Here is a 144,179-nt window from a genome sequence, read left to right on the forward strand (position 1 = left end):
GTGTCTTGATTTCATCCCCAAAGCTGCTAAGCTATTTAGAGTTTGGAGACACCAGCACCAGGCATCAATGTCTCCAGTGAGAGCCATAGTCTATATCCTGTCCTCCAGGATGACTCTGAACTCAGTGTCCAGAACACAGACCCAAAGTTGTAGGGGTATAACTGGCTTCACTGGGCCCTTTCTCAAGGATAGCTGATTTGATTAAACACAATGCCAGCTAGCACACTGTCTCTGAGGAGGGTTTGCTAGATCCATCCCAGCTTGAAGAAGCATACCAGGTACTTTTTAGTTCACACTTTCTTGAATGGGGCCCTTCACCCACATTTCAGGTACCATAAGCTGCCCCTGACACTCACTGTTATACGCAGAGTCCAGAGCTGCGCCCAGGCCTTTGACTCCAGAGATTTTTCCACAGCAATGATATCATCTTTCTTCAGATCTTCAGGAGCCTGAGGAGCAGTGCAGAGGAAGGCTGTGAGTTTCACTGCATTGCCTGCTTCCTACAGCCCAAGGTACCCCATCATGTTGGCAGCACAGCCGGAGGACTGGGGTGGCAAACGGACATTCACCCTGATGTCTATTTGCTGGGGACCTCTACTGAGTTGGCCCCACATCTGAGGCTCTGAGATGTCCTTTTTCTTTCTCTTTCTTTCACCCCACTCCCAGGAGAACACAGTACAGCTCTCACCACACCATCACTAAAGACTGCGCTCTTCCCAGAGCACTCCCGCTTTGGGATTTCAGAGGTCCCCAACCACCAGTAACTCAAGCCCGTCCCAGAAAATGACAGGTGCAGTCACTCACCCTTCTGGACACAATCACCAGAACGAGGAAAATTTTTTGCCAAAAGCAGAGACAGCTGTATCATAGAAAACAGAGAGAGATGTCAGGAAACGGAGCAGACTCCTAGTCAGGGGCATTGGTTGCTGTAAGGCCCAAAGCACAGGACTACCTAAAAATCACTGGGTACCAGCAGGTGGGCTGTGTCTGGTGACTGGACCTAGAATCATCCCATGACCCGCACTTCCCCAGAGAGGCACCCACCTCATGAGGACCCGGCCCCAGGCAGCACATACCTTCTGTCAGCTTCCCAGCTTGCTCTGCTGCCCCACCAGGGAGGATCTTGGAGAATACACTCTCCCCATCTGCCCCTGTCTGACCAGCGGACGCTCCTGGGGTCCCTCCAGGCCTGGATCCAGGTTTCACCCCTACGGGAAAGAAAGCATCATCATGGACAACACTGGCTTGTTGTCTGAGGTCTGAGCGGAAGAGGAAATCTGGACATAGGGAGCCCGCGAGGTGGAAGAAGATGGGCTAGAGGAATAAACAGAGGATGACGAGGGAAACAGAGTGGACTGAAGGGTAAAGGGAGGAGAAAGTGAGGGGCAGAGTAAAGGAAGGAAAGGCAAGGAAGGAGGGAATAAGAAGTCATGGCTCAGCTGGGCGGTGGTGACACACGACTTTAATCCCAGCACTTAGGAGACAGAGGCAGGCGGATCTCTTGTGAGTTTGAGGCCAACCTGGTCTGCACAGTGAGTTCCAGGTCAACCAAAGGTACACAGTAAGACACCCCCCCCTCTCTCTATATATATGTATACATATATATACATATATATACATGCATATATATATATATATATATATATATTATAAAAAAGAAGTTTTGGCTCTGGTCCTTGCTCACCAGTGCCTTCTAGGATGGAGTTCTCTCTGGTCCAGGCTCATTTTTTGGTACGAGGTCTGCAGCCTACTGGATACTTAATGGGGACGAGTGAGACCATGCACTGGGTGGGGAGGTGAGATACCAGTGGTCAGGAAAAAGTCAGTCTGAGTGTTCTGGGCATAGCTCACCTGTGGGTCCAGGTCCTGGAGCTGGCTGGGCCTGAGGAGCTCTCCCCTGTTGGGGCGCTTTGGCTGCCGCTTTGGAGCTGCTTGCCTGTTCTGCACGTGGCTGCAACACAAAACCAGTAGCTGAGATCCTGCTCATCCCACCCTGCCCTGAAACCACTGGGACATCCAAACTTTAACTGCAGCATCTGCCCTAGGGGAGTCGGGGACCCAGACACAGGGGCTAACTCACCAGTCCTGCTGGCTGGGGCCCTGGGGCTGTGGTAGGGCCTGGCTGAGGTTTCCCTGCTGGCTGACTGGCAGCAGGGGCTGAGCCCCGGGTGGTTGGCTGGCTCTGTTGCTGCAGCCGAGCCTGTGATGGAGTCTGCTGTGGAGCTTGCTGCCCCACACCTTGCTGTTGCTGTGGCTGCTGTTGCTGCTGCTGCTGCATCTGTGATTGGCGGGATGCCGTGCCTGGGGGCATCTGCCTGGACGATGGTGACTGTGTCTGTTGTGGTCCTGGAGCTGCCTGCCGAGCCTGCATCTGTGGCTGTGACTGGGGTTCTGCCTTTGGCTGCATTGCAGTGGGCCCCGAGTGGGTCTGCCGGGAGCCCTTCTTGCTCTCGGAGGCATGGTGGTATGCTGACGGAGCACGGGAAGGCTGTGAGTAGTCAGCAGAGCTGGGGTACCCAGGCTGACCCTTCTTCTGCATGGCAGGGGCAGGGCTGGCCTGAGGGTGAGGCCGGGTCTCGTGGCGACCCATGTCCCGAGCATGTGGTTTAGCAGCACGCCGTCCTGGTTCCTCACCAGCATGGCGGCCTGAGTGCCTCCCGTGGTCACTGTGGTGCCGGTGTTCCTTAGCTGAGGCATGGCGGCCTGGACCGCCCTCATCATGAGGCCACAGGCTTTCCTCAGGGGGCTCATCATAGTCATGGTAGCTGTGCCTGGCAGGGCCTCGCTTCTGGGAGGAGGAGACTGCATGACCCCCATGGTGCCTGAACCGGTCGGAGCGGGCATCTCGGGGCTTATCAAACCAATCTGTCTCCTCCTGGCCCAGGTGATACGCTTCAGAGACCAAAAACAGAACACCATCAGCCCCTGGTTAGCTGGAGAGGGGACCTAGCTGAAGCCATGCAAGGGAACCAGAGAGTGGATACCACAGCCACAAGCAGGTCACTAGGTCCCCACCCTCCAACAACCAGGAACCAGGGCACAGGTAGGTCAGGCAAGGGCCACCTGCAGCAGGAACTACAGATGAGATGCCAAGACAGACCCTGCTGGGACATCTTGGGGCCCAGGGTCCCACAGCCAGGCAGACCCCCAGATGCTGAGCATTTGTAGAAATCACCCCCAGCTGCCATTACCTTCACTGTCAGAAACCACGCAGTGGGAATCATCCAGAATGTAGCCTTCTTCACGCTTATATGCGTGGGCCCGTGGTCCATCCTTGACATGTTCCTGGACGTCAGGCATGGAGTGGCTGGAGCAGAACTGTGGGCAGGTATCCCCAGGAGGAAGAGTGCCCCCTGCAGGGCGGGGCCGCCCTAAGGGGCTGACAGGGCTCTCCTCTTCAGAGGCCTGGCTCCTCATGGGGGGTCGTGCCCGGCCGTGGGCCATGCTCAGGGATGAGGGCTTGGGGCCCGCCTTTTGAAGTCTTTCCACAGCCTCCCGTTCCCGTTCATACCCTTTGCCTCTGCCACTGAAATCGTGGCTAGACAGCTTCTCCCCACTGTATGCAGATGCCACCCGGGACCGGCTGCTCCCACCATACATGCGGTCGTCCTCCTCTGCGGCATCCCGGCTGGACACCCCGTAGTACCTCTGCTGTTCATACACATTCTTCTTGAGCCCATAGGTGATTTCATCCTGGAACTTTCTGCCCCGAGAGGTCAGGCTGCTGCTCACAGTGGGTGTAGGATAGGAGGCCAGGTCTGACTCCACATCCTTGGCCTCCTCAATGGGTGAGAACTTGGAGATCTTCTGTTCCATGCCTTGCTTCCGGTGCTTGCTACGCTTTGAGGAGATGGCAGCTGGGGCCAGACTCTTAGAAGGATGCTTGGGCCCCATGGGCCCTGGACCATACTTCTCGGCTCGAGCCCCATGTCTGTAGTCACTGTCGCCATAATAGTGGGTGCCAGCTGGTCGGCCATTGCTCTCTATGCTCCGGTGATGACCCGATTTCCCACGGGGGTCATATGAGTCCTCCTCAGATTCCTCCTCACCTCTGCCATAGCAGCAGGGCAGTGTGGGTCCCTCAAGGGAAGCTGGTTCTCCAGGCTCTTTCCCAGGACGCCCACTGACTCCACCTGGCCCCAAAGGCTCCAGCCGTTGGCTATCTGTGGCAGTGGGGGTGCTGTCCTTCGTCAGCTCACTGATGTCATCAATCATCACATAGTTTCGAGGAACATTCTGCTCCAGACTGGTGTAATGGGAGTCGGAGGGATAAGTAGGGGCTGGGCTCTGGCTCACACTGATTCGGTCACTGCCCCGGGGAAGCTCTGGGGCTTTCCCTTGCTCATAGCTGCTGCTCACTGCTGGACCGCTGTAGCTGGTTTCAGAGGGGGCTGATGACATGGTTACAGCAGGGCTGGTGATCACCTCATAATTGGTGGGTACCTTCTGCTCCAAGTCAGCTAGTGAGGTCTGACGTGGCTTCTGGAGCGGGGCACGACTGTCAGCTTGGGCTGGATAAAGGGTGCTCTGTGTGGTTGGCATGGGAGTTGGGGCTGCATAATGGCCTGTGGGGTGGAAAGCCTGCTGGCTTGGCAGGCCAGACTCAGCAGGATAACTGGTTCCAGGAGGGAAAGTAGGAGCTGGGTATGTGCTAGGGCCAGTGTAGGTGGGTGCCTGGTGGGCTGGAAATCCATTCTGAGTTGGTCCACTACCGCCTGCAGGGTACTGTGGGGCTGCAGGTGGGAAGCGGGGCTGTTGGAAGGCAGTGGGGCCAGAGGGGGTGGCAGGCACAGCAGCAGAGGCAGGGTAGTCCACATACTGGCCAGCGGGCGTGGTACAACCCTGGAGCCTCAGTTGGTTGAGCTCGCTGTCAGACAGGTAGTCCCGATGCTCACCAAGGCCACGTAAAGGTGGATAGTCACGGCCACCCCGGTCTTTGGCCAAAGACTCTTTGCGCTGGGTGATGCCCAGCTCTAGGTACTTGAGCTTGGCATCAATCTCCTTCTCCTCCTCGTCCAACTCCGCCTGCTTCTTGCGCAGCTTGGTGGACTCATGCTCCACCAGCCGCAGGTCCCGGTCCAGCTCCCGGAGCAGGCTGGCCTTGGTAGCAGGGACGGTGGTGGGCCCCGCCAACCCTCGCTGCAGCAGACTGGCTGCATACAACTGTGAGGGCACCTGGCCAGCCAGGGGAAGGTGAGCTTCCTCTGGAGGGGGGCTGGGCAGTGTCCGCTTCACCTTGCGGACCAGGCCGTTGGGTGGTAGCGCCGACACCTGAGACAGAGGGAAGGGTGGGCAGCACTGAGACCCAAGGTGTGGGTGACTTTCCTGAGGCATGGGGTAGAAGAACCAGGACTGGGGGTTCTTCGAGGCAGGAGCTGGGCTCCACATTGCTGATGCCCTGCTTTACCAAGCAGCCTCAGGGTCTACCCTGCCCACCTCTGGTCTGGGATTCTTTGCCACGAAGGGAAGGCCTATGATCATTTATTTAGCAGTCCTTTCCAAAGCTTTGGGCAGCAGGTAGGTGGTAAGGGTTGGATTGCTGCCTGTGCTGTGCACAGTAGCTGTAAGAAGCCCTGCACATCTCCAGTAGGCTTGCCTGTCACTGACGTGAGAAGAAAGGTCTGGCTAAGTTTGGGACCTAGCACCCTGTGGTGGCTGAGGGCAGGGAGTCAAGGAAAGGAGGTGTGTGGTAGAGGGTGCTAGAGCCCCAGGCCCCTTTAAGAACAGGATCACAGGGAGGGGCAATGCTACCCATGTCAATTGTGTACAGGCTCCAAGTCTGTGCTTCCTGCTTCACTCCTCTCCAGAGCAGCAAGCTGCTCAGCTGCCGCCCACCTCCCTCTAATGGTCCTGCACCACCTCTGCCCCACCTAAGCTGTGCTCCAGTCCAGCTGCTGCTCCCTCTACCTGGCAATGTCTTATTCTTGCTAGACCTCTCTCCAGCGCACAACTTCCTGCTCAGTGCCCTGCTGTGCTCTGTCCACCTCTCCACTGGCTGGAGAGGCTCTGCTTTCCCTGAAGACCTGTGCTGATGGAGTGTCCACCCTGGATTCACTTTCCCTCCAGAACGCCCACTCTTCTGGATTTCACACGCCACCCAAACCCCCTCAATACACTGGAGACAGACACCAAAATTCTTACTTTTTGCCTTGCGAAGCAGCTGCATAAAAACTTCCCACTGTTCACACGGCGTCACAAAGAAAATGACAGTGTGATCTCAAATGTTAAAACAAATCTAGCCTTTCGTGGGACACATTTTGAAATCCTCATCATCTATCTTTCTGTATTTTGGCCACACACCTTAGTGTCCACCAGTGTCCTGGCCCCACATGGCTAGCCCATGGGGACCTGTGTGTATGGAGCCAGGACCCTCTTCCTGCCTCTTTGATCTGCCTGCCTTGTCAACCCTACCAGGACCCTTCACTACACACCTCATAAACCCATCCCAGTGCCCTGCTTTCCTCTGTGTACACCCAGAAAATGAGCAAATACACCCCACAGTGCTTCTGGCTCCCCTCTCCTCTCCTTGGGGTCTCTTCCTTTGGCCTATTGGCCCACACTGTATCCTGGGAACTCTGAAATACACATCTTGTTCTGTTTCACCTTCCAAAACCTTCAGAGACTTCAGGGAAAGCCAGCCTTCCTCAACCTTGCACTGTGTCTCCAAGTTCTCCCACCACTGAAGCCCATGGCCAGGCTCTCTCTCAGTTCTAACACGTCGGGAAACCGAAGCCATAGACAAGGAGCCTGTGCTGTATCAGGGGGACAGGCAGATGTGGAAGCAGAGTAACTGAGGCAGGAGGAATGGGGAACACAATGAAGCACAGAACGTGCCTGCAGCCCTCCAGATGGCCCTTGAGTGCTGGGCCACAGGCCGGGGCCTGCTAGGGGCAGTGAAGCCCATCTAAAGATGGGAAGTGTGGAACAGTGCAGCCTGAACCGTGTTACTGATTTCCTACCTAACATCCATAAATAAGGCTTGGAGCGGAAGGTCCTAGACGGGGGACAAGAACTGAGAAAGACTGAAAGGAGGTGACAGAGCAAGACAGTGTACCGGCAGTGAAGGGACAGGGCTGTGGAGAAGCTGAGGTTTCTGGTAGTGTCTGGGGAGATGGCTGTGGGGGCCCAGGTGTGTCTGTGTTTGTCCAGGCTAGCCTTGTTGGGCTCTGGGCTCTGGCAGATGTGCACTGAGGAACCTCACTCCTCAACTCCTTCCCTGGACTTTTTGAGCCAGACGTGACTCCATTCCCACCCCAGAAGAAACCCCTCCCTCCGGGGCGCCTCAGGCTAGAAATAGACCCCTGTCCCACCCTGGACCAGCCCCTGTGCCCATACCTGGCTACCTAGTCCCCCCTGGTGCTGGTAGAGGGAGAATCTCTCTTTGGCGGACTCCTCTGCGGTGGGGCTGAGGGGCTTAGGGTCAGACAAGGACCGCTGCAGGGTCTTCATGGGGCGAGGCAGGGTCTGCTGGCGAAGAGTGCTGTCAGGGATGAAGTGCTTCTGGGGACTCACATGAGCCTTGTTCAGCCTCTCACTGGAAGCAAACGAGGTGTCCAGGAGCCGGTGTGGGGACAGGGGCGACACTGGCGAGTAGAGCACTTGTGGAGACTTAGGAGGCTGGCGGCTCACAAGCTGTGAGAGGGACTCCGGAGGCAGGTGGGCCTGGTACCCAATCTCCAGAGGATCCGGCTTCTTCTTCTCAAATCTGCCTAGGGGTCCTGGGGTGACTATCTGGATGCCAGGCAGGTAGGGGCTGATGGCAGTTGGTCCTATAAGCTGCGGCCCAGCTACACCCTGGGCCTGCCCATCTGGTTCTGTCTGGCAGGCCAGACTCTCCCCACGCCCAGTCTTTTCTGGGGCTGATATGTATCTGACTATCTCCACCTTGGGGTCTGTGGCAGCAGTGATGTGGATGGCTGGAGAGACCCTGGGCAGCTGGTCAGGCTCCGTCTGTACGGAGCAGTCACTAATGGTCTGGATGCCTACGCTGCTCATGGCCCTTGCAGTGGTGGCAGCAGCGGATGAGGCAGTGGCATCATGCTTGCTGTCAGAACCTGAGTCTGAGTGGCGGGAAAGACGAGGCCTGCGGCGGCGCACAGGCTGCTCCCATTCCGCATTGTCCTCGTCATCTGTCTGCACACTACAGTCAGTGCTGCGCCGTGTCCTGCGCCTCCGGGTCAGAATGTAGCGGCCCTCACCCTCCTCCTCATCTGTCTGAACGCTGCTGTCTGCAATCCTCCTGACCGTGCAGGGTTCGGGTCCTGACTCTGCCTCACAGGCATCTCTCAGGCGTGGCATTGAGTGACGTTTCTTGATGCCACTGCGGCCTGCCTCCCACTGCTCCTCAGTTTGCAGTGACATGTCTGAGGCAGAGCTGGGGAGGCCCCGGTGCAGTACTGGCTCACGAGGTTGCCCAGGTCCTTCAGTGCCTGCCATGGCAATGAAGGCTGGGTGGGTCAATGGTGGCCAGTACTGGCCATTCTGGGCCAGCTCGGTAGCAGCTGCTGGAGGCCCTCGGCTAGGTGCTTCACAGGTTGGAGGAAAAGGGGCCTTCTGCCGCTGTTTCTGTTCCTCTAGCTGCTGCTGCAGCTGCTGCTGCAGTTGCTGGATCTGCTCCAGCTGCAGCCGCTGCTGTGCCAGCTGCTCCCGCTGCAGTGCAAACTGAGCCTGGCGTTCTTCTTGCTGCTGCTGCAGCACGTGTTGCTTGATGGTCTGCAGCTCCTGCAACTCTCGCTGCACCAGCAGCTGTTCTTCCTCACGGTGCCGCTGCAGTTCTACTCTTTCTCGCTCCAGCTCCTCCTGCAGCCGCAACTGTCGCAGTTTTTCCAACTCCACCCGCTCCCGCTCCAGCTGCAACAGCTGCTCCTGTTGCTTCCGCTGCCGTTCCTCCTGAGATGCTTCCTCCTTCTCAGCCCCAGGTCGGCTGAGGACTCCACTGCCACCCCCTACAGCAGCAGCATCTACTGGTGGCTTCTGGCCAGGTGCGGGGGCCGGGGTAGGGGCTACTGGGGCTTCCTTGATGACAGCAGGGGCAGTTGTGGAGAGAGGTTCTTCACGAGCAGCCCCTGCTGGTAGCTCTGGCCTTGGCGGGCCCCCTGCCCCTGAGGTCTTGGCAGCAGCAGGCTTTCCCAGATAAACAGGCCCTTCAGCAGGTGGGATGCTAGAAGCCACAGGGAATCGACTTGGTGCAGGATATCGGTATAGCCCTGCTGGTCCAAGAGGTACCCGAGGAGCAATCATGGGCACACGGGTCAGGCTTGTGAGGGGCACAGCCGTGACTCCACCAGATACATAAGGCCTGTACATGCCACCACGCACCATGGGCCTCAGTACTGAGGCAGGCTGGGTGGTGATGGGCAGGGTTGCAGCAATTGGGGTATTGATAGTTGAGTAGATCATGCCATCGGCTGCACGCACCGTTGCTGTGGATGGGAGCAGCTGTCTGACTGTGGTTCCCTGGCTTGCTGCAGGCGCATACTGAGCAAGGTTCCCAGGGCTTGGCTGCCCCTCTGGGTAGGTGGGGTTGCCAAGGAGGCCAGATCTGAGGGGAGCCAGAGCCTGTGGGGCATTGAGTCCCGGCCCATGCTGGGGCTGGTACTGCACCAGGTCAGGTGCACCACTTCCACTGCCGTGCCGCCCGCCATACTGGTCCATGGAGTTGAGGGCAGCACACATACGGCTGATCTCTCGGGCTGTGGTGGCACTGTACTGGGCCAGACTGGCCTCCTGAAAGCCAACTGCATCTCCCCGTGGGCCATACCGGTGGTCTGAATAGATGTTCGACACTGAGCTATAGCGTCGCATGGGAAGTGGGTGAGCTAGAAGGTCTGTGGGGTGGCGCAGGTCCGTGAATGAGCCGTACTGTAAGCCCTGCCCTAAGTAGCGTCCGTCTGCAAAACCTAAGCTGTAAGAGTGCTTCAGTGAGCTGAGGTCCACAGCTGACTCTCTTCCAGGGCCCTGGAAGAGCTGCCCAATCCTGTGGGCATGGTAGTTGAGGCCAGCTTCAGCCAAATTGGTATCAGACATGGAGGAATATAACCTTCCAGGCAGGCCCTGTGGGTAGGGCCTCTGTTCTTCATGGGGCCCAGGTCCTACCACCCCCTGTGCCCGGAAGGTGAGGGGCTCAGGGGGCTCAGGGTCTCTGGGACTGTAGAAGGGGCCACTGCTTTGGCTGGGCAGGGTAGCATCTGCCACACTCTTGTCAGGTGCACTGGGGGCAGGATGGAAGGTGCCAGTGCAGCTACTGCCAAAGGGAAACTTGTAGACCATGTCACAGCATGCCAGTTGGCTCTCGGGCCTCATCCCGGTGAGGTCCAGGGCACCTGCTGGTTCTTCTGGGAGCAGTGTGGTCACGGTGCCCGCTGTGCCCTCTCCCATCTGCACCACCACCGTGTGTGGCTTCCGGGCACCCGGCAGAGCATGTGACCGGAGCTCTGCAGGTGTAGCCCGGTGGGGTTCACCACCAGGCTCTGGCACTGGTCCTGGCTTGAGGCTAACACTCTGGGCGGTGCCCACCTGAGTAATCAAAATGTCCCTTCTGGCCAGAGGTGCTACCTGGTTTGGAAGGTTATACCTGGCAAACTTGGCCTCCCTGGGTCTTCCCCGGGGCCCACCTCGGTATGGGGCTGTCTGGACAGCCTGCTCTACTTGTTTGACCTGGGCCAGGCATACAGGGCTACCTGAACCCTGGCCAAAGTCAAGGCGGCTCTGGAAAGGGTCTCCATATATCACCGGTTGCTTTTGCTGAGCCATGAGCACAGATGAGGCCATGGTGATGCTCACAGTCGTGGCAGTGGCCAGGAAGGTATGGGTCTGTTCTTGGGCATTGAGGTTGATAACCAAAGGCTGCACAGCAGTTGACTGGCGTCCTGGAATTGGATCCAGAGCAAGGCCATACTTCCTTGCTTCCACCGCAAGAGAGGTCAGATCCATACCCTGGTCCGTGAGGATAATAGGCGTGGGCTTGACAGCTGTGCGAAGGTCCACCACTGCACTGCCTGGGGGCCTGGGACCTGGCTCCACTCTAGATGTTCCAGGGACAGAGGAGATCCGGCATAAGGATATGTTTTCAGCGGGGAGGGCACCCCAGCCGTACAGTGCCAGGGGTCCGTCTGCACCAGCACTGGGTGCTCGTGGGAAACCAGGTGGCCCGGCTGGTTCTGACGGCATTTGCGATGCACTTGGGGGTGTTGTCTGGCTGTAGCTATGGGAGGTGGGCTGAGTGTCAGTAGGTGAGCACAGTGGGGAAGTAGAGGCACTGGCATGTACCGTTCTGGTCTGGCTAGAAGCATCTGACGCTAGCGTGATGACCATGACAGGAGCCTCCTGGGAAGACTGCTGCCACACCAAGCGAGGAGTGCTCGGTCGGTGTGGTGTCTGTGTGCCCTGGGCTACCATGGGGGAGGGTGTGCCAGGGCTCCGCGGAGTGTCCGAGGAAGGTGTTAGGCTTGGTGTCTGTGTAGAGAACTCTGCTGTGGCCCTTGGGCCCAGCTTGCCGGGTGAGAATGTGGGGCTCTCTGAGGGTGTGGATGGAGACAGAGGTGGGCTAGAACCTGTAAAGTAAGAATATCCCCGAGAAGACTGGGGGGCACCAGCCTCAGCATCAGCCCCACTCACAGGCTTCTCTCTGGGGGCCCGTCCACCTGCAGGAGGGCCACTGGGAGCCTGGGGCAGCTCCTCCGTTTGGGACCCATAGTTAGCAGTGGTTGGGGTCTGTCCATAGCTGTGTGCTGTGGAAGATGGTGACAGGATACGCTCTGAGCCAGCTGGAGAGGGTGGCGTCATATACCCTCGGGGAAGGCTGGCTGGACAAGGGGCCATGACCGTGGTGGCTGGAGTCCCAGGGCCCTGGGAGAAGGTCATTCCTACTTCCTTGGAGGCTAAGCTGGAGGACCCAGGAGAGCTGTGGAGCTTGAGAGGATCCTGAGGCTCTTTTGCAAAATGCTGAGTGACTCGAACATCGGGAATAACTCGGCCTCCACTGCTATCTGAGGAGGCAGAAGTGGAGAATGACACAGGAGCTGCGAGCTGGGTAGGGCTAGTGCCGGGGGTCAGTGGGCCATCATTTTGTTTCATTGGGTCCATGTATGCACTCTCAGCGTTCAGAAATTGCTTCTCCTTCTTTTTGTCCTCAGTGAAAGCCAGATCCCGCGAGGAGGCTTGCCGCATGCGGGCTATGCTCTGTGACGTCTGAAGGATCTCTTCGTAGACAGCTGCTCCGAGGCCTGCGGGTGTGCTTTCCGCAGCAGGCTGGGCAGCCCTGCCATAATCATGGTCTTGGATGTCTTGATATTCAAAAGAGCCGTGCCCCCGGGGGCCTGTGAGCTGAGCGGGGCCACCATGGGGCCCCCTAGCCCCTGCCACCTGGCCCTGCTGTCGCTGGAGCAGCTCGGCTTTTCTCATCATATCCTCATAGGCCTCCTCAGCGCTCTTTAGGGGCCGTCCAGAACTGGGCGTGGTGGAACTGCCCGAAGGTGTCTCAGTGGGTGAGTAGAGGGACATAAAGGCGGGCAGGTTGTACTCGCTGCCCGATTTGTAGAGTCGCGTGGGGCCACCATCCAGGGTCTCAGTCTCTGAGTCAAGGGAAGGGGAGGGGGAGTACTCGGAGCAGGAAGAGCGGTGTAGCTCCTCCATCTCTGCTGCCTGCCTCAGCTCCTCTGTGGGAGATGCATCTTCGATGGGTGACAGGTTACTAGGTGGTGTCTTGGAGCGTTCGCGTCGCCGCTGAGCCCGAAGCTCTTCCTTGTCACGCCGGGTCTTGCGGGCTGTGCTGCGGATACGCTGCTGCTCCACCTCCCGCATCTTCTCCTGCTCGCGCAGCAGCTCCTCCTCCTCTCTAAGCTCCTCCTCCTCCGAGGAGTCCTCGATCGTGGGCAACAGAGGCCCGTGGGAGCGGTGCCGGGCCTTGCGCTGCTGCTTCGCTTCTTCCAACCTCTGCCGGCGGCTGGGGCTACTGTCACTGTCCTCCTCGAGTGAAGACAGGGAGGTGGGTGAGGTGCCAGATGTATAGCTAGGTGTGGAAGCAGGCAGGGTAGAGGAGTGCTCCCCGCGAGAGCGGTCTTCAGGGGAGCCTGTCAGGCTCTCCATTTCCAGCTCAGGTTCCCGGTCCAGGCTGGGATCAGGACCTTGACCCAGGTCCAGCTCATGACCATAACTACCTGTGCTATTGAGCTCAATGGTTTTAAAGCGGCGAAGACCTCCCTGAAGGGCTCCACTGCCATCAGTGGGCTCTGCTGGGCCTCCCTCAGAAAGTAGTTCCTCATAGCCGGTGGTGGCATTATGGGGTAGGCGCCTCTTGGACACTGCTACCGATTCTTGGCTAGATTCAGGCCTGGCTCTGGCACTTCCCTTCTGGGTGCTGTGCTTGGCCAGGCCTCGCCCAGAGACAGCAGCGTCATCTTCCTCCAAGTTGTCTTCCTCAGCACTCATTTCCAGGATCTGCCGCCGCATGAACTCCTCTTCGGTCATTTCTGTCCGGGCCGGGGGCTGGGGTGGAAGAGGAGACAAGCCTCCCTCGCTGCTATCTTCCACGTAGTCATGCCTCAGCTGGCTGCCAAAGTCATCGGAAGACTCGGCTGTGTCTTGCTGTTCCCTCTGGTGCCCCCATGCCAGAGAGTCCTCTTCCTCCTCTAGGATATCCCCCAGCTCTTCATCGGAGTCAAAGGCCTCAGGCGTGATGGACAGGGAGTGCGGACGCCGTTTCTGGTCCTCAGCAGCGCTGCTGCGGGGTAGCTTGCTCCACTCACCACTAGGAGCCACCGCCTGGGCCTCTAGTGAAGGGCGCATGCTACTTCCCACTTTGTGGAGCTCTGAGGGGCTGGGTGGACGTGGTCCCGTCACCCCTGCACTGTCCAGCTGCTCCACGTCTTGCTGTACGACCCCTGTGATCTCACTCTGGGAGCTGGATACACCATCGGAAGAATAGCCTGTGTCGCTGAGGCTCTGGGGGCTTCGAGACAGGTCCTGAGAGTAAGGCTTGCTGACGGGTTCCTGCAGTGGATGAGAAACAAACGTTTACTCCTAGCCTCTCCATCAATCCCAGGGGCCACGGGCAGGATCCTCCATTTCCCAAGGGCTAGCTCTCTGAATAACTTACAGATTCCTCAGCAAAGTAGATCTCCAAAGAGAAACTTTACTGGATTAAAGAGTAGGAAATCAGCAAGATGCCCAACTCAAGACATGTCTCAATCTCACAATCTTCAGATCTGCCAAACTTTTTGGTTGTTCTTATTTTTTTGAGATGGGGTCTATCTATATGGTTCTGGCTGTCCTGGAACTCACTATGTAGACCAGGCTAGCCTCGAACTCATAGAGATCTGACTACCTCTGCCTCTAAAGTGCTGGGGTTAAAGGTGTGAGCCAACACACCCAGCAATCTGTTGAAATTTAATCTAGGCCTTCTTTCAGCTGGGGTGTCCCTGCGGTCCCAAATAGATTTATCTCAAGCTTACAACCTGAGCCTGTCAGGGAGGCAAGGCCTTCCCCAAACTGTCTGAAAGCCAGGATTCCTGGAAATTGAATAGAACTGACCTCAGCCTCCCCACCCTTGGGAGCTTCTGGAACAGGCTTGATGACTGGGGTGGCAGGTTCAGTCCTTTTCACCCCACTTTTTGCTTTAGGAGTCCCAGGAGGCACAGTGGTCTCTGGAGGTGGCTTCGGCACAGGTTCAGCTTTAACTGGGATCCCTGTCTTCTTTTCCTGGGCACTGCTAGAGGTCTTGCTAGGTTCAGAAGCCCTGAGGGGCTTGGCCTGAGGGCTGGCCTTGGCGGCTGGAGGGCTGGCCTTGGCGGCCTGAGGGCTGGCCTTGGCGGCCTGAGGGCTGGCCTTGGCAGGGGAGGAGCCTGATGGCTGGCCCAGCCCCTGTGGTCCTTTCTGCTTCGGAGGGGCTGCTCCAGCTGCACGGTGAGGGACTCCTGCAGGGGGCTGCTGTGAGGTGGGCAGAGGCATGGGGGCTGGCTCTCCCAGGCTGCCCTCCAACAGCCGCTTGGTTTGGCAGTTCAGACAGAGCCACTCTGTTTTCTGTAAGGAAAAAGGAGGGAGTTGGATGAGAATCCCAGACACAAGAGTGAGCAGAGAGTGTTTCCATGATTCTCCATAGCCTTCAGGGAGGAAAGGAGACAGACTCCTCTTGGTAGACTAAACCAGAGCCTTGCATGATTTAAACACACACTGTACCACTGAGCCACTGAGCCATTCCCCCAGCCTGAGAAAGTCTTTCAAAGCATGATATCAAAGGCATAAAGAGAAAAAACTGACAGATATATTACCCCCAAATTATAAACTTCTCAGGGACATATATAAAGTCAAAATGCAAATGACAAGTTAAAAAGGTTTTCTTCTTAATCCATAGAGATATTTTCACTGGGCCAGAAAAGGACAATTAGCAGGGAGAAAAAAACAACAAAAATTACAAAAGTTTGGGATGAAACACAGGAAAAGCCAGGGCCCCAACCTCAAGGATTGAATTGTAATTCAGAGGCTTTATGGGTCCAGAAGCCAAGAGGTCCTGCAGAATAGGAAAGGCATTCAGACACAGAGGCGATGTGTCCTAGAGGGACTGCTCTTCCCCTGCCTCCTCATTCTGTGCTCTGACACCATCCTGCCTTCCTTCTCCAGGTCAGGGCTATGCTCAGCTGGGGCAGACTTCTGGGGCCAGGAAAAACTAAGTGCAGCCCTGTGTGGAGTCAGCACTGAGCAGTCTTTGTTCACACTTCCAGCCCAACCCTCCTTGTCTATAGCTAGCAAAGAGCCCCACAGAGAGGACTCCATGTGCCCAGGGCTCTGGACTGTCCCTCAGCAGAGAACCGAATGTGCTGGCTCTGGACTGTTCCTCGGCAGAGAACCGTGTGTGCTGGCTCTGAACTATCCCTCAGCGGAGAACCATGTGTGGTGGTTCTGGACTGTCCCTCAGCGGAGAACCTGAGGGAACCCTCGGGGCCAAGAGCCCTGCTCCTTCCAGAGCTGGAGTGGCATCAGTTCTTGGTGATCAGTAACCAATCTCAAAATCCACCAGCAGTTTCAGGACCAGGGCTAAAGGCTGAAGACACAGTCGTGGTGAAAACAGACAAACAGGGACCAGCACTGCCACAATTTGAATGTATATTGTTCCCCATAGGCGAACATGTTTGAATGCTTGGTCAGTAGCTGGTAGAGCTGTTTGGAGGTTGAGGAACCTTTGGACATGGCTCATAACTAGCATAAATGAGTTGCTAGGGGTGGACTTTGAAGGTGATACCTACTTCTGGTTTCAGATTAAACTCCCTGCTTCCTGATCTGGCAAGATATGAATAAGGCTGTGTTATAAGCTTCCACTGCCACAAATGGCACTTACCCCACCTACCATGGTCTCCTTTAAACCACAAACTTCCACCACCACAAACTGTGCTACTGTGGTCCCATTTAAACCATGGGTGAAAACAAACTTCTCTTAAGTTCCTTTGTTAGGAATTTGGCCACTGAGATAAGTGATACAGGCCCTTCCAGAACCCACAGCTTCAAATAAGCCATGATAAATATGACACAGGAATCAAGCAGTAAAGTCCTCAGAATCCTACAATTCTTCAAATCCCAGCCAGATGCACAGGGGTAAGGCTTGGCCTCTGAGTGGGTGGTTCCTGTGCAGGTCTAGGCTGAGAGGTATATGTCTTCCAGGATCCTGGTTCAGGATCAGAATTTGATACCTTGCCTTGGCTGCAAGGGGTGATGGGAAATGAGAGTTACAGCCCAGCCCAGAACAGGACCCTACTGACTTCTCATTTCACTCTTGGCCCTGGGGTGCAAAAGTTTGACACGCCTTCCTGTTTGCTGCTGCTCATCCTGGGTGTGTACACATGCACTCCTATCGGTAGCTATGCCATTAGGAGGGATCATTATGAGAACCAGGGGGTCACAGAGCCAAGGTATAGAAAAAGAGGTGTCCTGTTGCCTTTGCTGCCTCAGACAAACTCTGACCCCATCTCTGGCCTGCAGAACCCACTCCAGAAGCAGCAATCTGAAACATAGTGTGGACAGAGGCGACCCCAGTGTCCTGGGCCAGGCCCTGCAGAGGCCTGCTTATCTGAGCCCACAGTAAGGCCTTTAGCAGGGCATGCCACCTACAGTCGTGGGCTAGCTGGAGCTTTGCTCCTTCACAGGTACAGTCACAAAGGCTTCTGGGTGGTGCTCTGCTTGCGTAAGTGGGGAGATAGGGCGGGTGAAGAGAAGGAGCGGTGTGAAGAAAGAGCTAAAAATAAGCACTTGGCCTGGCTGCTGGAGGCCTTCCCCAGCCCAGCAAGAGTGGGAAGAGGAGTGGACAAGGCGCTGGGGCCGGGAGGAGTGGAGCCAGAGACCAGGCTGAAGCTTACACTTCCTGGGTCCCAGGGATGCGTGAAAGGCTGGCCACGCAGAACATCTGTGCCTAGGAGTTGGAGCACAGCTGTTGAGGTCGCAAACCTTCATCTCAGTCCCCACCCCAGTGTGCCCCCACCTCCACCCTTGATCTTCCACTCGCACCCATTCGTTCTCTCCCTTGAGTCTTTTTTTTTTTTAATGTGCATTGTATTCTGCCCACATATATGTCTGTGTGAGGGCATCTGATGTGAGCTGTCATGTGGGTGCTGGGAATTGAACCCAGGTCCTCTGGAAGAGCAGCTAGTGTTCTTAACAGCTGATCCATCTCTGCAGCCCCCATCACTTTATTTCTTTATTTCTTTACTTTCCTCATTCACCTGATCAGAATATGAATATCTCCCTTGTGAAGCTTCACCCAGCCCCAGCAGTAGGAGAATGGATGTCTATTCATCCCTTTTGCTTGGCTCTTTCGGGAAGCAGCCAGAGAACAGGCAATGGGGAGACTGATGACCACCTCTTGTCTTGTCTCTGTTAGTCCATCTGGGGACAGGAAGATCCAAGTTTCCCAAGAATAGTCATTAGCTCAAGCTGGGACCCATGGGTGCACGTACCAGGGGCACAGCGGCTCAAGCGTCACGGTCACACAAGTTGACAAGGTACAGCACCTTGTCTGGTTTTTCCGGAAGACTGAGATGGTTATTATTGCTCCCAACCCACACAGAACGGGAAGGAAGTTAAGGGATTGGGTATGGGTTAATCCCAAAGCATGTGAGAACTTAGCCTTTGAAGCACTGGCTATGGGGATACGGAGACCATAGGGCTGTGGGATGCTGGGCATTCTCCCCACATTGTCTGCTACTGTCTGAATGAGCCCACAAGCCACATGTTCTCTTTATTTGCAGAGCTTCTCTGTGTGCCAGTTACTGTGACACCATCCTGACCTCCCCAGCCATATATACTGCTGGACCAGAGGCAGCGAGGACGAACCCTGGGGGAGCTGAGTATGGTGGCTCATGTCTATAATCTTAGCACGTGGGAGGCTGAGACAAGAGAGTTGTCATGAGTTTGAGGCCAGCCTGGGCTAAAAAGTGAGATTCTGTCTCATAGAACCAACCTCCTTCCCCTAAAACACTCCACAAAATAAAAGGACACCTGAAGCTAGGGACTCAGATGCTGGATCACAGGCATGTCCAGCCGTAGTGCTGCTGGTCCTTTATGATTGTGTGATGTCCACTTCATTCCATGCCGCTGGATATGGGCAAACTCCTCCTTTCTGGATCTGTGCCTCCTACAAGGAGAGACTTACCCAGTGTCTCCACTGTGCTCCCTTGAAGCTGCAATGTGCTCCCCCTGTGCCCTAGTACCAAATGTACCCATTCCCTATACAGTACTCTCAGGAGCCCCAAAGCCTGGCTGGTCTCAGTGCTCACTGACATCCAGATTATGGGGACCTTGTGAGGACTCTTCCTCCCGTCATGGACATTCTCTCCGAGGACACCTAAGGACTGATGACCGTGAGGACCTGGATATGCACCTGAGGTACAGTAGCTCACATGGACACCTAAGAGAATTACCGTTTCCATTCCACATGGGAAGAAACGGGACTCTCTGAGACTGCCACCCCAGAGGCAGCCTGAGGTGAAGCAGGAGGTGGCTGTGTGCCTTGTTCTTCATGCCCACACTGTAGCCTCTGTCCATAAGACCAGTCTAGCCCGGCACGTCACAGGTGCGAGGCCATTTGCCCAGGGAGGCTTGGTTTTTCAAGGGAACAACTGAAATTTTGGCAATGAAAATGAGAAAGTGGTGATATTACTGTAACAATCCCACTAATTTTTTCATACTATTGAACTGAAAGTCAGTTAGAAAATAAGCCAGAGGGTACTATTATCTTTCAAAAAGATGAATAGGTTAGAAAAAATTTGGAATCAGCACTCTTAATTATGAAATGACTCATTAAAGAGCACTAAGGCTGCCTTCTTCAGAAGAAGTTTCAAGTAAAATTGGTCCAACTTTAGTGATTCTTCTATGGTATTCTCTGGACTCTATCTAGAAAGAAGGAAAAAGATTTTTACAGCTGCAGATGTTGAAGAAAATGGCCAACTTATTGGGGTTTGCCTGAGGGCAGACCAATAGGGAGCTGCGAGTCTGACCCTCCCTGTACATGGATGCCAAGGTGTGCCTTACAGTGTGTGCAGACACAGCTGGGTCCTGCTGAGCTAACAGCTGGCTCAGCACCAGCAGACTAGCTCCCGTGACCCACACAAGGCCCAGCATGCTGACTCTGCTGCCTCGCTCCAAGGCAGAGTGGCTCTCTTAGCACCTGTGAGGAATCGGCAGCCTCTGACCAGGAAGTGCAAACTAGGTCACAGGGAAGCACAAAGTTGCTCCAAACAAGTGACCATTCGGGGGTGAAATCAAAGAATGCCCATGGCCTAGTTAGAGACTCCAGTGAAGCCACACTGGAAGGAAGGAATGGGGTCACCATGCAGCAGTCCCTCCCCACCAGCTATGCAGAGGCAGCCACCATCCAAGGCAGATGAACCTGCAGCGACTTTTGATAAATGTGTAGATGGGAGGAAAAGATAGAGCGGTCCAGGGCTGTGGCCACTGGATTGAGAGCAAAGACCAGACTCTTCCAGCAGCAGGATGTGGAGTTATGGGGGCTTAGTCTGTGGAGTGGATGCTGAGCTGAGAGGAGCTGAGGGTGATGGACGGTAACAGTGTTTCCACAGGAAAGGGCACTGGAACTGCTGGTCCACACCTTCCTCAGAGCAGCAACAGCCCATCTGAGGACAGCGGCATCAATAGACAGAGCTACGGAAAGAAAGGGATTGGGGGCTATCCCTTCCTTGACTGCTGCTTCTAACAGCAGTCAAGGAGGCAGATGGGCTGACTTGGGAGGAGGTAGGACCAGTGCCCCATCAGCCATGTATTCAGGTTCATGGAACCTATAAGACTATGGAACTATAGAGGCAAGGACTGTGCTGTTCAAGGAGGTAGCTCCGAGGCAGGGCATGGGACAGACAGCAGGGCATGGGACAGTAGGGCATGGGAGTGGGTAATGCTGCCTGCTGAGATGCAGAAGATCCAGAGTCCAGAAAAGCTGGGATCAAGCAGATAGAGAGAAGCTTGGATTAGAATTCAGATGCCTCATCTCAAGTTCCCACGTGACTGGAACACTTTCGTTTGGGCTGATCCAGCATTTACTGTGGCCTGCCCCAGAGGCTGCCAAAAGGAGCTGTCAGGAACATTTATGCTCTTGGATAGACAGTTCCCCCTCCCTCTATGCACATCCTGCTTACCGAGAAAAATGGGCTGAGAAGTCTCTTGGGGATAAGGGCTTCCGAATCGGGTTAGCTTAAGAGACCACTGGGGCTCATGGTCCCTCTGTGTCAGAGCATCCGCCTGACCAGAAGTGAGCGTATACCTAGAGGTGCCCTGGAGGCACCTGGAAACTCCTTGATAGACCCCCTCCTCACCGCTGGCCAGAACAAGTGTCCTCCAACGAGCCACTGGGTCTCCAGCTTGGACAGGTAGTAGTGTCAGGCACAAAGGGCCATGTGAGTAGCACATAGAGTCCCATCTGGCCAGGTGGGTGGCACACACCTTTAATCCCAGGACTGGGGAGGCAGAGACAGGCAGATCTCTGTGAGTTCAAGGCCAACCTGGCCATCAGAGTGAGTTCCAGGACAACCAGGGCTACACAGAGAAATCCTATCTCGAAAAACAAAACAAAGGAAGGTGTGCGGGGCACCATTTCACTCGGGCTTCTCCTCCCAAAGGTGGCCATGGTCTTTACATGGGTGGTCCTTGGCAAGGGAAAGAAGTAACAGGACAGGGCAAGAGCAAACGGAATCACAAGGCCCAGTTTGTTCTAGCTTTGCCTGGGTACTTCTGTCTTTCAGGCCTTTCCAGGACTCCCTGCTTGACAAGAACACCAGGCCCAACACCAAGGCTTCTGTCTCCCTCCTTCTTGGCTCTGCACAGGGCCCAGTATACTTTTCTGGAGCAGAAACAGAGGGAAGAGTGTGTATCTTCAACCCTGGCTTTCCTCAAGTTTTCCTATGGGGAAAAGCACTTTTGAGCATCCTGGCTAGGCTCAAGCCTACCCAGGAGAAAACATGTAGATGAATGGCTAGGGCTTCGACAGGTAAACATTGATACCCTTGACCCTGAGAGAGAGGATCAAGCAGAGACACCAGCTGGCTGGCCTGACACCTGGGTGAAAGGAAACAAGGTGTGTGACAGCCTTCTGCCCCATGCGACATAACCTTCAACTCCCTACCCTTGAGAGAATCATAGATCCATAGCAGGGTCTTCCTACCTGACATCTTTCATTAAGGCCTTGCTCTCAGGAAAGGTCTCCTAAGCCTGGACTCAGCCCCACAGCGCTGGCCAGCCAATGAGAGCCAGTAGCTATGGTTAACCCCACCTACTGTGACAGTTCTGAGGGAAAGGGCTGGAGCATGAAGCGGGGGCAGGAAGTGGATTATGACCCCTCCGTAGCACTGGCTGTTAGTGTGGCCCTTTGACTGCTGCAGCCCCAGTTCTCTGTGGCTCCCTTGTGTCCTGGCTCTTGTGCCTTCTTTCCCATTCTCTAGGCCCCGCCCCCCAGCCAAGTTCCCAGGTTTCTTACCTCCACCAGGTGGGGCGTGGGGTTAAAGCCACACAGGTTGCACACCTGGAGCTTGCAGGTAGTGCAGGTGTTGTAGTTGGCTGGACCCTTGCTACCCACATTGAGCTCAGCTTGGCACAGTGGGCATGTGGCCCTTTCCTTCGGCGTGGTCTTTGGCTTGGCAGCAGCCTTGGATGCTGCCTGATGTTCTGCTCTGCCATGCTTTGGGCTGGCTGTTCCTCCAGTTTTTGCCAGGGCCCCAGGCCCTGATCCAGGACCTGTTCTTGCCCCAGGCTCAGTTTTGGCTCCAGGTGTTGGCCCAGGCCCAGGCCCTGAGCCTGGAGGTCTTGGGCCAGCCTCCTTGCTGGCATCACTGAAGACGATCTTGGGAGGCCCCTTGCTGGGGGAAGGCTGGCCCTGGGAGTCAGCCTCTGGCTGCACAGACATAAGGGTGCTCGCCTGGGTCAGTAGTGATGCTCCAAGGCCGAAGAGTTTCCCAGTGAGGCCCTCCTGGGGCTGTTCACCAGCACCAAGCCCAGAGGGCACTGTGGTGGCACTTTTGCCCTGGGCCTCTCCTACAGGTGGCCTGGGCTCAGCTGTAGAAGGCTTGGTAGAGAGGGGGGGCTGAGGAGACACCCTCCCCACCTCTGGAGGGGCAGTTGCCTGGGTAGGCCCAGGGACTGAGGTGGCCCTGGCTGTTTCAGCCTGGCGGGGACCAGACTGTGTGGCCCCTGGGCCCCGGGATCTCTCTTGCTCTGGCTTCCCCAGAGGCTGTTTGGCTGGGGAGTGGGCAGGGGACAGGGCCGGGGAGTGTAGCTGCTGCTGGCTCTTGGATCGAGGCGCAGTGGTCATGTCCATTCCCAGAGCCCTCTGCATCTGACAGTTCAAACAGAGCCACTCCTTCACCTGAGGGAAAAAAAACAACAGAGTCAGCAGAGTGGACAGGGTCATGGTGCACAGGTTCAGGCTGCTGCAGGGCCTTCTGGTCTCCACATGCGCCAACATACAAACATGTGCACTACACACACACACACACACACACACACACACACACTCCCCATGCAGAATTAGCAAGTAAAGAGTGGTAGATAAGAGAGGAAAGCACAGGAATAAATGGAGCCATGATAGACTTCCTGTCCTGGAAAACCTTATGTTCCCACCAAAGGAACAAGAGAGAGAACACAAGCTCCCGAGAGCAGAGTGAGTGAGAGGCATTAATAAGATATGATGATTTAAGGTGTCTGATTTTCTTTGAGTTTGCGGCTTAGGCTATTGTTTGTTTATGGTGTCAGTGATGAAACCCAGGGCCACACGCACACGAGGCAAGCACTCTATCTCCAGCCACAAGACAAGGAAGATGGGACAATTGGTCTCTAAGACAAACAAGGCGTGCCCTGATATTCATGTTCTAAGCATGTACCCGTACAGGGATGGACATGTGACCATGCCACAAGACCAGTCTCAGTCTTCCATGTCACCTATGCGCTAAATGATGTTTTTCCTTTTGGGCTTCCAGTCTCATGAGTAAACACTACCTTTTCCTGCTGAATAAAACCACACAGAGGTCAAAGCACACCACCTACAGACTCACGGCCCTCTAACCACGCAGAGGTCAGAGTGCACCACCCACAGACTCACCTCTAACCATGGAGAGGTCAGAGCGCACCACCTACAGACTCACAACCCTCTAGGCACTGCACCACAACCTCACAAGCCGCCAGCCTTGCTTTCCATCTGACTTCTCCTGTCAAACTCCTTTGGCTATCTCACCCTGACACACTGGGTCTCCTGCTATACCAAATAATCCTCAAAGCTCACAAGGCCCCAAGGCTGCCTGCAACAGGTCTCTGCTGCTGTCGGGCGGCTTGTCAGGTGGGAACCTGAGCTCAGGCTTCCTGTCCCAGCAGCCCGCGAACAGCACCCAAAGATGGGGAAAACATCACCTTGTGATGAGTGCCCACTTGTGCAAGCACCCTGGAGCCCAGTGCCTTCTGTAGTCCAACCTCTCCTGATGGCCACTCAACTTTATACAGGCCAAGTTCAGAGTACTGTAGACACTGGAATATCCATCTGCCCAAAAGGCCACACCCAGGTCTAGACACAGTGTGACTGAGGCGGAGAAGCCTCGGCCCAGCGGGAAACTGTTAACCCACCCCTGTGCTTTTGAAAACCCAGTGGGATTTTGCCTACACTGGACAGAGAAAGCCATAGGAACAGCTTTTCAGTCCTGGGTACCCTCCTGGACAGTTCATTATAGATGGGGAGGGGTTTCATGCTCATCGAAGTGTAAGGTCTTAGGGGCGGCTGCTTCTGCTCACCGGACGTGGGACACTACAAGATTTGCTCTCTAACTGGGTCCCATTCTCTATCCCAGGGTGGTGGCCACCAAACCCATTCTTGTTGTGGTTGGAGGCCGAGGCCACCAATGTTACCAATTGTTGTCACCCATGGTAAGACTTCCTGGGATCTAGGAGGTAAGTTCCCTGCTCTGAGACTTCAGGGTGACCCTGTTTTGGGCTAAACAAAGGCACGTGTTATTGACACTCCGGCACTCACCAACAGCACCTTTCTTTCCCCAGCCCCCCTCACCAAGGCTGTGCCACAGCCATCTCACCTAAAATAGAACCTCTTCAAGAAATGGCTGAAACACCCCTCAGTGACTCATCTGCCAGATGGGCGCAGCTATTTCTATCCAGCCTTTTCCAGACAACCGCGTCCTCCCCAAGTCTCTCCTGGGTTCAAGCTTAGGCAGACAGACCTGGTTCATGAGGCCTCCCAAGGACCCTGGCAGAGGGAGCTCTCTGAACTCAGCAAGACTCTCCTTTCTGCCTCCCACGAGGTCCCCAGGGGTTTTCTGGAAAGTCCTATCCTACACTCTTCTCCCTACTCCAAGGTCCCCACTATGCCACACTATGGGACTAGGTGACAGCAGCATACCCCAGCCACCTGTCCAGCCAGTCAGGGCACACAGGGACAGTGCTGTGGGAGACAGTCTGGTCTCAAGACCAGCGGTAATTCATTCTTCCTTAGCTACACACAGTGACTCACCAGGGGACTGAGCCCAGGAGGTCCCTAGGTCCCTGTGACTCTTAGGCACCTCTAAGCTGTCTAATTCTTCTACTAATATGGCAGGAATCCCCTTAGGGTCCTGCTTTCCTGACCAGGCACTTGCCCAGGAGATGTGAATGTCTCATGTTTCATGTTCCAGGAGCCAGAAGTAGAAGGGTGGTACCTTCTTGGTCTACCCTAAGGTAGATGGCACTTAAAAAAAAAAAGATTTATTTATTTTTTAAGTATACAGTGGTCTGCCTGCATGCATGCCTGCAGGCCAGAAGAGGGCACCAGATCTCATTACAGGTAGTTGTTGGGAATTGAACTCAGGACCTTTGGAAGAGCAGGCAGTGTTTTTAACCACTGAGCCATCTCCAGCCCCTAGACAACACTTCTTTCCAGCATCTCAGAAGGATGGCAGGGTCCTCCATGCATTCCCTGAACCTAGCCCTGGGAGGGTCTGGAGGCAGTAAAGAAGGCTCAGGGTGGTACACATGGTTGCTGTGGTTTGGGAGATGGGAAGTAGAGGTTGCAGGGATGTGGCTTTGCATAGTTTGCCCATGCCACCAGGATGCCGGGGATCTGCAAAGGTGTGGCCCTACGGGCTCCATGGCTCGGAGAGGACTTTCTCCAGAAGAGACCCCCCCTCCCATCTGCTCTTTACTCAGACTGTTCAATGTGCAGAAGAGCGGCTAAGTAGTCCCCAAGACCAGCAGACTAGGCAGCTTGTTCTGCGGACCCTCAGTTGAGTGAGGAGTTTATGGGTAATCTGTCTGCACCAGCCACTCCCTGCTGTTCCTTCTACCGGCTTCTGGGGCAGCAAAGGAAGTGGAGTCATATTCCCTGAGAGGGGCTTTAACACCCACCGCTCCCCCCACCCCCAGGACATCAGCGGCCTGCAGCATACCACTGTGCATCAGCCTCAGGTAGATCCAGGCATATTAGACACATCTGGTCTCACAAGATGCTGCCAGAAAGCTCCAAGGGCCCCAGAGCAAACAGGTCCTCTTGCCACTTTCCTCCTCTAGACCCGTAGCAGAGAACAGGGCTGCAGATCTGTGCCACTGCCTGCCTTCCCAGGGAGAACAGCCTGCCTCTGAGCCCTGGCCCTCACTGGGAGAGTAGCATTCCATGCTGGATTGCTAAGCGCTGACATCATGCCTGATACCGAATTCATCCTTTCCATTTTAAACATCACAGAGGCGGCTTAAAAAGGAGACTCCCCTGCTGCCACCAAAGCCAGAGGGTCCTGGGATGACCCCATGCCAGCATGACTCCATGCATTTCTGCGCTGAGTCACTGGTCAGGTCTCATTAGGAGGTAAGCTCTCCTCCACCCCGAACCCCTGGACATCAAGGAGAGGCCAGGGTCTGGGCTGGCCTAGACCTTCTTATAACAATAGCAGCCACCTGCCATATCCCACTCCCGCTGTTGCACTCCACCAACAGCACGGTTCGCCTGTCCGCTGTGAGCTCGGTTTATACACAGGGCACCTCTGAGCATGACAGGGAAGAATTTGTGACCCAGTCAGATGTGACCTGTGGAAGAAGCCTGTGCCAACCCAGAGAACTGAGGGTGGCCTTGGGAGTAGATACGTTTGTGAAGGCAGAATCATTCCCTGAGGCTGGGAGGCCTCCCTGGTTTAGAAGGCCATGAAGGGGGGTTATTCCTTGCTGCCCCTGGGCACATCTGCCTTTCTTCTCCTCTCCCAGTGTTCCGGAGCCCCCCTCCTTCCCGAGCTGGTCCTCTGTGCTCTTCTCTCTCCCCAGTCTCTCCTCAGAGCCCAGACCAGCCCTCCCAGAGGCTGCACTCCTTGGAGCTGTCTCAGCCTTCCCCTTTTAACTCTGAAGGACCTTTGGAGTTCATCGCCTGGCTTCATATTCTTCTCTTGGATTTTGTTGGTTTCCAGGCATCTTCATCTTGGTCCTTCTTTGCCAAAAGTCCTTGCTGTTGCCTCTCAAATACCACTGAGCTCACTCCCACTATTTATGCAGATGCTCTCAGTCCCCACAGGCCCAACCCAGCTCTCCAAAGCCACTGAAAGGTACATTTAAGCTCAGTAAATGTCATTACACGTACATTTTACCTAAAATAACCTACAGTAAATACTGAATCCTACTTAATAGTGATATGCCTACTGAAATGGTCAGTGAGAAGTATATTGATATCTGCAATACACTTTGGAAATCAACAAAGAAATCAGTTCGATGGATAGGCAGTCAGAAGGACAGGTGATGAAGCCAGGAGAGATCCAAGCACAGTGGTGGTGCACGCCTATAATGCAATGTTTTACTCTTTGGGCTGGGGGGGGGGACAACACACCACACAGCTTCCAAATAAATCACACACGGAGGCTTACTCTTAGTTATGAATGCCCAGCCTTAGTTTGGCTTGTTCCTTGCCAGCTTTTCTTAAATTATCCTGTCTATCTTTGGCCTCGGGGCTTTTATCTTTCTCTATTGCTGTATACTTAATCTTTTCTTGCATCCGTGTCTGGTTGTGTGACTGAGTGGCTGGCCCCTGAAGTCTTCCTCCTTCCTCTTGTTTCCAGATCCCTTTTATTCTCCCAGATTTCTCCTTCTATTTATACTCTCTGCCTGCCAGCACCCCCTTACTCTCTCTCCTGCCTTGCTATTGGCCGTTCTAGCGCTTTATTAGATCATCAGGTGTTTTAGGCAGGCAAAGTAACACAGCTTCACAGAGTTAAACAAATGCAACATAAACAAAAGTAACACACCTTAAAATAATATTCCCTAACACATGCCTTTAATCTCAGCACTCAGGAGGCAGAGGCAGGAAGATTCCTGTGAGTTCAAGGCCAGCCTGGTCTCCAGAGTGAGTTCCAGGACAGGTTCCAAAGTTACAGAGAAACCATGTCTCGAAAAACTCAAGGAAAAGAAAAGGATGCAGATAGTGGAGCTGGGCGGCAGTGGTGAAGCGCACACCTTTAACACCAGCACTCAGGACAGTGGCGTGTGGAACTATGTGAGTTCAAGTCCAGTCTGATCTACACAGAGAAACCCTGTCTTGGGAAAAGGCCAAAAGACAAAACAAAACATAACAAAACAACCACAACAAACAAACAAAAATCTGGGCAGTGAAATTGATCCTTGTGAAATTCTTTCATTTTTCTGTGGTCTAAATTCTCTCATAGTTCAGCATGAGGATGGAATACTGTCTGGTTGCTCTACCACAGAGGCATCAGGGCCCTTCTGATCGTCTCTTGTGCTTGGTGGATTACAGGGTTTGATTATATATTCTGAATATATCAATCAAATCAAAAACTGTGCCTTTGTGTCTTGGACAAGAAACCACCGGCAAGTCCAAAGTTGAAAGGCTGGTTTTGCATTTCCTCATAGGCGGTTTTCAGTAACCACTTATGTGCAAGTCTTTCGCTCACTCTGGGTTAAGGGTTAAGGGTACAGTTTTATTCTTTGGCATATGAACACCCAGCTTTCCCAGAATCATTTGGCTTTCTCCATGCAAAGCTCTTGGTACTTCTTGACAAAGATCATTTTGAGTTGGGAGTGGGACTTGGCAGCAGAATACCTAGTATCTAGTACATATGAGGCCCTAGTTTGAATCCTAGAAACATGTATACACATACACACACACACACACAGACACATACACACATACTCGTAAATGTGTATATGTGAAATTTGGGAGATTTGGGCTTATTTTGTTCTGATTTTGTTTTTCTTTTCTTGCTTTCTTTGAGACAGGGTTTCTCTGTGTAGTCCTGACTGTCCTGGAAGTCACTCTGGAGACCAGGCTGGCCTCTAACTCACAGAGATCCACCTGCCTCTGACTCCCGAGTGCTAAGATTAAAGGCATGTACTGCCACGGTGCCTTGATTTTATTTTCCTTGAGACACGGTCTCCCTTTCTATTTTTTAATTTTATTTTAGTTTTGTGTGTGTGCACGCGCACCCACAGTACCCATGGAGGCCAGAAGATGGCACTGGATATCCTGGAGCTGAAGTTACAGGAAGTCATAAGCCTCCTCATAACTTCAGTATTGGAGAAGGGAACTGAACTCTGGTCCTCTAGAAGAATAGCAAATGCTCTTAACCACTAAGCCATCTATCTAGCCCTCTCCAACTTTGTCTTTTGTCAAGATTGTTTTGAGTATTTGACAGCTTGTGTGCGTAGGTCAAAGGACATCTCGCAAGAACCAGCTCTCTTCTACCATGTGTGCCTGGGAGCTGAACTAAGCACATTAGGTTTGGCTGCAAGTGCTTCAGGCTCGGCCCAGTGGTCTCTCTCTGCCATTTTTACTCCATTATCTTCATTTTGTTTCCTTCGACTTTACAGATCAAAGTAAGCATTTTAGGGATAAGATTCTGCACGTTCTGCTCTGGATTACCTTACATTCATGTTCAGTTAGCTGCATAGTCTTTTATTGTGGCTAGCGGCAGCACTGCATGCCCGATGGCTTCTGCCATGCAACAGCCCATGCTCCAGCACCCTGTCTCTTCCCCTTGCCTCCATCAGTTCTGGCCTCCATTCTACAGATCCAACTAAGGTCCTGTCTCCTCAAAACACAGTCAGTCTGAAACAGGGCTGACTGCCTAAGAGCTGACAGAAGCTTAGAGAATTTTCCCCTATTGACTGAAAGTTGTTTTGTTTTTTATTACTTACTTAATTAATTTTTTCCAAGTCCAATTACATTTCTCCTCCCTCCTCTCCTCCCAGCACCCCACCCATCTCCTCCTCCTCCTTTCTTTTCAGGAAAGGGCAGGCCTCTGGCGGGTATCAACCGACCATGGTATATAAGTTGTAGTGAGACTAATCTCCTCTTCGTCTATTAAGGCTGGGTGAGGAAACCCAGTGGGAGGAAAGGGTCCCAAAAGCAGGTAACAGTCAGAGACAGTCCTTGTTCTCGCTGAAGACCAAACTACACAACTGTAATGTATGTGCAGAGGGCCTAGGTCAGTCCCATGCAAGCTCTGGTTGGCTATTGTTTTGTTTTTTTAATCAAAGAGGCTATTATAAGACAAACTGCCTGAGGACTAGGCACATGGTGGTTAAGATTCCCCTTCCCACCCCAGCATGCCCGGAAGTCCATGTCCACCTTATTTAGGGGCTGGAGGAGGACGCCTTTCCTTCCTTCAGCCCACTCAGATCTCATGCCCTTATAACACCTGCTCCCATTTGTATCTGGCCCAAAGCAGTGTGACCAGGAGGGGGCAGAGGCAAGGGGACAGGACTGCTGGCTACAGCACCGCCCCCGGGCCATCTGGTGCCCTGGCCCTTGCAGGGAAGGAGTGGGATGCAGGCATTAGAGGGAGAGGCTTAGAAGCATTGCATCGGCTCCTTCCTTCTCCTTGCCACCTTGCCATCAGGGTAAGGGTATGGGCTACAGCAAACTAGGTACCTGCCTTGATCTCAGCAAAGTCTACACCCAGAATAGGTAAGGCCCACATTCTCACTCTTTCATATTTCTTTAAGATTTTAAACAACTTAACTTTACTTAGTCTTTCTCCCCGTGTGTGTGTGTGTGTGTGTGTGTGTTGTCATGGCATGTGTTTAGATATCAAAAGACAACTCTCCTTCCACCACACAGATCCCGGGGATAGTACTCAGGTTGTCAGACTTGACATCAAGTATCTTTACCTGCTGAGCTATCTCACCAGCCTGGCAGTTTTATCGTCGTTCCCCCCCCCCCCCAGACCCCTGAGACATGGTATATAACAGCTCTATCTGTCCTGGAACTCGCTTTGTAGACCAGGCTGGCCTCGAACTCATAGATTTGTCTGCCTCCCAAGCTGGGATTAAAGGCGTTTGCCATCATGGCCAGCTCCTGACAGTTTTCTTTCTTTTTTTCTTTTTTTCTTTTTTTTAAAGATTTATTTATTTATTATGTATACAACATTCTGCCTCCATGTATGCCCGCCCGCCAGAAGAGGGCGCCAGATCTCATTACAGATGGTTGTGAGCCACCATGTGGTTGCTGGGAATTGAACTCAGGACCTTTGGAAGAACAGGCGGTGCTCTTAACCACTGAGCCATCTCTCCAGCCCCTCCTGACAGTTTTCTTAAGTGGAATTTAGAAGGCAGTGAATCTCTAGAACCGCCGGGGCTACATAGAGAAACCCTGTCTCAAAAAGCAAAACAAACAAACAAAAAAGAAGTGAAGTTCTCTAGAGCAGGGGTGGATGGATGTATTGCTGGGCATGGCAGGCTGGACGGGGATAACAGCTCTCGAGCCCTCACAGGAGCAGAACACGAGCCTGGCAGGCACAGGCTGTGGCCACCCTTGGGGAGGGGCTTTGGAAGGACTTGGCCTGACTGAAGCCTGGGCCCACAAGTGCTCTCCGTCTGTGCTGCACTCATTCCTGGGATATTCACAGGTCGTGTACACACTCAGGAGGCCTGGGCCAGACCTCAGGGGCAGCTCTGAGGCAGGCGTAAGTGGGAGTCACCGCCCACATTCCATAGCTTGTTCTAGCACTGGCTCCCCAGCTCACCTTCACAGCAGCTACGCGGCTATGCCCTGACTCCCTCGGAGGATCAGACAATGGCAGATGACTGCAGAGGCAGACTGACAGCCTGAGCGAGCCCTTGGCATCAGCCAAGCCATGGAGGACAGTCTTTACATACCTGCTTCTACTCCGAACAGTTCTGACACTGGGGACATTGACAGGATTTTTCCTAAGCCGATATCTAGGGAGGGACAGGAGTATCTCCCCACTTCCTCCCCATCCCCAGCACAGAGCGCTAACATCTCTGGCCTCCTGCTATCAATGTTGTCAGAGCAAGGGTTTCTCCTCGCGGTAAGAACAGTGCCGATGCCAAAAGAAAGCTCTCTGTGCAGTCTTTTAACTTAGTTTCTAATAGGTGAAATTGTTTTTAACTTTTAAAAAGATTTATTTCATGTGTTCAAATGTTTTTCCTGTATGCACTTATGTGCACTATGTGCATGCAGTACTGAAGGAGACCAGAAGAGGGCATCAGATTCCATCGGAACTGGCATTACAGATGGTGTGAGCTACCTTACGGGTATTTGGGACATGAACCCAGGTTCAGCCAAATGAGGCTGCCCTCCCTGTCTGTGACTCTCATCTCCAGGCCTAGTCTACTGTTTTGCAGCACCTGCTAAAGTAGTAAGACCCTGACAGAATCCAAGAGATACACAAATAAAAGCATGGGTTTGTAGTGGCCATCACAGTCGGGCCCACTTTCCACCTTTGTTCACTGGCCCATCTGCTGCAGCCAGCAAGAGGGCTCCATCCGTCTCTGGATCTGCATGGTAACCTGAGCCACATACAAGCTAGCAAGTCCTAACTCATAACACATATCATAGAGAAATATGAAATGTCATGTTCTTCACGGCCACATACCTAATAATCAAGCCTAGATGCTGAGACCCTCCATGTCATTGTGTGGCCCTCGTTCCTCTCTGGGACTGCTAGATCCCCTCCCTCTCTCCATACATCCTATTGACAGGCCCTAGACACAGCACCTGGGCTGGCAGGCCCTCATCTAAGACTAAGCATTTCCACACTCCGTCCTGGACAGGGGCCCCAGGACCCTCTCCTATGTCTGTCTGTAGTGTGCTGAGCTGGGGCTAGGGGTACTCTCCACCCTTTTCTCCTCCAACTGGGCCACTGAAGAAAGCATGTGATGTCACTGGGCTTCCTTTAAAAAGTCACACACACACCACACATCACTCAGACACAGCTGACTTCAGAACCAGCTTCTCGCATGTGCATAACCTTAGACTAGGCAGAAGCTTGACCTGGACAGGTCGTCTTGGCAGATCTGACATTGAAGCAGAGGTGTGCAGAACAGATGTGGTTTCTTCGGATGGGTTAAACAGATGTGTGAGCAAGACTTGCAAAGGTGTCTCCTCCTCTTATTAAAGTATGACCAGGGAGGTGACTCTGCTCCTAGCAAGTGACAAAGGGCGAGGGCGCCAGCTTGGCAATTATGCTTTCCCACTCCTCAGGAAAACACACCACGGTTTAGTTCTCCTTGACAGGAATACCCCTGAAGGCCAGCTCCAGGGAAGCACAGACCCTATCTCCAGGCCCCAGCAGAACATGTCTGTGGGCATGGACCTGAACACCAACTAAGACAGCATTTTTCCGTGGGGTGCTACAGAACGGCAGCTCCTCCCATGCTCTAGGAAAGCAAGTCTGAGAAAGGCTGCCAACTTATAGCCCATCTTAGAGCCCTGGATGTCCCTGAAGATGCTAAGAGCTCAAACTAAAGGACCACTTGATTTGTCCAATCCACTATTTGTTTGAAGTATTTGGCCAAGAGGTTTGCTCCCTGCCAAATACTGAGAATTTGCAGTAAGTTTGAGGCCCTCTTTCCTCCTGGCCCTGAGCCCCAGCTTCCGCCCAGCACGAGGAGGCAGATGGACTGAGTCTCCACGGTCCTCCTACTCTGTGGTTTTTCTAGGCACAGTCAAAGGCTGGCTCCCGTCCCACCTCACTAAAGGTTCTGGACTTGGTGTGGCATGAGCGCTAGGACACCCACCAGGACGCTGGTGCCACCACGTGCAGTTCTTTCTCCATTCTCAGCCATCCCCCCGGGGCTGCAGCACAAGCAAACATCTCATGGAGAGGTTCCAGAGGAGAGAGAGCAACAAGATGAAGGGGTGGCCCACAAAAATGCTCCCGGGTGCTTCTAGTGTCTCAGATGGTCAGATCAGACAGGTGAGCGTCCCCTTTCTTGATCACACGTCCTCGATAGGGAACAGCTGATGCTTACTTAACTGATCAGTGAGGGCCGGGTCTGTTTCTAATCACAGATGCGGTAATCACGCGCGAGTGTGCACACCTCCTCAGGAAGCCTCCACATTCCAGGAGCGACTCCAAATGAACTGAGTCATCGCTCCACACCAGCAGCGCCTTCCTCAGAATTTCACACTTACCTCTCGAGAACCACACATCCCACACCCACAACACCTCGCAGCATATATAGACCCTGACCTGTTAGCAATTATTCTCACTTATCCCCTCCCACATGGTCCAAACAACTCCAGCTGCTGATAAATCCCAGGGGCTGCCTACAGTAGCTACTTGCCATCCGTCCAAGCAGTCTTTGGGGGGGAGAAGCAGAGACTTCTATGGGTTACCCTGTGGGAGTACAAGGATGCCAGGAAGCCCACCCAGTGCATTTCAAAAGTGTGGCCCTAATTTAGCCAATCCATGGGAGCCCCCATCCTCTGGGTCACCAAAGGGACCCACCAAAGGCTCTGTTGGACATCCTCTCCAAGCATTCTGAACAGAGCCACAGTGGAGATATGGATTGACAGACCCTCGGAGGCAAAGAAGCTAAGCTCATGCCTACGGTCCTGAAGGACGGCCCTGGTGAGAAAAGGACAATTCTACCCTGGGAGAGCTTGGCTTCTACCTCAGAACTGGGGAGGACAAGCTAGTCCACCACCTTAGGCCACCCGATAACTGAAACTGAACCGTGGAGAGGAGCTGTCCAGAGTCCTGCCGGAATGCAGTTCCTCGACCCTCCTAGAAGTCTGATGCTCTTACCAGCATTCCTCTCCAGGCTATCAGAGGCAGGCTCAGGATAGGGGAATCTGATTCCCCTTGGAGGCATTCACGGTCATCTCTAATGGAGTAACCATTGGGAGAAGTTGTCCGTAAGATTTCCTTTTGCCCTCTCTAAGATCATTTTTTTAGGTTAGAATTAAACCAGGTTTTGTTTATTTATTTTGACACAGGGTTTCTCTGTGTATCCCTGGCTGTCCTGGAACTCACTCTGTAGACCAGGCTGGCCTCAAACTCAAATCCTCTGCCTCTTCCTTCTGAGTGCTGGGATTAAAGGCGTGCACCACCACTGCCAGAAGTATTTTTATTTTTATCAGGGTTTTCTTGCATGTATGTCTCTGTGCACCCCGAGTAGAGAAGGTATTGGATCCCCAGGACTGGAGTTACAGATTGTTGTAAGTCATCTTGTGGGTGCTAAGAATTGAACCTCAATTCTCTGGAAGAGCAGATGGTACTCTTAATTGCAAAGCTTTTCTCCAGTCCTTTTAAGATTTTAGGGAACAAGAATCTCCCTGGCGCCAGACCTTGTCATCTGATTCCACATCTTGGAGCCAGTACCACCGCCACCGTTACCACCCCCATCATCAGGGGTGCACAGATACTGGTGACTAAGGAAAACAGCCATGGTCAGGGCTGTGAGAAAGAAAGGAGCCAGAGGAAAGATGCTCATGAGGCAGTGGTCAAAGGCTGATGGGGCAGAAAGGAGATAGTTACCTGGGTAAGATGAGGGTTGGGGTTGAACCCACATTGGTTGCAGACCTTGTTGTGACACTGGGTGCAGGTGTTGAAGTTTGGCTGGCTGGAGGTCGACGTGAGGTCCGAGGTCTTGCATATAGGACACAGGGTGCTGCTGGGGAGGGGAGCAATCTGGGGGACAGAGTAGGGGGACGTGGGAGTGCTGCCTCTGTCTGGTGACACTGAGGGGGACCGTCCTGATCTCTGTGTCCTGCCGTCTACCTGTAGTGTCCTGCGGGGACCATCAGCTTCCTGGCCTGATGGGCCTTGAGCCCTCGTCTCTCGGGGACTTTCTCGGCCTGGAGCAGTAGCAGAAGCTTGCTTTGGGGTTGGAGAAGTTGCTCTCTGGCTACCCAGGGGCTCCTTGGGGTCCAGTCTCCGTGAAACACTGAAACGACATTGGAAATGACCGTTAGAGACACATCTTACAGAAGTAGCTTACATAGCTCTCTTCCAACCTAGAGTGACCCTAAGCTCCATCACAGTGACATCATCACGGTCACCATTTACTGTACCCGCGCTGAAGCCCTGACAAGCTTCTTAGCATCAGGCCACACGGCAGACTGACACGACTGTCCTTTTACGTGTTGGGAAAGAGCAACTTCTAGTTAGTAATTTCACATGGGCTGCACTTGTTTGACACGTGGTCTCATGGAGCCCAGCTGGCCTTGAATTAGTTCTGTAGCTAAGGATTACCTTGAACTTCTGATTCCCCTGCCTCCACTTCTAAAGTGCTGGAATTACAGGCAGGCGCCACCAGAGCCAATTTATAAGTTCTGGGGATCAAACCCAGGGCTTTGTGCATGTTAGGCAGGTAGTATATCAGCGAAGCTGCACCCCAGCCCGGGGCTGCACTTTTTAAGCTTTATTTTTATTCATGTTTACAGTGTTTGGCCTGCATGTGTATGTCCATGCACCACTTGCGGGCATGTGTATGTCTGTGCACCACTTGCGGGCAGTGCCCACAGAGGCCGAAAAAGGGCATTGGATCCCCTGGTTATGAGCAGCCATGTGGATTCTAGGAATGAAGCCCAGGTCCTCTGGAAAAGCAGCCAGTACTCTTAACCAATGTGGTGGTCTGAATAAGAATGGCCACAAGGCCTCAAAGATTTGAATGCTTAGTCACCAGGGAGTGGCACTATTTGAAAGGATGAGAAGGATTAGGAGGTGTGGACTTGTTGGAGGAAGTGTGTCCCCGAAGCTGGGCTTTGGGGTTTCAAAACCCCATGTCATTCCCAGTTTCTCTTTCTGCCTACAGATCAGGAGGTAGCTCTCAACTGCTTCTCCAACACCTGCCTCCCTGCCAACATGTCCCCTGCCATGACATTGGACTAAACCTCTGAAACTGTAAGCAAGCCATCAATTAAAAGCTCTCTCTCTCTTTCCTTTCCTCTCCTCTCCTCTGCTCTCCTCTGCCCTCCTCTCCTCTTCCCTCTCTCTCTCTCTCTTGACAGGGTTTCTCTGTGTAGCCCTTTTATCCTGAAACTCACTTTGTAGACCAGGTTGTCCTTGAACTCACAGAGATCGGCCTGCCTCTACCTCCTAAATGCTGAGATTAAAGGCTTGCGCCACTACACCTGGCAAATGCTTTCTCTTATAATAGTTGCTGAGGTCATGGTGTCTCTTCATAGTAACAGAGCAGTGACTGAGAAGGCCCTGAGCCATCTCCAGCCCAGGACTGCACTACTAAAAAGTCTCGAGGTGATGCCAATATGGCCAATGGGCTCTGCTCATTCCTTCCAGAGACCCTCCAGAAAGCCTGGTGCCCAGCCACACCTAAGATAGTGGGATGCAATGTTAATTTTTCATTGGTGTGAAGTCAGATAGGATTTCAAATTCAGCCTCTGAGAACACGCTGAAGGAGGCCCAGTGTGACTAACACCATATCCATCCCACTACAACCTGTCTGCAGAGTTGGGTAGACCCATGAAGTAAAAGAAACATTCAGGCCAAAATTCAATTTCCTGAATTCCTTCTTGGACTAACTCAGGTTGGTTTCTGCCAATTTACCTCTCTTCCAGTCTGAAAGAGGGTGAGTACAAAAAGTCAAGGGCCAGGTTTCCTGTTGCTTCCCAGAACATTCTAGACTAGCTGTGACCTGTATTCCGTTGGCTGGCTGCTGACAGCAAAGGGACAGACCACGTTTGCTGCGACCAGTGAGGCTTCCCTTATGTAGCTCAGGCCAGCCTCGGATTCATGGCTTTGCCTCCCGCCATGATTACAGGCGTGAACCGCCATGACAGCTCAAAGTGACTTGTTTTGTTTTGAAGACAGGGCTTCTCAGTAGGCCTGGCTATTCTAGCATTCTGCCTGCATCTGCCTCCACCACCACTGCCCGGCTCAAAGTGACTTTTTAAACTCAATGTTGTATCATAATTTAGCCTTTCTTTGGAAATTTTATCCACACGGCAGACCTAGAACAAACTGGCACAGACCCAAGAAAAGACCTGTGACTGCTCGCTTCCCACTGCATCCCAGGACCCACATGAGCTTCCGCGAGCAGATATCAGTGCGTGCACGGGAATGAAAGGGCGATGCGCGAACTGGGCGTGTGGTGAGCTCAGGAAGCAGGGCGCCGCCAGGGCAGTGACATCCCCTTCTGAACGTTTCCCATGGAGTGTGCTTAGCAACAGGCTCATAGGAAACAGATTCCAACAGCTTGCCTGCCTTCCTTCCCTCCCTCCCTCCTTTCTTCCTTCCTTCATCCTTCCTCCTTCCTTCCGTCTGTTTGTCTTTCTTTCAGTTGTTCACATTGACTGACCTTTGTATTTGGTCTCGGTCCTCTGCTCTCTCCGTGATCTTGTTGACATACCCCACCTCAGACTATGGAAATATGCAGCAGTGTTCAGCTAAGGAGGCTAGGAACGCAGCCCAACACAAAATCATAAGCTTATTGAAAACACTAAGAGACTTTGTAAATTTGTGTGTGGGGCACTTGACTGATTAGTTCCTGAGTGAGCATTTTGACATCACGTCAAAGAGCAGGACACAGGTGAGGTTGATAAACTCTTACAGTACAGGTCAGGCCGCCAGGCACTCAGTTACTCTTTACACAGATACATATTTTATAAGTCTTCTGATATTCTTTATGAATACCTGCTGAATATTTAATTAAAATGAATTTTTCAAAAAGTAAATCAGACAGGGATCCAATCCTCTGGGGTTAGAAACAGATGTGCAAACAAATCACTGCGAGTCCCAAGCCACAGTCCTGAGGAAGATGACGAGACCTCTACACTAGGCCTTAAAGGACAAGCCATGCTCCCTGAGGTGGAATAGCAAGCTAGACGGAAGATACGTCCAAAGGCCCAGAGGGGCCATCAGAGCATGCTCAGTGTGGGTGGAGGGAGGCAGGCGTGTGTCAGATGCTAGCACTCCCAGCACCGAGAGCAGTGCTGTAGCATTCTTATTCAATTACCTGAATCCATTGGAACGCTCAAAATGAACATGGAGACAGCCAGAACAACTGGGCCATTACGCTTTCCCAACAGGTGCATTTGGGCTCTGTGGCCCAGTGAAGATGATGAAGGAAATCCAGTGAAAAGAAAGAATTGCCCAGGAGACAGTTTATAGAATTAGGGGATAGAAAGATACAACAAAGGACATTCCTGTTTTGCAGTCCCATGGGGAAATCCAGAGAAGGAAGCCTTCAGGGGTGGGGAGTGAAGAAGCAAAACTAAAAGTCTGGGTTTGGTTTTATTTAAGATCGTGGGGAACAGGAGAAATCTTACAGCGTGGCTCTAGATATTTTTATCTGAAAGAATGAGTTCACAGGCAATTCTCAGGAACAGAAGCCACCCAGAGAATGGTGGTCCAGGAAAACATGAAGGACCCAACAGCATTCACGGACTTAGAAAAAAGCCCAGAAACAGAGCAGTCAGAAAAATGACAGAAGAAAATACCCCACATAGCTGGGTGTGGAGGAGCACACGTTTAATCCTAGCACTTGGGAGGCAGAGGCAGCAGGATCTCTGTGAGTTCGAGGCCAGCCTGATCTACAAAGTGAATTCCAGGACAACCAGAGCTACATAGTGAGACCTTATATCAGAAAGAGAAAGAAAAAAGAAAGAAACTGAGCCCCCATTTTGGAGAGCAGCCAACACTGCCCTGAATAGAGCTGAGTCGCAGGAGAAAATGGCTATATCTATGAAGATCACGCGCCATACCATGAAAGTCCAAGATCTCCCGAAATCCAGCACAGTTCTTCCTCCTGCTTAAGAAAGGTCCCGCCATGACAGAGCTCAGGAGTCATGGCTATCTGGACATGCATCCCAAAATAACACAAATGGAAGGATCGGCCTGAGGACAGAGATCCTTCACAGATACAGACGAAAGTCTCCATCAAAACCTGACTGCTGGAAGCAAGAAGGATGAGAGGGGGTGCCCACAGGCGGGACTATCCTGTGCAGGAGAGACCTGTACTTGTGGACACAGGCCACGGTGAAGCCCCCAAGGGCAATGCTCCTCCCAGCAGTCTTCCAGAGGCTGCTTCTTGGGAAGTGCTGGAATAAGGACAATGTGCAAGGTAGGGAGACAGACAAAAAAAAAACAAAGGCACAGAGGGTCAGGCTAGAGGAAGAGGGCCTATATGAAGGGTGACTGGAAGCCAGCTGCAGAAACTAAAATCACCTGAATATTTTTTCAGGTTTTTATTTTATGTGTATGAGCTTTTCGCTTATATGCATGTATATGTACCATGTGCATGTGTGGTGCCTAAAGAGGCCAGAAGAGGGCATCAGATCCCCAGGAATTGGCGTTAAGGATGGTTATGAGCCACAATGTGTGTGCTACAAGAGCAGCACTCCTAATCGCTGAGCCATCCCTCCAGCTACAATAGATAAATGCATCTTATTGATGGCCAAGAAAGGCCAAGGACATGAAAACGTTCAATTTCTACCAGCTTTCCTTTCTTTCAACATTTCGGGCTATTAACTATTTGCAAATAATTTTAACTCAACCCTATTTGCCAAGGCAGGAAGGGCACAAAGCCAAACAGTCTGCTTGTCCCTCACCAGCCCTAAGAAGCTCTGCAGCTTTCTGTCCCATCCATGCCACTCCTGGGAGACATAATCCATCGTGTGTTGGTGGGAGAAGCAAAGAACTAATTCATTCTAGCGACTGAAAGATGCTGCAGCCCAGGTTACAGCAGGACATCTGGGAAGGAAGTGGCCACCTGGGCCATGGTGAAAAGCAGCCAGGAGCTGCTCTGGTTACTGTGGTCAGCAAGGACCTGTTAGGGCTGGAGCCTACAGGAAGGAAATACAGGGAAGAATGGAGCCGGAGTGCGGCCAGAGGGAAACCATGCTGTGGGCTCCACATGGCAGCATCTAGAGCATGCCCCCCACCGCCTCCAGTTGAACATTTGAAAGAGAAAGGACTCATATTAATAAGCTGTCTCTGTTCATCAAGAAGGGAGGGACCTTAAGGAAACTCTGTAAGTCAGGGCAGCTGGAAGAACCCCACAGCTTCAAATAAGGTTTTCGAAAATTCATGACTGACCTTTCAGTAATGGGCAATTACAGCAGGGCAAACACTGTGGGAGGACCCCCATCTTTGGACACCCCCACCTTTGGGGCCGTCCTGGCGGTCTGTGGGCAAGGCAGCAGAGGCAGTGAAGCCAACGGTGGGCACCAGGGTGCAACTCCTGACTCCTGGAGTTCCCCCTCAGGAACGATTCCAGTTTCCACACAAGGTACCCCTTACTCACTCAGCCTATAGGCCAGTGACCTCCTGCCTTTTAAAAAATCATGTGATCCTGTCAGTAAAATATGTTTTTGCACTCCCAACACATGAATATTTATCTACAATTACATGCTCTTAGACTATTCATAAAATGTCCGCCCCCACCCCCACCCCCAGACAGGAAGGTTTTAAAGGACGCTTGACAGAGAACAAACAAGAGTGCTGGGCACAGCTCAGGGTGCGTGCAGGACTGTGGTCTCAGCACTCTGCGGGTAGGGGCAGGAAGATCACAAGTTCAAGGTCATCCTTAGAGATGTTCACAACTTGAGACTAGCCTGGGCTAGAAAAAGAGAGGTGAGGAGACATAAATAGTTTTCATATTTTCTACTTTGTCCCACCTCCTACCCAACATGTGCCCTAGTTTAGAAGCCACCAATGAGATAGCCAATCTCCAGTCTTTTTTTAAAAGACTATTTTTAGGTAGGTAGGTGTGTGTGCGTGTGTGTGTGTTGAATGCAGTACCTTCAGAACCAGTGTGTGTGTGTGTGTGTGTGTGTGTGTGTGTGTGTGTGTGTGTGTGTTGAATGCAGTACCTTTACCTTCAGAACCAAAAACCTTTAGAAGTTAGAAGTGTGTTGGTTTGAAGAAGAATGGCCCCCATAGGTCCTACATTTGATGTAATCATCAGCGAGTGGCCCTAAGAGTTGGATTAGGAGGTGGGTGGCCTTGCTGGAGGAAGTGTGTCACTCAGTGTCTTTCATAGCAACGGAACACTGACTAAGACAGGAAGCACAGAGGGAAATACCATTGCCTTCAATTAGACACAAAGGTCATGGATTTAACTATTTATGACATGGGACAAAACCAAACCCTTAATCATATCTCCAGTGATAGGCAGCTTTTAGAGGGTTTCACTCAGAACTGGGCCAGACACACCTCTTGCCGAATTCATTCCCTGCTAGGAAACCAGAAGGCATACAGTAATGGTTTGTGGAGTGTTTACCTTTGACCCTCCCTGAATCCCATTCCCCACCCCTCTTCCTATCCCTTCCCCCATCTCTTTAGTTTTCCCCTTCTGTATGTGGGAAACAGAAAGCATCAACTATCATAAGCTCCCTCTAGCTTTGAAGGCTGAATGTCTCTTGCTCCATGGTGCCTGAGACAGACAGACATGTGAATGACAGCTTGCTTACAGGTTAGTGGGTGCTAAATGCAATCTCCTTAGCCTAAGGATTATGTCATAGGTTTATTGCTGGTATCTACAGAGTTTATCCCTAGAAATAATTACCTATTCATTCATCCACACAAAAAGAATTCACAGCGATCACATCTTGGGTCCTTGAATGTTTGCCTGTGTCTTTGTGATCTTTGAAATTAAACAACACCTTAGCTGGACATAGACTCTGAGCCCACACTTTGCTTCCCTGAACTCTCCAGCTGCAGCTACTGTCTTCTGTGGAGGAGAATGCTGGGTCAGTCTGATCTTCCTTTTTTATATGTTAACCTTCTCCCTCTAGACTAGTGGTTCTCAACCTGTAGGTCACAACGTTTTGGAGATCAAGCAACTCTTTCACAGGGGTCGCATATCAGATATTTATGTTATAATTCATAATAGTATAAAAATTAATTGTATGGTTGGGGGTCACCACAACATGAAGAACTGTATTAAAGGTTGCAGCATTAGGAGGGCTGAGAACCCCTGTGCCAGATAAACAAGAACTCTTTCTTTTTGAAGTTTGGTGACTTCACCAAGACATGTTTGGGGGTTGACCAATCCATATTTTCTGAAATTACTGGTGTCCTTTCAGACTAAGACGTCAGCTGGGTGTGATAGCACAGGCTTGTAATTTTAGTGACTAAGGAGGTGTACACACACGCACACACCACACCACACATATTGGTTTTGTTATTGTTGTTTTTGAGACAGGGTTTCTTTTTTTAAAAAAAAGTTTTATTTATTTATCATGTATACAGTATTCTGCCTGCATGCATCCCTGCACACCAGAAGAGGGTGCCAGATCTTATTACAGATGGTTGTGAGCCACCATGTGGTTGCTAGGAATTGAACGCAGGGCCTCTGGAAGAGCCTCTAAGCCATCTCTCCATCCCCAAGATGGGGTTTCTTTGTGTAGCTCTTGCTGTTCTGGAACTTACTCTGTAGACTAGCCTGGCCTTGAACTCACAGAGATCCACTTGCCTCTGCCTCCCAAGTGCTGGGATTAAAGGTGTGGGCCACCACTGCCTGACTTGGACCCTTTTAAAAAAAATTCTGGCAGTTCTCAGTCCTCCTGAAGTCCACAGAGAAATAACCCTGTTGGTTTGACCATCACCATGTGCCATCCCCTACCCTCTGCCTATGACACTGGCCTCTCTCTAGTCACAAGCATACATCTGCATGTAAGCCCTGAGTGAAGCCTGGAAACTCACAGACAACCGGGTATGTTACTGAATCTATGTCCATAAGTTCACCAGGAGGCTACCCAAATGTTTCCACAGCACCATGCAAACCACACCTCTGGTGTGAAGCCACCCTGATGTCACCTTCCATATACTCATACCAGGTGAATCACACCTCTGGTGTGAAGCCACCCTGAGGTCGCCTTCCATATGCTCATACCAGGTGAATCACACCTCTGGTATGAAGCCACCCTGAGGTCACCCTCCACAGGTGTTAGAAGCAAAGGTTGCCTCCCTGCAGGATACTATGGGCTTACTTTCTGTCGTTCAGGTCAGAATGTGAGCCCCCAGGAGGACAAGGGTTCCCTGAACCTTTCTAGTGTAGTCCCTGCTTGCCAGCTGAAGGAAGCAAGTTCCATAGCTTGTTTTAATTAACCAGTGTAAAAAAAATATAATTAGGAAAGGTTTGTAGGAAATGACCCTGTTAAGACTCCTTTTAGCCGGGCGGTGGTGGCGCACGCCTTTAATCCCAGCACTCGGGAGGCAGAGGCAGGCGGATCTCTGTGAGTTCAAGGCCAGCCTGGTCTACAAGAGCTAGGTCCAGGACAGGCTCTAAAAAAGCTGCAGAGAAACCCTGTCTTGAAAAACCAAAAAAAAAAAAAAAAAAAAAAAAAGACTCCTTTTAGGTGAATTAAGACAGACATGTTTATACTATTCATCTATTACAAAGTTCTGGTTTGACCAATTAATTATTCATAAATTCCCAGAGGACCTGAGAAAAAGAATGGGTTTTACACCATGGCGGAAGAGCTGATTTCTCTAGTAAGACTTGGTAGAAGGGAGAATGCTGTAGCTTTGCCATCGTACCTATGGGCTCCTTCTACGACTTGTTCTGACCTGGCTAACTGCTCATCCCAGCAGAGACATGCAGGTGGGCGTTCCTGCTGAGAGTCAAAAGGGCCAGTGATGAAGGGAGCAAGGAGAGGCAGGTATCCAGGTCAGGTCACTGCCTGCGACTGAGACCCAAGCCAACAGCTCCTTGAAGGGCTCGCCCTGTCACCTCCTAGGCTTTCCTGACGGCTTGGTATAGACCACCAGAAGAAACGAAGGTCCAAGTGTTAGGAACTCTTCCTTTGGGCACTGGTAAGCACTGAGCCTGGGGTGCTGACTTTGCCTGTGCACATTACAGAGCTTCTCTGTGCCCAGACCTGCAGCACACATTTGAGACCTAAGGAACTTCCCAGCCCTTCTATTCTGTTGTGAGTAGGTGGTTCCAGACCCACCAGCTAGCTCTGTGGACTCCTCAACCTGGACCAGCTTAGCTAGTCACTTTTCCACAGCCTTCTGGGAGCGTCGTGGCTCCTGGCATGACCAGGTCACTGAGCCTCTTGCTCCTCACCCAGCTTCCATACATCTGTGTTAAGATCCCACGCGGGCACAGTTTTTTTTTTTTTTTTTTTTTTTTTTTTTTTTTTTTTTTCGAGACAGGGTTTCTCTGCAGCTTTTAGAGCCTGTCCTGGAGCTAGCTCTTGTAGACCAGGCTGGCCTCGAACTCACAGAGATCCGCCTGCCTCTGCCTCCCGAGTGCTGGGATTAAAGGCGTGCGCCACCACCGGCGGGCACAGTTTTGAACTGTGTGCTGTCCTAGTTTCCCGACCCACAGGGAGAAGCTCCTGAAGCCAGGAAACTCTAATTAGAAGTCAGAAGTCACTGCATAAAGCTGAGCCAGCTGTTCCCAAGTCCCAGCTACTGCAATTTCTACTACAGCCTCTACCAAAGGGACAGTGCACAAGCCTCTTCCAAATTCTGCTGCAACTGGGAAGTCGAGATAAGCAAATGGAAGCTGAAAGCCTTTGTGACTATAGAGAACACAGCCCCAGCCCCCTGCCTACTGTTCCCAAGAACGAAAAGATCCCGGACCAAAAACTCCTTACGTTTCTGCCTTATCTTCAGTGTCTGTGCCTCGTGAGAGACTCAGTGCTCAGCCTGATGCCTCTCCAACCCACAGAGATGGCCAGTTCTCCTCAAGACACGGGAAGGAAGACATGGCCAACAGCACAGCTGGTGGGATAACTCAGGGTTTGTATCTCTGATACTTGAATGGGCTGAACATGTGTGATGCTTGGGGTCTGGGCTGAACCCAGAAATTCCCTGGTGTCTGATGTATCACAAAGCCTGCTGTTTGAGATTTCCACCATAAGGCTGCCTGGCCTGAGATCCCTTGAATGAATTCTCATGGAGAGTCGATAGAATTTAAAACTATATCTAGACAGGCAGTGGTGGCACATGCCTTTAACCCCAGCACTCAGGAGGCAGAGGCAGTCAGATATCTGTGAGTTCAAGGCTAGCCTGGGCTACAGAGCTAGTTCCAGAACAACTAGGGCTACACAGAGAATTCCTGTATCAAAAACCCAAAACAAACAAACAAATAAGAGTGTTATCTATTGTCCATTCAGGGAAAGAAACACCAAAGTAACTTTCGCATACCCCATGTTAATAAGTTATTTTTCTACATAATGGGAGGGGCATAAATGCGAGCAAGGTGATACTATACAGGTATGAAATGTCATGAGCTGAGCACGGTAGCCTACACCTGTATGGAAGTGTGAGCTTTGGCTACACAGTGATTTTCTAGTCAACCAGGGAGACCTTACTTAGAAAGGAAGAAAAAAGAAAGGAAGAAAGAAAACTTAAAGTTATAAAGAAATGCACTGTTTTATACCATATACTAAAAAACATAAATAAGCAACTAAAGGACAAAAGAGATTGCTCAGAGATCAAGGCTTCTTGTGTTATATATTAAATGAAATGAAAAACTTACTAGTAATATTTCCGCTTCTTTCTATTTAAGAGTAAAAAAAAATTTGTGACTCAAAAATGGTTTAAAAAAGAATTGGGGAATTGCCTATTGACTTATTTATTTATTTATTTATTTATTGGTTTTTAGTTTTAATTCTGAAAGAAAACAAAAGGAAGAACTGAGGTGGCTTAGTAGATAAAGGCACTGCCACCAAGCGTAAGTTCAGTACCAGGGATCCACATGACGAAAGGAGAACCAGCTCTGGAAAAGCTGTTCTCTGATCTACACACACACACACACACACACACACACACACACCACATCATTAAATAGAAATGTACAAAAATTATAGAAGGGGTCAGAATTTCCCATCTCCACACACCCTGTGAGCACTGTGTCACTTGTCCCTGCAGCCCAGGGACAAGGGCACTTGAGTAGGCTTCTTCCAGAGACTGAAGAGTCCCACTTTGACAAAGGACCTGCAGCACTGATCTGCAGCAAGACAGTGGTTAACACTAGAAACAGCAGGGAGGGACCAGCGAGTGGGTCAGCAAGCCTGCATCTGTGCTCCGTCTCCAGCACCCATGGCGGCAGGATAAAACTGACTCATGGAAGCTGTCCTCTGACCTCCACACACAAACCACAGCAATGCCCCCCAAATCATACACATACACAATAACGATTTTCAAAAGAGATAACCAGTATCAAGGAGAAATAAGACCTTTGCTTTGCATGCTCAAACTTATTACAGTCAAAAGAATTTAAAAAATAAATGTTTTTACCCATAAAACTCCACCTTTCACACAGGAAGCAATGGGAACTTGAATGTTCATGTGCGTGCGTGCTTTGGTCATGGTATTCCATCACAGCAATAGAAACCCTACCTAGGACAGTAAATGAGATGCACTTCAGCCAGAAAAGCAGCCCCTCTTCTAAACAGTACCCACTGCAACATCAAAGGACATGTGCACAGATGCCACCTTTCCATCTTCAGCATTGCTGTGTCTGTTGTTACACATGCTGTCAGCCTCAGTGCCGGAGAATGTGCATGGATGCTGACTCATTTCCCCTCTTCCAATCACTGTCTTTCCTCCGCAATTTTCTTTTTTAGAAGATGTATTTCTTTTTATGTGTACGAGTGTTTTGTATATATCTCTGCATGCCTGTTTCCAAAGGATGTCAGAAGAAGGTGATAGGTCCCCTGGCACTGGAGTTTGACATCTCCATGTGGGTGCTGGGAACAAAACCCAGGTCCTTTGCAAAAGCAGTAAGTGCATTTAACCACTAAGCCGTTGCTCCAGTCCTTCCCCTGTGGGATTTTGGCTTTTCAGGGTCTCAGGTAGTCAGGCCAGCCTCAAACTCTCTATGGAGCCAAGGGTGACCCTGAACTTCTGATCCTCCTGCCTCTGCTCTCCAAGTGCTGGGACTATATGTGTGAACACCATGCCTGGTTCATGTGCTGCAGAGTGAACCCAGAGCCTCAGGCAAGCTGGGCAAGTGCTCCGCTGGCTGAGCTACATCACCACACCCGCTTTTACAGTTCTGAGCTATCCAGCTGGGGCTCTGGGTTCTGATCTTTCCTCTGATGTAAGGTAAAAACTTCTCATCTAAGGTTTTAATCTAGTTCAACTTAACATTAATACCTTTCGAGTGCCTGGACCCACGCTCTATGGCCACAGGAACTGTCTCCCTGTCCTCGCCTTCCCAGGGTTCCTTGTCTGGGGAGCAGAGGCTCGGGACAATTCTGAACCTAGCTAACGTAGTGAGAGCATTAAGTTCAGTAATTCAGCTTTAAATTTCACAAAAACTAATGTCTGAGGGGCTGGAAAGAGGGTTAAGTGGTTAAGAACACTTCTACTCTTGCTCAGTCCCCAGTGAGTCACCCATACAGTGGCTCACAACAGCCTGTAACTCCAATTCCAGAGGACTGGACACTCTTTTCTAATCTCTGCAGGCACCAGACACATATGTGGCACACATATATAATGCAAATATCTGTGTTTTCCAATGGCCTTGTGTTGTGGGTTTTTTTTTTTTTTTTCTGAGACAGGGTTTCTCTGTGTAACAGCTCTGGCTGTCCTAGAACTCACTGTCTACACCAGGCTAGCCTCAAACTCACAGAGATCCACCTGTCTCTGCCTCCTGAGTGTTGGAATTAAAAGCATGTACCACCATCACCCAGCCTTTTCTGATGGTCTTACAAGACACCTGGGAAAGGGTCATTCAGTCCCAGGGGTTGCGACCCAAAGGTTGAGAACCACTGTTGTACTTGACCCACGGTAACAAACATATATAATCCCAGAGGTTGGCTGAGGCAGGACTATCCCTTTAAAGCTAATCTAGACTACACCAAAAGTACTAGGCTAGTCTAAGCTACATAGTGAAGCCCTGTTTTAGAGGGCGAGGAAGAGAGAAATTGGTCCCATATGTCAGCCTGCGGAGCTGGAATCAGAATTAATACTGGAGAAAAATGTTTGATGAGATACCATACGTGAACGTGTGTGCATGTGTATGACAGTAATGCTCACATGTACATATACATGCATGAGCACATGAATACATGTGTGGTCACATTCTCTCTATGGCACAGGGATAGCCACCAAGTAATGGAGGTCTGCTCCCAAAGGGAAGGGCAAATGCCCTGAACAACACAGCCCAGGCCAGAAATCACCTTGCCAGGGCCAGCCTGGGCCAACACAGAATCCAGGACCACGCCAGAATAAGAAATATAGATGCCAGGTGCACAGTAGGCACCGAGGAAAACATTAGCTTTCGCCTTCCTCCCTTCCTTCCCTGGCTCAACAGCAAGTAGAGTGGGCAGGAAGCCTGAGATTCTGATGCCAAAATCTCAGGGAAGTGGGAAGCAATGTGAAGTCAGCCAGGAACTCTAAGAGAAAAGAAAGAGGATGAGCTGTAAGGTCTGTGTTTGACAGGAGGAGACCAGGATCTGAGAGCCAGGCTTACGACACAGGCCCAAAGCCCACCCCACCCCACCCCTGCCCAAATCAGGTGAATCAGGCAACTACATCGGGGGCCCCCACAGCCTTGCTGAAAGGCAGGCTAAGGACAACACTATATGTTCAGGCGTGGCCAGGCTTCCAAGGTCAAAGGAATGTCTGAGGAAGGGGACCTGGGCACACTGGGTTCTGGAAACGGAGTGGGTATCAGAAATAGAGACTCAGGGACACCGGAGGGAAACTTGGGGAGGAAGAGTATCAGGCTTTTACAAGGCTGCTGCTCCACTACACCTCAGCTTCTCCTTGGGAGCAGGTGCCTGGCACTGAGCTGCTCTGCAGACTTGATTACCTGGCACCGATGTAGGCAGACAAGGCTGCTCATCTCATGGAACTTGCCTTATGGCCAAGATGCAGGAAAAACCCAAGAAGACAAATCCAGGGCATGAGAGGTGTTTAGAAGAACATGGGGGAGGAAGCGGGGAGACATCTGAAGAAGTCATACGAGTGGAGAGTCACACAAACATCCTGGGAGTTGTACCAGGGCCCAGGGAAGGGCATCTAAGGGAGGAAGGGGATGAGCTGGGAGGCCTGGGACATAGGATCCTCACCAAACCTCAGCATCTCATCTCAGGGTCACTCTGAAGTCCACTAGGCTGTTACAGATATTCAAGGATCTCTGCACTGATCACAACAGCTAAAATGTATTACAACCCTCGTGTCCATTGATAGATGAATAGATAAAGTTTTATATACACATATGGCAAAATGTTACCTGGCCCCAAAGAGGAAGGAAATGAAAACATGCCACAATGGATAAACCCTAAAGACATTATGCTAATGAGATAAGCAGTCGCAAAAGAGCAGATGTTATAGAAGGTACCTGAAATCTATACTTAGCCAAACTCTTAGAGACAAAGTAAAACCCTGGCACCGGGGTCCCAGAGAAGGAGGGGTTACTGTGGAACAGTGTCGTTTCTGTTTGAGACCTTGAAGGGCTCTGGAGATGACTGGCTTCACAACAGTGTGGGCATGCCCAATACCACTGAAACATACCTTAGATGGCTTAAGCTGGGCATGGAGGCTCATGCCTGTAACCCCAGCACTCAGGGGGCAGAGGCAGGTGGATGTCTATGAGTTTGAGGCCAGCCTGGGTTACAGAGCTGTCTCAAACCTCCCTACAAAGAAAAGAAAAAGAAAAAAGAAAGCACAGAGTTCTCCATGGACCTCTGCAAAAGCACTGAGATAAGACACGGGCCCACACATACATCATGCACACACAACAATAATAAACAAAAGTGCAGGACACAAAAAGTTGAAATTCCATATGATGCATATTTTACCAGAGTAAAGAAGGCAAAAGAAATGAAGTTCAGGATCCTGCTACACTGTAAGTGAAACCAAATACCTGCTAAGTAGAAGGCTTAAGACAAAAGGGCAAATTTCATTATTCCATGTATATAAAATTCATAGAAAAGGCAAATGCACAAATGCAAAAAGCAGAACAGTGACTGCCGGGGGCCAGGGAAAAGGAAGATGGGAGTAACTTATTAGTGAAAATGGAGTTTTCTCTAAAAAATTATTGATTTTTAAAAGTTATTATTCTTTCAGGATTTTTTTTTATTTTATATATATGGATGTTTTGCCTACATGTATGTCTGTGCACCATATACATGTATAGTACCCAGGGAGGCCAAAAGAGGGTGTTGGGTCCCCTGGAACCAGAGTTACAGGTGGTTGTGAGCTGTCATGTGGATGCTGGGAATTGAACATGGTCATTTAAAAAAGCAACAAGTGCTCTCTTTAATTTTTTTTGGGGGGAGTGTGCTTTTTTAAGACACGGTTTCTCCGCGTAGTCCTGGTTTGCCTGGAACTCACTCTGTAGACCAGTCTGCCTTCACTCAGAGATCCCCCTGTCTCTGCCTCCCAAGTGCTGGGATTAAAGGTGCGTGCCACCACTGCCCGCCTACAAGTGTCCTTAACCACACTGCATCACCTTTTCAGCCCCTTTACTTGTATTTTTTTATTATCTTTCTGTCTGTCTGTCTGTCTACCTATCTACCTACCTACCTACCTCTCTGTCTAAGACAGGATCTTTCTATATAGCCCAGGCTGTCCTAAAATTTGCTATTATAGGCTGGCTTTGAACTTCCAGAGATCAACCTGCATCAGCCTCCTGAGTGCTGGAATTAAGGGCATGGGCCACCATGCCCAGATATTTTTAATTTTTTTCTAAGACAAGGTTTCTTTGTGAAACAATCCTAGCTGTCCTGGAACTCACTCTGTAGACCAGGCTGGCCTCAAACTCACAGAGATCCACCTGCCTCTGCCTCCCAAGTACTGGGATTAAAGGTGTGCACCACTACCATCCAGCAATATTTTTAATTTTAACAGATTTTTATTTAATTTAATTAATTTGTGAAGCATGTGTGTATGTGTGTGTGAAAGAGACAGACAGACAGACAGACAGACAGAGAGACAGCTCTCTCTTTCATGGCATCACCAGGAACGGAGCTCGGGTCTGGCTAGCACAGCGAGCACTTTCTCCGCCGAGCCATCTCGCTAGCACTGGAGTTTTCTCTGAAATGATGAAAGTGAGACTCCATAGAGGGGCTGCTGTGTGGTGTTGTGACTGCACTAAGAGCAGGGACTGCTCTAAACAGTTAATTTACTATTATGTCCCTGCAATGAGGTAGGCTGCCTGTGAGCCAAGTACAAAGTGCTGGCATTCATGGTCTTCCTAGCCCAACAGCTCAGCCCTCCTCACACACACGCAAAGATGCAGTCATTTGCTAATTCAGCATCTGTGGAAATAGTCAACAGTGGCAACCAGACAAGCACCTCCAGCAGCTACACTGCACTGCTAGTAACTACCAGGAAAGCCAGTGGCATTTGCTCACAGGCCCACATAGTCACTTCAGTGCCCCCCTGGAAGAAGACCTAGTCCCACACTGGCCAGGCAGCATATCAGCAGCAAGCAAAAATGAATGAGTCCTACAGACAAGGTCACTTTCTCAGGGAGCTAGCTCAGAGACGGGTGACTCCAGGACCAGGCAGGAGACCAGAAAAGAAGGGTCTAAGCACCTTGAGGGTCCCAGGAGAGCTGTCCTGAAGGAGCCAGCAATGGAGGTGCCCCACTGAGGTGCTCAGGGAGAGGCAGATAAGGCCAAGAAGTCAGGCCCACCTAATGACAGAGCAGAAGCCTCCACTCTACAGGATCTGTGTAGGGTGTCAGCATCCTCTGTAGTGCGGTCCTGATTCACAGCACACCCTTCAGTCCAAACACAGCAACCTGTCACTGACAAAAGGGCATGGAAGGGAGCAGGCAAGACTGTGGGATCAGGTGAGGGAGCCAGCCACTTTTAGCCCTTTACATCCATCACTGCAGTCAATCTCATCAGCACTGTGTTCAACGAGATAAATGAACACATCAAGGCAAAGCTAGGATCAGAACTAGGCCTCCCTCCCCACAAACCCATGCCCTTCCTTCAAGTAGCTTCGTGCTCTCATGACCCTTCCTGATCTGGGGCACTGCCACCTGCACTCCGGAGCCTCCTCAGTCAGGACGCGTCATCTCACTCCTTGAGGGACTTGAGGAGATTATGAGGGCACAGTGGGCTAAGGTCCTGAGGAAACCAGCTCTGTTGTGAACGTTCCTCTTTGTAACCTCCAAGAGGCAGACTCAAGGGCACTCCAGGGAATTAGGTGGCAGACCTCAGCTCATGCTCACTACCCGCCCCACCTCACTCTCCCAAACATGGCGGCTCAGTGCAGGAGCTTGCAGGCCCCACAGTTTCTCAGGAGAGCCTGGTGCCTGGAAGGTGACGCGGCAAGTCATGGTGAACTCCCGGAACATCAAGTTCTGCTTCCCTTCTAGCTCGCAGAGAACAGAACTGGGGACCACGCAAAGGCACCAGATGGAATCTTCTCTATTTTAGCCAAATGCTGTGACTCATTTAAACAAATCCTACAGTTTTCAGAAATCTAATACCTACCTCCTATTGAAAATATAGAAGAATAAATTCTTAGGAGCAAACCATCCTAGTGACACATACAGAGAGCTGCGGGACATGTTTTTTTTTTTTTTTTTTTTTGGTTTTTCGAGACAGGGTTTCTCTGCAGCTTTTTTAGAGCCTGTCCTGGACCTAGCTCTTGTAGACCAGTCTGGCCTCGAACTCACAGAGATCCGCCTGCCTCTGCCTCCCGAGTGCTGGGATTAAAGGCGGGACATGTTTTTGGTATCACTTTGAGACTGGAGAGAAACTAGGCTAGCTTAGGATCAGCCTTTATTCTTAAAAGGTAGAGCCCGAGTGGGAAAGCAGCTCCGTCCCGCAGCTCCCAGAGCCTCGGATCCAATTGTTTGCCTTGACTTCACCCTCAACCTATTTGCCAAGATGCAGAGACACCACTGAAGGAGACTTTGCTCCGAAGACCAATTTCTGAGAGCCATATTTCCACTATGATCTTAATCGGATTCTAGTCACACATCTCTTGGAGCCTCAGAAAGGAAAACAGAGCTGAGGTGTGGAGAGCTCAGGAGTGCTAATAACAACCTCCTTAACTCCCACCAGCCTTCAGAGCGCAGATCTGTGTGACATTCCGACAGTGCTGGCAATTGCTACTTACAGAGAAACCTGCTCTGCCTATAACCCTGGCAGTTGAGAGGGGAAGGCAGGAGGACCAGAAACCCACGGCCATCCTCTACGACACCAGGAGTTTTAGGCCAGTCTGGGATATATGAGACTCTGTCTCAATAAAATAAAAACAAACACACAGAACACCTTTGGATTAAAATTGCAAAGACGAAATTTTCTTGATTACTAACTGATGTAGGATGGTCCAGGCCACCATGAACAGCACCATCCCTAGGCAGTTGGTCCTAGTCTGTGTATGAAAGGTAGCTAAGGGGCTAGAGAGATGGCTTACTGGTTAAGAACACATTCTGCTCTTGCAGAGGACCGGAATTTGCTTCCTAGTCCACGTCAGACAGCCAATGACCACCACAGCTGCAGCTTCGGAAGATACAGAGCTCTCTACCGGACTCCACAGCACCTGCCTTCACATGCACATGCGGATACACAAGCATATCCATACTTAACACTAGGAAAATAATTATCATTTTCAGTGAGGCAACCCAGACACAGAAAAACAATTATCACATGTACTCACTCATAGGTGGATTTTAAACATAAAGCAAAGAAAACCAACCTACAAACCACAATCCCAGAGAATTTAGACAACAATGCAGACACTAAGAGAGACATACATAGATATAATCTGCATGGGAAGTAGAAAGTAGAAAAAGACAAGATCTCCTGAGTAAATTGGGAGCATGGGGACCTTGCAGGAGGGTTGAAGGGGGAAGGGAAGAGGCAGGGAGGAGGCAGAGAAAAATGTAGAGCTCGATAAATATCAATAAAATATGCATAAAAAAGGAAAATGTCAGAATGAAACCTATTATTGTGTATAGTTAATATATGCTAGTAAAAAACCTTTTAAAATAGAACAGAAATGAAGGTTAGAGCAGAAATAAAACTCAAATTACTAAAATCAGAAATGAAAGAGATGCTACTACAATCATAAATAGTGCTGAGTTCAATAAAATGGGTCACCATTAACAGCTATGTGCTGGCTGGGTCACCATTAACAGCTATGTGCCTTTAGATGAAATGGAGACGTTCAGGATGCAAACTTCTGAAGCTGACTCAGGAAGAAATTGAAAATTCTAAATAGAGTCGGCCCTGGTGGTGCACACCTTTAATTCCAGTACTCGGTAGTGACAGGATGTAGGATGGTCCAGGCCACCATGAACAGCACCATCCCTAGGCAAGTGGTCCTAGTCTGTAGAGATGGCTTACTAGTTAAGAACACATTCTGCTCTTGCAGATGACCAGAATTTCCGTGAGTTCGAGGCCAGTCTGATCTACACAGCAAGTTCTAGGACAGTCAGAGTGGCAGAATAGAAAGACAGTGACTCAAAAAGACCAAAAGAAAGGAAAATTGCCTGTGATCCCAGCTACTCATGAGGCTGATGCAAGAGGACTAAGTTTGAGGTCAACCTGGGTGCACAGAGATTCCCAAGTGGCTGGGGAGTTAGTTCAGCGGGTGAAATCCCCACTGCGCAAGCCTGAGGACCTGAACCTGAATCTGCTTCACCCGTGAAGAGCGCTGGGTACAGTAACATACATCTGTACCGCGGCACAGGTGGGTCCCTCAGACTGGATGGCCTGCCAGTCTGACAAAAGCACATGCTCCAAGCTTGGTGAGAGATTCCCATCTCAGATAACGAGGGGGAAGCTAGGGAGACTGCGAGCCTGTGAGAGTACTTCCCAATGGGCCTAACTACCTTATTTCCAGCCCCAGATCCCACATGGAGAAAATAGAGAACCAACTCCCTCCAGCTGTCCTCTGATTGCCACATGAATTTTGTGACACGGGTGGCCGTGGTCATGCACACACACACACACACACACACACACACACACCCTGCACACACACACATACACACGCGCGCGCACGCACACACAGGCACACACACGTACATACACAGACACATGCGCGCACACGGACACGTACACACATGCACATACACATGCACGCGCATGCACATACAGGCATGCACACATGCACAGGCATACACACATGCACATACACAGACACATGTGTCCACACGCACATGCACACACATGCACACACACATGCACACACACATACACACACAGAGTCTCTAGGAATTCACACTGATACTGAAAAATAATTCATATTAACAAAAATGCTCTAAAGAGGAAACTACAAATCATTCTTCCTTAAGTGCAGAGATAAAAAACTAAGAAAACACTAGCAATGAAATTCATCTTATCAGTATCATACATAACAAATAGGTGGGATTATTCCTGGAACACTGTTTGCTAAACATCTAAAACTCACACAATACAATATACTGTATTAATAAAACAAAGGGGAAGCCGGGTGTGCTATCCCACACCTTAGGATCAGCACTCAGGAGGCAGAGGCCTCTGAGTTCAAAGCCAGCCTGGTCTACAGAATGAGTTCCAGGACAGCCAGGGCTACACAGAGAAAGACTGTCTAGAAAAAAGCAATTTTAGGGGTGAGGAAAGGGGAGGTGCAAAGAAAAATATATAGCTCAATAAAAACAGTAAAAAGAAAAACAGAAACACTCTGCTAGGTTATTGTAAAGTTAACTAAGATGATGCAAATTCAACACCTTTAGCAAAAGCAAAGAAAAACCAATTTTAAAAAAGGGGGAGGAACCACAGTCATCCCAATTGACGCAGGAGAAAGCACCTGACGAAACTTAATAGCCGTTCACGATTAAAAACTATCACCGCAAACAGGGGCTAGACAGATGCCTTGGCAGTTAAAAATCGTTGCTGCCTTTGCAGCAGATTTGGTTCTCAGCACCCATATGATGGCTCACATGCACCTGTAACTACAGATCCAGGGGAGCCGGTGCTCTCTTCTGAACTCCATGAGCACCAGGCACACATGTGGTGCACAGACATCAATGTACACAGACACTCACACACATAAAGGAGAAAGAAATATTTTTTTAAAAAACCCAACTTAATAGATTAGAAATACAAAGAAACATCTTCAACTTGACTCAGAGCGCTTCAGAAAACCCACAACTAACATCATACTTAGCTTTGAATTTTCGTGAGGGGAAAGGGCGGAGGCTTTCTCTATAAGATCAGGAACATGACAGGGAAGCTGAGGATATTTCACCATTCGATTTAACACAGCGCTGGAGGGTCTTATCCAAAGCAATTAGGGAAGAAAAACAAATTAAAATACAAATTGGGAGAAAGTAGACTTCCTTCCATCTGCCAGCCACATGATTTTACACGTGAGACACCTGGCAAGTCAGGTGTGATATCCCATGCTTGTAATCCCAGCACTAGAAGGGTTGAGGCAGCAGGATCAGGGGAGTGAGACCATCCTAGGCTACAAAGTAAGATGCTGTCTCTAAAGACAAAATAAAAGTTAAGAAAAGAGCTGGAGGGGCTGGAGAGATGGCTCTGCGTAAGAGTACTGGTTGCTCTTCCAGAGGTCCTGAGTAAATTCCCAGCAACCACATGGTGGCTCACAATCATCTGTAATGAGATCTGGTACCCTCTTCTGGTGTGCAGGCATACATGCAGACAAAACACTGTATACATAATAAATAAATAAATCTTTATTTAAAAAAGACAGAGAGAGAGAGAAAGAGAGAGAGAGAGGGAGGGAGGAAGGGAGGGAGGGAGGGAGGGAGGAAAGAAGGAAAGAGCTGGAGATGGTGGCACACACCTTTAATCCCAGAGCCGGGCGGTGGTGGCGCACGCCTTTAATCCTAGCACTCGGGAGGCAGAGGCAAGCGGATCTCTGTGAGTTCGAGACCAGCCTGGTCTACAAGAGCTAGTGCCAGGACAGGCTCCAAAACCACAGAGAAACCCTGTCTCAAAAAAATCAAAAAAAAAAAAAAACCTTTAATCCCAGAACCCAGGAGGTAGAGACAGGTAATCTCTGAGTTTGAGGCCACTCTGGTCTACAGAGCAAATTCCAGGACAGCCAGGGCTACACAAGGAAATCCTTGTGTGTATATATATATATATATATATATATATATATATATATTTAGCTGGGCGCTGGTGGTGCACGTCTTTAATCCCAGCACTTGGGAAGCAGAGGCAGGCAGATCTCTGTAAATTCAAAGCCTGGTCTACAGAGTGAGTTCCAGGACAGGCTCCTGTTTAAACCCTGTTTAAAAACAATAAGAGGGGTAGGAATGGTTCAGTGGTTAAGAACACACACTGCTCTTGCAGAGGACTTGAGTCCAGTCCCCATCTCATAGCCATCTGTAACTCCAACTCCAGGGGAATCCAGTTCCTCCGACTCTACGGGTACCAGTACTTATAAGCACAAACACACACATACACATAATTAAAAATAAATAAACCTTTCATTAAAAAATAAAAAATAAAGAAAAGAGAGAAAAAGAAAATCTTATACACTTTACCAAAAAGTAAAGCAAATTCAGGGAAATTGAGAATACAAAATCAGTTTCATTTCTGGGGAAACAGACAGATGGATCTTTGAGTTCCAGGCCAGTCTGCTCTACAGAGCAAGTTCCAGGCCAGCCAAGGCCACAGTGAGACGAGGCGGGGGGGGGGGGAGGGAGGGAGGGAGGGAGGAAGGAAGGAAGGAAGGAAGGAAGGAAGGAAGGAAGGAAGAAAGGAAGGAAGGAAGAAAGGAAGGAAGGAAGGACCACTCACATCTAACACATTTATCAATGAATGAATAAGCAAAAGGTGACACGCCATACAATGGAGTATCAATGGGTGTAATACAAGGGAGTAAGGACTGGTGTTTGCGATCTCATGGGTGACCTTGGAAAACTAAGTGAAAGAGCCAGATCCCCCAAACACATATTTCATGGTCCCATTTAAGCAAGAATTTAGACTTGCCGATCTATAGACAGGCAATAGAGGCAGAGGGAAAGTAGGAATAGGTGATGAAGACGCTTGAAACACACTGCATGGTGCACTTACGACATCTGAACTTAATAAAATGTTCATTATATTCCAAAAAGATTTTTTTAAAAAGAATTATCTCAAAGCTGGTTACGGTGGGTGGGACAGACCAGCACTTGGGAGGCAGAGGCAGGAGAATCTCTGTCTGTGACTTCCAGACCAGCAAGGAATTCTGTCTCAAGAGAAGGGGCAGAGGCTTCCTTTATGTCCTCCTTCCTTCCACCCTTTATGTTTTCTGTCCTTCCAGCCAGTGAGAGAGAATGCCGTTCCTAACAACAAGATGTCGACTTAGAAATGAAGATCAGGCTTCCCTGGATCTTGTTTGTTTGTTTGTTTGTTTGTTTGCTGAGACAGGGTTTCTCTGTAGCTTTGGAGCCTGTCCTGGAACTAGCTCTTGTAGACCAGGCTGGTCTCGAACTCACAGAGATCCGCCTGCCTCTGCCTCCCGAGTGCTGGGATTAAAGGCATGCGTCACCACTGCCTGGCAATATTACATCACTTTATCTTTTTTGGGGGGTTTTGGTTTCCCTGTGTCTTTTTAATATCTTTAGGATATTCAGCCTTTGCTATAGCCAAAAAACCCCAATCTAAACTATGGGCTAAGGCAGAGGTGGCACACCTAAGGCAGAGGTGGCACACCAAGGCAGAGGTGGCACCAAGATGAGCAAATGCTCATGGAAGAAAGAGTGGGAGCAGAAGCTAGGGCCTGGCTAGGAAGCCAAGAAAACTCTTTCCTGTCCCCAGAGAAGAAGAAAGGGACCAGGAAGCAGGTTACGGTCGTGACCCACTATCTTAATTACTTTATATTCCTCTGGAGCATGTTTTCTTATTGAATAAGCAAAAGTCAGGCTCAGGTGCATTTCTCTACACTTGGGAGCACAGGCTTTGGCAACCAGCCTGACCAGCTGGGCTCCTCCTTTTTTTGAAAAGTTCATTAAATATTAATGTACGTGAGAGTGATGTGTGTGTGTAGGCGTATGTGCGTAGGCGTGTGTGCCATGGTGCACAATGCGGAGAGCCAGGCTGGCGTGCCAAGCACCTTTATTGAGCCATTCTGCCAGCTTGAAGCTGGGATTTTCTAGCTCATCTGGACACCAGGGTCCCCAAGATGTATGCAAGTCAAGAGGCTACAAAAGACGGGGAGCAGCAGCGCAGCGCAGAGTGGGAGCTGAGCCAGAGGACTCTGGTCTTGAGCCCTGATACCTCAAAAGCAAACACTAAGAAGAGGTTTCAAGTGGAAGTCCTTAGGGTTTTTTTGTGGATCCTTTTTTCTTGGCTATTTTATTTCTTTGGGTTTTGATGTTGTTGCTTTGAGACAGGGTCTCATGTAGCCCAGGTTGGCCTCCAGCTTTCTATTTAGTCAAGGGTAACTTCTAATCTTCCTGCCTCTTCATCTCTAGTGATGGGATAGGAGGCCTGTGTCAGCACATGGGCTTTACATGGTACGGGAGAGCAATCCCCTGTGGAAGAGCCTGAAAGGGTACTTTCACACACTTTCCAGCACAGGGACCCTGCAGTTGATCTGAGAGTGAACAGTGAACTCTTGGATTAATGGGGGAAAGCGGTGGACCGATGCCAGGTTAGCAATCACTCCAGACAAGGCCCCTCTTCCTAGTGGCTCCCAGGAATGCATCAGAAGCTAGACCACTCACCTGGAAACACATCTTAACCATCCCCAGTTCCTATAACCTTCACAGTAGCAGGCTAGACCAAAAGCCCAAAGTCAGGAGTGGATAGAGCTAATGTTGGAGCCCAGAGGGAAGTCTGGGGGGTGGGCACAAGGAGCAGACCATCTGCACAACCAGCCCCAGCAATCCCAGCAAGATGTCCTGACTAGAAATAGGCTATGTGTATATTTACAGAATGTGCTCCTTTATTCCCACACAAGTTTCTGATCCATCTCCCACTGAAAAGGAGCCTCCTGCTTCTGAGGCATAAGCCTCAGGGGACTTGGTGTGTGGCTCCTCTTTCCTACACGGCCCAGCCTGCCTGCTACTCCACTTAGCTGCTCACCCCTAGACTTGTATAATGCATTCAAATGCCCACATCAGCGTCACTTCCTGGGACACTAGACTTCATGATTTCTGGTCATATTCTTTAACCGGCGTTTTTGTTTCTGAGTGACTAAAATCATTCTCTTCAATGAGCCCTGAACCCTGAGCACTGGCTGCATTAGCATTATTTACCATTACAACCCAAGTGTTGACCCAGGGCTAGGAAGAAAAGGAGGAGCAACTTTCCATGTGCCCGGGTCCCTCCTCCAATCTGAGTGACTGAGAGTAGTTTCCAAGGGAGGCCCTGGCAGAAGCTGCCTACATGCTGGCCTCCACCTTTCTTCTGCACAGGACCTGATGGATGTGAGACCACAAAGAGAGAAAGTTGACTCTGGTAATGGGAAAGGGTCTAGCAAAAAATAAAGCAGCCCAGGGCTGGGGCTGGTGGCGCACAAATTCCAGCCCTGGGGAAGCAGAGCCAAGGAGGATCTCTGTGAGTTCAAGGCTAGCCTGGCCTGCAGAAGTGAACCTCAAACTAGGTGTTATGGCTCATGCCTACGATGCCAGTACTTGGAAGGTGGAGTAAGTCAGTTGTCTTCAGCTGCACAGCAAGTTCGAGGCTAGCCTAAGCTACAAGAAAAGCAGAGGCTAAGATAAATCCTACAGAGTCAATTCTATGTAGACCAGGCTGGCCTCGAATTCACAGAGATCCGCCTGCCTCTGCCTCCTGAGTGGTGGGATTAAAGGCATGGCCCACCACACTTGCTTTATAGGGTCAGCTCTAATCCATAACAGCTGAGTTCAGCGGACAAGCAGAGACCTGGAAGGTCAAACTAGAGGCGATCAAACACTGGGAGAGCATTTCTAGGTTCCCATTCATTGCTGCAAACCACCCCTCAGTTCCAAAAGACACCACTCTGCTCTTGCCATCTTGTTGCCAGGACATTTCCCACTAGAAGCGTTCTTTGATCCACCCACACCCGACTCAGCTACTCACACTGACCTTGGGCCCTGGGCAGCTCAAGATTAGAAAAAGGCTCTGTGCCAAACAAAAGACTTTTATGGACATCAAACAAAATGATGTTCCTAGCCTCAAAGGGACTTCCCTGGCATGGTGGTAAGCTTTTATAATCCCAGTGTTCAAAAGCCTATGGCAAGCGAATCACTAGTTCAAAACCAGCCTGAGCTACCCAGGCTCAAAAACAACCAGCACAACCATGACAAAGTCTTCAATGTCAGTTAATTGTGCTGCACAAGAGATTCAAGTTTCCCAAGAAAAGAGATCCTGTGTAATGGAGTAAAGTGGGAGGCCGCTGTTTTCATGAAGGGTGAGATGGTGACAAGTGAGGGTTCTCTGCATGGCCCATGCCTGGAACCATCTGGTCTCTGGGGACCTACGCTACAAAATCCAGGGGGCCATCAGCATGGAGCCTGGCCTGGATTAAGTGGGCTGCTGGGTGTAGTCGCCCTGCAGCGAAGGCCACAGCCCCATACACCAGCCAGGAGGGCTGGGGTCTTAAACTCCAAGGCCACCAAGAAGATGGCTCCTGCTTCCCTCTGGTCAGCTAGGGACCCGCACATGGGCAGGGACAGCGTCAGTGATGCACTGAGTGCTCTATCCCTTCCAGACCCTAAATGCTGCTTCCTCACCCCAAACTGGGATGGGTGGCCCACTAAGCAAGGACTAGCAGGACTAGTCTCTGGATATGGCCACTGCTACTCAGGACTCAGTAAACATGACCCTCTGTCAGCCAGACACGCAAGCACATGAACAAGATCCCTCGGTACGTGTACGTGTAGGGCCTGGGAGACAGGTAATCTGTAAAGAGATGCTATCCAGGGTGGGAGGGACAAGAGGAGCCCTGTGACTCAGTGGCCTGCCAGTCCAGCCTAATCAGGAAGCTCTAGTTCCCAGTGAGAGACTGATCCAAACAATGTGGACGGCACCTGAGAAACAGCAACCAAGGTTGACTTCCGGCCTCCATGTGCACATGCCCCACTATACATAAACACACTCGTGTACACACACACTTGTACACACACACATTCGTGTACATGCACTTGTACACACACATTCAAGTACACACACTTGTACATACATTCGTGTACACACACATTCATATACATACACTCGTGCACACACACATACGTGCACACACACGCTTGTGAACACACACACTCAAAGCAGTGCATGTCTACCTAGGTATTTGTGCTACAGAGCAGAAAAGTAAGGGAGCATGGCTGAGGCCTGTGTTCCCTGCAAACCTTGCAGGCAGGCTCAGCCCTTGTCACTCTTGGGGTTGGTGTCCTTCCATTTCACAGGCCTGACAGTCTCTGAGGCTGTTTTCACATAAGTGCAGAAAATGCGGGATGTTTATACGAAGGGAGGCTTCCATTTCCTCTTCCTGCTTGTCATCAGAACAGGTGAGCACCTGTGCCACCGCGCAAGCCCAGGGTCTTCACACTGGAGGAGAAGGTGTCACCCCAATGTCCCCACAAGGAGCATTTTTGCTCTCCTTACTCAACACTCAGGAGTACAGAGGTTTGGGGGGCTTACCATTTAGGAATGTGGGTCTCTGACATCTGTCCCTGGAGTCCTAGGGAGGCTTATGCCGTCTCCCCTTCAGTCTGGGTATTTCCCCTGCTCAGGCAGACAAAGAATACAGCAAAATGGCCAGGTAGATCAAAGCAGCAGCTCAAGCAGGGGCCATGTGGTCTCCAAAGAGCACCCTAACAAAGTAACTGGGGTGGGGTAAGTAGTGTGGCAGGCCTGGTCTGTTGGGAACGCTGAGAGCAGGCTGCCTGGGTCTGTCTGCTCCTTCCTCCCTCTCCCCCATTGGTTCAGCCTACATCACAACTCCCCAAAGTGCCCTAACAGGAAAGCCCTCTAACTGCTCTGTGGGTGGTGTATCTCAGACATCAGGCAATCAGCAACTAAGCACCGTCATTTACAGAAGTGCCTTCAGCACAGGAGGAGAGCAAGAATAGATGCCTATTCCAGCTCACTGGTTTCCGAGCCCTAAGAGCCACACAGACTTGCTTCCAGGAGCAGAGGAATTCATATCCCGGGCAAGAGTTAGCATCTATACCCACGTTGCCCATGAGCAGGCACAGCTTCAGAGTAGCAGCAGCCTTCTCTCCGACCCCCGTTCTGCCGAGCCTGTCTCATCCACTCGCACTCAAGCTGGAGGCCCAAACCCTCAGTTGGGCTTCACAGAGTTTCGTGAGGAAGAACGGACTACAGAGTCAGGAGAGTGCTCCCTCGTGCGGCGCTGTCTTCGGTGGCCCTGGTGGCCTGTGCTTCAGCTCTGTCCAGCTGCATATTCTGAGAGCCTTTGAGACCCAACAGGCCTTTCAAGTTAACTGTTTAATCTGAACTCTAAACACTGCCTTAGCAGCTACGCGTGGGCACGGGAAGGACGGTGCTCACTGGGCGCTCTGAGCCCATCAGGCACCGCTGCTGCAGAAGTGCTCCCAGAAGCCAGGATCATAGCCTTAATCAAGTTTAATTCACACATGCTCTAGAATACCAAGTGAGGGTGCGACTATCGTGTTCATCTTTCCAGTCTCGGTTCTGTACATGAAACCTCGCTTCAGTTATCAGTCATGTTGTGCCAGTCCTCGTGCTGAGTACTTACGTTTCATTTGCTAAGACCAGTGTTTGTTCAACTGAATGCACTCGACTCTCTCCCCTGAAATGCCAGCACTGCCTCACTTTCCCCCTTATCTCTTTCAAGAACCAGGAGGCATCACAGTGAAGCCAGCTCTAACTCCCTGGCAGTCACTGCACCTGGACACACCCCAGCTGGAGGCATGGCTTCCAGGCTTCCAGGGCAATTCCCCAGGCCTGCTCTTCAGCACCAGAAGAAACAAGCACAACTGGCCAAAGAGCAAACTCCTAAACTTAGACCCTGTCCTTCATCTCACTCTTTGCCCACCTCCCTCCATTACAACACCAGATGTTCAGGCCAAATTCGGGGGTTCTCCTGACTGTTCTCTTAGGCTCTCCACACCACTCTTGGCAAGGCCTCTGCTCCATCTCTAGAACACATTCAGACGATGACATGGACCACACTCATCCTTCCCAGCTCCCTGCTTCACCTTTTGGCCTTAGGTTGAGCAACAAAGGGAAAAATTGACTTCTCCATTTACCATTTTGCTTCAAGCAATTCACTTGAAGAAAAAAATCTCAGACACAATAATAAAAACACAGAATAACATGTGCACCATGTTTCTCACTGTGATGCTGCAGTCCAGTGTTCATGGATAAACCATGTTACATTCACATGGGAAACATGATGCAGATGCAGAGGAAGCAGGAGGAATTCTGTACTCTACCACAAGGTGATCGTCATGATACGTTATGTAAATCAAGTGCAGAAACCCAGGACTTTAATCTCTGCAAGGCAGAAGCAGAGGCAGGTGGATCTCTAGGTTCCAGGCCAGTCAGGGCTACTCAGTGAGACTTTGTCTCAAGAAGGGAAGTGGGGCCAGAGGTAGTGGCTCACACCTTTAACCCCAGCACTCTGGGGGCAGAAGCAGGCGGATCTCTTGAGTTCAAGGCCAGCCAGGTCAATGGAGGGTGTTCCGGGACAACCAGGGCTGTTAGACAGAGGAAACCCTGTCTCAAAAAGACAGAAGAAAAAATAAAAGAGAGAAGAAGAAAAGAAAAGGAAGGGAAGTGGGGACACCATCGAGGTGCTGAAAAGACTGTTTCTTACCAGAGGGAAGAAAAGAAGGAGCAGAAATAAGCCACGCCCAATGCATCCTTCCTGAACTCCTGTATTACAGAGTCTGTACCCAAAACAATGCTTGTTTTCCATCACCAAATTATGAGGCCACTGGTGGCACTGCCACAGGTAACTACAAATACCACACTGGGCTTGCCCATGAATCGTGTTGCCTAATGGAAAGCACAGGAGTGTCAATCACGACTATGAAGAAACACGGTGACCAACGCTTAGACAATAGAGCATTTAATTGGGCTAGCTTACAGTTTCTGAGGCTTAGTCCATTATCATCAGGGCAGGGGGTATGGCAGAACTTATGCCACGGGAGCAGGAACTGAGCTTCGTCCTGATCCATCCCCGGGATACACTTCATCCAACAAGGCCACACCTCCTAATCCTTCTAATCCTTTCAAATAGTGCCACTCCTTGGTGGCTAAGCATTCCAAACTATGAGCCTCTGAGGGCCATGCTTATTCAAGCCACCACAGTGAGCAAGCCAGAGGCTTAAAATGTGCTTGTGCAGCTGGACCCACCCTCGGTGTGTCCATCATCTTTACTGCGAGAACTGCCAGCTAGCCTGCTGTCCAGGAAAGATGAGGCACACACTAGGGAGAGTTGGACCCAGCTGCAGCCTGGGGTCCAGCCTGGATCAGCAAATGCTATCCAGCTTGCAGATGTACAAGTGAGAAGTTTTTAAAGAACTGTTGTTTGAAGCCACTAAAGTTTGGCTGATTAATTGTGCAATAATATGGTGAAAACAGATGTCTGATCAAAAAACAATCTTCACAAATTAAAACCAACTAGAATAAAGAAGCTTAATTTTAGATCTTACTAATGGCATAACCACACAGGGAAGAATAATTTCTAATAACTCTAAGAAATGAACCTATATATCTCCGGAAAGATATAACCTAAAGACAAAATATACTACAGGAAATCTTAAGTTACATTCACTAGTATTATTGATAGTAAAAAATAGCTATGTTATTACTCTAAAATAAATATACACATACACACATACATATTCTATGCTCTACCTATATTCATATATACATATATATTAGAATAAAGTCAGTATATAGCAGTGACAATATCTCAAGATCTCAAAGTGAGTTTTATCTGCTGTCTTGCTGTTTCAGTTGAAGAGAAGAGATAGCTGAGCATGCAAGCACACACCTGTGAGTCCAGCGCTAGGGGTGGAGGGAGGAGAAGCAGGAGCAGATTCTGAGGTCCTCATGCTTGGCAGAAAGCCCTTTTCCAGCTAAGCTGCTTTCCCAGACCCTCACCACACAGCATTGTCTCCTATGTATGTTTAGGAATTTTGTCTGTGGGGCACCTGCTGCTCCTGGGAACACGGACTAACAGAGTCTAAGGCTGGTTAGTGTAGCTGAGGAAAGGCTGTCAGGAGACAACCAAGCCTGCACGGAGATTCCACTGCAGTGCACGGGGCTGCGCCAGGGTAAAAGGGGTGCTGGCCTCTCTAACCTTACTTTGACTCTCCTGCTCTCCTCAGCTGCCAGATCTCCAAACGTTAGCTAGCAAGTCCTTGGTCGTGAAATTCTTAACACTGGCCAGTCAAGGTCAGATGTAGGGGCTGGGAAAGGGGGGTAGCTGGGCTCTCTGAAACAAGCATACTCCTTAGTTATTACCCCTCTCTCCAGAGGAACAGTTAGGGCCCAAAAATCTCATGGGTTAAAGGAACCTCCAGGTGTACACAGGGAAGACATGGCAGGGTCCAGGAAGGCTCCCACAGATGCACACCTGGGTTGCATATATCCAAGATGGAGGACACTCAGCCTTCACACAGAGAACGCCATGAGGCTAGATAGCTTGGAGTAGCTGCCACAGAGATCTCAGAAAGGCAGAGGAAGATGTTTTTTGCTGCATGAGTGAAGACTCTCATCCCTCAGACTATGCCACTCATAATCCTGTGACTTGCTAAGCACTGGATCCTGTTCTCTGAGCTTCCCTGTACTAAGAGCCTTGGGCAGGACAGCCAAGGTAGGCAACTATCCCTGAGTCCACTGAAGTCGAAGGAGCTGAGATGTCAAGGCCAGAGAAGAGCAGACTGACTGAGAATATGGCAGATGGAGGCTCACAGTGGATGCCTGCAAGGCCTGTGTGTAGAGGACCAGCTGACAGGAAGCATGAGGAAATCCAGTTCAAATAATGGAAAACAAGAGTTTCCCAAAGGTGGAATCTGCTGAGAAAGACCAAAGGCTGCTGAACACTTCAACTTCCATATCAAAGCAGAGCTCTGCCTGGGGAGATGACAGCAGCCATTATAGCGTCCATTAGTGGTGGCTTAGATGTTCAAACTAAAATAGAGACAGAGCAAACACATTATCTGCTAAAGCCAAACCATACATCTAAAGGGATCACCCTCACATACTGGACCTTGACACTGAAGGGGTCCGGTCTGAGCCCGCAGAGCCCTGGGGCAGCTCTTCCCTCTGAAATGAGTGTCCACCCAGCTGTCCAGCTGCCTGGGTGGAGTAGGCAAAAGCAGGCTCTTCTGAGCTAACCTTCCCCTTTCGCTGCCTTCGCCACACACAAAGCTTTGCTCAACCCAGCTCCACGGCAGTCTTAGGCACATCAACCATTAGAGCACCTGCGGTGGGTGGAACGAGCACTCGGGAGATGAGGGGACACAGCAAGGAACAGTGAGCCTGCGCCTGCAGGGGCTGGCTAAACCAGTGCAGGAAGGCCAGTGGCCGTTCAAGCAGCCACCTGGAGGAAAGGTGCCAGCGAGCCTTCCCTGGCTGTAGTCTCGACTTATCTTGTCCATTCTAGGAAGTCACCGGAACACAGTAAATGAGACGTCCTCTACTACAGCTGCAACTAACTCCCCTGAAACACACACATTGTGTTTTTTATTTGTGATATTCTATGTAACACATGCTGGCCTGGAACCCAGGGTGACCCTCCTATCTCAATCTCCTGAATGCTGGGATTACAGGTATGGGCCACCATGGACAGTTTATGACCTTGATTTCTATTCTCATGGGACTGAAGAACAGTGGAAATCAACATCCTTCCTTTTCGTTTATCTCATAGAAACCATTATCTAGTTAAACCCTTCAGTTCAAGAAACAACAAAACTGAAACGATAGGGCCGTAGGAGGGGTCAGTGGTGGAGTGCTTACCTAGCATGATCCCCAGAAACTCAAAAATACAACAAGAGTGCCCTAAAGATCCACCTGGTGTGTAGACTCAGTGTGGAGTCTGGGACAACATCAAATGATCAAAACCTGGATTTCTGATCTTCATTCAGGATGCCCACAATTCCTCATCCCACACTGTCCTTTATCCAAATGTCCTACTTCCTGATCCTTTTGCCTCCGCACAGCCCTCCCCATCCTCTTGCTAAATTTTCCATCTTGTCTGAGCAGGAGGCAGGGAAATGACAGGGCTCTCCAGCTGTGCTCAGTGCGAGGCATTTGGGTTTGCTAACGTCTGCTAGCTAGCTGTTCTGAATCGCTCATCTTAGGCCTTTGGAGCTCCCAACAGAATAAGCTAATGTTTTGAATGTGTTTTGTAAGCTGTAAAACACTATACAAATATATGTTCTACTATTTTAGGATATGGAATAATACAATCCCTTCTAACTGTGCGCTTGATAATCCTACCTCTGTGCGACGAAGAGAAGCAGAGACAAGAAGAACAAGGAGAAGGAAGAGGAGAGAGTAAAGATCTGGACAGATGCTTCTGTCTTTCCCCAGACCACAGCCCATGGAGGATGGAGCCCATTCGTTCTATTCTCCTTCCTTTATTCTCTTGGTTCACCCAAAGATAGGCTTAACAAATGGTTCCCTCTACAACCCTCTACACCAGGCATGGCGCTTATGATCCACATTCAGAAGGCTGAGGCAAGAAGATTTAGAAACCAGTCTGGGCTACACAGTGAGACCCTGACAAAAACAAACAAAGAAGCAGTGCTGAACTGGCTATGTAGCTCAGAAGGCAGGCATGGAGCTCCGGATCAGTTCCCAGCACTGCAGAAACGGGGCGTGGCAGCTCATGCCTGTAATCTCAGTGCTGCAGAAACGGGGCGTGGCAGCTCATGCCTGTAATCTCAGCGCTGCAGAAACGGGGCGTGGCAGCTCATGCCTGTAATCTTAGCACTGCAGAAACGGGGCATGGCAGCTCATGCCTGTAATCTCAGTGCTGCAGAAAAGGGGCATGGCAGCTCATGCCTGTATTCTTAGCACTGAAGAAACAGAGGCAGGAAGACCACAAATTCAAAATTATCCTCAGCTACACAGGGAGCTTGAGGCCATGCTGAGCTATGTGAGACCTGCCTCAAAAAAAAAAAAAAAAAAAAAAAAAAAAAAAAAAAAGATATCTTCTGGACTAAGGATTTAGCTCAGCAGTCCAGCACTTGCCTAGGGTGTATGGGGCTCTGGGTTTAAAATAAGTAGTAGATTTTAAGAGAAAAAAACCCTTTTATTTTTTTCACTGCAAAAATCCCCACAAGAGTTTCCATTCACAAAGAGCACAGAAAAGGAAAGTACAGAGACTTTGGTCAAAGGATACCAACTTCAAGTTAAGTAAAAATAAATTCGAAAGAGCTACTGTGTATATCATCATAACTATAGTTAATAACAATATTACATTCTTGAATAATCACTGAGTAGATTTCAACTATTTTTCACCCAGGAAAATAAATATGTGAGAGAATAAATATATTAATTAATTTTACATATTTTAAAGCATCATGTGGTATATAACAAATACTGTTAGTTTAAAAGCCCAGTGTAAATGGCACATGCCTATAACCCTAGCACACTTGGGAGGAGGAAGCAAAGAGGAGGGTCACAAGTTCAAGGTCATCTTCGGCTACCTGAGGTATCTCTCTCTCTCTCTCTCTCTACCCACCCTACCCCTAAAAAAATGTAGACTCAGTAAGCAAAGTGCTTGCCACACAAGCGTGAAGACCTCTGTTTGAACACCAAGAACCAACAAAAAAAAAGCAGATGTGATGGCAGATATCTGTAACCACAGCAGTCCTGCAGTGAGATAGGAGCTAAGCCGGCATAGACCGCCAGGAACAAGAGGCCCTGCCTGGGGCCAGAGGGATGGCTCAGTGGTGTAGACCACTTCCTGCTTTTCCAGAGGACCTGGGTTTGATTTTCAGCCCCCATGTTAGGCGGCTCACACTGTAACTGCAGCTCCAGGGCACCTGGTGCCTCTTGCCTCCACAGGCACTGACATTCATAAACCCTCATACAGAAACGCACACACACATTAAAAATAAAATATTTTAAAAGGGTATAGAGAGATAGGTGCAGTGGTGCACACCTTTAATCCCAGCACTCAGGAGGCAGAGGCAGGCGGATCTCTGAGTTCAAGACCAACCCGGTCTACAGAGTGAGTTCCAGGATTCCCAGGGCTGCACAGAGACCCTGTCTCTAAAACATAAAATAAAAGGATGTGGAAGACTAGAGTGATGGTTCTACAGTTCAGAGCACTGGCTGCTCTTCCAGAGGACCAGGGTTCAATTCCCAACACCCACATGACAGCTCACAACCATCTGTAACTCCAGCTCCAGAGGCCAGTGTCCTCTTCTGGCCTCAGTAGGCACCAAACAAACACATGTTACAAACACCCATACACATAAAATAAAATAATAAAGAAATTTAAGAGAAAGAGAAACCCTGCCTCAAAGTTGTAGGTAAGGTCTAACACATGAGGCTTTCCTCTACTGTCTAAATACATGGAAGGAATACTCTCTTCTCTCTGTCTCTGTCTGTCTTCTTTTCTGTCTCTGTCTGTATGTCTGCTCTCTTACACACACACATACACACACACTTAAGTGCCTTGCTACCTGCCCCCCCCCCACAACAATATATCAATGTGACGATTGAGAAATGTCCCTACTTTCCCTCTTTTCCAAATCACCGACTTATGTCCTAAGTGGTTGGTTATTCAGCATCATGTGAGGGTCGTTTTCCTCCCTAAGCCAGTGTCACTGGCCAGCCCTGGCTCACTGGAAGGCCAGGGACACTCCCAGGGAGGACAGAGTGGGGTTATCTTCTCATGAGCTCCTGCACAAGCTCTTTGATCAAGTCTCTAGGTTGATCAAGTCTCTAGGGGCTAGTTGTTTTCTTAATCACGGAATTAATTGAATCCCAGGTTCAATTCCCAGCACCCACACAGCAGCTCACAACTGTCTGTAACTCCAGTTCCAGGGGATCTGACACCTTTGTACCAATGCACATCAAATAAAGTTAAATAAATTGTGTGTGTGTGTGTGTGTGTGTGTGTGTGTGTGTGTGTAAAAGAGACCAAGTCCCAGAAAACACATGTATATTCATCTCACATTCACCACCTTGGACTCTGCTAGCAGAGCCACCTACTTTAGGGGCAGACAGGCTTCAGCAGGCACTTCTGGACTTGATCCTTAAAAGGGCCTAAAGGTTTCCAATATGCCTCCAAGGGATTTTCTTGTTAGAAAGAAGTAAGGAACAGCAGATAAAGAATCTCTTCTAGATCAAAGCTCTCTTTAGAACCTGGGGTGCCCATGAGAGCAGAGATCAGGAAGGAAACATCATAACTTAACGCTGCTGACCGGGCCCCAGTACAGCAGAGCTGAGGGAAGGCACGGCGGATCTGAGCCTGAGTGTAAGTTAACCAGGCAAGAAGAATGGCGCGGGTTAGGGCTGGGGAGAGGGGAGCAGCACTAGTTTAGCCTAGTGTGCACAAAGCCCTGGGTTTAATTCACAGAACCATAAAAAATAAACAATAACTACAAAAAAAAAAAACAGAGAATGACCATGACCAGCAGACACCCATCCACTAGAGGCCCAGTCTGTAAGGAGGGAACCACACAGGGCAGGAAGTCAGAATTCCAGCTGCCCTACCACAGAGAGTCACAGTCCTGGGTTCCACCTACAGCCGCCCCCCCCATCCCTCCACCCCCATGTTAGAAATGGGGATGGTAGATATCCTGTAAGAAACGAGCTTGGGCCAATCTATGAACACAGTGTTCGTACCAGCATGACAGGCTCCAGGCCTGAGGCAGACTAAGGCAGGAGTCCCCACAGTTCATATCAGAAAGCGGCACTCAGCCCCTGGTGCAGCATACAGGCCTCGGCTGCCATTTCAGTGTTTAAGAACAGTTCCCAGGCAGGAAGGACAAGGAGGGCCAGGACAGATGGCCCTCTTCTTCACGGCCTGGCTGGTCGAGAGAGAAACAAAACACCGAGCAGAGTGTCCATGATAAGTAACCATAGTTAGACCTAATACAACAGATTTTTTCTTTTCTGGTTTTTTTTTTTTTTTTGTCTGTTTGTTCATTTGTTTGTTTTGGTTTTGGAGAGAGGGTTTCTCTGTGTAACAGCCATGGCTGTCCTGGAAACTAGTTCTTGTAGACTAGGCTGGCCTTGAACTCACAGAGATCCACCAGTCTCTGCCTCCTGAGTGCTGGGATTAAAAGCAAATACCACCATATCCCAGCGAATACAGCAGTTTAACAGGACAGGTCCATAGGCTCTGGGACAGACCCTGCCTCTTGAGCAGCTCATGTACACAGGGCCTGGCCCTCTTCGTCCCCACTCCTAGCAAGAGGAAAGTCCCCATTTGGACATGCCAGATGGTGAGATGAGGCGGATTTACTGAAGGCTCCAAATCTGTCCCCTAGCAGCTTCCGACTCCAAATCTACAGACGGCTCACGTGAGTCGGGTCAAAAGGCAAGACTAAAAGCTTTGGCTTCTTACACTCAGAACTTCAGAGAAAGAAGAGAATGTGACCCGCTACACTGTTCTTTGGCTCCCAAATTAGTCCAAAGCCAGGCTCTATTTTTAGCAACTTCCTCCTCATCCTTCTTATAAAGGTAGAATTTCAGCCAAGCATGGTGGCACATGCCTGCCATCTTAGCACTTAGGAGACTGAGGCAGGAGGATTGAGAGTTTGAAGCCACTCTGGGATATACAAAATGAATTTAAGATCAGCTTGAACCACAACATAGCAAGCCTTGGTCTCAAAAATAACAAAATGAATGAAATGTGGGCTTAGGACATACACTTCAGTGGTACAGCATTTATATGAATGTATGAGTCCCCTGGGTTTGAACTCCAGCACTACAATAATTACTACCAATGATGATGATGAAATGTGAATCTGAATAGATTCTGGATATCATAACCAATTTTCAGGAAAGCACTGGCCAAGGTACGTCTTTTCTGACACCACAAGAATGCAATGAAATAGTCCAGAATATGAAGGACCACAGAATAAGAGACTCGGATCTGCAATACATAAATTACAAAATGAACAGAGTGAGAGGCAGGGTATTAAAGAGACTAGATTTTTCATATACACCACAATTTGAACAAACCAATTATCAAAATCTATAAGACAATCAGAAAACAGAACCACATCCAAATTTTCCCGGAGATTAAGAACAAATTGTTGGACAGCAGCCTGATCTACAGAGTGAGTTCCAGGACAACCAGATATACAAAGAGAAACCCTGTCTTGAAAAACCAAAAAGGAGGAGGAAGAGGAGGAGGAGGAGGAGGAGGAGGAGGAGGAGGAGGAGGAGGAAGAGAAAGAAGAGAGGAGGAAGAGGGGGAGGAGGAGGAGAAGGAGGAAGAAGAAGAAGAAGAAGAAGAAGAAGAAGGAGGAGGAGGAGGAGGAGGAGGAGGAGGAGGAGGAGGAGGAGGAGGAGGAGGAGGAGGAGGAGGAGGAGGAGGAGGAGGAGGAAGAGGAGGAGGAGGAGGAGGAGGAGGATTCCAAGTGGTGGCACACACCTTTAATCCCAGCACGTGAGAGGTAGAGGCAGGTCTCCATGAATTTGAGGCCAGCTACACAGAGAAACCCAGTCTCAAAAAACAAGAGAACAAGCTGTTGGGGCGCTAGAGAGGCGATTCGGCAGCCAACATTATGCTCCACTCTTGCAGAGGACTCAGGCTCAGCTCTCAGTGCCCATCTTGAGTGGCTCAAACTACCTATATCCAGCTCAAGGGAGAGTCAATATTTTTGGCTTCTTTGGTCACTTGCTCTCAGGTGCATACCCACACACAGACACACAGAAATGCACATAATTAAAAATAAATCCTTTTTTAAAAGAACATGTTGTTGCCTAGCATTCACGAGGCCCTGGGTTTGATTCCTAGCAAACCTTCTCTGGAAGGAAGGAAATATATATTTAGATATGAAGATTGCACTACGGTTTGTACAAAGCTCTCGTTTCTTGGCAGCTTGGAAGTATACACTGGAATACTGATGATGGGATGTTGGTATGTCTGGAATTTGTTTCAGGAGGAAGGGCGAGGGGTAAATGAAACTTGCCTAGCTATGAGTCGGTAACGGCTATAGCTGAGCAATTGGAACACAGACCTTCATTAGACTATTCCCTCTATGCTTGAAATTTTCCATGGTAATCTTGTTCTGTTTGTTTGTTTGTTTGTTTAAATAGCCTCTCTTCTAATTTCTCCACTAGAGAAAAAAATTTTTTAAATCCACAGCCAGACATGGCCACTCACACCTGGAGTCTCAGCGCATGGAAAGCTGAGGCAAGCAGAGCATCCTAAACCAAGGCCACCCTGGGTCATGTAGTGAATTCCAGGCCAGCTCAGGCAAGAGAGTAAGACTCTGTCTCCAAAAACCAAACAAAACAGAAAACCCTACGGTTTCTTACCTGTCCCACCAGTGCTGGGAACAATATTATCAACATTGCCCCTTTTTCCCTGGCAAGAAATGTCAAAATGATTGCCCCTTGAGTAAAATTGACAATGTCACTATTCTAAAGGAAGGTTACTTTAATACATACCCCCACTCCCAAAAACTCATCCGCTGGGGCCAGGTAGGCCTCTAAATGACAATGACTATTGTTTCCAAGCCTGGCGATTGTGTCCTCTCTTTCTATCTGTATACACTAGTCCACTGTAGATTGGACTAGTCCATGACTATTAGCTAACACAATACACCTGGACAGTCAGACACCATGCCTGACGAATCCATTTTGAGCAGTCACGCCCATCCAGCCAACAACCAGGTTCTCTGTGCCCAGCTGCCTTTGGCTCAAGATTTCTCCACGGCATATGAGCTAAAAGGGAATTATGGATTTTGTCGGGCATTTAGAGAGAGATGTCTCACCTGAATTTACCCTGTCTCTCCCCTAGTTTTGCATTCGGTATCTTTCTCTGCTGTCTCTACCAATGTAGACCACATTCCTCTTCCCCTTTCTCGCTCTCTCTCTGAATTACAATAAATTTTCCATGATGCTTCGGGTGTCTTCCTCTCCCAAAACCTAACCGTGCCCTTCGTGTTCCTACTTGACTACCCCTCTATAGGCACTGCCGGCGTGGCACCTCCCAGACATGAGACTGTCCCTTTTCTCTGAGAGATCATCCACGGTTCGGCCCTTCAAGAGAGACCTGACCAACCAGACTAAGTGCTAGAGGGTAGGGAAGTAGCATATTTTTTTCTCCCATGTAGCCAAATCCAGTTCTTGCTGTTGATAGCTAAGATACCTTCCCTAACCTATGGAAGATCAGTAAATGAGAAAACATTTACAAGTCCTTACAGCTGATGAGGATGAGCCAGGCTGCCACTGATCTATGCGGACCCTTGGTGCAATCTTAAAGTAATTTCTTAGATCTATTTATCTTCTGTGTGTGAATATGTGTCTGAGTCTATGTGCACATTTTGGGGAGGGGTGTACACACCTGCGTCCACATAGGAAGACCCCAAAGAGGGATCCGTGTCTCTTCAACAGCTCTCTGCTTACCCCTTTTGGACCCGGGGCTCTCATTTTCTCGGGTAGGCTGGAAGCTGGCAGGTCTTAGAGATTCCTCCTGTCTATGCCTGTACCCCTCAGCACTGGGGCTGTGGGTTTATGTGAGATGCTAGGATCCATACTCAGGTCCTCATGATAGTTAGCAAACTCTTAACCACTGAGCCATCTCTCCATCCCTGCTTTGTGCAATTTTCATAAGTTTCATTTTTATGTGTATGGGTGTTTTGCTTGCATTTATGTCTGTGCACCATGTGTGCCTGGTGTCTGTGGAGGCCAGGAGAGAGTGTCAGATCCCCTAGAACTGGAGTTAGGGATGGTTGTGAGCCAACATGTGAGTGCTAGGGATGGAACTCAGGTCATCCAGAAGAGCAGTCAGTATTAGCTTTGGCAGCACACATACTAAAACTGGAACACTATAGAAGAGCAGCCAGTGCTCTTTAACTGTTGAGCCATCTCTCTAGTACCCAATAAACAGGCTTTTTTAGTACTGGGGCTCGAATCCAAGGCCTCATAGGTGCTGGGTAAGCCCTCTGCCACTGTGCTACCTCCAAGCTCCTTTGAGCATTTTTTCCCAAAGGTACTTGGTTAGATACTTATGAGGACTGGTCTTAATCTGGTGGTATGCCATGGATATGTGTACAGGTAAAATCCCATCATCCTGTGCTCTTGCTGTACACTGATACATGAGTGAGCGAGTGAATGAATGGTGCCCCTTCCTCTAATAGGATAGCCCCTACCAGGCCCACAGTTCGGAAAGCAGTGTCTGAGACAGAGATCAGCTTTCTCCTAACCTGTCACGCTTTGGGAAAAGCAGAGCTGAAATAACCATATGTAATGAACCCGAGACCAGGAACAGAAAATGGTTCCTTATGGAGCGCTGCGGCGCTTGAAGCCCCATCACCCCCAGGCGGAGACAGCGCTATGGGTGTGGCAGCACCGATGCTCTTCAGCCTGAATGCTGAAGCCACCCCCTCACAGAGTCCAAGTCAGCTCAGCATGAGGATGAGAAGACGAATTCAGCTGGAGGTGACAGGAGGTGACATGGCAAAAGGAAAGAACCAGGATTCTACTCCCTAGGAGCCTCAGTTCCCATATGAGGTTAGAAATTTAATTGCACCTTCTTTTGACCCTCCTCCCCAATACTATAAGGTTTCCGACCGCTACAAATACATATGTAATGCTCTTTGCTGGGTGCCCAGAGGCGCATGCCACGGGCTTTTTCTCCACTGATGGGCCAATCTGTTCTCATCAGCATCTCAGAACGGAACATGCTAAATTCGGTATCGGGTACCTGAGGTGCACTGGTGAAAAGCAGAAGCCATTCCGAGCCTGAAGGAGAGACAGACAATGCAGTTGCCTGCTTAGCTGAGATGCTGTGCTAAACTGAACAGCAGCAGGAAGAGCTGCCCCTAAGGGTCCTCAGTCTTGAGCGTTGGTGACAAGCCACCGGCTCACCTCATGAGCCTGAAAGCTGAAGGACCTGTGTGTGAGCCCTGTGCCCAGTTGGCAAGATGTGTTGTAATTGCCAAATCCAGCAAGCCCATGGTTTCTGCACATGTGGCAGAAGTTATAGGTAGAACAGAAACGGACCACTGAGGGGTATGGGCAGGACATAGCAGCCTCCTTCCTGTCCCTCTAAGCTGCCAGGTCCTTCCAGAATTCCATGTGCTTGTCTCTGCAACATCTGATAAACAACTAGCGGAGCAGCCAGTTTGGCTAAGGGAAGAAAGACGGTAAATTCCCCACTAGAGCTCTCAGCAACAAGGGGTTTTTCCACTCTCTGAGCTTTCCTTGGAGGGAGAGGACTGAAGCGTGGTGAGCCTCTGTCTCAGGCTAAAGCCCAAACAGCAGCGCAACACGCAGTAAGATGGACAGTGTTTGCAGCGCTAAGAGCCGTGTGCTACTCAGCTGCATTAGTGTAATAGCAAATGTAAAATGGGCAAATTCCGCCTCTAAAAGGTGTGTTCATGGGCTGGCTTGTTTGAGGCAGGTTTCGGGCTGCTAACAGCTTCATCGTGGTGAGTCGTCTAAGGAATGACTTCTGAGGGGGAAAAACACAGGAGGGACATGGTTGGGCATCTGAAAAAGCAAAAAACTCTACTTGGAGATTTTGTGTTCTGGGAAAGGCAAAGCAACATACATTGGCAGCTTCGTATGGAGAAGGAAGCACCGCCCCCAAGGAGTGTGCTACTCCCCAGGCCCAACTGGTGTGAAAATGACGCCTTCCATTTCACACTGTCACCTCTGGTCACAGGTTAGCACTCACAGCCTCTGCATCCAATGCAACTTGTTTTTGCAGAATCTGGGTTGGCAAACATCTGAAACAAGCTGGTCTTGAAATATTTGACCAGATCTATTCCATTTAAACCATTCTATGTGGGTTTCAGCTTTCCCGCTGCTTGGCAGTGTTGATCTAAATCCTTAAGCCAAGGGTTCCTATCTGGTGCTGGGTAACTCAATAGCATTTTTACTTCACCAGAAAGCATTTGCGAACCCTTGACAGAAAGCACTGACTGTGGGTATTACTGAGCCTGATAGTATCCAGTGGACAAGTTTCCTTCCCCCAACGACAGTGACAGTCACGGAATGCTTAAGGAAAGCAAAGGACCAAGTTCATGGTTCAACTATTCCCATCTCTTCCTATTCCTAGCAGTGACACTTATCTTCTCTGACAGCCACTCCCATTGTGCTCTTTCCTCGACCTAACACAATGGACATATGCAGACACTGGCAGACAGGGAGAATGTCTTCCATCCCATTGCTCCCCTGTGCAGAGGGACCAGGCTAAGGTTACATAAGCCCCTCCTGAGCTGTTGGGCCCCTGCGCTAGGGGGAAGAAAATTGGGGGATTGTGACGAAGTCACAGTCTGCAGGCCCTGACTAACCCTGTACTCACCATCCTGTCCTGTCAAGGCGGGGCAGCTGGAAACCTAGGGTTACCCCCCACGACCACCCAGCTCACACCAATCTAGCAGGCCGATCCAAACTGGCTGTCCACTAGATCGTGGGATTCCAGGCCCCGGCCCCAGACTCGGACCACAGTTCCCTGCCCCCCAGGCACCCAGACCCTCTCTCTTACCTGCCCGGGCCAGGGCCGGGGCCGGGGCCGGGGCCGGGGACCGGACCGAGACCAGGGGCCAGGGGTCCCGACGCTCGCGCAGCTCCAGCTGCGGGGAGCTGTCCGCCGCCTGCTAGTGCTGAAGGCGGCTGCCCTGCTCCGGGGCCCGGACCCGGACCAGAGCCTCCGGGCGGCAGCGGCCCTTCACCCGCGCCGCCCTCCAGGCTGGCCTCATTGCCCATGGTGGGCAAGCAGGCGGGCGGGGTCGGGGTCGCACTGCGCCCGGGCCAGAGGCTCCCGGGCGGCGCTCACACTCTCCGCTCCACCGCTGCTGCCGCCATCTCCCAGCTCGGCTCGCACCGCCGCCTGATGCTGCGCATGCGCGTGGCGCGCGCGCGCCCCTGCCCTGCACACGCCTCCCCCCCCCCTTGGGCGCGCTCACGCCAGCACGCGAAGACTCGTGTCCACGCACCAGCCTCGGGGTCTCCGGGAAAACGGCCTCGAACCCGCGCATGCGCCCTTCGCGGCCAACGCGGCCGGCGTGTGCTGAATGAAATCCGGCTAGAGTAGGCGGCCAGATTCTACTGGACCTCTTTGGAGGTTCACCAGACCCTACCTAAGAGCCAAGAGTGGTGGCCTATGCACGAATGCCAGTCCTTAGAAGGTAGAGGCAGGAAAATCAAGGTCATCCTTAGCTACGTAGTGTGAATTTGAGGCCAGCCTACACCAAACCATTTTAAAGAGGGTTCAAGTGGGTAAAGGTGCTTTCTGCAAGTCTCACGCTGTGAGTTAGGAACCCACGTGTTGAAAGGAGAGAACCAACTTCCAAAAGCTTTCCTCTGATCTCCACACCCACCCGTACCCCCACCCATACCCAGATACAAATAAAAATGACTTTTTTTAAGAGGGTCTAGAGAGATGATTCAGCAATTAAGAGCATATACAGCCCCTGCAGAGGACATACCAAATCAGTGGGCTTACAACTGTCTGTAATTTTATTTCCAGAGACATCCTATGCCTCTAGCCTCAACAAACAAGAACTTATATGCACAGACCTACACACACATACATAATTAAAAAAAATAATAGCCATGCATAGTGACACATACCTTTAATCAGCGCCCAGGAAGCAGAGGCAGGCAGATCTCTGTGAGTTAGAGCCAGCCTGGTCTACTTAGAATGTTCCAAGACAGCCAAGGCCACATACATAAAAAAAAATCCTGTCTCAATAATGTTTTTAGCCAGGCAGTGGTGGTGCATCCCTTTAATCCCAGCACTTGGGAGGCCTTGGCAGGTGGATCTCTGTGAGTTCAAGGCCAGCCTGGTCTGCAAAGAGAGTTCCAAGACAGCCAGGACTGTTACATAGAGAAACTCTATCTCAAAAACAAAAAAGTTCTAACCTGACCTGGAATAATCCAGGTGAACATCAGTGGACAGGCAAGTGCTGTCTGCTCAGGAGGGGAGGTATGGCCCGTCAAGGATCCCAGCTGTTTTTTTCCCCCAACTCTGTGATGGAACAGGGAAGGGCCCTTCCACTTCCTGGTGTTTTCTACTGCTCTTCTGGCCAAACTCCCAAGCCTGTCTGGAGCTGAGGGAGGAGAGCCGGCACTGTGGAGGGCCTTGCTGAGGGAGGAGAGCTGGCACTGTGGAGGGCCTTGCTGAGGGAGGAGAGCCCTCACTGTGGAGGGCCTTGCTGAGGGAGGAGAGCCCGCACTGTGGAGGGCTTTACTGTGCTTCCTCCTGTACTCAAAGTATTTGATATTGTGTCATGTCTGGTGACTACATGTGAACAATTAGGTACCATTCAGGTCAGCATTTCAGACTGGCTACTCCCGAGGTACGACCTGGGACTCAATTCAGCTCCATTTTTTAGTGTGCAAAGTTAGGATATTAACAGGCCCTCTAATAAAGGTTGTGGGCCGGGTGTTGGTGGTGCACGCCTTTAATCCCAGCATTTGGGAGGCAGAGGCTGGTGGATTTCTGTGAGTTTAAGGCCAGCCTTGTCTTCAAGAGGACAGCTAGGACTGTTACACAGAGAAACCCGAGAGAGAGAGAGAGAGAGAGAGAGAGAGAGAGAGAGAGAGAGCAGCACATAAAAGATAATGCTAGACTTTGCACAAATTCTAATTAGCACAAATTCCAATTGGTTTTAATAATAAAAACCCAGAGCCAGTTATCAGGAGTGAAAATTGAAAGATCAGAGAAGCAGAGCAGCAGCCACTAGAGTTCTTACCTCTCCGAATGCTCAGATTGAATAGGCAAGATCCTGCCTCTACAGAACCCCAGACTGAATTCTCTGAGCTCCCGTCTCCTCCCACCTTATATCCCTCTTTCGGTCCAGTCATAACGCTCCTGTCTCCACCTGCCTAGTGTTGGGATCCAAGGTGTGAGCTCTGTTTTCTTTTAGACTAATTCAATTTTATGTAGCCCAGAGTGGCCTTGAACTCACAGAAATCTGTCTGCCTCTCCCGAGTGCTAGGATTAAAGGTGTGTGCCACCATTGCCTGGCCTCTATGGCTAACTAGTGTGGCTAGCTCTGCACTCTGATCTTCAGGCAAGCTTTATTTGTTACAGCATTAAACAAAATATCACCACAGCTGCCACTTGCTGTCTTTCCTGTGGTGTCCTGGATTTGGAGGATTGGTGACACACAAGCTTCACGGGCTGTGGCCCGCTCCGCGGGCTGGTCTGCGGCCCGCTCTACGGGCAGGTCTGTGGCCTGACTTTGTCCCTTACTAGATTATTTTAGCCTTACAAACACCCGCTAGTGAGATGCTGCAAGAACTTTTATACAGGGAGACATAAACATCTACTCTCCCCAGACAGCACACCAAAAACAGACAAAAGTAATAATTCCACCAAGGTCCAACTTGGCACGCCAATGAATTTACTGGACTCATCTACAGAGCAATCTGACCCCAAAGAAGCCAAACTCTGAGAAGTGTCACATCCAACATGGATGACAATTTCTCCAAAGACAGACAATTGGAGGCCCCCTGCCCTCACCTTCAGATAACCTTCCACCTTTATACACTCCAGCATCTCCCAAGACCACAAGCCACAGGCAATAGAGCAAAGTTAGGGTGGGCAGGGAGGTGCCAAAGGTATGGGGTCTGAGGAAAGGGCCCCAAGCCTTCCTGCTGTGGAGGAATGCCAACAGACTCAGTCCAGAGGGTCTCTGTGGACGGTGACACCTGCTCCTGGTGACAATGCTAACAGCTATGGTGCTCAGCACCCTGAAATACATGGCTTGGGCCAGGTGGGAGGGGAAAGCATGTTTATTTTCTTGTTTCTGTAGAAATTACAGAAGGGTGGCTTTCCACAGATGCAAGTCAACACATCCCTAGCTCCTGTGGGAGTAATTAGCCCTACCCAGCCAGTAGGTCTGGGGAATTGGTCTCCTCGGGTGGATTCCTGGCCATAAGTAGACCTCCAGGGTCTTTGCTACCTTGGTGACAAGGCATGCACAGTGGACCCAGGAGGACCTGGGAGTGTATGTTTGTGGTGCCCTTCCTCTCCCAAACAGTTCCACTTCCTGTGAGGAGCATTCCTTGGCACACACTATCCTGCTCACTTCCTCCCGTCATTCATCCAAGGACACCGACTGACGGTGGGATAGTAGTAGTCCCTGATGGTCTAGGACTCTTCCCAGCCTCTCCTTTCTCTTCCCTGCCACATGAGTTATCTCCTGCTAGTTCATCTAATTTTGACTGTTGCCTGGGCCGGCCTTCAGCAGGTCCTTAGGGACTGGTTCCTGGGCTTGGTTCTCCATGCTGCTCTGAGCATTTCTCTCATCTGCCCTTTCTAAACTGGGTTTAGAAGCTGCTCAGGAAAATCTCTGACTTCCACTCCCAAATGACTGTGCACAGGCTGCAGACCTGATAAGATCCAGGGAGAATACAGAGACTGCACTCAGTGTCTCCTCACAGAGGACTATTGGCAAGCTGTCTTCTTCACACAGGAGAATTCACGAAAATTGACTATAGAATAACTGTATCTGGTATCATGTCCCTGTAGGTCTGGCTGCTGCTCCTGCAGGGACAGCGTGGACTTGAAGACTCTGGTTTCCCAGGCTCCAAGCCTCCCTAGGGAATGTACCCTCTTCCTACTCTGGTGTGCCTACAACACACGGCGGACATTTTGGGGGAAATGCAGATGGCAGAAGAATCTACTACAAAAGGGAATGGATGTGTTTGCTGCTTCAGCCTGAGACACTTGCAACAGCGAGAGTGGTAGTGCATGCCTGTAATCCGACAGGACGGAGGTGGAGCAGTGGGAAGGAAAAATTAAAACCTGCCTCATCTCAAAGGAGCGGGGGCTGAAGAGATGGTTCAACAGTCAAGATGACTGACTGTTCTTCCAGGGCAGTGTTTCCCAACCTATGGGTTGTGACCCCCACTTTGGCAAACTTCTATCTCCAAAAAATATTTATATTACAATTCATAACAGCAGCAAAATTACAGTTACAAAGTAGCAACGAAATAATTTTATGCTTGGGGGTCACCACAACATGAGGTACTGTGTTAAAGAGTTGCAGCATTAGAAAGGTCGAAAACCACTACTCCAGAGTGACCCAAGTTCGATTCCCAGCACCCACATGATAGTTCAAAATTACCTATACTTTCTTTCCAGGGGATCTGACACCATCTTCTGGCCTCTGCAGGCATCCAGCACACACAGTCAGGTGCAGAGACTGGAGGTGCAACCAGAAAACACCCGGACACATTTAAAAAAAAGTCGCACACCCTTATTCCCAGCACTTGGGAGGCAGAGGCAGGCAGATCTCTGAGTTTGAAGTCAGCCTGGTCTATAGAACTAGTTCTAGAACAGTCAAGTGCTACACAGAGAAATCCTGTCTTGAAAAACAAACAAGTCTATAGGGTAAAGAAGAAACTTTTCAGGCAAGAATAGGAGACAGGACTGAGGAGAAGGCTCAGTTAGTAAAATGCTTCCCACACAAACATAAGAACCTATTTGGATCCCCAGTATGTAAAAACCTGGGCACATGGCGTACCTGTTCTCCCATAAGTGAGGATCCACGGAACCCTATGGCCGACCAGCTAAGCTATTCCAGGTTCATGAGAGATCTTGTCCCAAATAAACAAGGTAGAAAACAATTGGGAAGGACACCTGATATCAACCTGCACAGGCACACATAAATCAGAGCGTGTGTATCTCCCACTGCCACACCCAAACAAAGAGGAAAGGGAGCAGGCAAGAGACTGGAGGTGGGTGAAAGGGGTTGAGATGCTCGCTGCAGAAGCACAAGCACCTCAGTTCAGATCCCGCCAGCCCACAGCAATGCCAAGTGGGAGCGACAGCCTGCCTGTAACTGCAGCCTGGAAGCTGGAGATGGGATTCTTAGAGCAAGTTGGCTAGCAAAACTATCCATATTGTCAAGCTCTGGGTTTGACTGATAGAGCCTGCCTCTACAAATGGGATGAAAGAATGATTCTTAACATTAGCCTCAGGCCTCCACACAAGCACACACTGCACAACGTGCACGAGTGTGCACAGACACACACACACACAATGGGAAATGAGAGCCTGGAGAGATGGTTTAGCAATTAAAAGCACGTACTGCTCTTCCAGAGAACACGTTTGGTTCCCTCACCCTTGTCAGCTCCAGGGAATCCAATGCCTTTTCAGACACCTGCACTCATGTACACATAGCCCAAACACATAACCATACAGATAACAAAAAAATTATAAAAACAAAATTTTAATTTAAAAAAGGTGGCTCATAAGCCAGGTGGTGGTGGCGCACGCCTTTAATCCCAGCACTCAGGAGGCAGAGGCAGGCAGATCTCTGTGAGTTCGAGGCCAGCCTGGTTTACAAGAGCTAGTTCCAGGACAGGCCCCAAAGCTACAGAGAAACCCTGTCTCGAAAAACCAATAATAATAATAACAATAAATAAATAAAATAAAAAGGTGGTCCACACCTTTGATCCCAACACTCAGGAGGTAGAGGCAGGTGGATCTTTTAGAGTTCCAGGACCACTAGGACAAATCACAGAGACCCTGCCATGCCATGCTCAGACTTAATGCAGAGGGGAAGGGCTTGATCCTGCTCCAAATTAATGTGACTCTCCATGGGAACCCTTACTTGTTGGGAGGAGTGGATAGAGGATGTGATGGGGCAGAAGGAGAGGGAGGAGGGAGAACCTGGGTTGGAATGTAAAGTGAATTTAAAAATAAATAAATATTACAAATTTAAAAATTAAAAAATTAAAAATGGGAAGACAGTGAACTCCAGTTCTGGGGGAATCTGGCGCCCTCTTCTGGCCTCCTCATGTACTTCATGAATGTGATGTACTGACATACCTGCAGGCAAACTCTCATACTGACGGTGGAGGAGGACTGAGAAACCAAGGACAACGGCGATGGGCTTGGACTCTACAGCATGGACGGGCTCACTGTGAGCCTTGTCAGTTTGGTTGCTCACCTTCCTGGACTTAGGGGGAGTTGGGAGGACCTTGGACTTAACATAGTGAAGGGAACCCTGATGGCTCTTTGGCCTGGAGAGGGAGGGAGTGGGGGTGTGGGTGGAAAGGAGGGGAGGGAAGGAGGAGGAGGAGGGGAGGAGATGGAAATTTTTAATAAAAAAATGAGGAAAAAATTTAACATAATAATAATAAGAAAAAAGATAAACTAAGGCTGAGCATGGCATCCCATCATAGGGAATGGGCTCCAACAAGCTAGCTCATGCAGACTTTGTTGACTCCCCATGGGAGCCTTTACCCACTCGGAGGAGTGGATGGGGGGAGAGTTGGGGGCAGGTAGAGGGGCAGAAGGAGGGGTGAGGAGAACTGTGACTGGAATGTAAAATAAAAATAAAAAATAAAAAATTTTTAAATGTGGGGATTAAGAGATGGCTCAGCGGTAAGAGCACTGACTACTTTTCCAGAGGCCCTGATTCAGTTCCCAGCACCTATACGGCGCTTGCAACTGTCTGTAACTTCAGTTCCAGGGGACCCGAAACCCATGGCAAAACACTAACGCATATAACATTTTAAAAGTTAATTAATTAATTAAAAGAAAAAATTTTAAATGGAAAAGGAAGAAATATATATATACAAAGACTGGCTGAAGACAGTTTTGGATGTTGGGGTGCCATCGACCCTTTGGACTGTCTCAGAGAGACTTGGAAAGCTCCCACTTGCCTATAAAACTTCCTAAACCCCTTTCTGTGGTAACCTTGCTAAGGTTTGTCACACCTCCCAGTGACATGCAACTCCCCACCCTGATGCCTCCACTGGGTGAGAGAAACAGAAACCAAACTGAGAAGGGAAGGGAGAAGTATGGAGTGGGAGACAGCCTTCCTGGCTTAAGTTTGTTGGCACCACCCATAGACAAAGGGAGGCAGGTAGCTCCCCAAGTAGGCGGGAGGCTACAAAGAGACCTGGGCCTTGCCCTGCCCAGGTGCACAGCCACCCTCCCCAGATCACTCCCCCCCTGCACCCCTAAATAAGCTCATTTGCATACTACAGTCTTCAGTTGGTCATGGTTCCTGGAAGAACAGGAAAAAGAAGAAAGCTAGAAAGTATAGAATTCACTCCATGTTTTGCCCATGTATATCCTTTCCTGCTGCAGTGTGTGAATCTTGTTGTTGTTGTTTGTTTTTGTTTATCAAGACAGGGGTTCTCTATGTAGTTTTGGAGCCAGCTCTGTAGATCAGGCTGGCCTCGAACTCATAGAGATCCAGCCGCTTGTCTTTGCCTCCCGAGTGCTGGGATTAAAGGTGTGCACCACCACCACCAGGCTTGCAGTGTGCAAATTACTTGTACTATGAAGAGGCAGTTGAAAAGTCATCAAAAAGTGTTTGCCACCAGCCAACCCCAGCGTCCCGCACACCGATCCCAAGAAGGCTAATTAAGCCCCACTGCTATTAGAGCTGCACACTTTCGAAGGCTTGTTATGACAAGAAAAAATAATGAAGCTGTGGTTTCTAGAAGCTGTAAGCATCCAAGTCAAAACACGCTGCTCTCCTGGCCCCTCTGCACTCCCCCAGGCGGGCCTTCAGGCTGGCTCTCCTATCTCATTAACGTGCACCACATCCACCTTCCTCCAGCGCCTACCCCACTCCACAGTGCCAGGCCCCAGAGGCCCATGGGACCAGTATTCGAGGAGCTGTGTTGAAAGACAGACATAGAAGTCTTTACTATTAAACTACAGAAAATGCCCAGCCTGAATCTCTATTTTGAGCTTTCTCCCCAGAACCCTAACTCTATGTAGAGCTCATCACCTACCTTCATTCCATGTCCTTACGCCATCTCCTGAGACAACAGAAATTCAGACGTGGCTCATTTCAGGGGAAGAGACAGCTTGCTGGGTGGCCTCTCTTTCACACACCTCTGTATGTCTTCAGGGAAGTCTTTCAGGAGGGCTCTGCACCCCCCCCCCACCTCCCTTCCACTTTCCTACTTCAAACCCAAGAACATTACTGGGAATTACTTTTCACCACAGGGGACCATGGGCTCTAGTATAAAGTCTTTCCCTTCGCCGAGTTCCACCGGAGTCTAATCAGGATGGTTGGAATGCCCTGTCATCTTTACTGAGGACCTAGCAAACTCCCAGGAACTGCCAAAAGAACTCTGTCTTCCTAGACAGATGAACAGAATAAGGCAAAGATTAAAGTTGCTGACAGCAAAACCAAACCCTGAGAGAAAGAAGACAGATTATATAAGACCTTTATGGCAAAGATGCCCTAGGTCTCTGAAAGGATGGATGATTTCAGTCAGTTAAATGTGACTGATACCTTCTGAGTTAGGTTCAAGACTGTTGAACCCACTACGTCTTCACTTCGGCTTGTGATTTCCAAGTCTGGCCTTTGCCAGTCTGCTGCTCAAACCAGCTCCCAAGCCCAGAGCACTTGGTTCCTGGCCCTCAGTGCTGACCACTGTCCCTACCTGCAGTAGTGAGTATAACCATGGCATCGCCAGTCCAGACAGTGACGGCGGGCACCACACTCGGACAGCAGGGTTGTCTGAGGAGACTCTTTCCTGGCTGCCCCCGGACCTGGGTTGGAGAGGAGCAGTTATCAGTAGGGCAACATCTGGGCAACCCCTGCTATTTCTGTGGTGATAAGCTCTCCAACTGGGAGGCCTGCTATGAGCATCAGCTTTCTGGGAAGGCACCCTTTCCGACAAAGAGCTGACAGGGCAGACTGAGAATTCCACATAAGGCTGGGCAGAGGCCAGACTCCATCTGCTATGAAGAGAAAGGCCAAGTGTGCCACTGCACTGCCTTCCCCTTCCCACTGCCAACTCTGCTCCAAGCATCTTCTTGGGACCCCTCAGGTGTGTGCTTTGCTCTCCTAGGCAGCCCTGAGCCAGTGTCTCTCTGAGGAGGCTGGAGTTCCAGGAGTGTGCTGCCTTAGGGTGCACAGTAGGGTTGAGGGGAACGATGGTTACAGCGTCAGAGCCCAGGGAATCAGTCAGTGCTTCCTCAAACTCCCATTTGCACTATATTTCTTTTTATTTCAATTTTTTTTTTTTTTACACAGGATCTCACTATGTAGCCCTGGCTGGCCTAGAACTTGCACGTAGACCAGGCTAGCCTCAAAGTCACAGAGCTCCACCTGTCTCAGCCTCCTGAGTGCTGAAATTAAAGATGTGCACCACTTACGCAGCAGGGTAACCTGGAACCTTCCCTGTGGTCACTTCTGCAGGGCTGGGATGATAGGTGTTCAGCACATCTGGTCTATGTGGTGCCGGGGTGGAACCCAGGACAAACACTGTACCGACTGAGCTGCAGCCCCAGTCCTCACTCTACCCACTGCACTGGACACGGAAAACAGTATCCTCATCACGTCCCCCACACCTCCCACACCCCCACACACTACAGGATAGGTCCCCCCTCCCTCCTCCAGCAGAGGGTGGCATCCATTTCTGAATCCCCTATGGCCAGTTCCCTGCCCACCTCAACCTGGGTTCCCTGAGGGTGAGTTCATCCACAACAAAGCCAGAGACAGGTCTAGAGACAAATCATTCTCATCATCTGGAGGTCCACCCACTTCCTGGTGTCACTGATTGGACCAGCTCCTTGCTCCGCGTCTCTCCCAAGACTTAACAAGAAAGGTTCTAAGGCAGAGATTCTCAGCCTGTGGGTGGGCTGCAACCCTTGCATATCAGATATTTACATCACAGTTCACAACAGTAGCAAAATTAGTTATGAAGTAACAACGAAAACAAGTTTATGGCTGGGTCATCACAGCATGAGGACGAGTGTATTTAAGGGTCGAAGCTTTAGAAAGAACCGCTGTTCTAACAGAAGTGGGGGGTGACCTTGGAGCACTAGGTAAGTCACTGTAAAGGAAGGCTGGCCTGGCCAGAACCTGTCCCCATTTTGGCCGGTTCCAAACTTAGGCTTTACCCTGCATATCCTGAGACTAAAAACTACCCTTCTTCAGTAGACAGAAGACAACAGCCTTCCTTGCCAACTAGAGATCACCAAGCTGTACAATTTTTTTATTTGTTTTGGATTCCAAAACAGGGTTTCTCTGTGTAGCCCTGACTGTCCTGGACTCACGATTGGCCTCGAACTCGAAGATCCACCTGCCTCTGCCTCCCAAATGCTGGGATTAAAGGTGTGCACCATCACCACTGGCTAGCAGCTGTACAATCGTGGAAAGGCATTCTCTGGGGTTTCAGCACACCCAGGCTCCAGGACCCACTCAGAGAATGAGTCACCAGTTGTCCCATCCCCATTTGTTTCTCATGTGGTGTCCTTTGCCCAGAAATACAGACTAAGAGAACTCCAATAGCACAACCTTATGTACCTAGCCGCTAGCCCAGACTCTCCCAGATCCCATAGTACCCTGTCAGGCTATCGGATGCTCTCAGACTCAAGAAAGGAGAGACGAAGAATCCAACGAACCCATGTCGTGGAAGTTAGACTCCATGGGAACACGAGGTCTAAAAGAGAGGGCTAGGAGAGATGAGCAGGCAAAGGATGGAGTCTCCCACCCCACCCCCCGCCCCCATTTATTTGTTAGTTTGCATCTGAGAACTTGCAGGAGTCGGTTCTCTTTCCAACACAAGGATCATGGGATCAAATTCAGGCAAGCACCTTTATGCACTAAGCCATCTCCCTAGGAAGGGTAGATATAGATTCCCAAGTCGCTAATACACCAGAATTCAAACTTTGCGGGCTGGAACCCTAGAGCGGAAGCCGCGGAAAGCCAGGGCCCAAACTTGCCACGCCCATTCCACTGCAGGTTCTTTCCTCCGGAGGGAGAATGCTGCACGTGAATACCAGATGCACTTGCCTGTATCCCGCAGGGTAGTGAAGCCTGGGCACCAAGAGCGGACTCGGCTCCGCCCGCCTCTATGCTCCAGTCCTGCCCACATCCGGGGGTGGGGAAGAGCTCCCCTCCCAGCTAGATTGAGCAGTTCAGTTCTTCCCTCTCCAAATGGCATTTCCTCCTTCAGCCCGACTTCCCTAGGCTTGCAGCATTCGTAACCCCACCCACAGTCCACACCTCTTCAGCCCCGCCCACTCCTGATCGCTCAGTCCTACAGCGCCACCTCCTGGAAGTCGGTCGACATTGCGCCTCTTTGGGGACTGGGGCTGACCTGCTGGGCTCCCTTGGTAGGCTTGTGGAGCCACTACCAAATTGAGACCTAATGCTAGCACTGAACCTGCCCTAGCACTGAACCTGCCTAGAAGAGTGGGCTTCACAGAACCCTCTAGAAACGTGGTCTCAACTGAGATTCCAGTCACCTTCAGCAAACTGGGAGGCAGTGGTGGATAGTGGGGCAAGTCTCCACGCTTAGGGGTCAATGTTACTCCTACCCCAGGATGTCCCAGCACATGTATCTTCTAGAGTCCTTATAAAGAAATGACAGGACCATTTCTCATTAGGGGACTTATTCAAACCCTTGCTCTTCTATAATATGAACAAAGAATAGTGTTAGGGTTACACTTGGGGCTGGAACCTGCGGTAACACTAGTTCCGAAGGTTTGGCCAACCTCCCTGCCTTCTCTGGGCCTCAGTCACCATGCATCAGAGTGATCTAGAAAGTGAAGTAAGTCACTTTTCTTTCTTTTTGCTCTGATTTTTCGAGACAAGGTTTCTCTGTGTAACAGTCCTGGCTGCTCTGGAACTCACTCTGTAGACCAAGCTCAGAAATTTGCCTCCTGATTAATTAATCCTCTGCTGGGATTAAAGGTGTCTGCCACCACTGCTCGGCTTTCTGTTGTTTCTCTTATTTCCTTTTTATATTTTTAAACAATCTTTTATTATTTTATATACCAATCCTAATTCCCTCTCCCTCCCCTCCTTCCACTCCACCCTCCATCCACTCCTCAGAGAGGGTGAGGCCTCCCACGGGGAGTCAACAAAGTCTGTCGCACCACTTGAGGCAGGACCAAGACCCTTCCCACCAGTGTCTAGGCTGAGCAAGGTATCCCCCCATAGGGAACGGGCTCCAAAGAGCCAGTTCATGCACAAGGGTTTTTCTTATTTTCAAGATAGGATCTCACTAGGTAACTCTGGCTGGCCATCTGCCTTGGCCTCCAAAGTGCTGGGGTTAACGGTGCGCACCACTATACCTGACATCTTTTCCTTTTATGTTTAAAGACTTTTTACTTATGTGTATGTATGTGTGTCTATGCTAAATGTATGCGGTGTGTGGGTGCCTGTAAATACCAGAGGGCATTCAGGACATAGTGAGCCACCGTATATGGGTCTTAGACACTGAATTTAAGTTCTCAGGATGAGCAAGTGCTCTTTACTCCTGCTATTCATCTCTCCTGCTCATCTACCCCCATCTTTTTAGACAAGATCTTGCTATATAGCCTTGGCCAGACTGGAGCTCCCGATGTAGACCAAACAGGCTTCAAACTCATAAAGATCCATCTGCCTCTGACTCCTGAATGCTGGATTACAAGGTGTGTGCCACATCGGGTTTTCTGTTTTTGGTTGTGAGCAGAGCCTTTAATGGCTGAGCCATCTCTCCAGCCCGGTTTCTTGTTTTCTTAGCACAAAGTATCATTTAGCCAAGGCTGTCCTTGAACTCCTACTCCTAATGCCTCTTCACACATGCCATTACAGGCATGTACCACTGTGCTGGGTTGAATTGAGCTTTTCAGAGAGCAATACTGAGACTGAAATTTAGCCTTGAAAGACCGGCACTGGAGATGGGCCTTCTATGCTTGACAGGAAGCAAGGCTAGCCACAATTCCTAAAGACACAAGGTTCTCCAGCCAACAGCCTTGTGTCACATGACTGGCCCAGGGATCATGGCTCTCAAAGCAGTGTCTTTACCCAAGATTGCTAAGAGTTCAGATTCCTCTACTTTGATATCTTTTTTGCAGGCCAACTCCATTCCCTAGTTCTCTCAGCATCCTAGAGCCTCCTGGAGACAGCAACATCCTTACCTCAACACCACACTGGAAAGCCATACTAGATCCCCAGGAAATGATCCTGAGCCAAATCAAGTAGAAAACCAGGTTCCTATTAGTCCCTTTCTCCCTACCCCTACTCCCTTCTGTCACTTTCTGTCTGGCTCAGAAGATATAGGTGAGCTCACCTCCATCGAGAAAAGATCACAGGAACTTGGCTAAAGTGCTGGGGAGTAGACATTTACAGGCTCAACAGCTAATCACAACTTCTTGCAAAGGAGGCAGGGGACAGCAGGCAGATCTATCTGCAGCCTGAAGCTCCTCTTCTTTCTGCTCCAAGTTAAGATTCTGAGGGTCAGCTTAACTGAGCAACTGTAGGGTAATTTCCTGAGTTCTTACTCCAGGCCTAGAAGACTGAGGGACGTCTTTGAAGACATGTTGGGACAGTCTTAACTGAAGACAGGGTATTTGGACAAAGCTTACAAAGTATCTGGCTCATCCTCTAAGCACTGCCTCCCAATACTGGGTTACAGGTGTGCCCTGCCATGCCTGTCATGAGAAAAGGCCTTTGTGCCCAGGCTGGCTCTTCCTGGGCACTTTCAACACGCTATACATTTAGGTCCTAATTCCGACTGTGGTTGAACCATCAGGGAAAGTGTGTGCAAATCTGATGGTGAGCTGGTAGAGGCAGAGATAAGCCAGGAGAGGAACCAGTTTTTCTGTAACCAATGGCCCTCTAGCAACACCTGCTGTATCTCCAATTCCTACATGTAAGCACTGTCCCAGGAAAACACAACCACCCTCTCCTGGGTCCCGAGTATGCTCAGTCTACACAAACAGCCTGTCTATATCTGGACAAGCACTTAGGGTTAACTACCCTGGCTAATTACCAGCCAACCCCAGGCCTACAGGTAGCTTGGGGTAGAAGCTGGAGTGGAGCTTATTAGCATACCTCCAACCCAATCTTCAGGGGGTCAGCCTGAAGACCAGCCCAGAGCTGCCCCTTCTGAGGCAGGAACCCTCCCCATCCTCCTCCTCTCCACCCAGTCTCACCCTACCAGTAGAAATGAGAAACAGGATCAAGATTAGCCTTAACTGGCTCAAAGGCAGGAGGGATACTAACAGGAGCTCACACAGTAGCCAAGTTCCTGGAGCACAAACCCAGCCTTTCCATGGTACAGAAACGCTAGAGCTTCTGTGAAGGCGGCTGGACTGACAGTCATTCTTCTTTGACATATGATGCCCTCCTACCATTCATTCCCAGGAACCTTAAGAGACCAGGTAAACAGACAGTCAGAGGCAACGCATTGTAATAAAGACACTGCTTTTATTTAGTTTGATATGTTTCTATACAGAATGCAGAAAACACATCTTAAAATCATATAGAAGGAAATAAAAACACATCAGTGGTTGGTGAACACTTGAATGTGAGATTGGCTCTCCGTCTCAGAGTCCAATGGCCATCGCCAGCTCAGGGCTCAGGGAGGAGGCTGCCTGCAAAGGCATTGTTGCTGTTGTTATTCTGTTCACTGCCCCATTGCCTCCAGTTGCTATGACGACAGGCCACTCCGGGCCAGCCTCCTCTCTACATGGCAATGCCCAATGGTGGGGTTGCTAAGAGCAACAGAGCTATCTGGAAGGCTTTCCAAAGCCTTTACCTGGAATACTGGGATTTACTTATTTATTATTTATTTTTGATGAGGTCACCAGAAATAATTTCATCAGGCTAGATTCCTGCTCCTGACTCTGGGAAATCAGGCAAACTCCAGCTTGGACCAGAGCTTGGAGGCACAAGGCCCATTCACCAGCCATCCATGAAGCATTCATCTGCAGACTCCCCCATGGGGCACTGCTCACTGTAAAGAACCCTGCTGGGAGCTGAGCAGGAAGGGCAGGCTCTGTGGAGAACGCAGGAAGAACCACCCTTTGGAAACAGCACATCCCTACCAGCCTTCCCCTCCTGAGACAGCATACCCTCTGCTAAACAGTCGATATGGCTTAGAAATTACTGCTCCATGTGCAAAGGGAGCCTGGGTCCACCCACCCACCTTTGATCAGGGAAGGGATACATTATTGCAAAAGGCATTCCTCCCTAAAAGGTACCCGAAATAACTCAGACATCAAGAAAAGGCATGCTCAAAATGGTTTCTTCCAAAGGAGGAGAATCAAAGCAGAGTGGGTGCCCCTGAGTCATGGGACAGAGATGCAGACGGATGGACAGTGTTCTGCTAAAAAAAAAAAAAGGCAAAGGAAGCCTCTGTGTAGTCCAGAATGTAACCCATTAGGAAAAGAAAGGGGGGAGTCAAAATGAGCAAAGCCATCAGTTCCATGGAATCAACACTAGGAGCTTGTACAAACTGCTGTTAAGCATCACCAGTTTTTAATCTTTTTTTAATAAAACAATTTGAGGCTGTATAAAAACTTTAGTAAAAAATTAGCTTTGAGAGCCCACAGACTTCTACTATGAACTATTGCTGGCACTCCTCCCCAGCCGCAGACCTTTTCTAGTTGTTCAGGCCCAAGGCCCAGGACTGGAGCGCCAGAGAAGAGGGGATGGGTGCATGGGGTGGAGCTGTGGACTGCTGGGACAAAGTGGCCAAGGTCAAGTGAGGAAAGAGCATCACATGACATAAAAATATTGCATCTTCACCAAAATGTCCCCCACTGAGTGTTTCAAAGACCATGATATTCCTTTTAAGAGGGAAAGAAAAAAACAAAACAAAACAAAAACCTACAGAGAAGAGAAAAAAAAGGTTGATGTGGTCGAGTCCTTCGACCTTCCCAGGTGCCCCTACGAGCAGCTGGCCCACCCTGGAGCACCTAGGTTGGGGGCCACAGCCACCAATTGCCTCTTGGAGTCCCTTTTCCACAGAAATGATGACCCCCTCAGCGGTAGGCCACTAGCGTGCATGGGGTAGAGGTCAGGATGTCCATGGCCCAAGAGGCTCCTCCAGCTTCCAGCCCCTAGCAACAGCGGGAGAGCAAACCCAGCACCAGGGCCCTGGCACCAGAGCCAGGACCAGGAGGCCCTCAGTCAGGCTCTGGGGTGTCAGAGCAACCAAGTTGACATAGTGTGAAAAAATAGGATTCCTTTGATAAAAAATACTGTCCCTTGGTCTTCTCTAAGTTTGAAACACCCTGGGAGCTTATTTTTAGCAAAGCAATTCCCCATACCCACCCAAAAATTATACGTACAAGTTTAGGTAAACAGCAGATTAAATGTAAAAACTTAACCTTAACTTCTGAAAGTCCTTTGAATTTAATCTTTAGCTACTGTTTTCCATGTTACATCCTGCAGCTAGACACACGTGAATAGAAAAAACAGTACAGTTAGTGTTAAAGGCAAAATGCAGAGAGCTGGGGGCCACCCAGCACTGCCTGCGAGTTCATTCACGGTTCCTCGCTCCCTCCTTCTACCTCTACTCAAACAGTGCTTTCAGAGCCAGCCATCAAAAACGCAGCGAAGAATTTTCTATGAACAAACAAAAAGCTGTTAGGCAAAAAAATAAAAATAAAAAAGTCCCCAAAGTCTCTCCAGCAGCTTTGGGGTTTGGGAGGACCAGAGAGGGCGGGCTTGTCCAGGCCCTGTGTGTCAGTGTGTGCTAGGTCAGGTGTTGGCTACCGGTGGGCAATGATCTGTGGGCCACCGGTCTCTACAGACAACACCGAGTTGTCTCCAGGCCCCTGCCCTACCCCTGCCTCCACCCAGGCGCTTGTGGGTTAAGGGGGGACATACGGAGGGGGTGATCGGTATGGGGTCATGTTCTTGGGACGGGAACCCTTGCCCTCCATGGGAGCTGTGAAGGGCGGGGGCGGCTGGTAGGGAGGTGCATTAGGATCCTCATCCCGCAGAGGTGTGTACTCTCCCACAGTGTCCTGGTTCAGAGGAGTGGTCTCGGGCACACTCTGGTTGGGGTACTCAGGAGGTGGGAGGGGAGCCTTCTCTTCCTGCAAGATGAGTGGCATGCTGGAAGAGGGTGGGGGCTTGGAGTCATCAAGCTCATCGGCGAAGATGATAGGCACTCCCTTCTTGATAAAGGTGGCCTGGTCCTCAAGAGTCAGCTTGCCCTTCCGCTTCTTGCGATAGCAAATCATAGCAATGATTCCGGCAATGAGCAGGATGGCTGCCACCACAACAGCTGGAATGACTGTGTGCAGGTAAACATCATCCTCACTGCTCTTCTCAGGGTCCCTGTCTGGAGTCTCTGTGGCTGGTGCCGCTGAGGTTCCAGGAGAGGGTGGTGCCACAGGGATAAATTGTAGGTGTCGACAACTGCCAGACCCTGTCACGGCAATACTCACAGCCTTAAAGTCAGGCTCCAGAGCATTGGAAAAGGCAGGCCGAGGTTTCCCGTTTTCATCAGCAATCCTGCGGCTCAGCCCTATGATCTGCTCCTTGGGGCAGGGCTCCAGGGGCAGTGTGTTGTTGGTCCATTCCACCACAATAGAGCCACGGGTGATGTTCTGAAGGGTGACAGTGCTGCAGTTTCGATCCCCAAAGGCAAATGCTAGCTTTTTTACCAAAGCAATTTTCTTGTGGATGTCATTCACCACTGGTGCTGGGTCGCCAGCAAACTTGGCCTTGAACCGTGCAGGAGCCTTGTCCCCTTGTGGGCGCTTGTGAACATGGATCTCGAAGGCATCCACAGCAGAAAGACCCCCTTTGTCTGTGGCATGCATGAAATACTCATGCTTTCCCACATGGCTGCTATCCGGCAGGCCATACATGAGCTGGCTGTTGCTGTTGAACTGAACCCAGGACTTCTCACCTACCAGTTGCTGCTCTCGCAGCTTCAGGGTCAGCTTAAGCTTGTCAGTAGTGGTATCCTCATTGTCGTAGAAGGTATCTGATGGAATTTTCACCTCAAAGTAGGTACCCACCCAGGCATCTACCCTGTCAATGTGGTTCTTGAGTTCTGGTCGCTGGTTAGGTTCTCCACCACGGGGCACTCCACTGGTGGTGGTGCGGATACGAGTAGGTGGGGAAGCCGTCTCCAATCTGGTGATGGGTGCTTTGGTGGTAACTCGGGGTACTGGTCGGGGTGTACGTGGTTTTTTGGTTGGCCTTCGAGTCGTGGCAGTTGAGGAATCAGTTGAAGGCGTTACTGGTTTTGGCGTGGATACTCGTGGCTTCTTGGTGGTGGTTGCTGGAGGAGTAACAACTGCTGTGGGCTCTACATAGCCAGGAATGGTCAGTGTTGGCCGAATCTGGCCAGGAACTGTGGTGCCAGCTTCTGATACCCGAGTAGGCTGGATAGGGCCCAGGGTTGGAGTCTGAATAATGGCACCTCGAGTCCGAATGGTGACTGTGGGCTTCCCAGGAACGGGATCCCTAACAGGAGGAGCCATGGTCTCTGTTGGAGGTGCAATGGCTGGAGATGTGGGGGTAGGCACTATCCTGGATGGTGGCTCCTGGATGGCCGTGGTTGGGGGTCCAATGGCAGTAACAGGTGTAGGTGTAGCATGGATCTGCCTCCGGATTCGTTTGGGGAGAGTTGGCTTTTTATTGGCAATGTGCCAACCCACCACAGGATAACCAAGCTGGGCAGACATAGCACCCTCCCTAGCAGGGGTTTCTACACCACGAATGTCAGGCACACTGTTCTGGTTCAAGGAGCAGCCTAGCTTCCAGGAGAGCAGAGCCCCATTCTCTACTACTTTCTTTGCATTTCCTGGGCCAGCCATGAAGGCTGACATGTCAAATAGTCTATTATTTACTACAGGTACCAACTTCATGTTGTGAAGTTCTACTTCTGAGAAGCTCTGCATTCTGTTCAAGAGATCAATCCTTTGCTTTGGGGTCATCTTGGTAAGGTCAGCATCCAGTATCACTGTAAGGACAGTCACTGGCTCATCGGCAGCACAGGCAGAGGACACTACTTCACCAGGGTCTGATGAGGCTGCCCGTATAGACTGTGGTTCATTGTGGTCTTCAGGGTAGACCTCGATAGAGAACACACTGGAAGTCTGGGGGACATGGCTCCCATTGGCTCCCAGCCGTGCAGCACTCACTGAGATGTAATGTACACCTTTATCGGTGTCAAGGGGGAGGCCTTCCAAGGTGTGACTGTGTGGGTCCCAATGTAGCCAAGACGGTAAAGCCTCCTTCCCTGCTGCAGACACCTAAAAGAAACAAGTATGAGCTATAAATGCTATCACTGTTGCATGACCTAAAATGATCACATCACTATAGTAAACCACTGGCCTAATCTGAGTTATGTGACAGGCTGAAGGAATAATTTACAATTCCTGATGGGAAATCCAACTCATCACCTCCCAAGGAGAGTAATAATGCCCTGTTACATGGCACAGAAGACTGGGACTATCAGATGGGCTATGCACTGGGGACACATTAATACACACAGGTTAGGATGCCATGGACCTTAACAACGTATAGACTTTGACTGGGAATGATAGTGCACAGCTCTAATTCCAGAACTCAGGACGCTGAAGTAGGAGGAGTGAGCTGAAGGTCAGTCTGGGGTACAGTTTGAGACCCTATATCTAAAAACAAACAGATGGCTCAGCAGTTAGGAGGACAGAGTGCTCTTCCAGAGGACTGGGGTTTTGTTCCTAGCACCACATTGAGCATCTGTAGCTGTAACTTCTCTACACACAGCTGTGAGCTCTAACTCCCTCTGGCCTTCTCTAGCAATTACACACATGGGGTGCAATGAACTCATGCAAGCAAACATATAGATACAAGAATAAAACCAGTGAAAACATGTAATTTAAAAAATAAAGACTGTGGTGGACATTCGTGAAAGTGATATACCCTACTACCAACTTGCCTGCTCTTACCTGTACGCCAGGCTGGACCATCTTATTCCCCCTGAAACACCCTTTCCAATCCCTCCACTACTCTTCACAGACACACGTTTCTGCTCAGGTCATATGCCTAGCTTAGAGTACCTTGCCTACACACAACCAAAGTGCACATAATTCTGGAGATAAGGAAAGTCGACACTCTAGAATGACTTATTTTACAATCATCACTTAATGCACTAGGATGGGGAACACATTTTTTATAAAATAATGTAACATGGTAGTTTGAATGTAACTGACCCCCCATAATCTCATAGGGAGTGGTATTATTAGGAGGTGTGGCTTTGTTGGAGTGGATATGGCCTTGCTGAAGGAAGTGTCACTGTGGGGGGTGGGCTTTGAGGTTTCCTATGCTCAGGATACCAGCCAGTGTCTCAGTTGACTTCCTGCTGCCTGCAAGATGTAGAACCCTCAGCTACCATTTCAGCATTTCATCTGCCTGTATGCTGCCATGCTCCCACCATGATGGTAACAGACTGAGCCTCTGAAACTGTAAGTGAGCCACCCCAATTAAATGTTTTACTTCATAATAGTTGCCACAGTCACGGTGTCTCTTCACAACAATAAAAATCCTAAGACACAACGATTGTCTAAATTAACCCCACTTCTCAAGAAGAACTGAAGACTAAAATCAACTATTCTAGAACATGGTCTGCCAAAGCAATCTCAAAAAATCTCTGGTCTCAGGAATGATAGCCTAGACTGCACCAAGTACTGAATAAACTGGGTATGCGTATACATAATGAATCTGATTTAATATGAAGAACATAAAACCCAGATGTGGGGTATCCTCTCAAGTCTCTAAAGTAAGAGGTTTCAGAGTGAGTCTGGTATGAAAAGAAACACACAGCAGAAGCCCTTGACTCAGAAGAGAACTAAGGAGCTCAATGTCTTATTATTATCCCCCAAAGAATCGTTTAAACTTCTTTCAGAGTGCAAGTCCCTCTCCATAGTGACATAAATGGAAATACTCAGAGCACCCAAAGGAATTTCAACAGAGAAACGTCTATCAGCTGACAAGAGAGAAATTAATACTTGCTTCTTGCCTAGGCCCCATTTTTGGCTCCACCCAGTTTTGTGAAACACATACTCCGGCCCCTGATGTAAGAAAGGTCATTCAGCCGGGCGGTGGTGGTGCACGCCTTTAATCCCAGCACTCGGGAGGCAGAGGCAGGCGGATCTCTGTGAGTTCGAGACCAGCCTGGTCTACAAGAGCTAGTTCCAGGACAGGCTCCAAAGCCACAGAGAAACCCTGTCTCGAAAAACCAAAAAAAAGAAAAAAAAGAAAGGTCATTCATTCTCTGTTCTGACTCAAGGTGCTTTCAGCCCCATGGTCCTGCCCCAAGTCCAGAGTCACAATGGCCCACAGAGGGCACATCTTCAAGACCATTCAGGGCACAACTTCTTTGTTTCTTCTTCTTTTCTGTCTTTTCAAGACAGGGTTTCTCTGTATAGCTTTGGTGCCTGTCCTAGAACTCGCTCTGTAGACCAGGCTGGCCTTGAACTCACAGAGATTCATCTACCTCTGCCTCCCAAGTGCTGGGATTAATGGTTTGTGCCACCATCGCCCGGCGGTCATAGCCTCTTAACCTATGGAAAAGGAGTTAAAACCATGCCTCCTGGGCACCCCATTAGTTGCCTAGGTCTTCTTCCTGCCAAAAAACCAGGAGCCTGAATGTGTTCACACATAAGCTTTATAACCAGGACACATTACACCAGAGATTTTTTTTTACTTAATTTCTACCCTTCAAACTGGTTCAAACAGACTTGTTTCATCCAACAAAACATCTAAGAAAGCCAACTGACATTATGAGAGACAGCACTAGTGGGGATGATCTCCATAAACATGACTGTTTTCTAATCCATGAAAAATACTACGTATATTTCCCTAAACTCATCTAGTTATTTCTTTTTTTAATTTTAAAAAAAAATTCTTTAAAATTTCTTCTTACATCCTGACCTGACTGTTGTCTCCCCTCCCTCGCATTCCCCCTCTACGTCTTCTCTCCCCCAAATCCACTGTTTCTCCATTTACCTTCAGAAATAGCAGTCCTCCCCAGGGATATCAACTGAGGTATTTGCCTGCATATAAGCCTGTGTGCCATGTGCAGGCAGTGCCTGCTGAGGCCAGAAAAGGGTGTTGGATCCCTTGGAACTGGAGTTACAGGTGGCTGTTAGTCAACATGTGGGTGCTGAGAATCAAACCCAAGCTCCAACAATAAATATGTTAAGTGCTTTAAATGAAGTCTAAGCCTGAAATTTTTTTCAATTCATTATGTTATATATGATAGTAGTTATATAAGCACCAAAAACCGCAAAGGTTGGACAGTCTTACTTTATAAAATAAACTAATCAGTTAAAAGGAGCTAGAGCAATGGCTCAGTGGTTAAAAGCACTGGCTGCTCTTCCTGAGGACCCAGGTTCAATTTTTATCCCACATGGTAGCTTTTAACCATTTGTAACTTCAGTTCTAAGAACTCAACACCCTTTTCTGGCTTCCATGGGTACCAGGTACACTCACAGTACACAGACAAACATGTAGGTGTAGGCATAGTACCCATACACATAAAAATAAGTATCTTTTTAATTAAAGTAAGTGATGCAAAGATTTAAGGCTGAAATGGTGTGTTCACAGAACCATAAGATAGTTTACAGTGATTGTTGAAAGTAGGGGAGCTTAACAGAGGGAGAGTGGGTGAACTGAATGTGGACAAGGCATTCTAGCCACTTGAGAGTGTTTCCTAACCCCACTCCATCCCAATGCCCACTACTGGAACAGCTGTTCACTTAGAGCACGGGAAAGACAGGGAAAACAGAAAGCAGGGTAACAAAAGGCCTGCAACAACTCTGGCTGATGCCAGCTAAGGACAAGCCACTTGCAGAACTGGCAGATTTCAGGATAGACTCTAGAACATCCACAGGACATGTCTGAGTGCTTCAGTAGCATGAACGAGTGAGCAGTATGATGCTTCTGCTAGTCTCTATCCAACTACACAAAGTCCTTTATAACCCAGAAAACAGAAAGGTCCCACTGCCTCAAAGCTTCCCAGTCTAGCTATTATACTGACCCCCAACAGACGAAGTTTTGATGTCAAAACAATTCCTATGGAATAAACTCGGCCATTCTATAGCCAAGACTCACATACTGCCAGTCTTGGAAGCTGTGCTAGCTTCCATTCTGTATCAACTTGACACAGCTAGGGTCATCTGGGAAAAAGGAATCTTCATTGAGAAAATGCCTGTAGTGGACTGGCCTAAAGTCAAGTCTATAGAGCAGTTTCTTGATTGATGATTGATGTGAGAGGGTCCAGCTCCCTGTGGGCAATGCTACCGCTGAGCTGATAGTCTGGGTGCTATAAAATGCAGGCTGAGCAAATCATGAGGAACAATTCAGTAAGCAGTACTCCTCCATAGCCTTTCCATCAGTTCCTGCCCTGACTTCCTTAAATGATAGCCTGTGATATGAAAGTGTAAGAGCCGGGTGGTGGCGTACACCTTTAATTCCAGCATTTGGGATGCAGAGGCAGGAGGGATCTCTGTAAGTTCGAGGCCAGCCTGGTCTACAGAGTGAATTCTAAGACTGCAGCCATACACTTAATGATGTCAAATAATATTAAAATGTTAATATGTTAACATATGTAACAAACATGAAAAAAAGCCTGCTTTTTTTTTATCTCCATCTCCGACACTGTACATTTTACCAAATCATCTATACCATTCAATTTCAAATTGGTAGATAGTAATGAGAATTGCTGGCTTTTAACCAGATGATCTGATTTGGGCTTACAGCCATAGCTACAAGCAGGAGGATCACTTGAACCCAAAAAGGAGTTAAGGACAGTATGTGGAGGGACATCTCAAGGAAGAAAAATATTTTAGAAGAAACTGGTATATTGAGAACAAATTATTTCACTATTATTTCCAGTATCCTTTGTCTGTTTCTAGGCACAGCCTCAGGTAACCCAGGCAGGTGGGCCTCAACTTTCTACACAGCTAAGAATGACCCTGAAATTGTTACTGATTCTCCTGCCTTTGCCACCCTTAAGCACTGAGATTACAGGTGTGTAACACTACAGTCAGTTCTGTGCAGTGCTAGAAATGGTTTCATACATGCTAGGCAAGCATTCTAACTGGGCCCTCCACATATCCTTGATACACTTTCAGACCAAACCACATCAGAAAAACAGCTAAGCCTCTCTCCATCCTGTTTAGATGTTTTCCTTTCGGAGGGTTCTGGCTTCTGAGTGTCCTGGAAGCCCCGGCCTCTTTGCTGGCTGCAGACCACAGGAGGCCAGATCTATAGCCCTGAAGCAGGCACTGTCCGGGGTAATGGGTGTTCCTTAGACAGGAAGGTAGAGCATATCTTCATGCTAGAAAGTCCAAGTAGCACTTTGAATGGCAACAATTTATTTTAACCTAAGGGCCAAAAACACCTGATGTCTATAGGAACTTGGTTACGTCACAGGTAAGCTGGCAACTTTGCATTTTCATTGCCACTTAGGGAAAGGTTCAACATGTTTGAAGGGCTAACATTGTACACAGCCCCCAGAGTCTACTAGTGCAACGCCATCCTGAGAACATTTGTCCTGGGGTCTGGCTTACCACAAAGGTGCTTAAGGATGAAACATATCCTCTAGGGATGGTTGGACAGACAGACGGACAGACAGACAGATAGGTGTCCCAGTGATTAAGTTCTTCCAAAGGACCTGGGCTCAGTTCCTAGCACCTACATCAGATGGCTCAGAATGCATGCAACTCCAGTTCTTGGCAATCAGATGATCTTTTCTGACCTCTATAAGTACCATCTCTTTCACACTCACACACACACACACACACACACACACACACACACCTACCTAGAAAGAAAGATCTATTCTACCCTATCAGAGTAAGAGCCACTTATCTATAAAGCAACTCCTGGCAAGCTGAGGCTTTACCCAACCTGAATCTGTAATATGTAAGACGAGGGAAAGGATTCTACCCTAGTGTAATTTTTTTTAAAAGATTTATTTATTTTTATTATGTATACAGTGTTCTGCCTGCATATGTCCTGCTATCCAGAAGAGGGCACGATATCTCATTACAGATGGTTGTGAGCCACCATGTGGTTGCTGGGAATTGAACTCAGGACCTTTGGAAGTGTAGTCAGTGCTCTTAACCTCTGAGCCATCGCTCCAGCCCTACCCTAGTGTAATTATAGGGCCAGACCCATGCGGGGCTCTACCAGGGCTGGCTTTCCACTTGCTCCTATGGACTGTGAGGAGACCCAGAAAACAATAAGGCTTCTGCTTAACAGCACCAAACCAAGGCTCCACTCCCCAGGCCTCCTTCCCACTTGGCTCTGGACCCAGTGTAGTGAGTGAGGCCTTGATCCTTATTCACACTTGAAAGTATCTAAAGGGTGCAGAAACGCTGCAGGCAAGGGAAAGCCAGGGAATCAGAGGCAGCCAGACAGAGACTCTTCAGACTAACAGACTCTTCAGACTCTCCAGCCGGCCAAGACTCATTTGTCAGAGCAAGTGATGTTAAGAGTGGAGAGGGAAGCTTGCTCTAGGTGAGAACCCAAGACTAACATTCACCTTTTAAGTTTAAAACTGGTATCCTAGCCAGGTGTCATGGTGTACACCTCTCTATGAGTTCAAGGAGGCCAGCCTGGTCTACAAAGCTTGTTCTAGGCTAGCCAACACTACCTAGTAAGACACTGTCTCAAAAACAAAACAAAACAAGCCGGGCGGTGGTGGCGCACGCCTTTAATCCCAGCACTCGGGAGGCAGAGGCAGGCGGATCTCTGAGTTCGAGGCCAGCCTGGTCTACAAGAGCTAGTTCCAGGACAGGCTCTAGAAACTACAGGGAAACCCTGTCTCGAAAAACAAAACAAAACAAAACAAAACAAAAAAAAAAAAAAAAAAAAAAAAACAACTAAAGACAAACACGCAAACTGATGTCCTCCACAGGACTTGGAGGACCTGAGCTAGAACTGAACCCCTCCTACAGACTAGCTCACACAGTAGCCAAAGGTGCTGTGCAAGTTGTCAAGGGAGAAGAACAATTAAGTCCCACCCAGCTGTAACCCACAAAAATGACCAGCATGGCAAGATGTATCCAAAGGAACAGTAGTAGAGCTTGGGGGTTACTAACAGTCATCAAACTGGACTTAAGGCCCTCTCAATAGGAGGAAACTCACACTTGGTATTATAAACCTAGCCAACTGCCGATGGGGTAAAATCATGAAGCCTAGATGAGAACCCATTACTGCCATCTTCCTAAACAGGTGCAAGTCCCAAGTGCATTCTAAACATCTAGCCTCATGCCCACAGATGGGTGTGGGTCTCATTTCTTATTACAGAAACTTCTTTCTGCAGCAGTCAGAGACCATGGCAGAGACCCACAACTGGTCAGAATGCAGAGAACACTGACAATGGGGGCCAGTCTCCAACTGAAACATCTATAGCCACAACCCCTATACCCAAGGCGCAGGTAATGTTGTGGAGGAAGGGTAGGAAAACGTCTAAAAAGAAGAGGACCGTGACACCTGATGCCAAATGGTGTGTATATACAACAGGGAGCTACACACATAAAATCTGAATAATATGGTTACCTAAACAAGACCTACACAATGGCAACATTAGTTGATATTCCAACAGAGAAATCATAAGGCCCTAACTCTAGATGAAGAGCTACAGACAATGGCTGCTAAGAGGGGGAAAATCAGTTTTCTCCAGGAACGAACCCTGACAGTTTATTCAATACCCAGTGGCATCACTAAACACGTGTATGAACTTCACTAAATAAACTCAGCAGATTGCATTTATATATACATGTGTGTATATTATAACAATAATAATTAAGGATGTCATGAATTTGAGAAGGAGCGGGGGTATATACAAGGGGTTGGAAGGAGAAAGATGCAGTGAATAATGTAAATACAGTACTTTATAAAATTTTCAAATAAATAAATGAATAAATAAACATTTATACATGAAATTTTGGCTATCTGTAGAGTTCCGGGTTTACTCAGAATGGGACTAGGGAGTGTATTTACCTAGTAAACATGAGACCATGAGTTCTATCCCCAGCACCACAGGAAACACAACTCTGGACTAGTTGTGCAATAAGACTAAAGATTCCTGCCAGAAGAGGCAGGAATCGGAGCTATGTTAAGTATTCCACAGCAGCAATAATGCTTTTGGGGGTGACAAGCTGGTTCCCGCCACGGAATTCTTGGAATTTCCAGTCACTTGGCCCTCCACGACAAACATCGACACTGTCCTGGAACTGTAAAAGCAAGGCCTGCTGCTCTTGCAGCAGCCATCTTGGAAAGGATTCTTGGAAGGTGGTGGGCGCATCTGCAGATGGCAGGAAGTACCAAAGGAAGCCCAATTCTCTAGGCCACAGTCCACCTTAAAGTACATAAAGCCTTTTTGTTTGTTTTTTAAAGATGTATTTATTTATTATGTATACAGTGTTCTATCTGCTTGTGTGCATACAGACCAGAAGAGGGCACCAGATCGCATTACAGGTGGTTGTGAGCCACCATGTGGTTGCTGGGAATTGAACTCAGGACCTCTGGAAGAGCAACAGTGCTCTTAACCTCTGAGCCATCTCAGCTCCCTACATAAAGCTTTTCAGTTCAGCAACAGTTGGATACCACATATTTTAGATGAAAGTAGAGCCTAGCATGGATGAAAACCAGGACGTTACCCCAAAAACAGGGACAATCAAGGGCCTAGGGAGATGACTCAGCAATTAAGAGCACTAGCTGCTATTCCAGAGGACTAGTATTCAATTTCCAGCATGCAAGCAGAGGCTCACAGACATCTTTATAACTCCTCTTCTACAGGATCCAACACACCCTCTTCTGGCCTACACAGGGACTGCAAATACTTGGTGCACAGACATACAAGCATGAAGAACTCCCACATATGTTCAAAACAAGGAAAGAGAAGGGGGGGAGGGAGGGAGGGAGGGAGAGAGGGAGGGAGGGAGGGAGGGAGAGGGAGAGGGAGAGGGAGAGAGAGAGAGAGAGAGAAGATTCAAAACCACAAAACATAGATAGCCCCACAGAGTTTCAAATGCTACCAGGAATGTCCACAAGGAGTTACCCTAACTAGGGAAATGAGTTTCAAAAATTTTTATATTTACTTTTTTGTTTTTCGATACAGGATTTCTCTATGTAGCTTTGGCTATCTTGAATCTTGATCTATGGACTGGGCTGGCCTCGAACTTGGAAATCCATCTGGCCTCTACCTCCTGAGTGCTGGGACTAAAAGGCATAAACCATTACCACCCAGCTAGATTTACCTTTTTACTTTATGTGTTTGAGTAGTTTGCCTGTGTGTTTGCATGTGCACCACATGCATGTGGTGTCTCAGGAGGTCAGAAGAGGGTATTGGATTCCCTGCAGTTATAGATGGTTGTGAACCAGCATGTCAGTGCTGGGAACTAAACCAGATTCTCTGCCAAGGTAGAAAATGCTTTTAACGGGGCTGGAGAGATGGCTCAGCGGTTAAGAGCATTGCCTGCTCTTCCAAAGGTCCTGAGTTCAATTCCCAGCAACCACATGGTGGCTTACAACCATCTGTAATGAGGTCTGGTGCCCTCTTCTGGCCTTCAAGCATACAGACAGAATATTGTATACATAATAAATAAATAAATGTTAAAAAAAATTTAAAAAAAAAAAAAAAAGAAAATGCTTTTAACTGCTGATCCATCTCTTTACCCCCAGAAATGCCAGATTTATTATTCTGATCCTTAGCCAGGCTTGGTGGTGCATGTCTTTAATCCCAGAACTCAGGAGGTAGAGCAAGGTGGATCTCTGTGAGTTTGAGGCCAGCCTGGTCTCCATAGTGAGCTCCAGGATAGCCAGGGCTGTTACACTCAGAAATATTTTCTGTGTATGTTGGGGGAGGGTGGAGGCAATCCCCTTTAGTCTACACTGTAAGATGACTATTAAGGTGAGCTTTAAGACATTGCCTCCAGATTCTTTATCTATGCCTTCTTACACATAAAACAGAACTCAGAAGATTGAGAATTTGAGGACAGATGGACAAGGGGATGGAGCAGAGAAGTATCAATATGCACTAAATGTTAAGAAACATAACCAAAAGCTTTTACTCTCAACCCATACCCTTCAAAACATGGAAAAAGAGCAACTGAGTAGGAGTTTCCATTACTTGTTCTTCAGCAAAAAGGTTTTATTCACAGTCTGAGCAAGCCAGTCAAATATAGCAAAAAAAAAAAAAAAAAAAAAAAGCCCCTTGCTAGGGCTTAATTAATTTTAATGAGCTTCTGAACCCAAAAAACACATGAGTGCTATCATTCAGGGCAAACCATGCAGGAGCTGCAGAGAGGCAGACCCAGACATGAACTGGCATCTTCACTGTTGGTAGTAGCTTGCAAAGAGTCTTGCAAAAAAATCTTGGTGTCAATTCCTTCATATTAACGAACCTTCGGGTGGCTCCTTTGGGTCTTAAGGTAGCATCTTCCAGGGGTTGGAGAGATGGCTCAGAAATTAAGAGCACTGGCTGCTCTTCCAGAGGTCCCGAGTTCAATTCCCATCATCCACATGGTAGCTCACAGCCATCTATAATGAAATCTGGCACCCTCTTCTGGCATGTGTGCAGACATACATGCAGTTAGAACACTGTATACATAATAAATAAATAAATCTTTAGAAAAAAAAAGGTAGCATCTTCCAGCAGATATCTCTGTATACCTCAAGCCCTTGGGCATAATCCGGGCATTTCCATGTTTCCCTTACAGACATGCCAAGTGGGTTTTTTTTTTTCCCCTGATCCCTATCAAAGCCTATACCACCTGCTCAAGTAAGGTCCCTACAATCTTTCCTAAGACCTGGTAATCAATGGTCCTTACCTTCAGTTCTCTCCCCTTAATCAAGCCACTGAGTCAGGTCAACCTGCAAGGAGTCAGAGAAAACTCCCTGAACCACTCCCAAATGAGGTGGTCATAACCTTTTGTTTTCTTTGCTCAGGGAGATAGAAAATAATGCCTCTGATGGAGTCTGAGCCTCAGGGACATTTCACATTCAGAATTGACCTGTCTGTACCATGAACTACAATAACCCAAATTTATCCTGTGGCCTTCTGCAAATGATAAACATGGAAGGCAGAGCTATATACAGGGTCTAGCTTGAGGCCAGAGGATGAGACATCAGAAATGATAAACCATGATAGAAGAAGAGGCATAAGGTTATTCCTCTGCCAAGTAAAACAGAACCACAACTGCCAGAGGATAATCACTCGTCCCACTTCTAGATACATGACTGTTAAAACTATAGTTGTTTTCTCCACAGAGACCAGGACCACAACATCACCCTCTTATTTGAGGTATAAAATTTTTATCTGATGTTAATTATTCTTCCCTAAAAATTATTTAGAGTTGGAGAAATGGTCCAGTGGTTAAGAGTACTTGCTGTTTTTTTTTTTTTTTAAATTATTTATTTATACAACATTCTGCCTCCATGTATGCCCATGTGCCAGAAGAGGGCACCAGATCTCATTACAGATGGTTGTGAGCCACCATGTGGTTGCTGGGAATTGAACTGGCGACCTCTGGAAGAGCAGCCAGTGCTCTTAACCACTGAGCCATCTCTCCAGCCCAGTACTTGCTGTTTTTACAGGTGGTGCACAACTGCCTGTAACTCTAGTTTCAGGGAAGTTTATGTCCTTTTCTGGCCTCTGCAGGTGTGTTCACGTGTGAGGCAAACACATTTACTCAGGCATGAACATATACACATCAATAGATCTTTTTTAAAAAATTAATTAGCTGGACAGTGATGGCACAGGCCTTTAATTCCAGCATTCGGGAGGAAGAGACAGTCGGATTTCTGTGAGTTCAAGGCCAGCCTAGTCTACAGGGCTAGTTCCAGGACAGGCTCCAAAACTACACAGAAACCATGTCTCCAAAAACAAAAACAAACAAAAATATCATCTACCCAAAAGAGTTACTAAACATAGTTACAGCCACTCAAAATTTCCCACAATCAGCCCTTCTACCCTAAGCCCTGACATCTATTTTTACTTTACCATTTTATCTTTCAGCTCTAGCTCTTGTAATTTGGAAAAAAATAATAAAACAGAAGCCAGTATTCTCAATAAGAATTTGAGTTGATAAGTCTGGACAAATACCATTCTGACAGCCCACTCCCAAGGATGCTTTCCTTTGCCAACCCACATTCCCAGTGTGCCATACTCACAAGGGGTCCATTCAGAACCAGGGAACACCCACTCGAGGCAGGAAGAAACTGCAGTTCATCTCACGTGCCACAAAGCTCTCAAGCATCCCCCCCCCCCAAAAAAAACTCCTTTCATGAACCCCTCTTCCTGTCAAAAAAAAAAAAAAAAGAGTGTCCATTGTTCTCAGGGGAACAATGAGGTAGCCCATGCCAGCAGCTGCGAGCACAATCTTGGCAAGGGCTGCTCCCAGCCTGCCGACATCTTGGGTTGAGGAAAAATCCCCACTGTCTGCAAGGAGGCTGAAGGAAAGCGGGAATGAAAAGCCACCCTCACAGGCTGTACCAACAGGCGATATCTGAAGGGCTCTACAGGGGCAGCCTCATCGTTCAAGTGATATCAAGGTATTTCTTACCTACTACCCTTTCCTGGCAGGGCCCACTCTGCAGCTTAAGCTGACCTCAAACTCAAACTCTTCCTTTACATTATAGGGACATAGGCATGCTCCCTACCACACGGCCCCGACTCTTTTTTCAATTAACCTAAAGAGAAGGTACTAAGCCTGAGTTGTTGCCGGATATGCAGGATTACCCACATAGCAGCTGGAGACTCTCCATGATGGGCTCCAACTATGCCCACGGCATGGCCTGGAGTGGCTCAGACCCAACACTTGTGCCACTGTACAGAGGCTTTGAGAATTCAAACCAGGTTTGAAGTGGACAAGGTATAGACAACGTCTCGCTCTGAAGCCCAGGATGGCCTTAAACCAGTCTCAGCCTCCCAAAGTACTGTGATCATAGGCAAGTACTATGCCTGGTGACCAGGACAGACGTCTAAGAAGAAGGTAATAAATATTTGTGGGAAACTGCTTCCACCATGGAGAAAGAGGCTCTAGTAGTTCAGAAGACATTCAAATTGAATCTGAAAGAGGTGACAGCACTAAGAAATATGGAAGAAGGAAAGTAGAAGGGAGCCAAAGGTCTGGAGTAGGCCGTAAGCTAGGAATAATCAGAACAGAAAGGGACAGTAGATGAGGCTAGGGTAAGACACAAAGAGGCAAAGGGGAAAGAAAGGAAACCTCAAAACAGATCACAGGGGTCTCATTCTAAATACTTATCAGTAATAGGGGGTGGTTTTGAGCAGATTCAAAATGATAAAATGTCTCTTGCTTTAGTATGAAAACAACTGAGAGGATCAAGATAAAGAAACTTGAGAAGTAATGAGCAAATGATGGTTTGGATAAAGTAGGTACTATTGTCAGAAATTATTGGAAGGTTATCCTAAATAAGCTTCTTGGCAATAAGATCTAAAATACTACTGTTGTTGTTTGTTTGAGACAGAGTCTCATGTATTCAAGCTGGCTTCATATTTACTATGTTAGCCAAGGATGACCTTGAACTCTTAATCTCCCTGCCTCCACCTCCCATGGACTGGGATTACAAACATGTGCCAACATACTTGGTCTAAAGTGTTTCTTATGTCAGGCATGGTGATGCACTAATTTAATCAGAAGAGAGACGCAAACAGGTCTCTGTTGAAGTTTAGGCTAGCCTGGTCTACATAGCAAGACCTGTTTCAAAACAAGGAAAGAAAAACAACCTTATAGGCAACAATATTACTAGATAGCCACTGAAAGTTACATTCACAATGAGTATTAAAAATCATGGGAGAGCAGGTATTGGTGGTGCAAGCCTTTAATCCCAGCCCTCAAGAGGCAGAGGCAGAGGCAGGCAGATCTCTGTTAAGTTCAAGGCCAGACTGGTCTACAGAGCAAGTTCTCGAACAGGCTCCAGAGCTACACAGAGAAATCTTGTCTCTAAAAACCACTTTTTAAAAAAAAGATGGAAAGGAAAAAGAGGGGGAGAGAGAGAGGAAGGGAGAGAGAAAGACAAAAGGACACTTATTCTCTTACAGAGAACACAAGTTGAGCATCCAGCACCCATGTTGAATGGCTCACAACCACTTCCAACTCCAGCTCTTACAGATCCAATATCCTCTTTCTAGCCTCCTCCTGCACCCACACACCCTTGGCATTCACTCACACAGACACACATGTAAAAATAAATAAATCTTGGGTTTATCTAAAATATCTGTTTATATGTAGTTTATCTCTAAATAAAAGTAGAAAATGGCAGAAACCACAATAAAGTTTTCTTTCTCTTCTACATACTTTGCAAGCCTATGTAACTCTTAAAAATTTGTTTTTACCGGGGAGGAGGTGGAAATTTTTTAATTAAAAATAAATAAATAAGAAAAAAAGGAATAAAAAAATTTGTTTTTAGATTTACTTTATCTCATGTGTATGAGAGTTCTGCTAGCATGTGTGTCTGTGTACCACATGCATACCTTGTGCTCTCAGAGGTCAGAACAGGGACCTGAAACTGAAGTTACAGAAGGCAGTTGCGAGCCACCATGTAGGTGCTAAGAATAAGAATTTAACCTGGGTCCTCTATAAAAACAAGTGCTCCTAACTGCTGAGCCGTCTCTCAGCCCTTGCGTTATTATAATCAGAAAAGAAATTCCTTTAACATAGACCTTCCAGCCAGGCTGGTGGCACACACTTCTAATCCCACCATTCAGTAGGCAGAGGCAGGAGGATCATAGTTCAGAAGCCAGTGAGACTCTGTTGGTAGTATTATTTTAAGGTATATCACTTTTGTTTATGTTGCATTTGTTTAATTCTGTGAAGCTGTGTTACTGTGCCTGACTAAAACACATAATTGTCTAATAAAGAGCTGAATAGCCAATAGTAAGGCAGGAGACAGAAGTAGGGAGGGCTGTCAAGCAGGATAAATCTGGGAGAAAGGAGGATGACTTCAGGGGCCAGCCACCCAGCTACACAACCAGACATGGAGTAAGAAAGAAAAGGTATACAAGAATAGAGAAAGATAAAAGCCCCAAGGCCAAAGATAGATGGGATAATTTAAGAAAAGCTAGCAAGAAACAAGCCAAGCTAAGGCAGGGCATTCATAACTAAGAATAAGCCTCTATGTGTTTTATTTGGTATCTGGGTGGTGGATCCCTCAAAAAGAGCCAAAAGAGTAAGAGCAAAAACAACCAACAACAAGACTATCTCCAAATAAGTAAATACTTTTTCAAGCTTTTTACAGGCAAGGAAGTCACAGCTCCAAGAATAAAGTCAAGCCTTGCCTTTCCGAATCCTCCACCTATACAGCCCTGGTTCTTAAGAGTGGGCTGAATTTCCAAGCTATTGTTCAATGCTAAGGAATCAAAAACAGAGTCTCATGTGTGCTAGGCAAATGTTCTATCAATGAACTATAGCTCCCACCCTTCATCTGTTTTCCCATAGGCTCACCAGCTAATAAGTTGTCTGTTCTCTACAGATAAATATGCTCAGATCAAATCCTGTTTTCCCAGTAAGAGCTCTTTATGCCCCTGGTGAATAAGCTTGTTACATGTCTCTATCTCACTGTACAAATATCTAGCTCACTGTATCAGTTCAAGATACTCCTGGTCAAAATTAATCCATGTAAAACATTCCAATAACCACTGGAACAAAGCCAACCAATGCAGGGTTTATTCAGAGGGTCATACCAAAACCTAAGCAAGCAATGTATCCTTCAAAACTGCCACTCCATGCCTAACAGATTAGTATCTGGCCTGCTGGGGTACAAAGAGTTCTATGGAATTCATCTGCTTACATGAGCTACAGCCTTCAGAAGTACAGAAGAGTCCAGAGGGAAAAGAGCTCAAAGAGCTCAAGGGCCACCCAGATTAAAGGGAAAGAAAAAACAGATTTACCTCTCCATGGTAAGACTGGCATGGAACAGTCAACCTAGAAACCTGGATCTGTGTATCAGAAGGACACCCCTGAATTTGTAAAAGTTTCAACCAAGAGCCTCCATGACAGGGCTGCTGGGCTGGGGCAGAGAGTAGTTAAGTGCACTTGTGCTTCTTCCAGAGGATCTGATCCAAGTTCAGTTACTAGCATGCACATGGCAGCTTATAACTATATGTAACTCCAGTTCCAGGGAACCCAACATTCTCTTCTGATTTCAGTGGGCACACATGGCACATACATGGTACACATACATATATGTAGGCAAAACATACACATAAAATTTTTAAAAAGAAAAATGTACTTCTGGGCAGGTTTCCAAGCTTACTCATTAAGAGTAATAGTTCCAGGCGAGAATGGTGGCCACTTAATCTGACAGCTGCTTCTAACATCTGAAGAACCAGGCACATATGTGGTAGTCATATATACATGTGAGCATTCAGGTCAGCCCCATCTCAATAAATAATTAAGATACAATAAAAAAGGAAAAAAACATCAAAACTAAAATGGAAGACAGGAACCCTTCCTCATTCTTGTTTTTATATGTAAGTCTCACCTTGATGATTTCTCCACTGGAAGCTATTAAATCTGTGGGAATGCTCACTCGAAATGAGCGCCCAACAACAGCTGTGCCATCAGGAATGCCAACCACAGTGGGAACAGTCTCATGGAAGTCTGAAAGTACTGAGTGCATCGATGCCTCGAGCTGGTTCTTCCAGTCCCTCACGGCCTCTGAGGGTTCACTGGGCCAGTGGGACTGAGCCATAGCCACAGAGAGTAGGAGAAGAAAAGTCCTTCCCCAGAGGGGGTGCAGTAGCCAGATGCCCACAGACATCCTCGTCCCAGGCGAGTGTTTGCTCAGGCCAACAGTCACTAAGGAAGGAAGGAAGCGATGTGGTCCCAGGCTGGGTCCTCACCCCCTGCACACCTGCTCCATCCTAGAGCGCCCACAGCCTGAAAAAAAAAAAAAAAAAAAGACCAGGTTCAGTCATCAGCAATGCTGCTCCTGTCAATACTGCACACTTCCCAAGTGTTCTGCCAAGAAGTTCTACCTGAAGGACAAGTCTCTTATTCCTGTGCTCCTCAACAACATGCAGCTGCTTCACACTGGAAATGATTGGTTTCTTAAGTGTAAAATAACACTTAATTTTGAAATTTTATATAAAAACAAGATGTAAAACACCTCACTAATAATTTAAAGGGATTGTACATACTCAAACCGTAGCATGTTGAATCCCAAGAACATAGGACTTGTTTAAGTGGCTGCGGTCTTTCTTGCCCTCTGTTTCTAGTAGAATCATACTAAAAATCTATCTTTTCCTCTCGCCCCATAGGCTTCAGGGAGTTTAAGATTTACTTCCTCTGAGCTAGCAGTCACACAGATGATGCCTCATGGGACCTGGCAGATGCTCTTAGGTAATCACAGACATGAGCAATTTCCCACTAAAGACAAACAGCAAAACCTGCTGTTAACACCATGCTGGGGGGTGGTCTACGTGTGCTTCTATGTGCGTACCTGTGTGGCACTTTTTAACCTAGGTAATGCAAACAAAGTAAATAAACTTCTTATAGAAAACAAGGTCACTAAAAAAGAGAAACACTAAAATTAAAGAGATAGAGTCCAACCCCTGTCCTCAAATGAAACAAAGTTAGAGTCATGTCCAGTCAAACATAAAGCTAGTATGTTTAAGGCTGTTAAGACAATGGACTAGAACAGGAGACTCACAAACCAACTTCCAAGGCACTAGAACAAGCAATCATCTAAGCAAACAACCAAAGTTAAGTTCCTTCCTCAGTTCTCTATATACACAAAGAAACTATCAAATTATAGATACAATGTAAAAAACAGGCTTTTTGATACCTTTAGAATACAGTAAAAACTCTACCAGGAGGAATCCCAGCACTCACGAATTCAAGGCCAGCCTGGTCTACAAGAGCTATTTCTACGGCAGCCAGGAGAGTTACACAGAGAAACCCTGTCTTGAAAAATAACAAAGAAAGAAAGAATATAGTAAAACTACAAGGAAAAAATTAAAAAAGACATTAGACTGTATAAAACATCTTAAAGGCAATTAACTGGGGCTACGGATGGTTCCTAAATTAAAAGCACTTGTTCTTGTAGAGGTTCTGAGTTTGGTTCCCAGCACTCACACGGTAGCTCACAACCATCCATAACTTCTATTCCAGGAATCTGCCATCTTCTTCAGGCCTTCACAATGTACAGGGCATGCACATGGTGTACAAACATACATGCTGGCAAACATCATATACATGAATCTTTTTGTTTGTTGTTTTAAGACAGTGTTTCCCTGTGTAGCCCTGGCTGTCCTGGAACAGGTTGGGCTCCAACTCAAAGAGATCCACCTGCCTCTGTCTCCTGAGGGCCGGGATTAAAAGTGTGTGCCTTCCCCCACCCTCCAAACCCCCATCCTGGCTCATATTCACCTTTTTTTTAAAAGACAATAAATTGGATTTCTGGGAAAATGGAATAGATACTGTTTTCCCCAATATTTCCCACACAATACAATTAAGAACCCCATATGCTACATATGATGTAAATGAATATAAAAAGTGAACAAAGGGCAAAAATTAATTGAGGAACTCAGAACTCAAGGATCACCGAAGCGGTAGTTCCTTCAGTTTTCTTTTTGTGTTGTGTATTCTCTTTCCTGACTTGGAAAAGGGAAGCAGAACTCTAACAGTCAGGAATTCTGGGCTTGGGACTTTTATCCTCCTTTTGCTTCCAAGGGTTGGACACAGACTTTGCACATAGCTGGCAGGTACTTTAATGTGGAGCCACACTCCAGCCCAGCATGGCTAGAACCACAGGCCTGGACCACCACACTCAACTCTTCTTTTTATTTTTACCTTTATTCATTTTATTTTGTTTTGTTTTTGGGTTTTTTGTTTGTTTTTTGAGACAGGATTACTCTATGTAGCCCTGGTTAGCCCAAAACTCACACCCAGCTGATTTATGTGTATGAGTGGCTTGCCTACAAGTATGTGCACCACATGCATGCCTGTGTCCTCGAAGGTCAAAAGAGGACTTCAGATCCCCTGGAGCTGGACTTATGCATAACTGTGAGTTTCCATGTTAGAGCTAGGAAATGAACCTAGCTCCTCTGTAAGAGCTACAAGTTACCAAAATCATAAAAATAGGGAAGAGTATGTGGTGCTGAAAATCTGGATGTTAGATACTCGGGTATGTGTGACATTAGTCTGATTCCTGGTGTGATACAAACTAAATCTTCAGTTGACTCCCAAGGGATGCAGAAGGAAGAGGAGGAGAACAGCCACCAGTTTGAGCCCAGCAGATTAACCAGGGCTGTGCAGCAAGACTCTCTCAAAGAATGAAGCAAGGGCCAGCAAGAAATACCTCAGTGAGTAAAGATCTACTCCAGCAAAACTAATAACCTAAGATCAACCCCCAGACCCTCTATGGTAGGAGAGAACTGATTCCCACAGTTGTCCTGTTGTGTGCCTGCATGCATGCACGTACACACAAATGAACACAGGACACGTGAACACAGGGTGGGGTGGGGGTTTAATTACTTAATTAAAAAACATGGGCTGGGCATAGTGACACAGGCCTACCCCAGCACTGAGAAGGGGAGCTAGGAGGACTATAGTGTTATCTTGACTATACAGGAGCTGGAAGCCAGTTTTGTTTAATTCCTTTGGACTTTAATCTCCCATTTTCATGTGAGTATTGGGAAAATTTTGAAATGGTAATAACTAAAACCCAAATCTGAACATCTGGATCTTTTGGCCAATTTATTATACCCTATTCATCATCCTATCTCTCTGTCTACTTTCTTTCTGTTTCCCACTCGCCTGCCCTAACCCTGCCCCAGTTGCTGGGCTGGGGTGTGGCTCAGCAGTAAAGTTCCTGTGTAGTATGGGCAAAGCCTGTCTCAACTCCTGGAAGCACCAAAGGGAAAGCTCAGGACTGGGCATGCATCTAGTGGATAAACGGGGAGGGATAAGGACTTCTTATTTTTATTTTCCTACTTTTTTCTTTAATTTAGCTCATCTACTTTCCTATCTATTAAGTCCAGTTCATCTTTTACTTTCCTAATCTGATTCTTAATTTTAAATCCTTAGTGTATTTGAAAACAAAAGTGATTACAAGTCACACCCTTCCCCACCAAAAGCATAAGCTCAGTCTACTATCTGTGGTCACATGACAACACAGGGTGTGTGTCTTACAGGCATGACGAAGTTCTCTGCATTTAGCAATGTCCAGGGCACAACTCCAACTACTATGGGCTGGTTCTCCATGCTCTAGGGAGAAAAAAATAGGTTCTGCAACTTGGGAAAAAGTAACCTGTATGTCTCTCTAATGCTGGTTTTCTATAAGCAAAGGCCATACCTGCTTGCACAAGAAACCTTGTAGATTATAGCTACCTATCTATATTAAGTTGTCTCTAAGGAATAATTTTTAAATGTGTGTGTGCACACATTTTTTTTTCCTGAGACAGGGTTTTCTGTATAACTTGAACTCACTTTGTAGACCAGGTTGGCCTCAAATGCACAGGGATCTGTCTGCCTCTGCCTCCCAAATGCCAAGATTAAAGATGTGCGCCACCACCGTCCAGCAATTTTTTTTAAGTATTTCTTTACTGGGGAGAAAGGATGTGTGCCATAGCATATATATAGAAGTCAGAAGACAACATTTTGGAGTCTCCTTCTACCATGTGGGTCCCAGGGTTCAAGATTAAACAGATTGACACCAAATACTTTTACCCATTAAACTATCTTACTAGCCATAGGGGAAAAAAATTATACAAGCCTCAAATGCTCTCTTGGTCACTACAGAGATCCTATCCCTTCCTTCAGGGAAGCAAAACCCAAGATCAGTAAACATCAACCACTGTCATACAGAGCCTGGCGGCTACAATCTGTTAGGAGGAAGGGTACAGTGTTCCTAGCAAGGCACCCCTGTTTAACACCACATAAATATTTATATCTTCCATGACACCAGCACTCAAGGCTGCCTGAAAGGGTGTCTCAAAGGAGCTCACCACTGTCTCTGTCTGGATGCCAGAAGCTATCAAAGTTCTGCCACTAAGGAATGAATGGTGGAAACAGGGACGTAGCACAATGTACACAAAGAAATTTGAGCTCTCAGGGCTGCCCCTATGCTAGTGAAATCCAACTTTATAAAAATGGGTCCTCTCACCAATGGAACCAAACTGAAGACCCGGATATTAATCCACACACTTTCAAACACGTGATGTTTGACAAAGAAGCAAAATATATCAAATAGAAAAAAGAAAGCATATTTAACAAATGGTGCTGGCATAACTGGATATCAACATGTAGAAGAACGAAAACAGATCCGTATCTATCACCATGTAGAAAACTGAAGTCCAAACGGATCAAAGACTTCAACATAAAGTCAGCTACACTGAACCTCATAGAAGAAAAAGTGGGAAGTATACTTGAACACACTGGCACAGGAGACCACTTCCTACATAGAACCCCAGCAGCACAGACACTGAGAGAAACAATTAATAAATGGGACCTCCTAAAACTGAAAAGCTTCTGTAAAGCAAAGGACACGGTCAACAAGACAAAATGACAGCCTACAGAATGGGAAAAGATCTTCACCAACCCCACATTAGACAGGTCTGGTCTCCAAAATATATAAAGAACTCAAGAAATTGGTCATCAAAAGAACAAATAGTCCAATAAAAAAAATGGGAGTATAGACCTAAACAGAGAACTCTTAACAGAGGAATCTAAATGGCTGAAGGAAATGTTCAACATCCTTAGTCATCAGAGAAATGCAAATCAAAACAACTCTGACATTCCATCTTACACCTGTAAGAATAGCCAAGATCAAAAACACTGATGACAACTTATGCTGGAGAGGTTGTGGGGTAAAGGGAACACTCCTGCACTGCTGGTGGGAGTGCAAGTTGGTATAGCCCCCTTGAATATCAGTGTGGCAATTTCTCAGAAAATTAGGAAACAACCTTCCTCAAGACCCAGCTTATAAACCCTTTTGGGTATATAGCCAAAGGATGCTCTGATGGATAATGGTCATCTGTCTATGCGTTACTTTCACTGGCTAATAAAGAAACTGCCTTGGCCCTTTAATAGGACAGAAAATTAGGTAGGCGGAGTAGACAGAACAAAATTGTGGGAGAAAGAAAGCTGAGTCAGGCAGACGCTTCAGACAGTCGCCATACTTCTCCTCTCCGAGACAGACGCAGGTTAAGATCTCTCCTGGTAAACGATCACCTTGTGGTGCTACACAGATTACTAAATATGAGTTAGTCAAGATGTGAGAGTTAGCCAATAAGAGGCTGAAACTAATGGGCCAAGCAGTGTTTAAAGAATACAGTTTCCGTGTAATTATTTTGGGAAAAGCTAACCGGAGGCTGCGAGCCGGGTGGTGGGATGCCGCCCGCTGCTCCTACTACAATGCTCAATTGTGCCACAAGGACATGTGCTCAACTACATTCATAGCAGCTTTGTTTGTCATAGCCAGAACCTGGAAACAACCTAAATGCCCCTCGGCCAAAGGATGGATAAGGAAAATGTGGTACATTTGCACAATGGAGTACTACACAGAAGAAAAAAAATAACGTCATCTTGAAATTTGCAGAAAAATGGCTAGAGCTAGAAAACATCATTTTGAGTGAGGTAACCCAGACTCAGAAAGACAATTAACGTATGTACTCCCTCATAAGTGATTTTTAAACATAAAGCAAAGAAAACCAGCCACAAATCACAATTCCAGAAAACCTAGACAACAATGAGGACCCTAAGAGAGACATATACTGACCTAATCTACATGGGAAGTAGAAAAAGACAAGATCTCTTGAGTAAATTGGGAGCATGGGGACCTTAGGAGAGGGTTGAAGGGGAGGGGACATGCAGGGCAAGGAGCAGAGAAAAATGTAGATCTCAATAAAAAAAAAAATCAGTAACATACACACACACACACACACACACATATAAATAAATAAAAAAATAATGAGTCCTCTGAGAGCCTTGACAAAAGGCCCTGGCTCTCTGAACACATGTCAATCAGCCATGGTACACAGGGAAAAGACAAATTTGCATGGCACCAGCCTAAGACACTCCCCACACAGAGACCAGAGAAGCTTTAAAGGTATTAGAAGAACTGGAAAAGCCAGATATGGGTGGCAAAGGCCTAAAATCCCAGCAGTGAAGAAGCTGAGACATGAGGATTTCAAATCTGAGGGCAGCTTGTACAACTTTGCAAACGCAAGGCCAGCAAGGCTACAACAGGGAAACTTTGCACTCAACATGCTAAAGAAAGAAAGAAAATGTGTTGGAGGTTTGGGTGGGTGGTAGACACCTGAATTCCACTACTCACAAGGTCAGACTGAGCTACAAAAGTGTTGGTCCCTACAGAACCTGAAGACAAAGCCTTCTGTGACAGCAGTGTGGGAGCAGCCACACAAGCTGCTCACAACTGCCCTAAGAGCTGCAGTAACTGGAAAAAGCCCTAACAATCAAGATACTCATCCCACTCCAGTGCTGGGCCTGGCATACATCCAGCATCTAACAGCACAATAAGGCAACAATTCTACTTGGAGGTAGAAGGCTATGTGTAGAGACTTCCTCCAAGGTTGGGAAGTGAGTCTCAAATGATGAAAAAACAATCAAGAGTAATCTATCAGACACCTTTAATCTAAAGATGGGAGAGTCTCAAATGGGCAGAGTGATTTTCAGAAGTATCTACAAGATAACCCAAAATATCAAAAAATTGCCTTGAAAGTAGATATCATACATCAGTTGTTAAGGATACATGGGGAATAAAATCACTATATAGTGGCTAGCAAGGACACCCAGTCAGCTGAGAGAAGTAGGGGAAAGGGTCCTTCTGGTGCTTCCTATCACTGATACAGAGCCCTATTTAGATGTGACTGAAGCATGTCACCTGATGGGAGGGAGAGGTAGATGCCAGTGAGGCACCAAGACCTCATGACCCTACTCTAACTCTGTCCAGATAGCTTTAAGGGCCTGAGAATTAGAAAGCCTTATTCCAACAGAATTCAGGCCCTGGAAAAAAGGCTCTCTAGCTACTCTGCTGCCTTCCCATGTGTAATGAGTGCCCTGTGCTTACAGGAGCCCAGTGGGAATGCTTCCCACTCCAGTAAGTTCACTAAGTAAACTCACATATGGAATATTCAGCTCATAATAATCCAAACTGTTAATAAAACTTCTATCTACTTTAATCTAAATACTCCTAAAAGAACAGTTATTAGTTTTTACTTTCTAGAAATAAAGAAGTTGTGAGATTCAACTCATTATTAACCAAATGAAATGTGGCAAAGGCAGCCAATTCTGTCAACTCCCAGGAGCTCAACAGGTATGCTACCTTAAAACAATACTTAAGCTGTCAGACTGTTACTATCACTCTTGTCACTAAAATGGGAATTTTCTTTTTATAACACATTTAAAAGAATGAATCCCAGTGCCTTTAATTCCAGCACTCAGGAGGCAGAGGCAAGTGGATCTCTGAGTTCAAGACCAGTCTGATCTACAAAGTGAGTTCCAGGACAGCCAGAGCAGATACACAGAGAGAGATCCTGTCTTGAAAACACAAGGTTTTTTTTTTTTTTTTTTTTTTTGGTCCACAAAGTCAGAAGGTAAAATTCAGTACTGTGAGTTCAACATTAATACAAAACCTCTGAAAAGTTAATTAGTTTAAAGCAGTTCGGCCTAAAGGACTAGCGGTATCTGAACACAATAAAAAGCAATAGTGTGAAATTATTTATTTGGACTCCCCATGTGAAAAAGACAGGCGGATTTTCAGCTCCCATTTCAGGAAGGCCTTCAGTACGCTGTGACATTAGATAAAGGAGGACACTTTAGACTTTAGTCTCACCTTAGAACTACTCTTGGCTCAGGAAGCTGATGGGGTTTCTTTGCCATGGGGAGCTGGAGTGATTGTGATAAGAGAAGATTACAAGCAATAGGAACATCCAGATCCAATCAATCAGAAGCAGCCATGGTCACATAAGCAGAGACTAAAAGGTAAAATATGTGGGAGAGAAAATTGCTACCTCTAAGCAATAAGTACCACATCTGTCTTGTCTATCAACAGGGAAAGCTGCTTTAAAAGCTCCTGTCACTTAAAGAATTTCTTGTAAATCCTCACTATCGCAGGTACCAAAGAAACCTACAACGGGCAGTGGTTTCTGCTGATGGTGGCTTGTTTTCTTTCCAATATCACAGAAAGGAAGAAAAGACCTCAACATGTATATAAATACACACAGGTACAAGCGTGATTTAAAGGGAGAAAAATACAGTTCGAAGTCCAAAACTAAACAGATATTCTTTACTAGACCATGGTCTGTAATCCAAGCTGATCTTTAACACCCTGTGTGAGAGGCTTACTGAACACTCCATGAAACTCCATATGCTCTGGTTAAATATTACTCACTACTAACTGGCAACACTTAAAAACTGTTCACATGGTAAATTTTATGGCATGTATTTTTGTTCTTTCTTTCCTGTTTTGTTGCTTGGGAGCCACGGTATCATGTTCAGGCTGGCCTTAAACTCACTATCTAGTGGGTGCTGGCCTTGAACTCCTGATTCTCCTGTCCCCACAGCATGTACAACTATGTCTGGCTTCTTCTTTCTTCTTTCTTCCTCCTCCTCCTTTTTTAACAATTAAGATTTGTTTTTTGTAGGATTAACATTTGGGATTATAGCCATACCTGCAATCCCAACATTTAAGAGGTTAAAGCAGGGGACCTACTAAGAACTGAAGCCTAGCCTCAGCTATAGAGTGAGATCTCCAGAATAAATGTTTTGTTGTTTTGTTTTAGAGCCAAGCCTATAGTCCTAGTTACTCAAGAAGCTGAGACAGGTGGAATACACGGTCAAGGCCTGCCCGGACAACTTAGTAAGACTCAACTTCAGGATTATTAATAAGTAAAATGTAAAAGACTGGGAATATAACACAGTGGTAGAACATTTGTCTAGCTAAGTCTAATCATCCATTTGGCTGAAACAGGCAGAGCAGGAGGTGTAGTGGGGGTGGGGGAGGAGGTGAGAGGTGGGTGGCCAGACTTGTATACGTAAGTTGGAATGAACCTTCAAACTCATGTGACATCTAAGAATCCAATTAAAGCAAACTACAATTATCTTAAGACAACACAGCAATTAACACTTCAGCACACATTTGCTGACTACTTACCCTGTAGGACAGGTACGAGGCTTCAATTACTGAGCAGTCTTACTAAATTTCATACACTATTCAATTAAGATTTTATATGCATTACCAAATCACAAAACATAAGTGGTAATCCATTTAACTAGGTAATCACAAGTCACATAACAATGTTCTAGAGCATGTCTATGATGGTGGCAATATAAAATTATAGTGAAGCTGAAATTTTCCTAAAGCCTTACCACAATACAAGGCACTATTTGAATGTTTGTGGTGACACTGGTGTAAAACCTATAGGGCTGTTAATCAAATAGCAGCAGAGCACATACAATTATGTACAGTGCAGAATGTTTTTCTTTTCTAGTACAGTATATTTAATAGTAAAAACTTACTAGCTTATGAATTTACTATACTTTAATATGAAGAACTGACTCCTACTTACAAATAAGGAAAACTGAAGTGAGGTACAGCTCTTAGGTAGAGCATTTGCTTAGCTTGTACAAGTCAAAGGTTCAAAGACCTACTTGGAAGGGGGGGAAGTTAACTGTGAAACAAAGCAGCCCTGTTAGAGACCCTTCAGGAAGCAGCCTGCTAGGAAAAACAAAAAACAAAACTATATGTAAATGTATCACCTAGGTTTCCATATGACATTCATATAACTATCACATTCTCAGCCTATACCCTCACCATGAAACAATGCATGATCATACTTTTCTAAGTAGGTGCTTACTGTAAACTAAAAGTTGCTATCTAGCTTTCCAAACTCCACCCAATTATAATAACTCCCACCTCAACGCAATACAGAGTGGCACTATACAGAGGGCGAGATCACCAATGTCTGTTGAGAGTCAAGGTTGGAAGATGAGACTGCCCTGAGAAAAGAAGAAAGAGGAGGCCCAATGCAATACTGTGGCCACGTTGATTCTAATGTTGCTCTCTCCCCGACAGTATACACGCCAGGTGGAAAACTCATCAGATGTCTGCAAAAGGAAAAAGGGCTTCCCTTCCATTCCATTCCCCAAATGATCTGCTATGAAGAACGGCAATGACCACTTGACTTCATTTTCAAGTTAAAAGCTAAACTTCCTGGGTTGTTTGGTCGTTTCTCCCATTATAGTACAAAACTAAAAGCCACTACTCTAAATGAATACTAACCTGGCTTCAATGAACTGAATTTAGAAAACTGTTCTGGTTACTGGCTTTTCTGACCTAACTGACTAATCACACAGACCTGACAAAATAAAATGTCAGCACGGCCATCACTCCCAAATCACTGCCCTATTCTTCCTCCACATACCAACACACACTCCCACAAACCATTAGCTGCGATCTTTGACCCTTCCAGTAGTCCTGATACAGGCTTGGACCTCAGAAGGGCAATGCCTCAGCATCAAAAAGGATGTCACAGACCCTGTGACTGAGAGTTCTAAGATGCCACAGTACCAACTGTTTAAACAAATACTTCAACCATGAATGCTTAAAGCTATGACAACTGCTTGAGCTACCTTCTTTTTTGAACATTCTTAAAGTGTGACGATCATAAACATTTTTTCATGCCAGAAACAGCCAGATCAACACATCTTGTTTATAAACCAACCAAATAAAACTACTTGCCCAGGGAATTTCCTGCTGGAATTCCTCCCCATCCACAAACAGTTTGATCTAACTGGCTCTTTTACTTGCTTCAGTCTTATCACGGCTGCAATTTCTGAATAAGCACTAACTTTTCTATATTAGGTTCATACTTCCAAAAGGCAGAACAAAACAGCCAAAAACAGTCTTAAAGACTCTGGGGAACCCTGTTTTGCAAAACTCTGTCACTATGGCTAGATGTTGAAATGGTGGTCAGGCCAATGCCAAAAAGAAGGACATCTGGCCTCAAAGTCAGGCTAGCCTAGAAAAGTACCCAACAGCAGAGCTTCTAGTAAACTGCAGAAGGCAAAGATTCCCAGGTCAGGTCCTGCCAGCTCTCAAACTGATATTTCTTCCTCAGTAGAAGATGCTGTGTAGCTTATTAGGAGCCAACAATAGCACAGACCTACAGAAGTGTTCAGTGTAGGTACTTCTATACCAAGCAAGATCCACACACTGTTATGGCTTGAACCTAAAACATCCCCAAAGGCTCACTGTGTCAGATGTTTGGTTGTCAGCTGATGGGTATAAGAAAGTGATTAGATCAGGAGGGCTCAGACCTGATCAAAAATTAACCCACTGTTGAATTCATACCCTGATGGTATGACTGGGAGGCAGTACAAACAAGGAGGCGGGCCTGTTTAGAGGGTGTGCTCTGAATGGATAGGTCACATTCCTGGTCTTCTTCCACTGCTCTGCTGCTGCTCTTTCCCTATAGTGATTTTCCAGCCTCCTATGCAAGGAACACGGACGGAGACTTCTAAAGGTGTGAGTCAACTCCTTTTCACTGTTTTCTCAAGCATTTGTCACAGCAACACAAGTATGACTAACGTGAACATCCAACTGCTTTCCTCTTTAAAGTTCTTTCTGTTTTGTTATTTGGTTTCGCGGGGTTTTTGGGGGGAGAGGATGCTTCGAGACAGGGTTTCTCTGTGCAGCCTTGCTATCCTGGAATTTATACTATAGACCAGATTGGCCTTGAACTCAGATCTGCCTTGCCTCTGTTTCTGGAGTGCCAAGATTAAAGTACCACCACCTGATAGCCTTCTTAAAGTTCTAAAAGACCTCTAGCTGCTGTCGGCCACACTAGATTTACACCCAGGTTAACATTAAAATAATATATAAAATGAAATAAAATTTAAAAATCACTTAAGGCAGTCTTAGCACAAAGGGGAAAAATCTGCACTTTAGTAATTAAAAACCTAATCATGCACTTTAGAATTCAAAAATTAAAAACGCAAGGCAACAACAGCTGGATGGTGGTGGCACACACCTTTAATCCCAGCACTTGGGAGGCAGAGGCAGACAAATCTCTGTAAGTTTGAGGTCAGCCTGGTACCTCAAACATAGAGCAAGTACCTGGACAGGCTCCAAAAACTACAGAGAAACCCTGTCAAAGAAAAAAAAAAAGACAGCTCAATGCAACAATGTATACCTTTAATCTCAGCACTGAGCTCCAGAGGTAAAGAAAGATGAATCTCTTAAATTTGAGGCCCACTAGGTCCACACAGTGAATTCCACCAGGTCAGCCAGGGCTACACAATGAGACTGCCTCAAAACAAAGTAACAACAAAGTCACTTCAAAAATGCTAAAGGAATGGAAAATACACAGGATTTGTCTATCAAAGGATACAGCTGTGATTCACACACCCCAATTAGTTTGCAGCGGCAACTACAGAACAGTTTTCAGAGGTGTCCCTATCTGTTGTGGCATAAGAGGGAGATGTATGTGCTGTTCCCTTCTTCCAAATAGTCTTGGAGTCTTCTGAATGTCTCAGCTGGGTCACTGTTAGACATGGATGGAGACTCATAATCAGGACATAAGAGTCTTACCAGGCCCAGCTTAATTCTCTGGGTATTTTATCTGCACTCCAAATTGAATCTTTAATTGGCTTTGGGATGGAGTACTAGAGCTCAAACTTAGGGCCTTGTATATGGCATGCAAGCACTTTCTTGCTAAGTTACATCCTTAGCCCCATTTTATTTTTATTTTGAAACACAATCTTGCTAATTTACCCAGGCTGGCCTAGAATTGATCTTCCTATCTTGACCTCCTATTTTAGCCTAAATATTTAGTCTAAGTGTGTATCACCAAGCCTACTTCAACTGGCTTTTAGGTGTAGCACACAGGTATCCTGAAGATTTTATTTGTGTGTGTGTGTGTGTGTGTGTGTGTGTATGTTTGTGTGTGTATGTGTGTGTTTGAGAAAAAACTAAAGGCAGGAGGAAGCTAGGTTTGATGCTGCATGGGAGATGAAGGCAGAATTCTGTTCAAGGTCACCCTTTGCTACATATTAAGTATTGAAGCCAACCTGGGCTACATGTGACCAGCACTTTTATTTTAAAAAAAAAAAAAATGCGCGGATCTCTGTGAGTTCGAGACCAGCCTGGTCTACAAGAGCTAGTTCCAGGACAGGATCCAAAGCCACAGAGAAACCCTGTTTCGAAAAACCAAAAAAAAAAAAAAAAAAAAAAAAAAAAAAAAAAAAAAAAAAAAAAAAAAAAAAATGCTTCTTCAGAGCCGATTTTCTTGTCAAAGAAGAAAACAGGAGCCCAGACTCCTGTCAGCCTTAGAGCACAACCTGTTACATTCCACAGACACGCAGGAGGAAGCCAGACGCCTCTGAAACAAGAAACTAAACATTTACCAGTTACCAAAAGATCAGACAAGTGGTTTTTTTTTTTAAAAAAAAAAAAACTAAGTTCCTTCAATAAATTAATAATCCACAAAGATACCTCAAAAAGTCATTTGAGACTTCTGCCAAGAGTATACACACAAAAGAGCTAAGCAGTAAAAGAAAGCAAGTATAAGCATAATTTGCTCTTAAAGACTGATTAGTTATCAAATGCTAGTTGTTTGGTTTCTCTGTTCTGTCTGATGTTTTCAGGTGTTTGAACCCAGATCTCACATTATACTACATAAAAGTTTCACCACTGAGTTATACTTTAATGCCCCTACACATTAAACTTGACAATGATCATGGAGCCACAAACAACAAGCCTCCAAACTCCAAAAGCATCTAAGACGGCACTCAAATAGAACTCATATGCGCCTGTGTTCATCACTTTCTCATGACTCATGCCCCACCTGTGTGATGCCTCAGGACAAGCACAGAGGCTAGGCACAAAGTCTCTGAATCAGTAATACAAATTTACTTAATAAAGGTGAGACAAGAGATATTAAAACACTTCTAAAAAACAAAGGGTATCCGGGAGGTGGTAGCATGCTCCTTTAAACCCAGCAGTCAGAAGACAGAGGCAGATGGATCTCTGCAAGTTCAAGACCAGCCTGGTCTACAGGGTGAGTTCCAGGACAGTCAGGGTTATACAGAGAAACCCTGTCTCAAAAGAGCAAAAACAAAACAAAAGATGAAGTTGGGAGGGAGGGAGGGAGAGAGGGAGGGAGGAAGGCAGGGCCATCACATTTCTGCCCAACTCAGAACACTGCACCATGGGTTCTCTACTTTTCTTCAAGGCTAACCTTCATGGTTCTCCTGAAAGATCCCTTTTCCTTCACTTCTCTATTCGTATTTCTCCTATCCCGAATCACTACCATTCACTGAATAATGAGCACTCCACAGCAAGCTTTAGTGAATACAGTCAGAGCTGTTCCTACAACACAATTAGGCTCCACTTCACCTAGAGTGCTCATTCCTAGAACATCTGCCCTTCAACAAAACAGTCTTTCTGCAAAGTGAGTGCTCAATAACTGTTTGGTTGATGGCTGAATATATACCAACATTTTTCCTCATGGGGCTCCATACCAAAATTCACCCCTTTCCTTTGTTTCTCCATTTCCTGTGTTGGAGATCAGCATTCGTCTTAAGAGGACAGTCACCAAAGAAACGAGTGGTTTTGGTGGCATTAGGAGGTGCATGAATCAGAAAATAGGTTGCATTCATCTTTCAAGAAACTCAACTAATGGACAGTATGTTCTATTCTGTTTTTTGTTTTTTTGTTTTTTGTAGAACTAGCTGTTGTCTGTGGGGGTGAGGTGCAGAGATGCCTTGTGCTGGGCAAATGCTGTCACCAAGCAAGCACCGCTAAGCTCTTACTTCAACCAAGGACAAAGCTTTTTCTAAGCTCAGAGCAAGACTCTAAAACCTGCCACACAGTGGAACCAGCCGGGCAGAGGCTTTATAAGCAGCTCCCAGGATCACACCCAAGACTGTGATGCTCTGACTAGGTGTCACAGCTCTCAACCAGTTGAAATCCTACTTTAAAGACACAGGACCTCAGAAAGAGAAACAAGTAGACAGAAACCACAGAGCAAGCAAGCGAGTGAGCACTGAGAAATCCAAACTGGACAAACTAAAGAAACACAGAGGAGCTAAACACAGCAGACACTGTTATGGCAGCACTCAGAAGGCTGGGACACAAGGATCCCAAGTTTGAGGTCAGCCTGAATTTTTTAAGGTTTTTTAATTATGTGTCTATGTGTATGTACCATACATGCTTGTGTCACTGGATCCTCCTGGAGCTGGAGTTAGAAGTGGTTTTAAGTTGCCTGACATTGGTTCTGGTGCCCTTTCACATATCCTGATATCCGATATTTACATTACAGTTCATAACTAGCAAAATTAGTTATAAAGTAGCAACAAAACTAATTTTATAGTTGGGGGCCAACACAACAGGAGGAACTGTATGGAACAGTCACAGGAAGGTTGAGAACCACTGCTCTAGCCCCAAATAACAGCTTCTAAAAACAAAAACAAGCTGAGGACAGTGGTGCACACCTTTAATCCCAGCACTCCTGAGGCCAAAGCAGGTATATTGCTATGAGTTTAAGGCCAGCCTGGCCCAGGACAGCCAAAGTTACACAATGAGACAACAAAAATAACAAAAAACAAAAACAAATAAGCAAACAAAAAAAAACTAGCCTGCATAATTAGACAAAAATTACTCTTCCTAGCCGGGCAGTGGTGGCGCATGCCTTTAATCCCAGCACTCGGGAGGCAGAGGCAGGCGGATCTCTGAGTTCGAGGCCAGCCTGGTCTACAAGAGCTAGTTCCAGGACAGACTCTAGAAACTACAGGGAAACCCTGTCTCGGAAAAAAAAAAAAAAAAGAAAGAAACGAAAGAAAAAAAAAAAAAAAAAAGAAAAAAATTACTCTTCCTCATAATGCTAGAAGTAGTGACATACTTAATACCATCATTTTAAAAGCAAAGGCACTGTAAGAATGAGGTTCACTGGACTAGAGTGTATGGCATTTTAAATGAGAGTATTCCCTTTATGCTTATATATTTGAATGATCAGAACTGTTTGAGGAAGATTAGGAGGTGTGGCCTTGTTAACGGATGTTTAAACTGAAAGGGTGGGATCTGAGGTTTCAAAAGCTCACAAGACCCAATCTTGTTCACTGCCCCCTGCCTGTGTATCAGATGTAAACTCTCAGCTACTGTTCCATTGCCATGTGCACCTGCCTGATGCCTTGCTCTCTGACATGATGGCAATGGATTCAACCTCTGAAACTGTAAGCAAGCCCCCAATTAAATGCTTTCTTCTATAAGTTGCCTTGGTCATGGTGTCTCTTCACAGCAAAAGAAAAGTAACTAAAACAGAGTAAGACTCTACCTCTGAAGGACAAACAACCAAGCCCCCTTTTGGATATTGAGTCTTCCTTCTACCTCTCTGACTATACAGCCTTTCCTTAGGGCAGCAATCAAGACCCTTGTTCCACCAAGATTTAGTAGCCTAGATTCAAATACCTGAAGTTACTGCCTAAGCCAGCTTTCTCATTATTCTAAACATCACAGGGCCACTGTCAGAATAGATCGAGAGTGGCAGATCAGCCATTCATCTGGCACCTGTGTAGACTAAGTGCTCCACACCTTGTTCCAAAGACTGGCTCACCCTGCACTCAACAACTACAATGAGGAATATTATGTTCTGGATGTGACATTAAGACTGGCATGAGACCCAAGATATCCTCCTAGCCACCTGCTGAACAGCTAATGTCTCCTATATAACATTAAGAACTAAGCTCCGGGCTGGAGAGATGGCTCAGTGGTTAAGAGCATTGCCTGCTCTTCCAAAGGTCCTGAGTTCAATTCCCGGCAACCACATGGTGGCTCACAACCATCTGTAATGAGGTCTGGTGCCCTCTTCTGGCCTGCAGACATACACACAGACAGAATAAATAAATAAATATTTAAAAAAAAAAAAAAAAAAAAAAAAAAAAAAAAAAAAAAAAGAACTAAGCTCCACAGCAGGAGGCAGACTTGCTAGAGCCACCACTGATATCACACGGGCCCAGCAGCTCAACTGCTACAGCATCTGTTAAGTAGTTGTTTGTAATCCTAAACTTGTCCCTTACCCATGTAGATTTCAGTCTCCTAAATGCTGCTTCCTCAGAAAACCTACCCAATAGGGTTCACCATTATCTAACTTCTTTCTTTTTCTTTCTTTTTTTTTTTTGGGGGGGGGGGGTGCGGGGGTTTCGAGACAAGGTTTCTCTGTAGCTTTGGAGCCTGTCCTGGAACTAGCTCTTGTAGCCCAGGCTGGACCTCGAACTCACAGAGATCTGCCTGCCTTAGCCTCCCAAGTGCTGGGATTAAAGGCGTGCACCAACACCGCCCAGCCATAACTCCTTTCTTTTTTCACAGAATTATCAGAATAGTCACAGCAGTAGCCAGATCTGTTCTGTTCAGATAATCTAATGATGACACAGTGAAAGTACAGGTGAGACACATAATACTGGTACCTACCTCAAAAAGAATTGTATCCCCACATGCATGTCACGATATATGTACAAACACACATACATAATAAATGTATAAACGAAGCCAGGCAGTAGTGGCGCACACCTTTAATTCTAGCACTCAGGAGGCAGAGGCAGGTGATTTGAGGCCAGCCTGGCCTATAAGAGCTAGTTCCAGAACAAGCTACAAAACTATAGAAAAACCCTGTCTCAAAAAAACAACAACAAGCCGGGTGGTGGTGGCGCACGCCTTTAATCCCAGCACTCAGGAGGCGGAGGCAGGCGGATCTCTGTGAGTTCGAGGCCAGTCTGGTCTACAAGAGCTAGTTCCAGGACAGGCTCCAAAGCTACAGAGAAACCCTGTCTTGGAAAAAAAAAAAAACAACAACAACAAAAAAAAAAGATCAGAATTCAGTTCCCTGCACCTATGTAAGTAGATTCACAACTGTGGGCAACTCCAGCTCGAGGATCCATGTGGCTTCCATGAGGACCTGAATACACATGCACACACACACACATGCACACACAAAAACAAAATTTTAAAAATAATTTAGGTATAGTGATATATCTCTGTAATACCGACACATATGAGGTTGAGACAGGGCTAGGATACATAACAAAGCCTTGTCCCAAACTATTTAAAAGTTATTATTTCCTGACTTTAACTGCTATGTGCAGCTAACAGAAAACACTATTCTCATTCTTAGAAAATATGCAATTAGGTACTTAGGAATAAAGAGGCATGTCTCCCATTTACTCACAAGTGGTTCAGAAAAAAAGTACACATAGATAAGAGAGAATGAAGTCACTGAGATGGCTCAGTGGGTAAAGAAGCCAGACACCAAGCCTGATGACCTTAATACCTGGAACCCATACAATAGGAGAGAACTGATCCCCAAATGCACACAAATGGGACTGGAAAGATGGCTCAGCAGTAAAGAATAACTGCTGCTTCCAGAAAAATCCAGGTTGGTTTCCCAGTGCCCAATGTGGTAATCTGAGTAAATATGGCCTCTATAGGTTTATACTATTTGAATTCTTAGTCACTACAGAATAGCACTATTAGAAAGGATTAGAAGGATTGGGGGGTTGCCTTATTGGAGGAAGTATGACAGGCCAGCCATGCTTCTCTCTCCCTCTCTCTGCCTACTCTCAGGATGCAGCATGCTACTATGGAGACTAAACCTCCAAAACTGCAAGCAAGCCCCCAACTAAATGCTTTACTTTCTAAGAGTTGCCTTGGTCATGGTGTCTCTTTACAATAATAGAATAGTGACTAAGACAAACCATGGAAGCTAACAACTATAAGTAACTCCATTTCCTGAGAAATCTATACTATCTTCTGGTCTCTACAGGCATGCACATGGTACACAGATACAAATGCAGACAATACAGCCAAACAAACATAAAATCAATTATTGAAAAAACTAATCATAAACTAGGTGTGATGGCACACGCCTTTAATTCCAGCATTTGAGAGGCAGAGGGTTGGAGGATCTCTGAGTTTGAGGCCAGCTTGATCTACAAAGTGAGTTCCAGGACAACCAGGGAAATCCTGTCTCAAAAAAAAAAAAAAAAAAAAAAAAAAAAAACAAACAAAACACAGGTTTCCTTTCCTGGACAAAGCTAAGGGTGGGCTAGGTTTATGCAGTCAGCCTCCACATCTGAAGTGCAGTCTCCACACATAACAAGTACGTCTCTTTTTGTACATCATTTTTTTGAGACAGGGTCCCAGGCTAGCCTCAAGTTCTCAGGAATCCTTTTGCCTGAATGTCCCATATAGTGGGATTACAAGAGAAGAAGACCAAACCGGCTTTTTTAAATCTTTTTGTTTTAGGTTTTTTTTTTTCTTTTTTAAGTCTTACTATGTAGACCAGGCTGGCCTCAAACTAGGAGATCTCTGCCTCTGATTACTGGTATTAAAGGCATATGCCGCCTTGCCTGGCTTTTACTATCATTCTCAAAGCTCAGTCATATACTTCATAACTATTCCTTTGCGTGTATGCAAACACTGCATACAGAAACCCAGATAATTATCACTTCCTCACTTGCTCCAGCAATATGTACACAAATTCAAGTATTTAAGCACCTTGCACATGTTTTTTTTTTTTTCAAGAACATACACGTTCTTGCATTCTTCTACAAAGATACCTGAAGATAAAAACCCTAGATATGGGACTGACAGATTCTGACAAAATGTCTTTCAATTCATATTCCAACCTAAAGATTTAAGTTGATAAAAGAAGAAAAACATGAGAAAAAGGAGAGAAAAAAATGGAGCAAGTTGAATAGCTTGAGAAAGAAGTTGGCCCTTCTCCTACTGCTTAATTAAAAAGCATGTACCATAAAAAAGTACCATAAATTCAGGCTGGGAGTAATGGGTCTGAAATAGTTAGCTAGTTCTAAGACTATGGGAGGGTCAGTTTCCAGACAACTAATGAATCAAAACATGGAACTGTTTTTCTAGTCAAACTTGACTTCCTCAAAGGAAAATTCCTATGGAGAATTATGAGCTGATTAATTACTCCAAACAATAACATTTCTGTGGTGCTCTTTGCTTCTGGGTTTGCTTCCCTGTGTTGTATCCTCCAAGTCAGCCTGAGAAACTGAGAAGCCTCACAGCCCGACCCCAGAACAACCCCGAGCTCAGAGCATGAGCAACAGGCACAGAAGAGAAAGGCCAGAGACTGCTTCTGGGCTCTCACATCTACTCTTCATACTGTAGTCTCATTTGCTCTACAAAACAGCCCCCTTTACTAAAGCCTTTCCAAACTTCTAAGTCTATTGTGTGCTGACCTCCAAATGACAGGTAAGCTCTACAAGACTGTGAGACGCTAGCTTTCCCAGAAAACTGCACACTCCAGAGTGTGGAACACTGGGAAAGAACCTTCTGTCTTAGGCCAGGACACACAGAAGTATCTACTAGTCCATTTCCACTCCTGGGCTTTCCTTCTGATCCGCGTAACTTTAGTACATGAGCAATTAACCCAAGAAGCTGGTGCTCAAAATAGTTTTGACATTCCCACCATCAAAGCACAAAAATATATCATGTTCACATGTACAATTTATTCGTATTGTTACCTGTAAATTAATTATGCTTATTTAAAAAAAAACAGTGGCATCAATAAAATCAACTACTACTAGGTTATACAGATCTGGTGAAATTTCATTAATGAATAAATTTTCAAAGGCTACAGAATGAAATAAGTCTCTGGGCTGGGTTTTTTATTGTTGTTTTTATATAAATTGAGAGTGGGGAAGCTATCTTCCCACCTGAGATAAGGGCAGGGTCTCCCCTCTTAGAATTTTTGCTACCAACCAAAAAGCCAGAGAACATCAGCACCTGACTCCTGCCTTTTGAGTAGGTCTGACCTAATCAAATCATGGCGATTTAGTTTCAATACAGAAGATTCACTCACCTTGTGACCTTATCTGCACTGGCAACCTCACACCCACTCCTACAGAGGGCTAATCAGCAGTACCCAGCAGCCTCTCCAGCCCTTTTTCCAACACAGCCAAAACCTCCCTAACTGAAATTCTTTACATTCTTCTCCCTGAAGGGCAGTCTTCAGAAAACTTAGGTTAAAACCATGAAAACAGAAAGTGCTGAGAATTTACCAAAGCAATAAAGGACTCCATCAAACCTGTAGCAGGCAGGTAGTCTAGCTCCACTAAATCAGGGAGTACTAGTGTAATACATGCCTTTAATCCTAGCACTTGGGAAGTTGAGGCCAGCAGATCTCTGTGAGTTCAAAACAGTCTGGTCTACAGAGCAAGTTAATAGCCAGCCAGGGCTAGGTAGTAAGAACCTATCTTAAATGACAAAAAACTAAAACAAAAACAAAAACAAAAAAAAAAAAAAAAAAAAAAAAAACCTTAAGCCTGAGCTACCTATGATATACATTAAACCTGAATTTACTTAAATTCAAAACTACAAACGTAGCTGGCAAGATGGATCAGCATACACAGACATACATACAATAAAAAATGTAATTATTTAAGTGTAAAATAATGAAATTTTAAAAGTGTAAATTAACTGTAAAATAAAGATAGCACAGATACATGATAGGTATCCAGTCTGTGAGGCAAGCTTCTATCGCTAGATGTTCAGACTAGCAAATAAAGCCATGATCATCTTCCCACAGAGACTGCCGCCCACCTAGTTGAGGGAGTAAATATAAGCAGACATTGAATTCTGGCTGTTCTCATTTCTCCATTTCCTTACAGATAAAACTATCTCCTACATGAAGAAATAGGAAAGCCCTCTAAAATAGCCTTAAGATTCAGAAAAGGTTTATAAAATGAAAATCTTTAAGATAACATAAAAATCAGTCCCTCATTTAACAGACAAGATACAGAGACTTCCACAGTCCCCCATGTGATGAGCACCTGAGTAAAAAAAACCTGTATCCTATCCTCAGACTTTACCCACTCAGGCACCAAACAAAAGGAGAACGGGAGAAAAGACAGCCGAAGAGATGAGACTAGAAACAGAAAATGACAATCAGGGAAGCTCAGAGTTAAGTAAAAAAAGAACATGAAGAAAAGTGGGAAGTGATGGAGGAGGGTCATCTGTCTATGTGTTACTTTCATTGGTTAATAAAGAAACTGCCTTGAGGGCTGGAGAGATAGCTCAGAGGTTAAGAGCATTGCCTGCTAGTTCAATTCCCAGCAACCACACGGTGGCTCATAACCATCTGTAATGGGGTCTGGTGCCCTCTTCTGGCCTGCAGGCTCACACACAGACAAAATATTGTATAATAAACAAACAAACAAACAAACTGCCTTGGCTCTTTAATAGGACAGAAAATTAGGTAGGCGGAGTAGACAGAACAGAATTGTGGGAGAAAGAAAGCAGAGTCATGCAGACGCCTCAGGCAGTTGCCATGGCTCTCCTCTCTGAGATAGAAGCAGGTTAAGATCTTTCCTGGTAAGCCACCACTTCTTGGTGCTACACAGATTATTAGAAATGGGTTAATCAAGATGTGAGAGTTAGCCAATAAGAGGAACTAATGGGCCAAGCAGTGTTTAAATGAATACAGTTTCCGTGTAATTATTTCGGGTGTAAAGCTAGTCGTGCGGGAGTCATGCAGGAACGCAGCCCGCAGCATCTTCTACAGAGTAGCGCCCTTAAGGTGGGGACAGTGTTCTATAAGATGACCCAGCCCCGTGAATCAACCACAAAAGGCATTCAAAATGTTCCTCTTGCAACATTTGACGCACCCGTGCTAAGTAGGACTGGCTCTGCTCTGGCTCCATATCCCTCCACACAAGCCGTGTTCTGGACACAGCAAAAAAGTGCCACAGGAAAAGACACAATTATATGCCCTTCCTGCCTTACTAAAGGTGCAGTGTCCAGCTGCCGGCCCACAGAAATACACAGAGAAATTACTCTGAGGCACAATCTCTTAAATCTGGATTGTAACCCTGATGTAGGAGTTCCTTCTGCTTGTGTGTTGCTTTCATTGGTTAATGAATAAAGAAACTGTCTTGGCCTTTTGATAGGGCAGAACTTAGGTAGGAGGGAAAAATAGAACTGAATGCTGGAAGGAAGAAGGGCAGAGTCAAAGAAGCCATGGATCCTCCACCTGAGACAGAGGCCGGTTAGAATCTTGCCAGTAAGCCACATATTAATGTAGATGGGTTAAATTAAGTTGTAAGAGTTAGCCAATAAGAAGTTAGAGCTAATGGGCCAAGCAGTTATTTAATTAATACAATTTCTGTGTGGTTATTTCGGGGCTAAGTTAGCCGGGCGGCTGGGAAGAACAAGCAGTTACCCCCTGCAACATAATTCTTCAGGCTCAAGTTCTTCAGCAGAGCAAAAAAAAAAAAAAAAAGAGGAGAAAACTATAGATTAGAGAGACTTTAAAATATAACCAATTAAAAAGCAGATAAAATTAAACTACAATGCCTAAAAATGCATCATTTCAGAACTAATTTTTAATCAGGTGTGGTGGCACATGTCTTCAATCTAAGCACCTTTAAGAAGCAGAGATAGGTGGATTTCTGTGGGTTCCAGAACAGCCAGGTCTACACAACACACATGATGGTACTTACCCATAATCCCAACTCAGAGGTGCAGAGAGGATCACAACCTTAAAATTAGCCTCTGTTATACATGATGTGGGAGGGTCTTCTGTTTTATGTTGATTTCATTGGTTAATAAAGAAACTGCCTTGGCCATTTGATAGGCCAGCCCTTAGGTGGGTGGAGTAGACAGAAAAGAATGCTGGGAGGAAGAGGGAAGTGAGGCAATCACCATTCCTCTCCTCCCTGGGTCAGACGCCAGGAAGCCCGCCACCAGGTCAGACATGCTGAATCTTTCCTGGTAAGCCACCACTTCGTGGTACTACACAGATTATTAGAAATGGGTTAAGCAAGATGTGAGAATTAGCCAATAAGAGGCTGAAACTAATGGGCCAGGCAGTGTTTAAAAGAATACAGTTTCCGTGTAATTATTTCAGGCATAAGCTAGCCAGGCAGCTGGGATCCAGGTGGCAGGAACGCAGCCCACCGCTCCTTCTACATATACAGAGAGACCCAGCCTCAAAAAACAAAACATGAGACTGGTGCTGGAGATGGCTCAGTGGTTAAGAGCTGCTCTTCCAGGGATCCTGAGTTCAATTCCCAGCAACCACATGGTGGTTCACAACATGCAGGCAGAATACTGTATATATAATAAATAAGTAATTCTTAAAAACAAAACATGAGGCTGAAGAGATGGTTAGTAGTCAAGAGCACTTGTTATTTTTGCAGATCACCTGGGTTCAGTTCCCAGCATCCATATAGAAGCTGGTAACTGTCCATAACTCCAATTCCAAGGGATTTATTTGATATCCTCTTCTGACCTCTGTGAGTACCAAGCACTAGCTACAAGCAAGCAAAAGACTCATCAATTAGCAAAGGTGCTTGCAGCCAAGATTGATGACCTAGATTTGATCTCTGGGACCCACCTACTGGAATGACAGAATAGATCCCACAAGCTGTCCTCCAGCTTCCACACATTTGTGCACACATACCTACACAACAAGTAGTCGATGAAACACAAGATGAAGTAAACATAAAACCAGCCCAGAAAAACTTTTAGTCTCCCAAGCAGCACATGAAAGATAGCCAAGCCAGGTAGCCTCTCAGACAATCAGGTCTGTCGAGTTCACCATTAGAGATACACCAGTAGTCACTAGCTCAGGTGATTAACCCTACTCTCCAACAGCTATTGGCTATCAAGATGATACTGTGACCATAACCAACTACCTGGATCCTTTATCTATATCTTAATTGGCTTCCAGGAAAGGGTAAAGGTTTTTGTTTCATTAATTGGATGACCAAAAGTTCATGTGTCAAGTCAGCAAAATGACTCAGTGGGTAAAGGTGCTTGCTGCCAAGCCTAACAACTAGAATTCAATCCTCAGAATCCACACAGTGGAAAGAGAATCAACTCCCCTAGTTGTTTTCTCATCTCCACACAAACACTATGGCATGTGCACGAAAGCAAACACAAATTCTCAGGTGCTAAGGAGACTGTTAGTATTCAGGCATCTGCACTGGCCTGCCCTTGGGTCCTCAGCTGCAACCACTAAGAGCTCCGCTGTGCACATTCACTACTTCCCTTTTAAAAGGGCCTGCCCATCTCCCATCTGTCTGCTTCTGCCTGTCTCCCCTCCTTCTTGCCCTCTCTTCTCTTCTGCTGCTCCTGCCCCAGAGGCCTGTCTCCCCTCTCCCATTCCCTTAATAAAAACCCCTCCACCTGAATGCATGGTGTCTTTATCTCTAGAGCCACTTTTTTTTTTTTATTACAACACTGGTTCCCTGACCAGGAACTGAACCCAGACCATGGTGAGAAGAGTGCTGAATCCTAACCACTAGACCACCAGGTAAGCGAGATGTCTCAGGGATTAAGAGCATGTACTGATCTTCTAGAGGACCTAAATTGAATTCCCAGCATCCACATCAGGCAGCTTACAACTGCTTCTAACTCCATCTCCAGAGGATCTGACCCTTCTGGCTTTTGCCATACCAAGTACCTAATAACACACACACAAAATTTAAAATAATAAAAATAAATCTTAAAAAAATTATTATTTATCTCTCTTTCACTGTATGTCTTCCCAACTCTATCAACACAAAACATTTCAACCTGCTTTCTTGAAAAAGCACAATAGTACTACCTGTTAGACAGCACCATTCCTCAACAATGGGCCAGTCTAACTTCACTGCCTCATTTTCCATTTATGAACCAGCTCTACCCATTCTGTCATAATTCTACCAACTCAAGGCTGATCAATGTCTCTGCAGCCATTTTTGAGTCCCATTGCTAGCCCACCTGGCCCCACAGTATTCTCACTGTCCCAACAGATCCTTCTAGCAATCTAATTCCTCCAAGTGTCTAGGAATGAACACAGCAAACAAGCAAAGCTCTTCCATTCACTGTGAGTTACCTTTTCTTCCCTCCTCTCAACAATGTTTGTTTTCTGATCTGGCTTCCATCTCTTTCTACCATTTTTCAAATTATCCTCCACACCCCTGCCTCCCCTTATCCAAACCATGACCAAACTGAGAGGCTACTGCAATCCACTCCAGTCAGTCCTTGGAATGTTTCCACTACTGCCTGAGCCCATATCAGAAACAGGGAAAAGCTTTACAGGCCACAGACACATCGCTATGTCCCAAAATGTGAACTTGGCTTTGAAAATAATCTAGACTACAGCCTGTCAGCTCTGCAAGGCCCTTTCCCGAAACTCTGGGATGGGCCTAGCCCTCTAACCTACTTGATACTACAGAAATCAGAAACACACATACAGACTGTCTGAAGTCACTTGTCAGAGACAGAACACATCCCACGACCATTCTAGTCTTCTGAAAAATATCATCTAAGAAAAATTGTTGTCTTTATTTCTTCCTTTTGCCTAAGGACAAGGAGAGCCCAAATTTGTGTCACCCACCACCAGATCCATCCTTGCTGCCTAAGCACATTGTTGAGGACAATATAGTAAATGAAACAGTATATTCAGGGACTGGGAAATGGTACAGAGGTTAGCAACATTTGTTGCACTTGCAGAAGACCCAGGTTTAATTCGCAACACCCACAGAGCTGCTCACAACCTTCTGTTACTCCAGTCCCAGAAGATCTGAAACCCTCTTCTGACCTGCCCTGGCACCAGGCATGGCACACAAATATACAAGCAGACAAAACACTCATATACATAAAATAATCTAAAAAAATTTTCAAGTAATGAATTAATTAAATAAAATTAAATTAAATTAAAAAATATTTTCGGGACCAGCTAGTAAAGATGCTTCACACAACTTCACCTTAATCCCCAGAACCTACATGATGAAAAAAAAAAATTTTATAAGTTATCCTCTGAGCTCTACACACCTACCATGTACACACACATATACACACACATAAATGTCAAAAAATTAATGTAAAAATACTTGCAACTGGGGCTGGAGAGATGGCTCAGAGGTTAAGAGCACTGGCTACTCTTCCAGAGGTCCTGAGTTCAATTCCCAGCAACCACATGGTGGCTCACAACCATCTGTACTGAGATCTGGCGCCCTCCTCTGGTGTGCGGGCATACATCAAGGCAGAATGTTGTATACATAATAAATAAAATCTCTAAAAAAAATACTTGCAACTGAGCACAGAAGCCCACACCAATAACCCCCAACATGTACAAGAACAAAGCAGGAAGATTCTGTGTTTTGGCCAATGTGATCTACAAAAGAAACACTGTCTCCAAAAACAACTAACAGCACTTAAGGTAGATGAAGCATGTTGTAGGCTCAAGGCCAGCTTGGGCTACACAGTTAGATTCTGTTTCAAAATAAAAAAATATATACGAAATATAAATAATCTGGGGCTGGAGAGATGGCTCAGAGGTTAAGAGCATTGCCTGCTCTTCCAAAGGTCCTGAGTTCAATTCCCAGCAAACACATGGTGGCTCACAACCATCTGTAATGAGGTCTGGTGCCCTCTTCTGGCCTGAAGGCATACACACAGACAGAATATTGTATACATAATAAATAAATAAATAATCTTAACCCAGTCACCCACTGGTGTGGTATCTCTCTGCATGAGAACACATTAGGATGCACAGGTGTCTATCTGCAAGCTAGCTAAGAAATATGGATATCACCAGGTTTACCACTAGGTGTCTTGCTTTCTCCTACCATAGATCCAAATCTGAAATAAAACTACCAGGATTATCACTCCACAAAAGCAAGCAGTCTGTATTGCAGTGCCCATGGTAGAAATATACTTCCTTCCACTCAGGGTTCATTTTGGTTTGGGGATTGGCATTAAACTAGGGACTTGGGGACTATGTTCATGCTAATTAAGCACATACTCTATCACTTAGATATACCTCTTGTCACTGGTTTCTTAAAAACAGGCTGTTCTGAATATGGATGTATTCTGGATATGAGATAAAGCTACCCTGTCCCTTAATCATTTCTGTTCCTGACCCTCAGCCACTGTGTCTTTGGAGAGATGAACATATGGTACATACTGTGATTTCCATAAGTACACAGAGGCCATTGGCTCTTCCTCCTACCCCAGGCATGTCCCACCACCGCCGGGCTGCAGCAAGCTCTCTTAACCACTGACCAACTCTCCAGGCCCTGTTTGTTTCCTTTTTCCTCACAATGTATTTACTGGAGGGGGCAGTGGTGGTTCACACCTTTGATACCAGCACTTGGGAGGCAGAGGCAGTGGAGCTCAGTGAGTGCAGGGCCAGACTAATCTACAAAACAAGTTCCAAAAGAGCTAGGACTGTTACACAGAGAAATCCTGTCTCAAAAAGACTAACAGCTGGGTGGTGGTGGCGCAGGCCTTTAATCCCAGCACTAGCTCCAGGACAGCTAGGGCTGCTACACAGAGAAACCCTGTCTTGGGGGGGGGGGGGGGGGATAGACACATCCTTATTTATTATTTATTTTAGGGCTGGGGTGGTAGTGCATGCCTTTCTTACCAGCACTCAAGAAACAGAGGTAGATGGATCTCTATAAGTTCTAGACAAGACTGGTCTACATATTAAGTTCCAGGGAGCCAGGACACAGAGAAACTCTATCTTGATAAACCAAAAAATAAAATTAAAAAAAAAAACACAAAACAAAACAAATAGCAATAATAACAACAATAAAAGAAAATAAAAGAAAAAAGATTTTATGTGTGTGAGTGTTGGCCTACATGTATGTGTACCACATGCATGCTTGCTGATAAGTTCTGAGAATGGTTTTGGATTGCTAGAACAAAATTACAGTCAACATCGTGTGGGTGCTGGGAATCCAACCCAGGTCCTCCCTCTCTTAAAGCAGTAGTAACTGCTCAGCCAGGCGGTGATGGCACATGCCTTTAATCTCAGAGGCAGGCAT

The 144,179-nt window shown here is 47.7% G+C and overlaps 2 protein-coding genes across 7 annotated transcripts in view; both read right to left on the reverse strand.

The window, feature by feature from the left end:
* Positions 1–312: 312 nt before the first annotated feature.
* Bsn (bassoon presynaptic cytomatrix protein) lies at positions 313–79,381 on the reverse strand. The gene is made up of 11 exons (XM_038324072.2): positions 79,161–79,381; positions 35,229–35,637; positions 21,965–22,849; positions 14,530–15,018; positions 7,336–13,989; positions 3,192–5,271; positions 2,081–2,892; positions 1,852–1,951; positions 1,077–1,208; positions 805–859; positions 313–449 (listed from the first exon to the last, which is right to left on the reverse strand). The coding sequence occupies exons 1-10, from the start codon at positions 79,379–79,381 to the stop codon at positions 819–821; spliced, it is 11,823 nt and encodes a 3,940-aa protein (XP_038180000.1). The 3' UTR covers positions 313–449; positions 805–818.
* A 14,412-nt stretch (positions 79,382–93,793) lies between these two features.
* Positions 93,794–144,179, reverse strand: part of Dag1 (dystroglycan 1) — a 68,043-nt gene continuing 17,657 nt past the window's right edge. For 3 of the 6 annotated variants that reach the window (XM_038323605.1, XM_038323606.1, XM_038323607.1), the window contains exons 3-5: positions 115,660–115,745; positions 114,859–115,256; positions 93,794–98,609 (exon numbers count right to left, since the gene is read on the reverse strand). In XM_038323605.1, coding sequence (XP_038179533.1) covers positions 96,207–98,609; positions 114,859–115,137 — 2,682 coding nt within the window. In that variant the 5' untranslated portion in view covers positions 115,138–115,256; positions 115,660–115,745 and the 3' untranslated portion in view covers positions 93,794–96,206. The remainder of the gene's footprint in view (positions 98,610–114,858; positions 115,257–115,659; positions 115,746–144,179) is intronic. The other 3 variants (XM_038323602.1, XM_038323604.1, XM_038323603.1) reach the window with 1 other exon arrangement.

The sequence above is a fragment of the Arvicola amphibius genome, chromosome 3 (assembly GCF_903992535.2).
Source record: "Arvicola amphibius chromosome 3, mArvAmp1.2, whole genome shotgun sequence".
NCBI classification, from domain to species: Eukaryota; Metazoa; Chordata; class Mammalia; order Rodentia; family Cricetidae; genus Arvicola; species Arvicola amphibius.

Excerpts from the sequence above, each read along its gene's own strand:
- Bsn (XM_038324072.2), bottom strand. The coding sequence starts at position 79,381 with ATGGGCAATGAGGCCAGCCTGGAGGGCGGCGCGGGTGAAGGGCCGCTG. Across the intron at positions 22,850-35,228 it reads CCAACCCTCATCTTACCCAG|GTGAAGGAGTGGCTCTGTTT; the intron begins GTAACTATCTCC and ends TTTTTCCCTCAG. Across the intron at positions 15,019-21,964 it reads CCACGCCCCACCTGGTGGAG|AAAACAGAGTGGCTCTGTCT; the intron begins GTAAGAAACCTG and ends TTTTCCTTACAG.